Genomic DNA, 106,705 nt, shown 5'->3' with positions numbered 1-106,705 from the left:
AAATATTCATTTTTCGATTATCTTACCTTCACACTTTTATGTACAAAATAATGAGAGGAATCAATTGGTGTAAAGAAAACATACAGTTGTTTTTAAGAAAAAATATGGAATTGTTAATTGCAAATTACATATTTTTTCTTCAGAAATTATTTCAAGCCTCATAACTCGGAAAGTACTTAATGAAAACTAACTTAATTATAGTGTTTTGGAAAGCTCTCGAGATGAGCTATAAGAATATGTAAAAGCATATAGGGTGTCCCATTTAAAAAGTTGGACGTGACCTTCACGTGACCTTCAGGTGACTCTTCAAGGTCAAACTAATGGCACCATCTTATGTCTCCCTCGAAGCCATACAACTTTTGTCTGAAACACTTTTTAGTAAAACTCTTCCTTATCGAGATATTCGACCGTGTCCAGACTTTTTTAACACCCAGTATATTGTTACGTCCGCGTTACGTCCTTGGTTCAATTTGCGGTCGAGTCAGCTTTGGAAAGCAAGGAAGATCTCGTTGTCAAGAAGAATATTGATAAGACGAATGACAGTCGAGTCTGCCAGCTGTTAAGCTGAGCGGACGCGTCTCTATTTACGAGCCGTTGTATTATCGTGTTATTGTTTGTGTTTCTGTGTCGCCTATTAAAGTTTCGGTGTTACAAAGAACCGTATTATTATTTGCGAGTGCGCGAGCGTGTGCGCGAGCGAGTACGCGAGTGTCTTTGTGTCGCGCGCGTTCGATAGATATCGTTCCGCGGACGCAACATTTTGGGGGCTCGTCCGGGATTGACCGGACTGTGATCTTGTTGACGCTTTGAGCTGAGACGAAAATTTATTTCGTGTGGAAAATGGCGACGACAGAACTGCAAGATTTGGCGACGGGCGTCTCAACCAGGAAGAGGATGCGAGCTGCGACTCCCGGACTATCAGCGGAGTCAAACGCGCTCCGGGCGACTATGTCCGATTCAATGATTGCGCAGCGGACGACTGTAGAAACGAGCGAAAGAATCTCGAATAAACAGCTAAGTCGCCAATATTTAAAAAAATAATAATTATAGTTTTGTAGGAACGGCTAGATCGCACGCGGTCAGATCCGCGTAGTTTGTAAAAGAATATTAAAATGTTTAAAGAATTTATTTTAAATAAACCGGTGTGTGTAAGTTAAGGCGGGCTCGGATGTATCTTGGATAGGGAATTAATTCTTTCATTAGAATGCCTGGATGGCAGTATTCGTGATTTCCGGTGCTTGTTTTAATAATGGTTGTATTGGTTCTAATTATCTTTGAATGAATTGTAATTGGTAGAGTAATCTTCGAAGTGTTGTGGGAGGGATTCCCAAATTTATTTTGATTAGGGAATGGTTCTACATCCGAGGCCCGAAAAGAAAGGTATGGATGAAAAAAAAAGGTTTAATACTTGTTACTCGTTTTATTGTTTTTTTGTTGTTTAAGGGAAAAAAATTTTGATAATAATTCCGAATTTGGCAACGAAGAAATAAGAAAGAAAAGGGAAGGAGAGAGAATGTCAAGAAAGAAAATGAAATGGAATTATTTGAACATTAAAGGACGAAGACTGCCTCGCCCGCGGTTTTTGAGCCTTGGTTTTCCCGCGGGACGGAGGGCAAATGCCGAGGCAGAGGCTTGAGAAGTTCTCTTTGGAGAACGAAGGGTCCACGGAGGGTCACCCCTCTCTTGCCTGAAGATGTGGAACTACAAAATTTCTGGAATCATTTGAGTCGTTTGGGCCCAAGAGGATGTGCAGTTCGGTAACCTGAACAGCAGTTCAGAGAGAACATGAAGTCACATCGGGAACTTTAATTCGACCAAATTCCTGGAGAAACTTGCCATTTCGTGATTGTCGAGACGACAATCTTTCGAAGAGGAGGGCAAGTGTTACGTCCGTGTTACGTCCCTGGTTCAATTTGCGGTCGAGTCAGCTTTGGAAAGCAAAGAAGATCTCGTTGTCAAGAAGAATATTGACGAATGACAGTCGAGTCTGGTGCCAGCTGTTAAACTGAGCGGACGCGTCTCTATTTACAAGCCGTTGTATTATCGTTCCGAGTTATTGCTTGTGTTTCTGTGTTGCCTATTAAAGTTTCGGTGTTACAAAGAACCGTGTTATTATTTGCGAGTGCGCGAACGTGTGCGCGAGCGAGTACACGAGTGTCGATCTTTGTGTCGCGCGCGTTCGATAGATATCGTTCCGCGGACGCAACAATATATATCCCTAGTAGCACACTTTATTGCAGCAATATTGGCTAACAATATATATATCCAATATTTCCCATGTTGGTCCAATATTGCAAAGTAGACGCGATTTCATTTTGAGCCAATATTGAATTGTAATATTGGACGAATATATTATTTTCATCTTTAACCAAGATTGGCTAATTATACATACCCAAATATTTTTACATTGGATATAGATCAGTTTCTAATATATGACGGAATTCGCCATCAAAAAAAAAATAACCGTCTGTGGTTAATTTATGGAGCTCTGGAGCTCCTTGCAAAAGCTAGAGGAGGTGCAGCTATAATAGTCCGCACTCTTTGACTGATAAGTCGTGACTCGTGGGACCCGTGCCGCAGCCTTATATACTGCTTTAGATGGAGTCCCACTCTCGGGTTAGGTGCTTTTCTTTTCGCCATCTAGTGGCGACGCGCGAAGCTCACATATAATGTGTGAACGTGCAATATTGGCACACATTTACATTTACTTCATAACCAATATTGGTATTATAATGGATGCAACCATATTAGCAATACATTTATATTTATTTAGTAGCCAATATATTGGTTATCATGGACACTGCAATATTGGCAGAACACTTGTATTTTGTTAACAACCAATATTAGTTTTACATTGGGAAATATTGGCCAAGACATTTCCAATATAACCAATATTGAGCCAAGGTATACCAATATTTTGCCAATGTTTTGTGCTACTAGGGTATTTGCTTACCTCTAATTTTAATCCAGCTATAAAACAAAAAGAAAATATTATTTAATTTTATTTCTTCTTGATTTATAATGTATTAAGAATATCAATAAATATTTTATATCATATTACAAATGACAGATACTTCCCAGCAAACACCAAATAACAGTTATATAACTGTTAGTTATAATTTCCTACTCAACAATATAATTGTTACATGTTATATAACTGTTATGTGTTAGATAACAATTATATTGTTGAGTAGGAAATTATAACTAACAATTATATAACTGTTACTTGGTGTTTGCTGAGTTACCTTCTTGAAACCAATATCAGCGGTATATTCTCTGAAGCATTGCCGGCAAATGTTCAGACCATATTTGCGAATAAGTCCATGTCTATTCGCACAGGCACGGCTGTAATAAAAATTAAAATTAATTTCGTTTAGAACAATATATGTATATTCATCTAACATATATTACATATATATAATATTGATATAGTTTTAAACAATAGAGCTGATATATTATGTTTGAATATTAGTGCCATTGGCCGTTGCGCCATTTATTCCGATAGGCCGATAGATGTCGTCACTTGTGAAATGATTTATTTGTTAATTTTCGATTTAAAAAAATGCAATAAATCATTAAAATCACAATGGAGCAATGCGAAGTAATTAAGAAGCAATCATTTTTTGTTAGATATAATTGCTAAAAATTATTAAAACATTTAGTTCGGATAAGTGGCCGACAGGTGGCGTCGTCGTCACTTGTGAAATGATTTATTTGTTAATTTTCGATAAAATAATGCAATAATCGTTAAAGTAACGATGAAGCAATAGGGAGCAATTAGAGAGCAATCGTTTTATACCGGATATAATTGCCGAAAACCATTAGAAATATGTTTTTAGTGAAAATGGTAAATTTTACGTTTTTTGCAAATATTAAAAAAACTATTAATTTTGAAAGGGGAGCAATTGTAGATTCGAATGGAGCAATTAAGGAGCAATCGTTTGAACTATAGTTTATTCAAAAATATGAACTTCCAGCGCTAACTTATTTCCAGTGTGAAAATCTACCCTAATACATATATGCAGATCATCAACACCAGATAGCGCGGCAACGGCACGTCGAAGCGGGTGAAGCATCGGCACGTGTCGTGCATAGCATGACAGCGAGGCGGATAATAATATAACAATAATTTGTCAACAGTGTGTTCAATGTGCGACGATCGGTGAGATTCAAAGGAGGCCTTGCCGATGTAATTTGGCGTCCATGTTTCATTTGCACGTACAGATACAGGGGATGGGGATTGTCTTTCAGGTTATGGTGTATTCACTCTTCGTACGCTTGGCGGGAGATGCAGCGTACAGTTAATACAGTAATGAAATATATATATCTATATATATATATATATGTATCAGGATCTCTATAGATTTTTAGAGAAACATCGTCGTCGCGCATTTGTATTTTTTAACTTTAGTACTCTTATCAACGAACGCGATGACGGGATCTGATCCTAGTCTCTTGACATTCGATCGCGTATCCATGCTTGCTCCGGTGCTTTTAATTTTCGTTACGTGTCTCACAGTCTTCCACAGGTTAAAGTGAGTTGTCAAGATATACATATTTATATACAGAGTGTTCTTAAAAATGATATTTTGCTAAATAAGTATAAAAAACATGTGACATATTAAAAAGAAAATATATATATATATATTTAAACAAAATATATACTTTATGCATTTAATTAAATTATTAATTTTTACGTAATTTAATTAATATTAAGTTATTTCTGACATGACCATCACAATGTCTTTATAAATCTCAAAGCGATCAACTGTTTTACAGAACACATGTTCAAGCATTGCAGATGTTATCTTTTGAATCACTTTAGGAATAATTTAGTATACGATTTCCAAGCTGTAATTTTAATTTAAATCAGCTTCTAATTTTTCTACACTTCAGATTTAATAATATCAGCCAAAAAAACTAGTGTACATATTATAATTTTTCATAGTATGAAGCAATGAACTTTTTATAAATACATGAATTTATATAACAATGGATATACTATTATGCCAATATAACAATTTTTAAAAATATCTCTTATTTCATCGAAATAAGTAGTCATTTTAGGAACACCCTGTATATAATTGTATCACTTTCTGAGATATATTCTCTAATATTTCAATTATATATTTTGCAGAGTGAGATGGCCTGTAACTGTAAACTGCTGGTTCTGCAACAAAAACTCAAAAATCTGGAGGGAAGATTTAAATTGGTGGTTGTGCTCTTGGTGCGAACAATACAATGGCTTCTCTAAGGTAAAAAATAGTTGAAGAAATCTGTACTTCCAATACATTTTCATCATATTTTTATATTTATAATAAAAAATTTCTTTAGAACAGTGTTTTTCAAATTGAGAATCGCAAAACCCATGGGAAAAGTCATAGTGATATATTAAGGGAGTCTCAAAATAAAAATAACATGTATAAAAAGAATAAAACATTTCCTGAAAAAAATTACACATTTAAAAACACATTTATTAGACACATTTAAGAATACTATAATTTATTAAAAAATTAAAACACATTTGTAAGAATTTATTGAAAAACTAGTGTCCAAAGTCAAATTTTTTAAATGAAAACAGTTTGAACTACTCGCTCATATACATTTTTGTTATTATTGATATTGAGTTTTTGCAGGGATGTCGCGAAATATTATTTTTGTGTTTTGAATTTTATTATTTTATTTTGGGATCATTTTTTTGGAGTCATATTTTTTTGTCATGGAGGGCTAACAACCACTACTTTAAAAACCACTACTTTAGAATAGTGCTATATGAATAGTACTTATTTCAGAATGGTGATTACACGTATAATATCCCAGAACAATATGCAACACCAAATATGTCTACAAGATACTGCAGACTAATCAAACAAAGCAATTCCCGCAACATCTCTATGAATCACCTCTGTGCAAATTGCAACAAGCAGGAAAATCTAAAATTGTTAGAATTATCCAACTTTGAACCAAAGAGTGAGAGACATTACAATGCTGAGTTGACAAAGTTCAAGGAATATCTAGAGAAGAGATATCCACTGTGCAACAATTGCAAATTGACAGTACAGACTGTATTGAATAAGCAGGCATTATGGCTAACTCGTTATAAAATGTTATTCTTCAGACAGAAACCGATTAAAATGCTTATCGGTGTAAGTATACATTTTTAAGTAGTATATATTGTATGAGACACAAAATGTTATACACAATTAGATACTGCTGTAAACATGCACAATCATTGCAACGAATAATCATTTGTCAGTTTTCTTGCAGAATACGAGAAAATTGGAAGTACTTTTCCGAGTTATATCGACAATCCTGATTCCAATTATTGTATACAATCATGACTCTGTATGGTTACCAATTGGCGGTTTATTTTTTCACTTGTGCGCTTGTTGGGCAAATTCAAAGAAGAAGAGACTCGACATATTATTGATATTTTTATGGTTTTGTATTATTAGTTTTGTTTACATCAAGAATTCAACTTTTCAAAATGTCTGGCTTATGATGGACATTGTGCATTGCTTGGTGAGTTAAATGCAATAAAATATCTGTAGCATTCATTAAATATATTTTTACATGAACATTTAATTTATTATTCTTTTTTTTTTCAGATACAAGTATGCGCGTTTATTACAGGTTTCTTGAGTATAAAACTTATTTCACATAAAAATACATTAATAGGCTCAGTTGCATTCAAAAAGCTCAAACTGCACCCGCGAAATGTCGCACCTCAATCCACGTTACAGAACCACAGTGAAAGCAAAAATAACACTTCTAATGAAATAATCAATGCTGTTGAATCGTCAGTCTATGTAACAGGCGAAGTATCTTCCACTGAAATCAAATCGCATTCAGCAATGCAAGTATTCTATATTGATTTTTATTTTTAAACGAAATACTTCTATTTCATTTATTTTATATACAGTGTCCCAAAAGTGTTCCAAAAGAAATTGCCAAATATCTCAAAAATAAAAGCGATTGTAGAGAAAAATGTAGCGATGTAACGAATTTCCGCGATCCTAGATCTATTTGCAAAAAATAATCTTAGAGTACTCCTAACAATTTCTGAAAGTGAATGTGTATGTGTGTGCGTGCGCGCGTGTGTATGTATAATTTAATTATTTTATATTTAATCTTCACATTATTATTACATGTATTTTTATTTATCTTTAGATTGAGACAAAAGCTGTCTACCGTTTCAGACAACAACAACGATAATCATCTAAACTCTGTCTCTCAGAACAATAACAGTCTGCTAGATGGCTGTTGCTTGAATCACAGTCTGAGCACCCTCTTTCTAAGCGAAGACTCATCAAGGTATGGCAAGAATCCTACGAAAGCGACGCCAGCGATCTTCGAGCGAAAAATATACAGCACGACGAGCTCCGAGAATCTGTTTAAGAAGTTCGGGTCCGGGAATAGAAGATATATCTTGTCGCCGCCAAAACTCAGATCGGTGACGCAAACTTCGTGGGTGGCCGGCGGTTACTGGCAAGAGGGTCACATGATGACCGCAACCCCGCCGACGCTTTCACGATCGTCCAGTCAGAGCTCCGGCTTCGGATCGGCCGGTTCCTCCAACTTTGCCCCTTCCCGCGAGCCATCCGTGCACGAGTTCGATCGTTGTTCCATCGTGTCGGATGCCACCCGATGGTCGTATCATGCGTCACGTGCGAATCATTCATCACGAATCGAAGAACAGGAGAATTATGTTCGCGAGGCGAATGTTGGCAGCCCGAAGGATTTAACGCCGGCATTTCCAGATCATCGCACTATGACGACGACGACGACGACAACAACGACGATCGTTGCTAGCTCCGGCTGGCTCTCCGCGTTACTTTGCGGCTCGCTGATATTGAACATGATAGTGCTGTGCGCTACATTATTACGTTAACGTGTTGCCGCATTGTGCCGAGTTGTTGTGTGTTCATCGTAATTTTATGATTGCTATATAGCTATTAATGTGATCGCTAACGCTGATTTAATCCTCGAGTACTTGGTGGATTCAAATTGAGAGATATCTTCTTCTCATTCCTCTCTTCTCTCCCGTTTCGATTTTTCTCACCTCGCGTACAGTTTTACACACCAAATAAAATTTCATAAATTCCAAGATTCAATTTCGAGTCTGATAGATGACATATAATCTTCCCATCACTTTGAGAGTACTTTAAGGTGAAACAATTGTACTACTGCTAATTAGAAAAGGACGAGCGCAATTTTGTGCGCGTCAAATATTGTTACACTGACAATGTTACACACTGCCAATGTACTTGTTACGGATACTTGCTCCAACATATCTGCCTATCTTCACTCGGTCTTACAAATACATGTGTAAATACATCCGAGAGTGTTCTAAAGTTGAAATACGCGGGAGATGATATTTGCTCATCTCATTCTTTTCAAAATATATAGTTTTTATTCTTTCTTATTCCAAAAGAAATATATTGATATATATTTTGAAATATATTGGTTTTCATCTATATTAACATATTTTAAATAGAACACTTTATATATGCGTAACGTAATGTTTTTTTCTCTCATAAATAAAGTTGTAAGAAATTAGTTAAGGAAAAAATGCGATGTGCAAATATTTTTTTACGCGCTGTAATTATTACTTCAGTGAGAATGTACGTATATTAATCTTTAAAGGTAATGAAATAAGGATATTCGTTTAAGCGTTAAAGTTTTCCTGTTTTCTATACATACTTGTTATTTATCGATAAAATCGATCGTACACGCACTGCCGAAAATAAGAACCTCGTATATAAAAAGAAAAAAAAGAAAATGCGCTCTACTACAGGCACATGTGATTCATCTGTCTGTTCTTATAGCTAACAGACTAGGAAAACTTGTTGTAATAATGTTAACTTATATTGTATTCCGATTATTGTACGTTTTGATATGTACGATATTGTACAATTGTATCGAGACAAAAATAAAACAGTAATTCTTTTACAATAGTTTTGAAATGTATTCATCTTTGGGCTTACTTATGCGGAGAAGATAATCCTGTTAGAGTTCTTGATAAAATATACAGACAAAAATGATCTCATAAGAGTGAAAATATATTAATATATAAATCGTGATTTAGAGAGCATTAGAGATGTAAATAGAAAAAAAATAAAAGTCCTTTTCTTTATAAAATAGTTTTTTATGGAAACAAAATAAGTTTCATTTTTTCAAATATTTAACCCTTTCGTACCTCCGGCTTTCCCAAAAGAGATGTGTTTCATATGAAGACAGTTTAATAGGTTTTTGGGGGTGCTGATTCCAAATTTACCATCAAAATTTAAATTCAAAATGGCAGATTCAAGATGGCGACTATGAAAGGCTTAAATATCAATATATTTAAAATATGAGCTTAGATCTAGAAATTTCATTTTTTTAAATTTATATTATGTTTTTTCCTGAATATGCACACACACGTCTAATTCGTTGTTATATACTTTTTTTTACAAGCCGCGCATCTGCCGTGAGACTTGGATGCCCGTCGCTCGCGTCGTCCTACTTTGATTACACATATAAAATATTATAATATTTATCATAATAAAGTTGTAATCACATTTAAATAAAACTTTAAGTTTATATTTAGTGCATAAATTCTACGATTTTTCGATTAATATACGGTTCATCTTCATTCTCGAAAAGTTTGATTTTTTGCAGTTTAAATAATTATATTTTATTGTAAACATTACATTTCAAAGTGCGCGATTTTTTTTACATGTAGCTTGAATCTTCTTCTTTAAAACAAGCCAAGGTAAAAGTCGATAGGATTATTTGTTTAAAAGTTATGATTTTTTTCGTAGATGGGACTATGTCCCGGAGGTACGAAAGGGTTAAACAGCTTTGCAAATTGGTTTTTCATTATTTTTGATTTTTCATAAATGATAGATATGAACTAACAATTATTATCTTAAATATAGATCGCATTTCAATTAGCTACATAGTTACGTCATTACTGTTTTTATAATTAGATCAAATTTCCAAAAATAAATTAAGATGAATAATTTATCTTTATTATAAAGCATTTTGTAATTTTCAAAATGTACTTTAATTAATATTTTAATAAAAAAATTAAAATTCTCTTTTATATTTTTAATTTATTTTTCGCGAAAGTAATATTAATGGATTATATAATGAGATTTTTCAATTAAAATGATATTAATTATTATGATATAACTCGAATAATCTTTAGTTAGATGTATAATAAAAATTTTCTCTCGTTATGCATCTAATTGAAAAATTATCCAAATCATGTGTTAGGTATAATTTGCAGCAAAAGTATCATTAATTCATTAAAATTACTCTCGAAAAAAGATAAATTAAAAATATAAGAATTTTTTTCGTTTTAAGGGGTTATACCTAGTCTGAATTTTTTTTTTGGCCATTATTTTTTTATTGGCTTAAATGGCGTAAAAACATGTCAAGAATAATGTCTGACATCATTCATTGTTGAAAAAATTTTTTAAGTGCTCGTAAAAGACGAATTTTCGAAGCAACTCCGAGCGCTTGAAAATGACAAATTGAGTTTCGAAGTGAGTTTCGCCCCTTTTACTCATTACATTATACATTACATTACATTATGTACTATGTATTATGTGTTATGTATATACATTACATTACATATTACATTTTACTCATTACATTATAGTTTCTAAATGAGGTACAGATGTAGGTAGTTGGTAGTTCGAAGCAAGTATTGAACATACGAGTATATTGCCTGTGTAGCCAGTTTAGCCGTTGAAATAAAACTGCGAACGCGTGTTGCGAGCGTTGTGTGGGCAGTTTTCTCGTGCATTTGAGTCGCGTTTTAGATTATTTTGTGAACTTTTGTATTGAATCATGAGTGATAAAGTGTATAGAGACCATAAAGGCCAACAATTTAAAACCACCGCTACTAAACGAAGCAAAATAAGCAATCGAAACCCACCTAACCGTCATTCTATGGACAGCGTGTCAGACGAGTTCCTGAGTGCTTCAGCAAAAAAACTGAAACCTGGCGTTACTGACGAAGACAGAGATATCGATGAAGGTTTGGGGTATCGTCTCATCAATTTTATGGCAGTATTTACAACTCTTTCGCAAATGATAGTATGCAAAAAGTGCAAGGGTGACGTAAGTTTTACGGAAACAAGCAAGCGCGGGCTCGGTTTTAGAATCGTTGTGACTTGCAATGAATGCGGTGAATTTTATATCAATAACTGCCCGATTATAAATAATCATACGTATGAAATAAATATAAGAATGACTCTTGCAATGCGCATCCTGGGAATTGGATTGAATGGCATAAAAAAATTCTGCGCATTTATGGATCTTCCGAAGCCCGTTTTTCAATCGACGTATGTTTTGATAGTAAAAAATATTTTAACTGCTACTGCATCTGTACGAGATCTAAGTATGAAGAAAGCGGCTGAAGACGAAATAAAAAAGACCCTCGACCTCAAAAAAACTAACGAGATTATCGTTTCGGCGACGGTTCATGGAGGAAAAGAGGCTTCTCTTCGCTTTTCGGATTAGTCACACTTATCGGTTGGTTTACGGGCCAACCCTGGCAAAAATGAGACGTTTGTTTGGCGTTTACATGAACGTTTGTGGAAGTTCGTCGAGAGTTTAAAAACGATTAGTAAAGAGTTTGTAGAACAAAAATTGCAACACTGCAGCGTTTAAAAGACGTTTGTACGTTATAGCGTAAACGTAAACGTTTGAAAAGTCTGAGTAAACTCTGTACACGAAGATGTATCAACGTTTACTGAACGTACTCTGAAAAATGTTACCTCAGCATTGCAAAACTTTCATGTAACATTATATAAAGAGTTTGTAGAACAAAAATTGCAACACTGCAGCGTTTGATAAGCATTCAAAACCCAACAGCGTTATGTAAGTGCTCTTACAAAGTTTGAAAAGCATATAAACTCTCAGAAAACCCTCACTCAACGGTTGTTAACGCTTTATAAAGTTTCTTATTTTCGCCAGGGAAGTATTAGAAGTGTGCGTAAAATCTAAATACTGCAAGTCTTGCGAATATTGGAAGAAGAAAGAAGGCACTGCTGAATACGAAGAATGGGCCGAAAATCATCAGTCGCAATGCCAAACTAATCATACCGGATCGGCGGGGAAGATGGAGGTTGATGCGGTTACTGAAATGTTTCAACGATCCGAAACTCTGTACAACGTCAAGTACGGTAGCTACATCGGCGACGGTGATTCTAAAACCTACAAAGGTATCATTGATGCCAAGCCATACGGCGATTTTAATGTTACTAAGAAGGAGTTCATTGACCATGTACAGAAGAGAATGGGAACTCGACTAAGAAATTTAAAGAAAAAAAGTAAAGGTCTGGGAGGCCGTGGCAAATTGACTGGCAAACTCATAGACGAATTGTCTATTTATTACGGCCTTGCAATCAGAAGAAATCCGGAATCGGTTGAAAAAATGCGAAATGATATTTATGCAACATTATATCACAAGATTTCAACCGATGACAACCCGCAACACGATAAATGCCCGACTGGAATAACATCGTGGTGCTCTTGGCAACAAGCGCAAACTTCAGGTACTATCGATGTTTATACACATAGGTCCATATTCTGAATCCTCTTTTATCGATAAAAGTGCCTCTAAAAGTGGCTTACAGCCAATCAGAAGGCTTATAAGCCATTTTTAAAGGCACTTTTATCAATAAAAGAGGATTCAGAATATGAACCATAATCCTGCAATGCACGACGATGTTTTCAATGCCATTAAACCAATTTACGACGAACTCAGTTCAGACGACCTTTTATCTCGCTGCTTGGGAGGATTCACCCAAAATTCGAATGAATCGTTCAATTCTGTTGTTTGGTCGATGGCTCCGAAAACGATTTCAAGCGGAAAGGGGATATTGGACATTGCTACAAATATTGCGGTTGTAACTTTTAATGACGGATTATCTAATATTATGAAGATCATGGATGTACTCGGCATTACTGTTGGTCGTCAATGTTTCGATTTTTGCTTGGAAACCGACTCGCGCCGCGTTCAACTCGCCGAGCGCTCAGTGTCCGATGCCGCCAAAACCAGCCGTCGTGATGCGAAATCAGCAAAAAAAGAATTGGAGAGGAGTGAAATCGACGTAGAAGGCCAGTTATATGGTGCTGGGATAGCAGAGTAAAGGTAAAAAAATCAGCAAGCCTGTATCTTAAAAATTTCATGTAGTAAACACATTGTGAAACTTTAAACGCGTTTTTCTCGAAACCACGTTTTCAAAAACGACTAGCAGTAGAACTAGAGTAATTTTTATCCGATTGACTTGAAATTTTGGCTGTAGCTTCTTAGATAGATTATCTACTGAAGTACACACGATTTTTAAGATCGATAAACAATTACGATTTTTATAAACAAATGAAGACCGATTTTTTAGTCGAAATATCGACTTTTTTTTCAAAGTGCTGCCAAATTTTCAAAAATCAATATTTCTTAATATCCATGTGTACTTCAGTAGCTATACTCGTGTAGATTATGAAAAAATTTTTTTCATTGTTCCAGATACGTTCGTTGGAGACTTGTGCTGCTAGTCGCGGAACGCCTCAAAAAAATTGACCCTCTTTCCGTGCACTGCTGAGCCGTCATTTTGTAATAAAAATTAAAATAAAAAATGTTTTTTTGCACCTCAAGACAAGTGTATTAAGCCCTCAAAATTTCACACTGATCGATTCATTAGCAAAGTCACAAAAAATTCACAAAAAACACTCTCATTTTTTGCTTCCGACTAGGTATAACCCCTTAGAAAATATGTGAAGAAAAATACATTTATAAATATGAAAAATGAAATTTTTTTAAACATTTGATTTCTATTAGAAAAAAATGGTTTTATTATATCTCTAAACGGCACAATTTTTTATTTAAAAAATTCAATTCTCAATATCATCCGCATAGAATGATTAAATTTAGGACCTCATGCATAATGAGAGATGTGTATGTATAATATACTTTATTGTGTTACCTTATAAATATATTTCTTTCGAAGATTACTTCGCTGAGACAGAGTACGACGGTGCGACAATAAATAAATAGGTGAATACAATCGTTTAATGTGATTTTTTTCTTTCTTTTTTTCCAATGTAAGCATTCTCGTGTCTCTCGATAATCGAATATTAATCATAATATCTTAAAATTACATTCTTTAATCCGAGAAGGAATTTTGTATTACAATATTGTATTATATGTAGTACCTTGTAGCTACAGCCTCTCTTCTACACCCTGCATATAAATCTACTACCATCTAGAGTCTAAGAAAAATGTTTAGAATTGCATCTATGCATTTTTATTTTTTTTCCCTATCGTTAGCTACTCGTTCTGTTTCAGATGAGGTAGATCTGAATTCGATCTGATTGCGGATGCGGGAAGGAAATATTACGTGAGACAGTTGATACGAAATTGTCTTCGGAATCTGTGCTGCGAATCTAAAGAATCTATTCTCTAAATTACATCTCTCATAATGAAACGAGAAAGACGACGATTTATATCTTTTCCTTCCAACTGTCAGCCAACTGTCTGTCAACTTGCTGTCATGTTGCCAACAATTGTTGAAAACATGATTAATCATATTAATCAACATAATATAATTAATCAATACAATTAATCATGCTTTATTTTATCTGAATTTGTTTTTTCAGTTAATTTTACTCTCTCTCATCGTCGAGACAGAAATAGATTGTAGATCGACCTCTTCTTCAACAGTGACTGATTGCGCGTGCACATAGAATCGTTACATCTCGCTTACTTGACTTTGCAGTAAATAAGTGCAGTATTTCGAACACTCGCCCAAGATATTAGGAAAATAATAAACGCTAACAACCTTTATTCTCCGCGCTCGTTAAATTCATCAGCCGACCTCCTGGTGCTCGTACATTATCGCACGTTACATTGTAACATAATCGATCGTGATTATTATTACAAAAATCATGATTATTATTACAAAAATCCCAGTAACGCTATCTATACATAAATTCTTCAATTTTCAGACTTATAAGCGAGAGAAAAAGGAAACGAACGACAGAAGAATTGAAATATCACGGTGTTTATATCGAAGCCGGACGATTTTATTATCATTAATTTTAACGGCGGAGGAGAAATAAGAGATGACAAAGACAAAGATGGGAGGGAAACAGCACGATGGACGCGTTACATTAATTCTCGATTCGGGAAAATACAGTTCATCGGCATCTAAGGAAAATGCGCCTCAAAGAGGAGACATATTAACATTATATTATGTGTGTATTATTATAGCTGCAATAAATACATCGTGCATGCAAAAGAGCGCTCTCTTTCGCCTCCGCCTTGTTCGTTTCATCGCAAAATGAATATGAACGCTATTACAAGAGCGCGGTTTACACGTGTTACATACATCCCATACAGCACAGAACATTGCAGTAATATTGCGGCAATATTACAATGTTGCTGCAATGTTACAACAATATTAAAATATTACTGCAATATTCTGTGCTACATGGGTAGATACATATACATATACATATACATATATATATATATATATATATATATATATATATGTATATGTATACGTATATATGTATATCATATATATCGTATAATATTTACATATTACAGATCCGACACAAAAATATTTAGTTCAACAGTAATTGCACTCGCACAATGCAACACACACACACACACACACACTCATACACATTGTTATCGGTCGTTTTTTCATTTACGTATTATAGCAAAGGAAAAAACGCAGCTTCTCCTCGTTCTCGATACAGTTACATATCACAAAAGTTAAGGAGAAATAAAAGAAGGAAAGGTGGATGAGGGAAGGAAGGTAGCAAAAAATATGTGGCGAAAAAGTGATTGTTAATCGTGTATACATATATATATATATATATATATATATATGTATATAACTTTCACAAAATTTAAAAAATCTATCCGTTTCTTCTCTGAAGAAAGGATCTTTATGCGATATTTTTACATGTTGCTTAAAGAGAGAAAAAATGCATGGAGGAGTATGCGAAGGAGGCTTTGCCTCGATTTGTATCTTATCTCAAATAAATTAACAACGAACTGTCGAGTATCACGTGTGCGATTCTAGAACTTTGAGAAGAAAAAAATTTACGAATATATACATCATAAATTTTACACAGAACATATGTATGTAAAAGATAACACGAGGGAATTAAATTAGATTTAAAAAAAAGAGGATGTGTAAAATTTCGACAGAGCTATTTTTTTTCTTCAGAAACTTAATAATAAAGTAGATCTTAATAGAATGGCTCTCTCGTAATTGGATAATTTATGACATTTGAGATGAAAAGGAAGAGAAACCTCCAAAGCTTCTCTCAATGCTCTGTGCGTTTCGCAAAGATCGCTTTTATAATCGTTAACGCATGAAAAGAAATGCCTTTCGCGAGATTATAAAAATAGTCGACGAGAAAATGCAAAGTAAACGATAGATTAGTTTCTCATACAGCACAAAACTGCAGTAATATTGCAGCAATGTTGCAGCAAAAATTGTAGCAATATTGCGGCAATGTTGCAGTAAAAATTGTAGCAATATTGCAATATTGCGGCAAAATTGCAGCAGCATTGCTGCAATATTGTTGCAGCAATATTTTATAGATCTTGTCCATCTGAAAATCTCATAAATTTTTTTCGCTGGAATAATGCATGCGCATACACACATACACACATTCATATTGGCTCTGAAACGATACGCTCTGGAGAAGCAAATCTACACTTAACATGCTTAGTTAAGCGTGCCCTCCGGCAACAGAGCCTTGCATTTTTATCAGTTACGCAGAAAAAAAGAGAGAGAGAGAGAGAGAAAGAGAGAAAGAATGAGAAGGGAGGAGAGATAGGAGAAAGAGAGCGGCAGAGGGAGAAAGACTTCTTACAATTACAATATTCGTAAGTAATAATCACATTTACATTCACTCTCGAAGCCGCATGTCCGATCGTCTTCTTAATCAGGTGAATTCTGAATTAAAGGCGTCTTAAGTATTCTTTGCCTCTGTCAAGATCTCGAGAATTGGGACATGATTCTTCAACGGTATTCGTTTCTTCTCTCAATTTTTCGAGAAAGAGAGAGACATAGGTTGAGTTTTATGTGATTCAAATAGAAACACATTCATAAAAGTAAAAAATATTCCGAGAGAGACTTCTTCACATGCTCATTCGATTGAGAAACACTCGCTTTATTATCGAATCATCATTATTATCATCACCATCACCATCATCATCATCATCATCATCATCATCATCATCATCATCATCAACATCATCATCATTATCATCATCATCATCATCATTATCATGCACTATGTGACATTTTAAATTAAATAATTTATAAAAATTATCTATTTACACATCGACAGGACATGCAGCGGTCGCATTAAATACGGAGTGCCCGGTAATAACTGTGTTTTCTCGCGTGTGTAGATGAAATCAAGTAGAAAAATCTCACCCTGTGGTTTATGATTTTTATAATAATTAATGAGAAATTAATTTGAAAAAAATCGCAAAATGGTAGAGGACTTTTCTACCTGTATTTACGGTTATTACCGGACATTTTATATATATAATTTATAATGCACTCTTATCTTATATATATATATATATATATATATATATATATATATGTATACCTAAGCACATGCTTGCTTCGAGAAAAAAAAAGAAAAAAAAAGAAAGTTAAAAGAACTGGCGGTGCTCTCTTTGCAGATAATATAGTACTATTGCCCTTATTTTTTATAATATAGTAATAGTAATTGTAACATTTATGCATATCCATTATACATAAGAGCCGCTGGAATTCTTTTGTTTTCATCGATGAAAGCGTTCTTGCATTCGTTTTCTGTAAAAGTGAAGGGTATTTTGGCATTATGCGATCACGATCATCACTGTACGCTGTTACCCATATCTGTGTGTGTGTATGTGATCAGGAACATGGAAAAAAAACAGAGAGGAAAATAAATAAATATCTCCAAAGTAACATTCAATCATTTAAAATTTTATATTTCGCGACTGAGAAATTAACTAATCACAATTAAAAAATGATATATCGCGATTCAGAGAACGTTTTAATAAATAATTAATAATACGCCAAAAGAATACAAAATCGAGAACATACGGTAGAAAAAAAGAAACGTATCGCGAGGTTTGTTCATTTTTATCTATTCCATCAGGATGTCTACTCAAATCTTGTAAAAAAAATTGATTTTCTAGATTTTTATTCAAAATTTTAAAATTAAAGAGAATATTTAAAATTTTTTTTGTAGAAATCTTTAAAATAAATCTTTTCATTGTATCTTTTATTGTTTTCCACTCATGAAGAAAAAACACAGAGCCTCTTAAGTTTCAAGTGCCAGATTTGCAAATGCATAGAAAAAAATTGAATAGCTTTATAAGATGAATATTTTTCACTTGCATAAAATTTTCATTTTTTTATCACTAAAATTACAATAAAAAATATGTACTGCATATTCAATATAAGGTTTGTTAAGAGAAAAAATATATTCATAAAGAACATATGTGCAAAACTCAACATGTCAAAAAAAATCGAAAATGAATAAAAAGCATGATTCTGGATTGTAATTCTTAATTTGTTCATGTTTTTCTGATCTATTTCATACAGAATTACAGATGTTTCAAGTATTATTTAAAAAATTAGCAATGTTACATCATAATTTAACCTGTTAAATAAATTCTCTTTTTATCTATGTTAAGTTATAAGCATTTGTTGAGTTTTGCATCCTCAAATAAAGATATACATATTTATAATCTATTTCAAATACATAATTTATTTGGCTTGCAAACTGTTTAAAATAAAAACAAAATTATTAAAAAGAGAATTTTCTAAAAAATTCTCTGAATCCCAATAAAATTACTTGAGAATTCTCTGATTTTTTTTAAGTACAAAAGAAATTCTTGAAAATTCCAGGTTTCCCATGTTTTTTTAAGGAGTAGACATCCTGTTTGTCTTTAATGAAATTAAGTCATTTATTCTAAAACACAGAAAGCTATCTGAAGGCTCGAAATTTCTTTCTTTTGTAGTACAAAACCGAGCAAACAATATAAGATAATTTTTAATTAAACAAATTTAAAAGAAAAAAAATAAGATAATTAAATTATAAATACATAAAATGTGAGAAATTTGCGAAAAAAGAAAGAGAAAGAAATTGCGAACGATTTTAACTGGCACGACTCTTATATAACGAGGGAAGCGAAAAAGTTATTATTTCTTACCACGATTGCCAGTCCTGATGGCGTTGACATTGCTCAAATGATGCTGACCAGCACGAATCGGTTTCGCAATCTGCGCGCTAGGTCCGCGGCGCGCGAGATTCTTTTGTCTGACCGCCTCCTTGATTCGGTCCACCTCATACTGATAGCGCTTACGATCCCGCATTGCGCCCTCCTTAGCATCGCGCAGCGCCGTCTCCAGAGCCTTGATACGTTCCATCGTCGCTCGCAGTCGCTTCTCCAATTTAGGCAGCTCGCAGCGAAGATCGGCATTGTCTCTGACGAGTTGTTTGTGCACCTACAAGGCATGAACGTATATTGAGATGAAAAAGAGAAAAACATTAATGTATCGTAAATTATCAATGATGAATACCTTCGTCAGTTGGTCCAGATTGTTTTCTAAGAAGGATATCTTTTGTTTCTGCGCGAGAGAACCGCCGTCGTCCTCGTTGTCCTCGGCGGTGATGGTCTTCTTTATTCTAGTTTGCAGATCTTGGACGAATAATTTGCGCAGATTGTGCAAGGTCTGCAATTCTTTGGCTACCGTGTCTTCCAATCCCTTGAGATCTTTTCTCGCCTGTAATCAATTCGATATGATGATGAAAATTCATTTTACATGACAACATGGATGATTCTTTCAATTCGAACATACTTGCTCTCGGCGCTCATTCAGTAGGACAAGTTCCTGCAGCTTGACGGACTTGTTAGCCTCTTCTTGCTTCAACCGTTCGTAATCAGCCTGCATCTGCTGGTGCGCCAAGGTAAACTTCTGATTCAGATCCTTGAGTTCGCTGATCAGCTCCTGCTTCTCGGACAACTCGTCTCGAAGAGCAGCGACCTTAAATTAGAGTCGAATCACAAACATGCGTTTAAAAGGTAAAAAAAAATATCATTTCATAATCTTAAAGACATTGACAAGCGCACAAAATTAGCAATCATTCCACAGATAATAACCTGTTTTTGATGCGCATCTCTTAGTTGATCCATCTGCTCTTCCAGGGCCACTCGCATTTTCGTTGCCGCCTCTTTCTCCTCGGCCTTCTCCTTGTTGGTAACCGCCTGCACCTGTTCAGCGGCCTTCAGCTTGGCGCACTCTTCACGCAACGCGTCCACATCTTCCTCCAGGGCCCGCTTACGTGCATCGGCTTCCTTCATCGATTCTGTCAGCGTCTGCATACGTGCTTCGTGTTGCGAGATTAACAGTCGGCTCTCGGCCAAGTCCTTCTCATATTCGGAAACCTATGAGGCACACATTTATATAAATAAAATGAAGATTAATCGGAGGAAGCAGACTGATGCGCCATCACTCACTTTCTTGTTACAGTCCACTTGAAAGCTTTCCAATCCCTGACATCGCTGTACCAAATTCTTCACTTCAGACTTCATTTTACTAATAAATAGCCGCGCCACTGTGAATTCCTCTTCAAGTTTACCGTTGCTTTCCGGTGGAGCGATCTTAAATTCAAAATCATAATTGACAAAATTATAAAATGAATATAATTATGGAATAACTTCATATTTACATTTCTTTATTCTATTCCCAGAGATTCAACATATCCTTACTTTTAGATTTTCGTTAGATTCGCCGCCGATTGCAACTCCAATTTCGCCTAAGTCTTTCAAGAAATTCGCTAGCATCTCTGCAATGCGTTTCCTTTGATGAGCCGACATATCGCGCAACTGTTGCAGCTCGGATGCGGTGTTGTTCAGAGCTACTTGTTTAGCCAACAGCTCCTCCGCCATGGATTCCTGTTCCTTATTTTTTAGCTCGACCTAGTATTTGAAGCAAACAAATAAAAGTCCTTGTTCTTCTTTAGGATAGAGAGAGAGGGAGAAAAAATTCTCTTTTTTTCAAAATAATATTAAATAATATTTTCTCAAAATAATATTTACCTCTTGCGATTTTTGATCGTAATTGACGGCGAGCTCTTCCAGTGCTTGCAATACCTCTTTCACTTCCTCCTTAGCGCTCTCGTTCTCCTGCTGTATTCGGTTCATCTCCTGCTGCAGCTGCTCGTAATCTCGCCTCGCGCTGGCGATAAGTTCCTCCTGTTCCTCCATCTGTTCCTTAAGCTTCTCGACGTATTGCGATTGCTGATTGATCTCTTCGTCTTTATCATCCAGCTGTTGATACAGTCTTTCGCGTTCCTCCTCGAGTTTCTGTCTCTCCTCGTTCGAGAGGGAACCAATCATAAGACCGCCGCCGGGAGTAGCGGGCATCGGACTATCGTCCAGTTTGACTACAAGACAAAGGATTGAAGAGAGAAATTTATAATTTAAATAAAAATTACTAATTATCTGATCTATATATATCATCATTACCTTCGACAGACACATTGATTGGCGTGGTAACATCCGGTCCTTCGACCAAGCTGACTTGCTCTTCGGGCTTAACGGTCTCGCCCTGCCGCCAACGTGACAATTCCGCCTCCAATTTGTCCACCTTGCCTTTGTATCTGGCCGCTTTCTCCTTTTCACGCTCGTAGCGACGTTTCCATTCTTCGGCCGTCAACTCCTCGTTCACACATACAACATTCTTGATTGTCTTGGCGCGTTTACCTATTTAACAACAAATATGTTTCATAAGTCATTGACCAAGCGTGCCATCTCGACACGAAAAAAATTATAAATCTACCGAAATCCAAAGTCGATTTTGTTTCCGATTCGTTGAAGCTAGCGGGAGAACAACAGATGATGATCGTGGTTCTAGCGTTACCACCCAATGATTCTTGCAATATTCTTGTTAGCTTGGAATCGCGATAAGGAATGTGAGTCTTATTGCCGTCAGCCAAGGCCGAGATTACATTACCCAGCGCAGACAGGGATTTATTGATGTTTTTTGCCTCGTCAAGTACTGTTCCTTCGGCACCGGTTTTAGAAACCTGTATATGAAAACAATGCAATAATATAACAATATAATAGAACTAGAGAAATGTAAAAAAACCCCTTCTTTTTTCTAATAGAAAATAAACGTTAAAATAAAACCCTTTTACTGCCTTTTTTATTGAGAAAGAAAAGTTTTTTTATTATTTTTTTAATATTATTTTTTTCTTTATATATTTTTAATATTATTTTTATTTATATATTTATAATTCTTTTATATATTTATAATTTATATATTTATCATTTTTATTTATATATTTTTTCGTTATTATAATAAAAGAAACCTCTAAAGTTTTTGTCTTCTTTCCGAAAGTAATTTTAATGAATTAATGAGATTTTTGAAGAGGAGAATTTTTAGCAAAGGTTATTTTATCAATTAGATGCATAATAAAAATTTTTATCATGCACCTAATTGAAAATTAATTATGTCGTGTTTAGTATCAGTTAATCACAAAAGTCTCGTTAATCCATTAAAATTGTTTTCGAAAAAAAAAATAAATTAAAAATATAAAAACTTTAGATTTTTGGTTATTTTAAAATAGTGATTAAATATAAGAATTACAAACTATTTTTGTATAATAAAAAGAATTTATTTAGTTCAATTTTTAATTGTTTTTGGAAAATTTTACCTAATTAAAAATAGTAATTATATAAATAGCTAATTGAAGTGCAATTTACATTTAAAATAGTAGTGATTAATTCTAAATCTATCATGTAAAAATAAAAAATAATGAAAAATTAACTTGCACAATAAATAAAATATAAAGACGTTAAATATCTGAGGAAGAAAATTTTTTTGTAAACTAGGCTTGTCTTTTTCTATTCAAAAATTGTATTTTATATTTTTAAAAAAATTTGTTTTTTTCTATTTATGTATATCTCTAGATAGAACGAAATAATACAAAAAAAGCATATAAATTTAAACACGAAATTCTAAATTAAATAAATTTCTCACCTTTTCCGAACCAGCCAAATCGACAAGATATAGCTTGCCGGAAAGTTTCTTCTGATTTTCTAGATTTTCCTGTTTGACATTTATGAGAAAAACAGAATGGGAACGCGAGCTGTGCTCGTTCATATTGGTCACGGCAATGTGCCGATTCGACTTGCCCTCTTCTATCACCTCGAACACTTCCTCGGGACTAGAAACGAATCGTTCGGTCGCGCCTTTCACAAACGGCACTCGGTTCTTGTCTTCATGTACGCTTAAGTTGACCTTAGATACTGCAAACAAATATTACGATAATGTAATATATCAATAATTAATATATCAATCAACACATAAACATAGGATCAAATCTTACCATCAAGAAGATCCCTGATTTTATCCATGTAAATCTCAAAATATGATACTTTAATATGGAATTCCAAGTTTTCCTCCATGCCGTAGATATGATTGAAGATGTCATTGACGATTCTCGGGATAATACCCTGCTTGTTGGGATCGCCAATGACTCCCTCCATTGTGTGCGTTTTACCTGTACACATAGAATATGCATTATTTTATTATCTACATTGTATAGTAGTTGTCTTCGATGTCAAATAAGTACTCCTTACCTGACGATGTTTGACCGTATGCGAAAATGGTTCCATTATATCCTGCCAAAACGTCCGTGACGATGGACTTTGCCGCCTCATTGTAAACTTTATCTTGTGTAGCATTCGGCTTGAATACTTTATCGAAGAGATATACTTTGCCCTAAAAACCGATATATATTATAAAAAAATTTATTAATCAAGTTTTATTGTCTTATTTAATAATATTCAGAGTTTTATTAATCTTATTCACTGATTTTATCTAGAAAAATATATTTATTTTGAAAATATCGAGAGTATTCAATAAAAACTTTCATTAAAATGTTATTAAATGTAACATATAAACTTTTACTTATCTATTAGTAACATATTACAAAATTTCTATTAGTAATATATAATAAAGGAGAGGAAAAATTAAAATATAAATTTCTGATTGCAGATATACTAGATATGAAAACTTCATTTGTCTAACAATTATTACAACATGTTTTGTTCAACAAATTTTCAGCAAATTTATTCTTCCATTATTCTGTACCTTTTTTGGTAACACTTATAAATGTCTCAAATCATTGAAAAATATATGCTTGCATATGCTACAAATTAATACAATCAATTAATTCAATACTAATTAAAAGCTACAAAATATTTTATCTACCACTGTTCTTATCTACAATATTTTCTACAATATTGTTACAATATTGTAGAAACAATATTGTCTATCTATAATATTTTTTAATGGAAAAACATTGACAAATATAATTATAGTGGAAAATAAAAATGATACAGTAGGAAATAAAATTATTGTAGCAATATTCAATATTGGAAAAATATTTTTAATTATGTTGGAAAAATATTTTAAATATTACTATTGCATAAATAATAACTAACAGTTAGTGGTTAAATGATGCAATATTGTACTTTCAACTATAAAATATTCAACTACGAAATATATTAAATTGCACATCAGCTGGAGTCATCGCAAATAATAATTGCAGTTATAAAAAAATATTAATACAGAATAGATTTTCAAGATTCCTAAAAGAGCCATATGAATCATAATTTCATCATCTATATACAACATGATACATATACCTCTATCTGTCTATACAACACCCACAAGGGAGGGGGTAGGGGAAGGATCCCGAGGGACGTCGTCCTTCGACGACGACGAGGATAATCGTCCACGTCAGAGACTTCGTTTCACGTACCCCGATGGAGATGCAATTCTCCTCGCCCCCAGCCGGGAACTTGACGATGAACTTGGAGCCGGCCTTCTCCTCGGAATCGTTGAGCGGTCGAAACCTGCAGACCACCTTGATACTATCCTCGGCGGCGATCTCTCGCTCCCTCGGCGTCTCCATTGCCATCGTCGCGAGAGAGGAGGCAACGAGACGATACACGCGTGTAGGCGTGCGTATGTGTGTGTCTATATGTATACGTATATACTTAACACTGGAAAGTCTTATTAATCGACGCGACCGATTACTTCCCCTCTTCCCTCTTCGCTGTTCTTAGGGCCACTATCAGCTGCTTCCAATTACTCTTAGAGTTAACTCTCAGCTGTTTTTGACTACTCTCCGCTGCCCTCGATTACTCTCGGCGACGACGACGACGACGACGGGATGAACGCCCGTACCGCATGAAGGGATTGCGCCGTATCTCTCTCTCTCTTTCTTTCTCTCTCTGTCTTTCTTCCTTTTCCTCTCTTCCCTCTCTCTCTCTTTGTCACTAAGCTCCGAAAGCAGACAGGTCCGTCTGTCACCGTTCTCGCTGGCAGCAAGATGGCGGCTGATAAGTGGACAACTGACTGGCCCACTCGATCCTATCCCACTGGGCTCGCTCTATTTCGTTTACTTTTCTATCTCTCTTTCTCGTCAGTTCGCGATCGTCGACTCGTTTTCGAGAAGGTTGAGAATGAGAGCGGAGCGAAAAGTAACGATCGCGACGATCGCGACGGCCTATCTGCGGAGAAACTCGACGAGCGATCAGATCGCATGCAATCGATGATGAGCCGCGGAATATATGTGTGTGTGTGTGTGTGTGTGTGTGTGTGTCTGTGTGTGTGTGTGTGTGTGTGTGTGTGTGTGTGTGTGTGTGTGTGTGTGTGTGTGTGTGTGTGTGTGTGTGTGTGTGTGTGGTGTCAGTGAGTGACTGTGTATGTGTATATATGACGATATCTACACCTACCTATAGCGATATAGAAGTGAGTCGGCGCACGCTCTTTTTCCACGAAAACGAAATTGAATAGGAACGCGAGAATAGACTTTGTCGTCTCATTCGGATTAATCTACACTTACGTGTTGGATTTTTTTACATGTCACTGTGGCAATTTATTTCTAGAAGAATTCGGCTCTCGCATCGATGATGGATAGACATATACATATGTACAGAAAGCCTAAGAACCTATACAGCACAGAAGCTTGCATCAACATTGCTGCAACGTTACAACATTGCTCACTGCCGTATAATGTTGCAAAAGTAATGCAGAAACATTATTTTGTAATATTACTTTGGCAATGTTGCAGCAACATTTTAACATAGCGAAAATGTATAACATGTGTTTCTTTACTTGCCGCTACGCGGCGACACCAAATTTAACTAACTCGTATTCGAATTCATCTAAAGTGGATATAAGGTCTACAAAGGACTAATGTAGTGATTATATTTCTTGTCTTGTGTCAGTTAAATTTCTGATAAACTGACTTGATTTATTTAATATTCTGAATCCTAATGAGGGATCTAGATTATTAAACAAATTATTTGTTTAATAATCTGGATCCCTCATTGAGTTTCAGAATATTAAACAGATTTTTCTCAATTGAATGGGTAAATAGAAAATAGTTCATTTGCACGTATTAAAATATTCTGGTGTCGAATGTATGTAAAATAATTGTATGTATATTATTGAGATAAATATTTAAGAAACATTTAATAAAAAACTAATAGATGTTTTTTTAAAGGCATTTTTTCCTATCTTTCTTAAACATTTTTTTATATTTTCAAAGTTTATTTATTAAATTTAAAACGGTGTCTGCATTTGTAGCAAAACGCGTTTTAATATTACAAATACGTTGCACCGTAACATTGCTACAATCTTACATTGCAATATTCCTAAAAGCGGACATTTTAATGTTGCTGCAATCCCACAATAATGGTGCAGCAACATTTTGCAGTGAATTTACAATATTGCGGTGAAAGATTGCTGCAATGTGTATGCAATCTTTGTGTGCTGTATGGGAAGGCTTCTCTCTGGTATATGTGTATGTATGTACTCATACAGCACAGAAGCTTGCGTCAACATTGCTCATTGCAGTGTAATGTTGCAGAAATAATGCAGAGACATTATTTTGTAATATTACTTTGGCAATGTTGCAGCAACATTTTAACATAGCGAAAATGTATAACATGTGTTTCTTTACTTGCCGCTACGCGGCGACACCAAATTTAACTAACTCGTATTCATCTAAAATGGATATAAGGTCTACAAAGGACTAATGTAGTAATTATATTTCTTGTCTTGTGTCAGTTTAATTTCTGATAAACTGACTTGATTTATTTAATATTCTGAATCCTAATAATTTGTTTAATAATCTAGATCCCTCATTGGGATTCAGAATATTAAACAGATTTTTCTCAATTGAATGGGTAAATAGGAAATAGTTCATTTATTGCACGTATTAAAATATTCTGGTGTCGAATGTATGTAAAATAATTGTATATTATTGAGGTAAATATTTAAGAAACAACTAATAAAAAACACTAATAGATGTTTTTTTTAAAGGCGTTTTCTCCTATCTTTCTTAAACATTTTTTTTATACTTTCAAAGTTTTATTTAATTTAAAATGGTGTCTGCATTTGTAGCAAAACGCGTTTTAATATTACAAATACGTTGCATCGTAACATTATTATAATCTTATATTATAATATTTCTAAGGGCGGACATTTCAACGTTGCTGCAAGCTTGCAGTATAATGTTACAAAAACATTTCGCAACTTCTATGCAATATTACAATGTTTCAATGTTAGGTCTATGCAACGTTTTTGCAATCTTTCGGTGCTGTATGGGTATATACCCATACAAAGCACAGACCATGTTGTTACATTGCAGCAATATTGCAGCAATTTTTTTTATCAGTTTAATTTCTATTACACTGACTTAAATTAAAATAATTTATTTAATAATCTGGATTCCTTGTTGGGATTCAAAATATTAAACAGACTATTTGAAATTAAGTCAGTTTATCAGAAATTAAACTGATAAATTGGGAAGTAGCCTATTTATTGCGTGTATCAAAATATTCTTATGGGAGTGTATTTATATATTTAAAAAAATTCCAAAATATTCATTTATCAGAAAAAAGTAATATTTCAGTAATATTATCGAAATCTTTCAGCAAAGTTGTATTTGAAATGATTGCGGACATTGAAATATTGAAGAAGTGTTGCATAAACGGATAAATATTTCTGTAATATTCGTGATAAATATTTCTGCAATACTATTGAAAGGTGTAATATTTCAAATGAAAAATATAGTAGCAATATATGTTTCAGTAATATAACATGCCGAGTGGGTCATCTATCAGAAACAAAAATATTCTATGCAATATTACTAGATGGTTGCATTCTTTCAAATGTATTACATTGCAATGTCGTTATGATGTTTCGTTGAAATTATTACAGCGGAAATATTAAAAAGCGAACATCTTATAATATTACAAAAAGCGGACAGCAAGCTCAATCAGAAATTTGCAGATTGGCATCAGTTATGTCCGCATTAAGCTTGTATTTTGCTGGCAAAGATTGCTAATATTACCCGACAGCAAATTAACAACAGCAATCGAGCATATACTTATTCTGGAGATAATAAAAGATTGCGATGACATTATCGACTGTTTTGATTGTATTGAAGACAATTGCAAAAGTTATTTAAATCATGAAAGTGTTTCGGTCAACCAGCTATTTATTATTGAAAATATATAAATCTTTTATACAGCTGTCTCAAGAATAACAAACATTTTATTGTACTAAATTACTATTTTATTATACATATGTATAGATTTTATTATATAGATTTTATTATAGATTTTATTATAATAGCAGCAAATTTTTTTTCAATCACACGCTAAATCCCGTAAGGTCATTGGTTTTATGTATGTGCATACGTATGTACAGTAACGTATAATAAATAATTACCTATAAAAGCTCTAATAATCGATTCGATATCAGTAAACACACTTATATTAATGTTATATAAATGCAACAAAATTGAATATTTTGCATAGTTATCGGTAATTTATTATTCTTCTTGAAAATTATAATCTGTTACATATGACAATGTTATTTCGTAGTTTTATCTCACATAGCGAAAAACTAATATAATTTAATTAAATTAATAATAAAGGGGTGAAAATAATAAAATTTAATTTATAAAACTGGATATAATTTATTTAAGAATTAAATTTTTGCTTTTTATACTTCAAATAGGCAAAACGGATAATGTTCCATTATCCTGTTGGTTCCAATCAGTTTAATATTCTGAATTTCATATTGAACTTGTCAAAAATATCAGAAATTAAATAATAGAAATAGCTCCTTTTGATCTTTTATTAGTATCGCGACTTGCAGACTTTATTCCTGACAGAAATTTGATTATGAGAAACATTGCATAGCGGTGAGCGAAGGAAATCTCGAACCAAAAATATACATAGATTTTACTGCCAATTTGTCATCAGATCACGCGCGCAGAAACTCTGTTTGATTTCTGCCGTCAATTTGCTATCAGATTGTGTGTGCAAACCCTGTTTGATTTCTGCTGACATCTGATATCAAATGGACATTGCACAGATTCTGCTATCAATTTGCAATGGTAATTTTATGTAAATTCTACTTGATTTCTGCTATTGACCTACTATCAAATTATGTTAGCAAGTTTTGTAACATTTCTGCTAATATTCTGTTATCATTATCTGATATAATAGGTTTTGTATACAATATTAGCAGTTTTTCTGCTGACGATAATTTGTAGCAGGCACTTGGCAAAATCTGTTACAGTAGATTTGATTGATTGAGTATACATGCACGTTCGTATGTATTTTTTATCAAAGAGATGTATCTTTTTTTTTTGCGATTGGGTTATTTGCGATGTGATTTATATAGTTGATTTAAAAAAAAACATATCGACGAACAGAAAGAAATTTGTTATTATAGAATTGTTCAAAGTGTCTATTAATTCAAATCTTATAAAAAAATTCCTTGAGCATTCCTTGATCTTTCGCGTATCTTTGTTCAAGATTCTAGTGGAAGAGAATTTTTTTAGATTTTTTGGATACAATTTTCCAAAATAAATTTTTGTATTGCATGCGTTTTCTAATGTTAATTTGCAATTAACAGTTATATTTTTTCTCATTGTATAAAATATACTGATTGGTTGTCAAATGAATTTCTAAAATTCCAAAAATTTTCTGCAATAACAACCCCAATCAGTATACCAAAGAAAAATTTCACTCGTTGAATGAAACGTTGATTAAAGATTACTTCACTCTGACGAATAGATTTTCGAATGAAATCTTAAATCTCGATATTTCGATTTCTTAATGTCACTGCAACAAGATCTTAAAATGGTTGACGCAGATATAAAAGATTTAAGAAAATAATTTTATTAATTCGAAAATTTATTTCTCAAAAACTTCTACTATAACCTTAATATTACTATAAACTAGAACTTTAATATTTTAACGAATATAAAAAGAGACATAACTCGAGTGTGTTATATTATAAGTTAAGCAAAATATAAAACTTATATAAAAAATTATTTATTAATATTTACAGATATGGCTGCCAGCCACAATAAACCCGGCATAAATTCGCGGGGTCTCGCGCCTCTTGTAACAGTCTCTCGACCTGTCCCGGAACGCTCGACACTAAACCATCCTCTGTTCCCCGCAGTTTTTGTTCAATCCTCAAAAGAGCTCTCTTAGCGATCTTATTTGTCTCTACAGGTGCTAAAAAGCAAATAAAAATTAGTAGTGAATTGAAACACATTGCAATGTATTCCGCTGGTTTGAATCAGAATAATTGTGTCTTTTGAAAGAGTATAAACATTATATACGTATTAGGATTCACGAGCGTATCGGGTTAGATATTTTTCCGAAACATGACGTCACACAAAAAAAGTTTCAGATAAAATTTATGGAGTTTTGAGAAAAAAAAGTCAATAATATTGAATTTTAATTAAAGTTATTTTTCAAAGTCATATGCAGATAAACTTAATTTTTTTAAATAGAACCATTTTAATTTATATATATGTTGAATTTTTTTATATATAAATTGATTCACAATATTTGGCATAAAAAGTAATAAGAGTAGGATAGCCAAAAATTGAATAATGTATAATAAGATATTTTATAATTTATATAAAATTTCGTGACACACACACACACACATTAAATACAATATAAATTCTTAAATACACAAAAAATGAATTTAATTAAAATTCAAGATTATCAATTTTCTCTTTAATAAAATCCTATAAATCCTATAAATGTAAAACATTTTTTGACTTTAAGCTTCGGAGAAAATCCCATCACTTGTAAATATTCTGTAAATTTTTAGAAATAGCGAGACATCCCTATACAACCTCAGCTGACAGGTTCAAGGTTTCTTGATTATGCCTAGTAGATCAATATTTTTTTCTTGCTCGTTCAATTTGCTTTACCTCGCCCGCTGTTTTCTGAGTAGCTTCTTACGACGTCGCTCTGCATTTTACACGCCTTCTCTGGAGTGATGGCCCACGTGAAGAGCGGATCGTACAGCAGGACTTGAAGGAGGGTGATAATAATTTGCCTCTGATCGCGCAGCATCGTCATGGTCACTTCGCAGCTGCGTCTCATAGTACCTTCAATACCGGAAGCACCCATGGCAACCTCGATATCTCTGGTTAATCTTTGGTAGAGAGAATACACAGTGATGTAATAATGACAATTGAAAGGTAATTTAAAAGATTAGACATCACACATAGTAAGATATAAGAAGTGATGATTTCTCGAATTCTCTATACCTGAAAGGAATGGTCTCCGGAAGAGGCAAAACCTTGCCCTGCTCGAAAGCCACGCCAAAGTCAATGTGCACTACCTCAGCGGTATGCTCATCGATGAGGATGTTACTCAAGTGCCTGTCGCCAAGGCCCAGAATGTAACCCGCGATGGATGTGGTGGCAACGCTGCGCGTATACGTGAGCGTCTTCTCGACCCAGGTCTCGGGCGATCGATACTTCTCTTCGAAAAAGTGATGAAATGCCGGTCGCATACGTTTGCAACACTCGAGGAAAACTTTCAACTTCACCTGGATAAGTATAGAAAAAGAAAGTTTTAAAGAACAAAATTGTTGAGTACAAGTTTATTTAGGACACAGAATCTTAATCAATATTTAAAAAATGGATGTTGTTCAACTTGCCTCATTCGATTCTTGTGCGACATTCTTCATTTTGTTCCTGGCCGCTTCAGCGGTCAAGTCACGCGGATAATACCTCTTATGTATACCGCCCGAATTGCCTATCAAAGTTGCCGTGATGGGCACTGTGTTGTCGCACCACTCCAGCACACCTGACCTCTGCGTCAACGGCACTACTTTGTATGTTCTGATGCGCAAATTTCGCTGTTTCGTCTCTTTACATGTGCGCAACAGCGTATTCATTACGGTAAACACTTGTTGCATCACTGCATCCTGCCGTAGATCATCCTTGCCCTTGACCAATTGTCGGCGCTGCACGCCATCAGTACCGACGCAGATGACTTTTTTGGGCGCGGTTACGCCACCGACGAATTCGCAGGTTTCCTGATACGCTTTTACACCGACTACATTGTCATAATTGCCCGATGGTCTCACAAGTAAGTTCAGAGTCGGCAGGAGAACGTTGTCCAAGTTTTTGATCTGGGGGAAAAATCGATCAATCAGATTTTGAAAATCGCGAGTATTCTCTTAAATCAATGATAAAAAATTATAGTTGAAATTATCATAATTTCACTATAATTTATAGTATCTTAAGGCGCCAAGCATATATAACAGTGCATTTTACTATAAAAAATATAGTTAATATAACATGAAAATATAGTTCGTAAAATCATAATATCCATTTCATGTAACCATATGGTTATGGTATACGTAGTGTTCCGAAATTCACTATCAGTACTGAAAATCTATAATACATATATTACGTATATTACAAATTTTTAATATACGCAGCACCAAGTCGTTTAAAAGTTTTTTTCCGTCTATAATTTCAAATAATCTGTTTAATATTCTGAATCCCAACAAGGAACCCAGATTATTAAATAAATTATTTTGAATTCAATTTGTCTGAAATTAAGCTGATAAACAATGATATGTCAGAAAAAGGATGCTCACATGCATACAATCAGAGAACCTGCGTGTGAATAGCATCCTCTTTCTCGCATCTATTGCTAAGAGAAAAAAAATATACTTTAGATCTTACGTGTTTAATACTAGTCCTTTATATACATTTTATGATAAATATTGAATACGAGAAAAGTTAAGAGTAGTGCGCCGCGTAACGGCAAGCGAAGAAACATGTACCACATATAATCATTCCAAATAATAAGTTTTATGTTGTTAAATGTGCTATTCATCAGGTTCCACGTACTTTTTAGATATAGCTGTTATTATAATTTTTTTCATTTATTACTACTATATTAATATCTAAACGAAAGATAATAATATAATAATATTTACCATTATTAATGTTACAATGACTATATGAATACTAAAATTATATGTATCATTCCTTTCTTTCATTTTTTACTTATATGATATTTGAAATTATTATAAATTATAGTAAAAAGTTTCATTGTTTCTCGGTACCATGCGTATATAATTTATATTACCAGTATTATAGTAAAATTTACTATAAAAATGAGTATCCTAACTATAATTTTTTTACCATGCAATTATAGTCAATTTTATCATCGATTTTTTTATCAGTGAAACAACTATAATTCATATAAGTATTTTCTTAAAAGTACCTTAGATATCAACTGATCTCGCGGTATCGTATAAGATTTTCCGGTATAACACTTTCCCTTGGGTTGCCAATAAGCGAGACTCAACAGCGCCCGTGATAAATTCTCCATTTCTAGAACGATATCGCGCACGGATGATTCAGTCAATCGCTTAAGAAGCTTCTTGGCGCCTAGCACGCGACGTTCCTCCTTCAGAACTGTAGATCCCGGATCATTATGTAGATTTTTCAGTGCCAACACTACAGGCAATGTGTGATACGGATGTTCCAGAGCGCAGCGCTCGAGGATCCTGAAGATCCGCGTGGAAAAGCTTCGCTGGTGCTTGAGATCATTGCTTATGTGGGCAGCCAATTGCGGTACTAGTGGCACAAACTTGAAAGATGGCACGTTATCTAATTCATCCAGCAGCTCTTCGTTCACCTCGTTATCGAGCATGTTGTCCAACCAGAGCGCTACCAATCGGAAAATGAGCAGATTGTGCTCCTCGCTGTTACACAGCGTCTTCAGGTAATACTTTAGAGCCTGTGCGAGATAATTACGTTTCTCTTGCTCAATGTTCTTTAACTCGGCCGCATCATTCGTCGATTGCTTCTGGCTGATTATTACAGCACGTTTGATATCCTGATTCTTCATCTGCTCCTGATCTATTGGGATCCTCGGATCGTTGCTGCGAGCGTATTCTTTTAATGACTCGTATATTGGAGAGTTCATATACGCACTGATCTGTTCATATTGTGCATCAGCGAAACGCGCCAACGCGACCTGTGAAGATAATAAAAGATATATACTGGGTGTTAAAAAAGTCTGGACACGGTCGAATATCTCGATAAGGAAGAGTTTTACTAGAAAGTGTTTTAGACAAAAGTTGTATGGCTTCGAGGGGGACATAAGATGGTGTCATTAGTTTGACCTTAAAGAGTCACCTGAAGGTTACATGAAGGTCACCTCCAACTTTTTAAATGGGACACCCTATATACTTTTGCATATTCTTGTAGCTCATCTCAAGAGCTTTCCAAAACACCTATAATTAAGTTAGTTTTCATTAAGTGCTTTCCAAGTTATGAGGCTTGAAATCATTTCTTAATTTTACATAAACAATAAAATATCTAATAAAATATTCATTTTTCGATTATCTTATCTTAATACTTTTATGTACAAAGTAATGAGAGGAATCAATTGGTGTAAAGAAAAAACGTGGCTAGATCGGGAAATCCGAGTCTTTCGTTTTCCGGACAAATCTTAATCACTGAGCTATCCAGATCTCACACTTAGGGCCGCTTCGACCAAACTTAATCGTTGATTAAAGGGTTTCCAACATGACAAAATAATTCAGTGTGATCAATTGTATTTCTGACGATATACTGTATTTCTACAATTATATTGGCTTCTCTCTGTATATTGTTAGAAATACAATTGGTCACACTGAATTATTTTGTCATGTTGGCAACCCTTTAATCAACGATTAAGTTTGGTCGAAGCGGCCCTTAGTATCGCTACTTAACACAGCTATATAGTAATACGACTCCAGAGCATTGTTGGAATCCCATTCAATGAATGCAATGCTGATTGCTACAGATTTTTAAATGGTCGCTACTCGTGGAGGCTTGCCACGGTCCTATTTAGGGTCCATCCGCCACTGTTATTGGTACAGTGGGGATATTGCTATTCATTAGGAGGATCTTGAAGGATGTGGTCACTCTATGGCGTTGTGCTCGTCGGTGCCGTTTCTCACTGAAAGCCAGTCGGAAGCCAACATGCAGTGCACGCGAATATTCCACCGGCATTTATTTGGTCAGCGAGCGACCTTTCAAGGATCCTCCATAGCAATCAGCATTGCATCCATCGAGCGAGATACCAACATCGTTCTGGAGGCGCATATCACTGTGTTAAAAAGCAGCATAGATGTGAGGTCTGGATAACTCAGTGGTCTAGAGCAATTGCCCGGAAAGCGAAAGACTCGGGTTTGATTCCCAACCTAGCTACTTGCACCTCACATATTTTTTTAGTCCACGAATATTGTTTTCTAGTAATTATTCGTTGAACTGAAAAATGTATGAATGCTCTCTTCACAGGATATGCGATGCCGTTGCCACAGATGAATTCTGTCGCTCGTTGACCGAATGGACGTATAAACACGTGACCTTCTACCACATGCATCCCTATTTATACTAGACTTGTTGACATTTTGCAATTTGTGCAAATATTTCAATATTTGTGCAATAATTACTGACACATTAATTAACAAGAGCTAGCGAAAGAGCGTGCGTTTCACGAAGTTAGATCATGGGATGTACTTTAGATGTGCAAGCCGCAGGTGTTACATGACAATGAAAGGTTTGGCTACTTCGCTTCTCGTCTTTTCTCATTGCTATATCTTATGATCTAGCTGCGTAACAGTTAACTAGCCAATTCTTTTTAATTCTTTTAATATTTCAATAATTATTATAAAAATTGCAAAATGATAAAATTTTCTATTCAGTTTATTGAGCTCTATCCGCTCACAACCACTGGTCCAATCTTTATGAGACATCATATATAATATCAAAACTTGTCTTTTAATTAATTTAGTTAACCAGTTCACTGGTAATGGCCCATATATGGCCAAAAAAAAAAGTGCCACAACTGGTAATGGCCCATATATGTCCACTATGAATAACTTTGCCAATTTTCAACGGATTTGCATGAAACTTGATACACCCACATTTTTCGGGTCGCTGATGACAAATTTGGGATCGAAATTTTAAAATTCAAAATGGCGGATTTAGTATGGTGAATTAATTTTGTTATTCTATTATTATATTTGTTATTCCATTAGAGAAGATTCAAATTCGATATGTTAAAGTTTGAATGTCTTGAACTAATCCGTTATCTGCGACCAAAAAACGTACCGAGTGTGATATATTTCCATAATGGAATCAAAGTTAATCACTAGAAACCGCCATATTGGATCTATCAGTTTAAATTTTGCAATTTTGCCTATAGATTCATCATAAGAGACTCGAAAAACGTGAACATATCGAATTTGATCTTCTCTATAATAAAATAAAATTAGTCCGCCATATTGGATTCGCCATTTTGAATTTTGAAATTTCGACCCTTGATTCGTCACCAGCGACGCAAAAAACCCCTTATAGATACTTTCATGTAAAATACGAATTTATTTGCTCTCACCAGTTTTGGCACAAAACGTTGATTTCGGGTGTACCAGTGAAATGGTTAATCGAAAAGCTAAATAAAAAAATTATTTTATACATAATTCTTTTTTCCTGTTATTTTTTTATATACAGTTGTTCTCTCACCTGCGTATAATATAGATCTCTAACAACATCAGATGTTTGTTCATCAATAGCCTCGCTGATCTCAATGGACTCCAAATAATATTTCTGTATTATTGTCTGCGGATTCTCCGACTTGGTCTCAGCCATCCAGTCGCCGTAGACCCGCAGGGCTTTAGCTTTCAGGCTCGGCTTCGGATTTCTTTTCTCGATCAGATTGCGCAACAAGCGGCGCGCAATGATCTGGTCGTGTTTCATCCATGCCAGGAGAGATTCCTGGTAGAGACGTTGGTTCTCTAAATCCGTAGATAAGTTTCGCTGCGTCCCTAGCGTGCCCAATGCTCGGGCGGCCACTTGAAAGTCTCCCTGACTTACCGCGACCTCCGCTAAGTCTAGGCAAGTAACGAAGAACGCCTCTCGTATGTTTGTATTCGTCCACAAGGATTCCCGGATGCGGAACATGGTGATACGCTGCCATAAAATTGGTTCCACGTAGTCGAATTGACCCGTCAGGCTAATCTCGTGTTCGTTCCAGCGTTGCAATACTTTTGAATATTTTTCCTGCGGCGAGTCGGCCGCTGAATTCAACTGTTCGATTTCGCGCAACAGTCGCAACTGCGATAGTTTCTCGTTGACGATTCGACTACTTTCTAGACTGATCATTCGCAGTTCACGGATTACGCTTACGCGAGCGCACTCGATCGCCTGTTCCGTGCCTCGTCGATCGTTTTCATGAAGACATTTGAGCGCGTCGTAATGATGCACATGAAACGCATTTTCCTGGTTCTCTAATCGTAAGTGCTGCGGTTGAAGATTGTTATGACTAGTGGCAGCAACAGAGTCAGTTACCAGTAGATCCCAATTACCGAGTCTCCAGGCGCACTCATAGCTATTACATATCTTTTCGTTACATATTTGCGAAATATAATGACATTTTTTCTTTCATCTGAATTTTTATATAATTTTAGACATCTCACCTAAACTTTTCATCTAGACAGTCACCCAGAAACCGCCATTGGAGAAACTGCAATCCCGAGCGGTGTAATGCGTTCGCCATCTCCGTCCTGGCGTTTGTTAACGACGATTGAGTGCTGTTGTACGATAGTTCGATGTCCTGTGCGAGCATGACTTTGTCCCAACAATTGGTACGAGCATAATACTGTACTCGGGAGTCTTGATCGAGCAGATGCGACGATCCGGCGCCACTTGTGGCATCCGGATCGCTGATATTCAGGTAGGTGTCCAGCATGATGTCTTGCAGCACCCGGCCAACCACCGGCTGGCGTTCATAGATATAGTCGATCCTCGGATCACTGCTGAAATCTGGGTAGTCTGACGAGATCGACTCACAGGAGAGCTGCGCGAACAGCAGGGCCGTATAATATGCGGAGCATTTGTGCGCAGCTCTGGCCAAGTTAACATAGTCGAGTGTCAAAGTCGTACCGTCCGGTAGCTGTGCCCGTACGTGATTCACTATGTCCAGCATGCAGCGTACGATTTTTTGATCACAGCCGCCACTTCTCGACGTCGATGACGCAATAATCTCCGCTTCATGGTTAATTGCAAAATGTTGTCTAGGATTTAATGGATCAATCGATATTGAATTTAATTTAATCGATATTAAATTTAATCGATATTGAATTTAATCTACATTACTAGCAATAATACCTGAAGAATTGATTGATGCAGTCGCACATGGCACCGATGAAACTGGCGTTTCGATGAATGACAAGATAAACGATTCTCGGCAGGATTAACTCGCAAAATTTGACACTAAGCCGGCAGACTGGTAGGAAGCTATCTAGATAAGAATTGGCAAAGCATTCAGCGATGGTGCAAGTTAATTTGACAATCCAATCGGCGTAATTCTCGTTTTTCTGAACGGTCCACAGCGAATTGTCTGGATTCATAATGTTGCGAAATCTCGTGGCATCCACACAAAAAGACATCTGTGTTACGCTACGTCCGCGAGCAAATGGTCGGATGTAATTAATCTTCAGAGGCGTGGATTCTCCGAGAATGCTTGATAAGTTTCTCGTGTATTCGGAGTCTGATAGTTTATGACCGAAAGAAGTTGACAGTATCGCATAAAGGGCGTCGGCGCTAACCTTGAATTAAAATTTACTTGTTAAAAAATTTTATCCTTATTTTCTCTAGAGAAAAAAATATGATATATAATAGATTATAAAAAGAAAAAATTAAACTGGCAAAATATTTGTATCTGATTTTTCGTTTTAGATTTACACAAAAGTTCAAAGTTCATATTGAAGCCTAAGTGATAGAACTTTAATGCGAAGATGTAAAAACCTTGCGAAGTTCCACCGCTTTCTCCACAAGGAAATTCGTTAACATCGCGACTGACCGATAGATTAGGATTTCTATCGCATAGTTTGCTTCCTGAACGAGACTTCCCGCCGGTCGTAGTGCCACAGTGGAATCTGTCGGGCCCAGTTCGCCGAGACACTTTGTGGCTTCCATCGATACGCGCGGGTTACATGATTCCGTCAACTTAGCGAGTCTGAGAAATGCATTTTCAAGAATGTTTTGCAGAATATAGATAATTGAAAAGAGAATCAGTTAGCATGCTAAAGAAAAGAATGAATAGTCTTTGAATGAAGCGTCTGCTTACTTGAATATCAATCGATGCAGGATACTGGTGCCATCCTCGGGATACGACCTCTCTAACTTTCGATGCAGCTCCTTCAGTTCCCTTTTTCTTGTCGACAGTTGCTGCGTGAGATTCGCGAGATCCTCCAGTGTGCACTCGGCGTTCTCCTCGCTTATGGCATCTAGGAAACGCTCCAGCTCGTCCTCGAGACATAACGTGGTTCTATCCTTTTCTGATCTAATGACATTGCGAGCTTCCCTTGCATCCCAGAAGATCTCGTGGTTCGGGAATGAGCTGAGCTTCGCGATAGCTTCCCGCAAAACGTCTTTTTGCTCCACCACGAGGAACTTGAGTAAATTCGCAGCGATTCGGTTGACGCTACTCGTGTTTGATTGCGCCAAACCGACCAGATTTGCTACAACGAATCTGAGGACGTCCTGCACCTCCGCAGCTCTCGCGGGTAGTGCTCGTCTCAAGAATAAATCCAGAAACTTGCAGCATGCCGTGATGAGCGTCTCGTTGTCGTTTCCTTCGATCATATGCAGTAAGCTATAGCACACGTCCCGGATCAGGAACGCGGCCATCTCATCAAAGACAGGTTTTGCCAAGTCACGTGTCAGCCGCGAGCAAAGATATGCATATTGATATAATCGCTTAAGCTTATCTTCTTGAGAACGCGCCGAATGTACGGCACTCGCGAGATACAACAGAATCTTCTGTAGCATCGCCGGTTGTTGTTCAACTAGCGTACGGATCAGCGTCTCTCCTGTGGCTACTAGAAAATCAAACGACTCCAGGTGATCGAAGCACAGATCTAATGTTTCTCGCGTGAAATGCGGCGGATCCATCGCCGGAAAACGTACGTCCGGGATCGAGAGAAAGCGCTCGAAGTCATCCTCGTCGTGTAGCCTCTGTATCAGCTCTACCAGAACGTCCTGCAGACGAGAATAAAATAATTGGCTGAAATCCTGCGTATGCGCGAATTCGTCCGTATTCCTCGTCAACTTCCGCATCGTTTCAGCGTCATTAGATACGATGACACGTGATAATAGCCACGCAAAGCAAGATGGAAAAACGTCCTCAAAGATTTTGTTGAAGGGTACACCGGCGCAATCGGTGCAGAAGGATACGGCTTCGGCGAGGCCTAAAGTGCGCAGCACGATCGGAACAATGCGATTGACGTATTTTCTGAAGAATTCGTCCACAGTCTCGCATCCTGTTGATGTAATAATAGACTTAGTCTTTAATTTAATCAAGTTTGGATTAATCTTATTAATTAATCTTATAGAAAAATTAATCTTATAGATCTAAATCTTTAATTATACTATTATCAATGTCAGATACTGACAATCGTTATAATATAGTCAGAAATACAAAATTTGACAATTAAATGAATCAGTAATATTAGCATCGCAAGATGATCTGTCCTTACCCGCGAGGATCCACGGAAACCTCTGCAACGGATATTGTGCATCCTTGATCCAGGATGTCAATAGATAGTTTAAGTTATCCTCAACCAATGAGACGTGTGTTGTTGTGTACTGCGCTGCTGTTGAAAGAATCTTTCGCACTATCTGCATGTCTACTTTTCTTTCTATTGTCAGTCGCAGCATAGCGTATAATGCACGACCCTGAAGAATTCCGCTGGCGCAAACAATAGAGGCAAGAGCGATCAATGCGCTGGCTGTTCTGGTTTCTCTTTCATCCTGTCGTTGACTATCTTCCAGATTGCTGCTATTCCACATAAAAATAAATTAATTTTAAATTAATTATAGATTATATACTGAATTCATGAATTTAAATGTTGTAAAAATAATTTTTCCATCTAATTTGTTTCAGTATCAAATATACTTTATACAGGGTGTTCAGTTTTAACTTTGCCATCGAAATATCTCGTAAAGTCTAAAAGATACGAAAAAATGTTTCAGACAAGTTGTATGGTTTCGAGGAGGACATAAGATGGTACCACTAGTTTGACCTTGAAGAGTCATCTGAAGGTCACGTGAAGGTCACTTCCAACTTTTTAAATGGGACACCTTATATGCTTTTGCATATTTTTGTAGCTTATCTCGAAAGCTTATAGTTTCGAAGAAAAAATATGTAATTTGCAATTAACAATTACATTATTTTTTCTTAAAAACAACTGTTTTCTTTACACCAATTGATTCCTCTCATTATTTTGTACATAAAAGTATTAAGGTAAGATAATCGAAAAATGAATATTTTACAAGATATTTTACGGTTTATGTAAAATTAAGAAATGATTTCAAGCCTCATAACTCGAAAAGTCCTTAATAAAAACTAACTTAATTATAGTGTTTTGGAAAGCTCTCGAGATGAGCTACAAGAATATGTAAAAGCATATAGGGTGTCCTATTTAAAAAGTTGGAGGTGACCTTCACGTGACCTTCAGGTGACTCTTCAAGGTCAAACTAATGGCACCATCTTATGTCCCCCTCGAAACCATACAACTTTTGTCTGAAACATTTTTTCGTATCTTTTAGACTTTACGAGATATTTCGATGGCAAAGTTAAAATGGGACACCCTGTCGTAGAATGTCCCAAAAAGATCGAGACTACGAAATATCTCGGAAAATATGTTTTATAAAAAAATATTTAATAAAAAAAATTGTAGAGTTTGAAAATGCTATTTATTAGCTTTATTAGTTCGACTTTGGGTAGCATTGCCAAAGTTATTATGAATTTTTTAAATTAAACTTCCTATTTTTTCTGGCATATTCTCATATCTTCTTTTTAGATACTTTTTCAAAACATTATAACTGTATTTATTTTGAATCGTTTCGAAATTATCGAACTTTTTATAAGATCGATATTCTAGAAATATCTCGAAAGGATTGTTATCGAAAAAAAATGTTTAATACAAAAATTGTTGGATTTAAAAAGAGCTATCTGATGGATCAGATTGTGAGTTCGGGGCCCAGTTAAGATTCAAGTCAATTTTTTCTTTCCTATTATACATATAGCTTTGATTTAAAAAATTTATGACCTTGTCCTGAGCTTGGCACCCAAATTGATAAGACTAGTAAATAGACCGTTTTAAACCCTATAATTTGTGTACTAAACATTTTTTATGAAACTTACATTTTTCAGGATATTTCAGAGTCCAACCTTTTTGAGACACCCTATATATTTATTTTAATGTTCATACTTTTGCGGATCAGAACTCGATTGTTGGACCTCATCGAGAAGATCAAATGCTATCTTTTCCACTTTGATGCATATTTGCTCCTTCCACTTGTGAGCGACATTCTTGAGGGATAAGAGTTCCTGTAGACATCGCACAGCCTGCGAACGCAGCACGAAGAGCATGTTACCGATGTAGTTAAGAATGCTATCCAATAGTGTCACGACACCATCATCGGAAGCACTGTCATGATTCCACGAGAAGCTCGGATCGATTCGCACGCAGTTGCACACGCACTTCATGTAGTCCACGTGCACGAGAACGCCATAATTCCATTCATACATACATTTATAAAACTGTACGAGCGTGTGGACAATCATTCTCGATGAATAACCGTACTTGATCGCGTATTCGAGGAAGTATGGCAGCAGATTCAACAGCCGACGTGACACTTCCTCATCCCTATGATTCTTCTGACAAATCTTCAACATAAGATCCAATGGCGCATCTGCATATTCGTAGTGAATCTCGTCTTGATCGCGCGCGGCGAGCGATTCCAGGATTGTTAGGGATACCCAATAATCAACGCAGTTGGTAAAGTCCTGCTGCATGGTGAACAAGTTACGCATCATTTTCGTTTGCAATGATTTGTCGCGATCCGCGTCGACGCGTAGCGCGCAAAAGGACGCTAAGGCCGCCGCGACCTGAAGATGAATTGAGTTCTCGCGTCGGGGACTCGTCGAAGATGAGTTCGACGTCTTCATACCAGAACGCCTGCGTCTTTTCTGAAAAGTAGAGAATCGTTCAAGGATTAAAATTGAATACATAAATCAATTTCTTTATTATAAATATTATCCTTGTTTTAGATACCTGAAAAGTGTCATGTTCTTTGTGATAATCGCTGTTGTAATGGCTGTCCTCGAGATTCAGGAGGTCGAATATATTTTTTAACATATCTACAGTAGACGCAGAGACTATTATCTTCGCGATTTCCGTGTCATAAGGCGTCCTATAGAGCACGTTCAATGCTCTGGTCACGTTCAACAAGTACGCATACTTGCACGCATATCTAAATATTTAATGTAAGACATTCAAAAAACAAGATCAATAAAAGCTCAAGTTTTTTAATGCATAATTAATTACAAAATAATTATAACTATCAAAATTAATAAAGAACAAAAATCATTAAAAGTTTCGGATTTTTCCGATGATTTTAAAAGCTTAATGATTTTGAAAGAGAAGAAAAAACAATCAATTTTTTCATCGTTTTATTAAAATTCTAATAGATATTAAAACTCGTTTCATTAAAATTCTAATAGATTTTTTCGCACCTGCTCCAATCAATTTTTGTTAGAACTTCGAAGCTATTCTTCAGGTGTTTTTCCATCGCATCAATCAGCGGGTCAACGGTATCCATCTTTGCAATAATACCCATATGTTTCAGACTGGATAGCGATCTCGCTAGGAACGCTATTTTCATTAGTGCGATGTGTATCTCAACTGTATTTTTTGTTTCATCGTTTGAATCTTCACCTTGAAAAATGTCATACAAGCACTTCTTCAGAAAATTAAACACTTCCTGTACGCAGAAGACGGGACTTCCATCTGTGGTCACCAGTTTAAAATCTTCTTCGTCACATTCATCTTTCGACCTTACCGAAAGCTCTATCTTGAATGTCAAAGATGCGTAACAGAATTGTAGAAAGTCCGTCGAATAAATATCCTGATGCGATACAAAAATAGGTTCGCGCGATTCCTCGCGCTTTCGCGACGATTTCCTGATATTTTGCCTGCAACGGGAGCTCAGAACGAGATTCACCAATAAAGCGCAGACGTTCTCGATGATTTTATCGGACAATCGTGTCATCAATTTTTGCCACGGCACATTTAGCAGCCATTCCAGAAGACGCGTTCTGTCACAGATCGGCGCAATCGTTGTCGATGGTGATGGATCCAATACTGATGTGAATGCGTCCTCCGACAGAGAAATGCGTTCGCACAACCATCGTAGCGTGCATACGCTGTTCGGCGACCAACGGATTGCCTTTGTCAGATACAACCTGAGAAGAGCGTTCGCATTAGACATCTTGTTGTGCTTTATAAAACAGCGGATCAGCGAGTGACCCGACTCTTCATTCTGATTTGCTCCCAGAGATCTGCAACAATAATTCTGATGTAATTATATACATATAAAATAAACAGGGAGATAGTTTTTAATAAATGGGAGATAGTTTTTAATAAAAAATAATTAAAATAAATTGACAATCTTCAATTAGTTTTAATTAAAATTTTTTAACTTTCCCAATCTTTAATTAATTCATATATACACCTGAGTAGCATATCCCAGATCTTGCTCCAATGAATCATAGTGTCCTGCACTTCCTTTTCGTTAGACATCTCGTTCTCCATGACAACAATAGCGAGATTGTATAAGTTGTCCATGATGTGCTCATCTCGAGATTGAGCGAGTTCCGTTAAGCGTTGTAGCAAGGGCGCGAAATCTTGTGGCTTCAGGCATTGCGGGTATTTCCTCAATGTTTCCTCAAGGATTCTCACCAAGGACCATACTTCCTCGGGACTGCTTTCTGTTATTAGATCGACGACATTTTCCATCTTACTTATTGTTCGTCTGCGTTTGGCCGGTTGAGAATAAGTGTCGTCAAGAGAATTTGCATCAACAGAGCTAGCGAGATTCACCGAGTTGTCCATTATTTGTTTCACGACTGCAAAGAATATATAACATAATTAATATTTTATTAATCAAGCGACGCGGTAGCGTCACGACGACAGGTAATATTTCATATAATTAATATTACTATATTAATATTAATATTATTTAATAATAATATTAATAATATTGTAATATTTTATTCACAGATATTTATAAAGATTAATAATAATATTAATAATATTAATAATATTAATAATATTGTAATATTTTATTCACAGATATTTATAAAGATAAATCTTCCAGATAACAGAAAATCGCATGATTGTTAATATTTATAATTTCAAAAGCTTATGTAATTACAAAATAATTATTTTATTAAAACTGAGTCATCGTATAATAGTGTAGTGTAGTCTTGCAAAATAATTAACTTTCTATGCAATACATAGTTCAAAAAATTTCCAACATTTTTAACACTCAAACTATGATTTCTAGATTAAATGATTCGAAAAAGAGAAATGCTAAATATATATATATTATTAATACAACATATGACATCTAGTACCTTCGCTGGCAAACTCGATGAAACTGCACCACTGCACGTCCAATTTGCAATTTTCTTGAACAAGTTGACACATGCTACGCAGCAAATCCCTCCACTTGTTCCAGTTGTAGGCATACGCGCCGTCGCACCCGATACTATCTGGATGATGAATCTGCAGGAAGATCAATAGCAGTTTATATTTTCCCTCGGAACCATTCAAACGTAGGATATCCATCGATATGTCTTCGCTGAATTTGCAGAGCGCTATTCTCGATTCTGTCGCGATTTGCCTGCATACACTGCTGCTGAGTTTGTAAAAGGATTCTGTCAACTGCTCGTCATTATTTGCTTTCACATTTCCGAAGACATTCTCTAAAAAATATAAAATAATTAGTTGAAAAAATTGATAAGACTTTGAATATGAAATTCAAATATTCGTGGACTATAACAGCCCGACGCGAACGGTCATGCGTCAGTTTCACGAAAAATTAATTTTTCTGTAAAACTAAGTAGTATGTGTAGAGCACGAATTTTTCTTAATGCTATAGTGAATCAATATTAAGCGACTGTTTTATTAGCTCTAACAAAATAATTGTTTTACTAGCTCTTACTAATGCTTTACTAGCTCTGCGGGTAAACTTGATAAAGATAAATTTAATAATTAGAAAAACTAATTTAATAATTAAAAAACATTTATTAATTATTAATTTAATTAAATTTTTATTAATTATTTAATATAATAATAAATATAAATTTATTTAAGAGAAAGTATTTTTATTTCTAATTAATATAAAAAATTAATTTATAATTTTAATTTACTTTAAAATATAATAAAATATAAGGAAATTATGTTAAATAATAAAAATATATTAAAATTATATATTAAAAATATTAATAAATTTAATATATTATAAATATATTAAAATTATGTTAAATAATAAATATATTAAATGATATTTTAAAAAGATTTAAATAAACTTAGAAAATAAACTTTTTAAAAAATTAGAATTAGATCTATTATTGGAAAGGAAAATATTAATTTATATAATATATATAAAATGTAAAGAGAGTAATTAATTAATATGTTAAATAATTTTTTAAAAAGATAAATTCAAATAAACTTTTTAGAAAAATTAGGATTAGATCTATTATTGAAATAAAAAAGATTAATTAAATAATAAATGTAAAACATTAAAAATAAAAAATTTGGAATATATTTTATAATATTAGAAGAACTTGTTAATTAATTTTATAATCCACAAGTGAATTTACATGATCCAAATGTTTTAATATATTGTTGGAAAATTATATTATAAAGATAATAGTTAATAAATTTAATTAAAATTTAAATCAAAATATTTATAATGTTTAAATGTGAATAATTAAGATATTAAGTTACAATTAGTAGATATTAAGTTACAATTAAGAGTCACAATTAATTTTAATAAAAATAAAAAAATTTGAAATAAAAAAATTTTATAAACATGGATTTAAGTGTAAATTTATAAATTTATAGATTTAAGTATAAATTTATAAATTGAATCTTAATTAAAATATATTCGCTCTTAATAATCTGGGAAATATAAAGTTTTAACACACCTAAGAAGAGTAGTAAATTCTTCACATGAGACACTAAATTCGTGGGTAAGAAGGAATGATCCACGATCATTTGTAGCGCATCTAATACAATGTGTTTCTTCAAATGCACCTTTTTGTACAATTTGCTGCAAACTGTCAGCAATTCCTTCAATTGTTCTGCTGTGATGTTGTTATGATTGGTACTCTTGGGCAATATATATTTCACTAGAATTGCCAGATATGTGTCTTGATAATGTATATAAGACTTGAAATCTAATATCTGCAGTATCATAGAGACTATGTCGTTGCCATGTAAAAGTTCAGCAGATCTTTCATTAGATCGACGAATAGTATCAATCATTAAACTACAGAGTGCCTGTCTCTCATTGCTTTTGGCAGTTGTTTCTTTACTGGGCTTTTCTGCTTCCTTTGTTATTTTTTATTTATTAAAAATGAAAAATTAATAAAATAAATGAATAATATATAGTGGAAAAAAATATGTAGAAATTTTGACATGCAATTCTTCTTACATCAAGAATTAGTTTGTGAACTGTAAGTATAATATGGAGCCAATTAATGTCCCCTGGAACTTTCTTCTCTGTATTTTCATATATTTCATTGAGAGCATCATCGTTCCGATATAAATCTAAGAGTTCAGCAACACATTTCTAAAAATTACAAAAACAAATTTTAAAAAATGCTGAGAGAGAAAAGAAGAATCTTGATATATAGAGTGTCCTGTATTGAAAAGTGATGCAAAATCTGATGCATTTTTTTCTTTGTAAAATCTAACTTTCTTTAAGAGTTGAATCGATACACACAATATACATTAAAGCGTTTAAAAATTAAGTCTTGAGGAATGATTCCATTTTGCAGATTGTCTGGATAGATACAATTTCCTCGGATGAATATAAATTGTTATTGTTTTTGGATGTAGTTTTTAAATCAAAAATTGGAAAAATTTGAAATAATTTCGGATTTTTCTTACACGTCAACTACGTTTACTTTTATAAAATAACGCATAAAAGTAGATTTCTTAATGACATCGCAATATGAAGGAATAATGATACATAGGCTGCATTCAGCAGAAAAAGCTGCTTTACAACTGTTGTAAAATTCGTGAGCCTGATTGGTGTATGCTCTTAATTTTGACTGAATCTAAGAGCATACACTAATCAGATTCACGAATTTTACAATGGTTGCAAAGCAGCTTTTTCTGCTGAACGCAACCATTTAAATGATATCACTATCAATTTCTCTTCGATAATTAACACAGTGTTACCTTTTTGTCACTCAATTTCGCACTATTGGCTAGCTTCAAAACACCGGAGATTCTTTCTGATATTCGCGACATTTTCGTGATTTTCTCCGATGTTCTGGCAGGATTTATAAACGTCGAGCTTAATAGCTCGACGATTAGCTGTAAAAAAAAAAATAAAACCGCACTAGACTTATAATGAAAGTTTCACGATAAAATCCAACAATATTTGATCGCCCCGTAAAATGCCGCCAAATGTCATAAACGAGGAAGTAAAACAATCATAAATCATCAACAGGAACTTAGACAGTCAAACACCTGTGAAATTACTGTTCAGAGCACTTATATGGATAGGGCTCCTGCACACAGGACGCTTACCGCGCGGCGGAAGTCGACGCGATAGCCAATCAGCAGATACATAACATCCACCGCGCGTCAAAGTTAAACTCAATCCAACTTTTGTATTGGCTTACCGCGTCGGCTTCCGCCGCGCGGCAAGCGTTGCCGCGTCCTGTGTGCAGGAGCCCATAGAGTCTATGACCTAGTTTACACCCAGCCGTCCAATCCCAGGTTTGTTCGCGTCGCATGCTCCAATGTACACCAGAGAACACTTGGATCACAGGTAAGATGGCGGTTAGAGCAGATGAGTTTATGTGCACCAACGCTTGGTGACACGAACGGACTTGAGCACGGTCTTACATACAGGTCTGGAAACTCCGGTGGTGGGGGAGGTCTCACTTAGTGTGTCCGTTTTTCGGAAGTTCACGGCTTGCCTGCTAGGTTCGCTGCGATCTAGAAGTCATTTTAGACATATGTTAGAGAGAGAACGACTACTGCCGTCTATCTCTGTCTCTCTCGCTCGTATTGCGACTTCTAGTCGAAAAACGGACACACTAAGTGAGACCTCCCCCACCACTAAAAAAGGCCTGAGTTTCCAGACCTGTATGTAAGGTGGACTTGAGGCATTTCCCCTTCCTTTTTTGCTTCCAACCAATCGCACACACAGGCCGGTATTCATAGTCCGATCTTATATTTAAGATTGTCTTAAGTCTGATCCGAGGGTGACTTAAGACCTCATTCAATCAATCAAATGGCTGCGTAGCATTTCAAGCTCGAACTTAAGACGATCTCAAATATAAGATCGGACTATGAATACCGGCCACAGACTTCCAGACGGAGCATTTTCCCGAGGGGAAGGTACGGGCAGCGGTAAGGGGGGAACCAATGCACCTCGGCTCACTTCAGCTCCCCTCGGATACATTCGGTCATTAGACGAAAGCACGGTCTTACCACAGTATATACAGTAGCGCAACTCCCTGTCGGCACCTTTGAAGTTTGTGTAGCATAAAATGAAATGCGCATGCGCGAAGTCAGCGAGTATACTAGTACTGCCATCTGTACTTTCCTCTCATTCTCTCCTTTGGTTTTCGTTCTCTTTCTAACACATTATAATATGTAATATAAATTAAATTCAATAAAACTTGAATATATGTACATAAAGAAATTGTAAAAAATATAATACAAAATATATAATGCAAATATATATAAAAAATAGTATATATGACATGATGTGAATATTAATTAACCATTTTATATGTCATATATAACTGATAGCAGAAAAGATATATACTCATAATACTCATATATAATTTATAATATATTTACATATTAATACTTATATATATAATTTTTAATATATTTATATATTAATTGTACATACGTATATTTTATATATATATTCAAAAACTTAAAATTAAAAAAAAAACATTTAGATTGAGACTACAATCACTTAAATTTTATTATATAAAATATATATATTTATGAGCAAAATGAATAAAAAAACAAGAAATATATATTTGTTAATAATATATATTTATTTATAAACAGTTGTATTTCGTTAAAAATATTTATTTCACAAACAGACATAATCTTGAAACTAAACCTTTTCTCTCTCAAATCATCTGACCATACCTCAGCTACTCGGTCCACCTCAGCATGAATCAGAAAGAGAGAATGAGAGAGTAGAAGAAGAGAAACAAGAAAGTGTTTTACATTCAATTAAAATACAAATGTGTGAAATACGTTATAACATATATGTCATATAAACGTTTGATGTTTACATCATATAAACATCAAACGTTTATATGACATATATGTTATAACGTATTTCACATTTGTATTTTAATTGAATGTAAAACACTTTCTTGTTTCTATTCTTCTACTCTCTCATTTTCTCTTTCTGATTCATGCTGAGGTGGATCGAGTAGCTGAGGTATGGTCAGATGATTGATTTGAGAGAGAAAAAGTTTAATTTCAAGATTATTTCTGTTTGTGAAATAAATATTTTTAACGAAATACAACTGTTTATAAATAAATATATATTATTAACAAATATATATTTCTTGTTTTTTTATTCATTTTGCTCATAAATATATATATTTTATATAATAAAATTTAAACGATTGTAGTCTTAATCTAAATGTTTTTTTTTTAATTTTAAGTTTTTGAATATATATATAAAATATACGTATGTACAATTAATATATAAATATATTAAAAATTATATATATAAGTATTAATATGTAAATATATTATAAATTATATGTGAGTATTATGAGTATATATCTTTTCTGCTATCAGTTATATATGACATATAAAATGGTTAATTAATATTCACATCATGTCATATGTACTATTTTTTATATATATTTGCATTATATATTTTGTATTATATTTTTCACAATTTCTTTATGTACATATATTCAAGTTTTATTGAATTTAATTTATATTACATATTATAATGTGTTAGAAAGAGAACGAAAACCAAAGGAGAGAATGAAAGGAAAGTACAGATGGCAGTACTAGTATACTCGCTGACTTCGCGCATGCGCATTCCATTTTATGCTACACAAAATCGGGAGAGTTGCGCTACTGTATATACTGTGGTCTTACATACAGGTCTGGAAACTCCGGTGGTGGGGGAGGTCTCACTTAGGCCGGTATTCATAGTCCGATCTTATATTTAAGATGGTCTTAAGTCTGGTCCGAGGTTGACTTAAGACCTCATTCAACCAATCAAATGGCTGCGTAGCATTTCAAGCTCGAACTTAAGACGATCTCAAATATAAGATCGGACTATGAATACCGGCCTTAGTGTGTCCGTTTTTCGGGAGTTCACGGCTTGCCTGCTAGGTTCGCTGCGATCTAGAAGTCGCATTTTAGACGTATGTTAGAGAGAGAACGACTACTGCCGTCTATCTCTGTCTCTCTCGCTCGTATTGCGACTTCTAGTCGAAAAACGGACACACTAAGTGAGACCTCCCCCAACACTAAAAAAGGCCTGAGTTTCCAGACCTGTATGTAAAGCCTACGGCACACGGTACAATTTTTCGTACTGGATTTGATAAGATTTAGTAAAATATTAGAAATGCTGCATTCTGATTGGTGCATTTTTAGTATTTTACTAAATCTTATCAAATCCAGTACGAAAAATCGTACCGTGTGCCGTCGGCTTAAGACCGTGGACGAAAGAGAGACAAAGACGCTCTGCGCATCAACTCTACCGAATATATCCGAAAAGAACCGAAATAAACCGAAATATACTGACTTCTCCCCACTTTCACCCACAGTTCCCCCTTTGCTTCTCGACCAACCCCCTTGCCTAAGGGCCTCCGCACAAGGTGTTCCGTATCGCATTACGTTACGTTAAGTATAGATCGTAAATTTAACTCCGTACGTAAAATTAAACTTCAGTGAACGCACAGAAGAAATCGTAACGTAAAGACATGAAGTAATTAGATGTAATTAAAATCATATATAAATTAGAATGTGAATATTGAAAAATCTACAGAGGTGTAAATATATATGGTTATTTGAAAATTAGAGGTTATATATTATATTTTAATGATATCTATGTGGATTATTAAAACAAAATTAAATAAATACACAAATAAGATTATTAATTTATCACATTAAATACTTATATGTCCCTTGTTTTATATAAAATGTCTTACATTTAGCTTATATATGATAATATTTCCGAACTGTTCTGATCTGATATACTTACTATTTCTACGTTACGATTTTCTCTGTGCGTTGACTGAAGTTTAAGTTTATGTATGGAGTTAAGTTTACGAACAATACTTAACGTAACGTAGAGCGTTACGGAACACCTTGTGCGGAGGCCCTAACGTAAAGACATGTCTTTACGTTACGATTTCTTCTGTGCGTTAACTGAAGTTTAATTTTACGTACGGAGTTAAATTTACGATCTATACTTAACGTAACGTAATGCGATACGGAACACCTTGTGCGGAGGCTCTTAGATAGCAGTTCATGCTCCGTCTGGATTCGTATTAAGTTAGCCGGAAATTTTTCAGCCAACCAAAAATCTCCTTATGGAATCGTTTGTATTTCGTATGAAGATGTTTGAAGTGTGATTAAAAACGTTTGTGAGTAATTAGAATAATTATAAAAAATTAATCATTTTTACAGTATGTAGTTAGCCAACATAACTAAATATTAAAAATTCTCCTTATGAATCGTTTGTATTTCGTATGAAGAGTTTTGAAGTATAATTAAAAAGGTTTGTGAGTCATTCGTTTAATTTTAATTAAATTTTTTTATATTGTGAAGTTAACCGGAAGCTATATAAAATGGACGCCGTCCTGTGATTGGTCGATTTGCTTATGGTAAATACTAAAATTTTCTCATGTGTACTGACTTTAAGTGTAAGCAAAACGAGCAAATTTATCTCTTTTGTAACTTTTAATCCATGACTAATTTATTATTAATTCCGCATAATCGCATAATATATCATGGATCGTGGATAAGCGTAGATAATTGAAATATGTTTTTCTACCAATAAATAAGTAAATCTTTTATAATTGTTTTATAATGTAGTCATCATTCAGAAAATGATCACAATTTGTGATTATGTATTTAATTGTTATTTTATATTCGCTTTCAAATAATAAACTATATAATAATAAAATTTATATAAAAAGATGGTAATATATGTAATCCAATTAATTATAATTGACAAAATAATTTCTTGTGAAAAAATAAAAGTAAAAAATATAGAAGAATTTTTTTTATAGCTTGTATAAAAAATCAGTTTTATGCTAAGTATATTATAATTTTCTGGACTGTAGTAATATTTAATATATAATTTTTGCTATATAAATATATATTTCTGATATAAAATCTATTTCTACAGATAGTAAGATCGGCTGAGTTATGTCACAGAATATCGGAAGGCTTACATCAAAATGCGAGAGAGAGGAGATGGCATATATCAATATGAATCCATTGCTGATGTTGTAAGAGCAAAAATAGATATCTCTGTAGATTTTATTATTTTTGCATCCGAAAACTTGAAAGTTGCCCATGCCTTATCGGAAATAAGTCTTCTTTTGTATTTTCAAATATATATAAGCGCACATTTTTAGCATATTCTTTTATGTTATCATTTTTTTTGTTAATTATTATAATAATTAACAAAAAAAATGATAACATAAAAGAATATGCTAAAAATGTGCGCTTATATATATTTGAAAATACAAAAGAAGACTTATTTCCGATAAGGCATGGGCAACTTTCAAGTTTTCGGATGCAAAAATAATAAAATCTACAGAGATATCTATTTTTGCTCTTACAACATCAGCAATGGATTCATATTGATATATGCCATCTCCTCTCTCTCGCATTTTGATGTAAGCCTTCCGATATTCTGTGACATAACTCAGCCGATCTTACTATCTGTAGAAATAGATTTTATATCAGAAATATATATTTATATAGCAAAAATTATATATTAAATATTACTACAGTCCAGAAAATTATAATATACTTAGCATAAAACTGATTTTTTATACAAGCTATAAAAAAAATTCTTCTATATTTTTTACTTTTATTTTTTCACAAGAAATTATTTTGTCAATTATAATTAATTGGATTACATATATTACCATCTTTTTATATAAATTTTATTATTATATAGTTTATTATTTGAAAGCGAATATAAAATAACAATTAAATACATAATCACAAATTGTGATCATTTTCTGAATGATGACTACATTATAAAACAATTATAAAAGATTTACTTATTTATTGGTAGAAAAACATATTTCAATTATCTACGCTTATCCACGATCCATGATATATTATGCGATTATGCGGAATTAATAATAAATTAGTCATGGATTAAAAGTTACAAAAGAGATAAATTTGCTCGTTTTGCTTACACTTAAAGTCAGTACACATGAGAAAATTTTAGTATTTACCATAAGCAAATCGACCAATCACAGGACGGCGTCCATTTTATATAGCTTCCGGCTAACTTCACAATATAAAAAAATTTAATTAAAATTAAACGAATGACTCACAAACCTTTTTAATTATACTTCAAAACTCTTCATACGAAATACAAACGATTCATAAGGAGAATTTTTAATATTTAGTTATGTTGGCTAACTACATACTGTAAAAATGATTAATTTTTTATAATTATTCTAATTACTCACAAACGTTTTTAATCACACTTCAAACATCTTCATACGAAATACAAACGATTCCATAAGGAGATTTTTGGTTGGCTGAAAAATTTCCGGCTAACTTAATACGAATTCCGTCTGGAAGTCTGTGATCGCCATAGATATAGGAATATAGAGATGGAGCATCAGCTTAATACTTGGACAAGAGGGGAAAGCCACTGCGGGAGGGACGACGAGGAAAACATATGCTACGTTTTTATTGGACGTTATTCTGCGCATGCGTCGTAGTGTACGTCAGTATATGTACAAAATCCGCGAAGAGGTTAATAGTATAAAAAGCGAAGAGGTTAATAGTATAGATTGTCTAAGTGAAATAAATTATTCATATGATTTTATACACAAGTATAATTTATTATAGAAAAATATGTATTAACAAATTTTCCTATCATATTCATATCAATTATATAATAATTATATTATATATTTATCGCACGTTTACATACCTTGAAATAATACCATTTTATTAAATACTTGACGCTTATTGTTACTTTTATTTGTGGAATTTAATGCTATATAATGTAATCTTACTTTTAAATATTTTTGTATAATAGCTCGTATTAAGTGAACAATATGATTTTCTAACGGTGATTGATCGTTTGTATGTTCCTTTAATTGCTCAAATAAATTAATATTTAAAAATGATTCTAGTACATTATTGGTAAGATAAGTCTCATAAAACTTCTTTTCTAACATATTTTTGTTGGCATGAAGAGCGTGTCTTATAATTGTTTCACATTTTCTACAGATTTTAATAATATCTTCTGATGGTGTAATTAGGGCTCCACGATTTTTTATATATATAAGACTATTCATTTTGCATTCCTTATCTAATAAAACATTAACGCATTCTGCGCAATGTTTGGCTTAATTGCTTTACCACATACCCTGCTATATATTCAATAATATTTAAAGAAAATTCAGAAATGTTTCTAACATAAAAATGTCTCGTCCAATAAAAACGTGGCATATGTTTTCCTCGTCGTCCCTCCCGCAGTGGCTTCCCTCCCTTGTCCAAGTATTAAGCTGACGCTCCATCTCTATATTCCTATATCTATGGTGATCGCACACCCTGGCAAAAATGAGACGTTTGTTTGGCGTTTACATGAACGTTTGTGGAAGTTCGTCGAGAGTTTAAAAACGATTAGTAAAGAGTTTGTAGAACAAAAATTGCAACACTGCAGCGTTTAAAAGACGTTTGTACGTTATAGCGTAAACGTAAACGTTTGAAAAGTCTGAGTAAACTCTGTACACGAAGATGTATCAACGTTTACTGAACGTACTCTGAAAAATGTTACCTCAGCATTGCAAAACTTTCATGTAACATTATATAAAGAGTTTGTAGAACAAAAATTGCAACACTGCAGCGTTTGATAAGCATTCAAAACCCAACAGCGTTATGTAAGTGCTCTTACAAAGTTTGAAAAGCATATAAACTCTCAGAAAACCCTCACTCAACGGTTGTTAACGCTTTATAAAGTTTCTTATTTTCGCCAGGGCATTACAATCGGCCATCCATCAATTCATATTTTATATATTACGCATGCGCGCACATTTGCCCCAACTGCACCACCTTCGAAGGTGAGGCAAATGGAGCATGCTCCTAATTGCTCCATAGAGTATGTTCTATCGCGACGCGAACACCTAATCGCCATATTAGTTCCAGTGACGCGAACGTATTGTAGCGCATTGGAGTGAGTAGCAGTATGTTGGGGCATGCGACGCGAACAAACCTTCCGATTCTTCTTCTTCTTCTTCTTCTTTGATTTATTTGGCCACGCCCCTACTAGGGTGTAATCCGGCCATCAACTGGTAATCTGCCCGGTAAGCAAAATGCGCGCAATTTGCCAGCAGATTGGCGACAGATTTCCACAAAAGTTGCTAGCAGATTGGCATCCGTTATGTCCGCAATAGGCTCACGATTTGCTAGCAAAACCTGCTCACAGAATCTGACAGCAGATTATTAGCAAAAACCGAGCAGGATCTGCTAACATCACTTGATGTCAAATTGTCGGCAGAAACCGAGCAGGATCTGCGCGCGCGTAATCTGACGGCAGATTGGCAGCAGATCCCGAGCAGAATCTGCAGCTTCTGGTCATTCATATAAATAAGTAATATAAATACAATAAAATTAATTACTACAGATGTTAAATAAGACTATTATCAGCGAGTTATCGGTTAATTTTCTTCTAATACAACATATAATATGTAATATGTTATATCGTAGTTATATCTCACATAGTAAAGGACTCAATTTAATTAAATTAATAATAAAGTAAATGGTGAAAATAATTAAATTTAACTTACAAAACTTGAGATATAATTTATTTAGAATTAAATTCTTCCTTTATGCTTCAAATAGGCAGTAAATGAATAATTTTCCATTTATCCTATTGATTCCAATCAGTTTAATATTCTGAATCTTATCTGCTTGTATCACATATCAGAAATTAAAGTGATAGAAATAGTTACTATATTTTTGATCTTTTATTAATAATAGCGACTTTATATATATTTCTGACAGAAATTTGATTGCAAGAAAATACATCACATAGCGGTAAGCGAAGGAACTATCGAATCAAATGCAGATTGTTGCCAATTTGCCATCAGATCACGCATGTAAACCCTGTTCCACTTCTGCTGTCAATCTGCAGTCAAATTGCGCGCACGCAGATTCTGCTTGATTTTTGCCGACAATCTGATATCAAGTCATGTTAGCAGATTCTGCTTGGTTTCTGCCACCAATCTGCGTCAGATTCTGTGAGCAGACTCTGTTCGATTTTTGACATCAATTTGTCAACTTAATTGGTAATAACAGCTTCAGTACCAAATTTGTAGCCGTTTTGCTAACATTAGTTGATAGCAGACACTTGGCATGATATGCTTTCTACAGACTTTGCTATCTGGGTGTATCTTCTTTGAGTGTAAGTGAAAGCTGCTTTGTTTAATAGTGGTTTGGCAGTTAGCTAGTTGTCTTGGGGTGATGTTGAAATGGTCTGTTCTAAGGTGTAGGTGGTAAACTGAAATATATTTGCCAGTTTAGTGATGGTTGAGGTTGATAGGGGTGCAAGGGGCGTGAAATTAGAAATGGATAAAGCCGAGTGGTTATATATGTATGTCGATTCTTTTTAAGAAGGAGTGAATGGATTTAATGACTCCGAGGGTAGGCTTCCTCAAAATGTCTTGAATTTGATGTGGTAATTGAATTTTCAGTTGAATAAGTTGTTTAGTCAGTACTTCTCTAGGTGCTCGAAATGCAGGACAATGCCAGAAGATATGCTCCACGTCTTGAAGAGGGTGACCGCAATGGCATGAGGGATCATGAATTATGTTGCATCTATATAGACTTGCGTTTAGTGAGTAGTGATTGCTTCTAATTCTGGCGCAGGTGACAATGGCCTCTCGGTCTATTTCAAAGGAGTGGAACCATGGTTTGGATTGTAGTCCATCATAGTGCAGAAAGTATTTTTTGCCTTTGTGGTGTGCTTGTGACTTTAAAAATTTGGTCGAGTTTTCCAGATAATTTTTTTTTGTTATGGTGTAGAAATCAGAATGAGGAACCGTGTCGGTTATGGAAGTACCTCGCGAGATGGCGTTTTTCGCTAAGCAATCTGCTGTCTCATTTCCTAGAATGCCACAGTGAAAAGGTATCCATACAATGGTGACTATATGGTTGAGTCTGTAGATTTCTAGTAGCTTCTGTCGAATGATGTAGATAATATAATTGCAAGAATGGCCAAAGTTATGTGAAGCAAGAGTATCGATGACACTCTTTGAGTCAGTAAAGATCACCGCTTTAGGAACTGAGTTGTCTAAAATATGGTTTAAGGTATAAAGGATAGCTAGGGCTTCGGCAGAGTAAGTAGAAAAGTAAGAAGAGGCCTTGAACATGAACTGGATGTTAGTTGTAGGAGAGTAAATAGAAAAGCCCACAGAAGATCCTATGTCTAACTTAGAAGCGTCAGTGTAAAAGACCATTCTGTCTTGTATGAGGTGATGGAATATATTTAGGAAGATATAGGTTGGAAACATGGAATTTTTTATTTCGTCGGATTGATTTGAAGTGGTGAGGATTAATTCAGGGGTGTGAACGAGTGCTTCAAATTCTACTGAATAAGGAGAAGGGTAGTCGAAATCTGCAATGTATTTTTTGTATTTCCACATTTCTCTAAACATGGTAAACAATAGAAAGGACTCACTAGGGTCTTTTTTCTTTTTTTTTCTGCTGGTGTACCAGTATAATTCTGAAAGCTTATTCAAAGCGGTATGGGAGTATAAAGAGAAGATTTTCAAAATATACCTCGCTGTTAGAAGTTTGAATCTTTCTATCAAAGGGCCTTCTGCGGCTTCAGCAAGTATTACGTTAGTCGGGGTAGTTCTTCTAAGGCCCAAGCATAATCTAAGAGATTTGAATTGTATACTGTTTAATTTTGACATTGTGGAATTGTTATTGTATGGGAAGAAGGCGCATCCGTATTCCATGGAGCCTCTTATTAACCCTTTGTAGATGCATAGGAGGGTCCGAGGCTCGCCTTCCCACCAAGTTCCTCTTAGCGAGGAAATGGCATTGATTAAATTAGAACAACGTTTGTGGATTAATATGATACGTGTTCTTTCCCGGAGAGTTTGTGGTCAATAATGATCCCTAAAAAGCGACATGAGGAAGTAGAGTGGATCAACGTATTGTTAATTGTGATAGAGTAAGCGGTCGGATTAATATGTTTCCTTGTGAAGAGAACGAGTGATGACTTAGTAGGAGAGACAGTGAGACCTCTGGAAGAGAGAAATCTGTATGCCTTATTGGCTCTAGAGTTCTAGATTAGATAGAGCCTTGCCAGTGTTAATTGAGCTAGAAAAGATGGCTATGTCATCCGCGAATTGGACAATCTCGCACTCTTCACTAATGTGTTTTTTCAATTTAGCTACATAGATGTTGAATAAAGTGGGGCTGAGAATTGATCCTTGCGGAATCCCTTTGCGGGTGTGATATTCTTTGGAGAGTTCTCCGTTGATAGAAAATTGAATGGTCCTTAAATGAATTAAATTATAAATAAATTTGCAGAACTTAATGGGAAGGCCCATCTCTTTGAGGTCCTCGAAGAGGATGTTGGGGATAACATCGTCGAAGGCGCTAGTCAAATCTAGAAAGAGGCATGCGGTGACACCTCCTCTTAAAAGACTGACGTGAATTTCAAAAGTGAGAATAGAAAGATTGTCCAAGCAAGAACGAGATCTTCTGAAGCCGTATTGAGAGTTAGGAAGTTTTGAATACCTTTCAAGCCACCAGTCCAATCTCATTAGTATGAGTCTTTCCATGGTTTTTAATACACAGGATGTCAAGGAAATAGGACGGTATTTGTCGGGAGTAGATTTTGGGATTAAAAATACAAGTGAGCGTTTCCATGAATCTGGGAGGCTTCCTGAAGAGAAAATTTCATTAAGTATGCCGAGAAGTGCCAAGAGGTAGACCTTAGGAATATGAGAGATCATGGAGTAGGTGATTTGATCTGGGCCTGGAGAGGTCTTTTTTTTTTCATCACGTTAAGGACGAAGTGTAACTCCTCTAGTGAGAACGGAGAATCAAAAACGGTAGTCAAAGGGCGAGTGTTGTCAGGGCAGTTAAAATCTGGAGGTGGTGCCACGCAGGACGAAGGACATAGAGAAGCAATGGTGTTTTGCATGTCTTGAAATACATCGTGGTTGGAAAAGGAAGTAGAAAAGGAAATGGTTGATGTGAGATATCTATTCTTGTATCTCTTGATAAGTTTCCAAAGGGTATTCAATTGGGTAAAAGAAGAGATTTTTTCGCAAAAGGATCTCCAACTTTTACGTTTCTCGTTGCGAAGGATTTTTTTTGTGGAGGCTTCTTGCCTTTTGAGATTAAAAAAATTTTCTTGAGAGGGCCTCTTTTTAAAGAGGCGAAAAGCTTGTTTTCTGAGTTCGACTGCCTCGGTGCATGTATCGTTCCACCAAGATGAAGGCGGAGAGGAATGTGTCTGTGAAGAGGGGGGGTTGTGGTTCTTGCGGGGAGAGTTTCGATATTGGTTCCTGTGTTTTTGAGGGATAAGAGAAAGAACAGTGTTCTTAATGGAATTGATGAGGTTTTCATACTTCTCTAAATAAGGGACGTCTGGAGCCTGTAATAGGGACAGTAGGTCCGGTGCTTGGATGATCAAGAGAGACTGAAATGACTTCCAGTTTAACTCAGAAGTATTGAGCTTGTGGGAATAGAAGGAGATAGTTTTTACTGGAAGGTTGATGCGAGTGATAGAGAGAATGTGATCGCTGCCCAAGGAGTCTTCGTACGATTCCCAGGATATGAAGGGGACTAAGGGGGATGAGACAAAAGTAAGGTCTATGACCGACGGGAGATTGTGAGGGTGACAGAGGCGGGTAGGAGTACCGTCGTTGATAGGAAAGAGATGATGGTCTTGCGTGGCTTCAAGGAGAAGCTTACCTGAGCGGTCGGAGTGATGGCTGCCCCACGTGGTATGGTGGGCATTAAAATCACTAGTGATGATTATGTGAGCATATGAGAGAGGGTCAAAGGAAGAAAAGAAATTCTCCCAAAGGGAAGAATCTGAGGGACCAGGGTGTCTGTAAATTGATGCAATGAGAAGGGGTTTGGGGGGGCTGGTATTTCAATACAAATTGTTTCTAGAATATCTAGAAAAGAAGGAATAGTGTTAACTTTATGGAATGGAATATTTCGCCTGACGGCTAGAAGAACTCCACCTGAGTGGCTGGAGGGGCCATCTTGTCTGAGAATGTGATAATTTTTGAAGAGTAATTTTCGATCTGTGGTTAATCAGGTTTCGGAGAAGGCAAAGATGTCGAATTGATCTAAGAGGTCGACTAAAAGTTCCCTCTTGTTGATGACTCCGCGACAGTTCCATTGTAAAATTGTAAGGTCATTAAGCGGAAGAGAGGTTGTCATCTTGTAGCAATGATGAAGAGGTGTCTTGCGACTTTAAAAAACCTTCAATGAATGAGATTGCCATAGCTAATGATTCTGCGGAAAAATTAGGAGTCTTGATGAGAGAAGCAAATTTCTGTATGAGTTTGTTGATATCTGTGTTAGAAGAGGTATTGGTGGAGTTAGCGTTATTTAAGAAAATTTGAGAGAGGCTATTGTTAGCCGAACTCGTTGTATTGTTGTGGTTATTGTTACTTAGAGACTTGTGGAGTGGAATAGAAAAAGAGACAGAAAAAGAGGATAGAGAAGGTTTGGAGGTGGAGCGCGAGGATGATGACTGAGAGGTAAGATTGTTGTAAATAATTTTTTGATGCTTGGGGGATAGTGTAGGAAGAGATTTGGATTTAAATAAAAGAGGGGCAAAGGATTTATCCGGTTGAGTTCTGGAGATAGATTTTGCATACGATCGCGAAGAAAAGCGTGACGCAAACGAACTGTCTATTGTTTTAGTGTGAGGAAAGGGGTATGTGTCTCGAGGAGGGAGGGGTGGAAATTCCTCTGAGGAAGAGGAGAAAGGAGGCAAACCTTCCGATTCACTCCGAAGTGAACTTCTGGATTTAGGGACCGTTTACATTTAGATTATCTTACTCCTAGTAAGAACGGAATGAAAGTAAAATGTGAGAATTGCCAACCTAGTAAATTATAAATATTTAAAAAATATGAATTTATAAAGTGAACGTTATTAATTTTATTCAGGATAATAATGTACATTATTTGTTAGATTTTTTTTTTTAAGTTTAGCTAAAAATATCACAGACTTATAGTGTACACATCAACTAAAATAATGGATATAAAAGAGATAGTGGTTATTAATGCATCATATATGAAAATTATAAAACACATAAATTTACTCAAAATTTATATGAATCATAAACTTTGGCAAAGTATCACATATAATATAATATAATACAAATAACAAAATACATATAATATGATTACATGAGATGAGACGTTAAACTTTTAAGGATTATGAGACAATGTACCAAAATTAAAATAATTTGTTTTTATTTGACATATCAACACATTAATTAATAAAACAACTATTAAATAAATTCATTCAAAACTTATACTTCACCTTCAATATAAGTTTTGTAGAAAAAATATTAGATGAATGAAATGATTAACTTAATTTATACTTATTTTATAGACAAAACTTACGTTTTAAACTTTTATATTTTATTTGAATTTGTTTTGCATCCCGCATTATTTCGTTTTTATTTATATCATTTTCCAAGGACTTAAAAATATCAGTTGTTCTGAATCTTTTACTGTCCATTAGGTCAGCAATTTGTTTTTCTTTTAATAATTTTAGAAAAGCCATAATTTCATGGTGTAACCACACATCTCGTCGTCAATCCATTTATATTTATAAAATAATTTAAATATCACTTTTTTTGAGTTTTCCTTCGGGAGAAGGTTAATACGAGTGTTTATATTATATGTTGGTAACACTCGCTACGTTTCGATCCAAAGCGTTTACACTACACTTATTCCAATCCTAGTTCGCGCTACTCTGCTGAGAAAAGAGGATTGAAGTAGATCGAAATTAATCCGTTTACACCCTAGAAATTTCACTTCTCTTCAGACTGAATCGAGATTGGACGGTTGGGTGTAAACTAGGTCTATGGATAAAGTCCTTAACTAGGGACACTAGACATATGACATTTTCGAATGGTCGGGTTTAATCGCACTAGGGTAATTTATTAGACGTCATTGACCAAATTCGTATGATGTTAATCGACAACTAAGGCCGTGTTCCGAAATTACTGCCAGTACTGCAAATTCTATAGTGCACGTTACGTATATTATGGTCCATATTCTGAATCCTCTTTTATCGATAAAAGTGCCTCTAAAAGTGGCTTATAACCAATCAGAAGGCTTATAAGCCACTTTTAGAGGCACTTTTATCGATAAAAGAGGATTCAGAATATGGACCTATATATTTTCAGTGCTGGCAGTAAACTGGCAGCAATTTCGGAACACGGCCTAAAGCCCCTTGCACAATGCTAGGCAACAGGCAATAAGAACAGAAATAGTATTTATTCTCTGCTCCTATTGGCGAATATTTTCTGTTTCGCGTATTTATTGGTGAATAGTTTCTATTCCTTATTTCTATTGCCTGTTGCCTAGCATTGGGCAAGGGCCTTAACCACAGACATCTGTACTATATACTAGACCGCTAACTTGCGTCAAATACATGTCCACGAAATTTATGTACTAAATTCTCACGCATGCGTAACGTTGGTGGACAGCAGTCACGTTTGTGATTGGTTGATGTTATGTACAATGTACATAAGTATGTAATTTGTGCATAAACTTACCGTTGAATAAAAGTTATTTTTAAATAATATATAATCTTCTTCGTTTTTAATTAAAAAATTATTACAGCCTTTAAAGATAAAATATATCAAAATATATTTAAACGAGATGTTAGCGCTTACGTCTGTCGTAGTCATGGACGTAAAGTAAGACAGAGAAAAACGTACATGCAACTTACGTATACGTTTTTCTCTGTCTTACTTTACGTCCACGACTACGACAGATGTAAGCGCTTACATTTCATTCTCTGCCATCAGCTTTAGGATAACGTCCGCCATTAATAGGGAACTGTAGCGCGCGCAATTTGAAAGACTTATATCATTCTATTCTATCATGTCCCTGGTGAAAATTAAACGCTTCTCGAAGTGTCAAAGAAGCGTAAACGAACAGAATAAACGCTTCTTAGAAGCTTCATTGACTTCCCATTAACTCTTCGCGATTTTAAATCTTCATACATATTTCTCGAATGCTCCATAAAGTGTGTACGAAGCATTCCGTTACGCTTCCCTTACGCTTTAATATTTCATGTTTTCCTTTACGTTTCCCAAACGCTCCATAAAATGAAACGTGAACGAAGCACTCCGATACGCTTCCCACATACTTCAATGATTGACATTTAGAAACTCTTCATTTACACTTCCTAAACGCTCCATAAAATGTTAACGAAGCACTCCAATACGCTTCCCGCACACTTCAATGATTGACATTTTAGGAACTCTTCATTTACACTTCCTAAACGCTCCATAAAATGTAAACGAAGTACTCCAATAAGCTTGCCGTACATTCAATGATTGACATTTTAGAAACTCTTCATTTACACTTCCTAAACGCTCTATAAAATGTGAACGAAGCACTCCAATACGCTTCATATACACTTCAATGATTGATTGACTTAGAAACTCTTCATCCACATTTCTTCAACGCTTAAACACTGCACAAAACATGTATAAAATACTTTCCTTACACTTTAACAATTTAAAGAAATACTTTTAAGGACGTCAAAGTTTCGCGCGAGCACTCAAGGATCTGTTAGTTCGTTCGTTTACCGTTACGCGACGTGCGATGCACTATCTTTCTCGTATTTAAGTTTAGTTAAGAAAATTATATAAAGTTTACAAAGAGTAATAAATAAGATTAAAGATATACTTCAATTTAATTTCTGATCTCGATGCAGGAGCTTCAGATATTAAATTGATTTTATAAGTCGGACAAGTAAATGTCTGGCGAATAAACGAAAATAATCCGTTTATTACCTATTTAAAATGTAAAGTGCAATATTAACGGTACAGTATAAATATAGTAGAGTATAAACATTTCATTCGTATTCGCCAATAAGTTTGATGACATTTCATTTACGTTCTTTAAAAATTATAGTAGATATTTCCCTAGCGAAAATAAATATCGGAGCGTAAGTCGAATGTAAGGAAAGACTAACAGAAGTGTAAACGAAGCTTCTAGGAGGCGTAAATTGAAACAACGAAACGTAAATGAAGCGTTAACACTTCGTTTACGTTTCGTTGTTTCAATTTACGCCTCCTATAAGCTTTGTTTACACTTCTGTTACTCTTTCCTTACATTCGACTTACGCTCCGTTATTTATTTTCGCCAGGGTTCATTCATGTTTATCGGAGAGTTCGATAACGTTTCGTTTACGTTTCTTAAGGAGTTTGATGACGCTCCGTTTACATTTGAAGGATATTTCGTTCACGCTTGTCGGAGAGTTTGATGACGCTTCGTTAACGCTTTTCTAACACTTAATAGCCGCTTTCTTTACGTTCCGATGTTTCAATTTACGCCTTTTAATAGCTTCGTTTACGCTTCCGTCACTTTTCCGTTACATTAGATTTACTCTCCAATTCATGCTTTGTTAACGCTCGGTTTACATTTTATTTTCGCCAGGGGTACATTCTATTAAATAGAGATTTATATTTTAATTATGTTAATAAATAATAAAAAATTCTGTAATATATTCTAAGCAGCAAATTTTAACGTTAATGTAATATAAATATTTATTTAACGTTTATTAAATATTAAATATTTTATTAATTAAATATTAATTAAATATTAATAAAATAAATATTTAATAAGCATTAAATAAATATTCATATTACAGTAACATTAAAATAAACGTTCTTTTAATGAATAAAAAGGGACATTATCCAATTATTTTACCATTTTAAAAATATCTTTGAAAATAAGTTTGAAACATTTTTTTATACATTTGTTTGCTACTTGGAATTATTTATATTATGTTTTTAATTTATATTATTGTAATTTATTTGTATCTATTTGTAATTTATGATTTGTTTTTTAATTTAAAATTATCTTTCCAAACTATTTTTATATATAAGTTTAAAGTTTTACATTAAGATTAGTTCCCATCCCTGGCGAAAATAAAATGTAAACCGAGCGTTAACAAAGCATGTAACGGAAAAGTGACGGAAGCGTAAACGAAGCTATTAAAAAGCGTAAATTGAAACATCGGAACGTAAAGAAAGCGGCTATTAAGTGTTAGAAAAGCGTTAACGAAGCGTCATCAAACTCTCCGACAAGCGTGAACGAAATATCTTTCAAATGTAAACGGAGCGTCATCAAACTCCTTAAGGAACGAAAACGAAACGTTATCGAACTCTCCGACAAACATGAATGACCCTGGCGAAAATAAATATCAGAGCGTAAGTCGAATGTAAGGAAAGAGTAACAGAAGTGTAAACGAAGCTTCTAGGGCCGGTATTCATAGTCCGATCTTATATTTGAGATCGTCTTAAGTTCGAGCTTGAAATGCTACGCAGCCATTTGATTGGTTGAATGAGGTCTTAAGTCAACTTCGGACCAGACTTAAGACAATCTTAAATATAAGATCGGACTATGAATACCGGCCTAGGAGGCGTAAATTGAAACAACGAAACATAAATGAAGCGTTAACACTTCGTTTACGTTTCGTTGTTTCAATTTACGCCTCCTAGAAGCTTCGTTTACACTTCTGTTACTCTTTCCTTACATTCGACTTACGCTCCGATAATTATTTTCGCCAGGGGAAATATTTAATATAATTTTTAAAGAACGTAAATGAAATGTCATCAAACTTATTGGCGAATACGAATGAAATGTTTATACTCTACTATATTTATACTGTACCGTTAATATTGCACTTTACATTTTAAATAGGTAATAAACGGATTATTTTCGTTTATTCGCCACACATTTACTTGTCCGACTTATAAAAATCAATTTAATATCTGAAGCTCCTGCATCGAGATCAGAAATTAAATTGAAGTATATCTTTAATCTTATTTGTTACTCTTTGTAAACTCTTTATATAATTCTCATAACTAAACTTAAATACGAGAAAGATAGCGCGCGTAGCGGTAAACGAACGAACTAACAGATCCTTGCGTGCTCGCGCGAAACTTTGACGTCCTTAAAAATATTTCTTTAAATTGTTAAAGTGTATGGAAAGTATTTCATACATGTTTTGTGCAGTGTTTAAGCGTTGAAGAAATGTGGATGAAGAGTCTCTAAGTCAATCATTGAAGTGTATATGAAGCGTATTGGAGTCCTTCGTTCACATTTTATGGAGCGTTTAGGAAGTGTAAATGAAGAGTTTCTAAAATGTCAATCATTGAATGTACGAGAAGCGTATTGGAGTGCTTCGTTTACATTTTATGGAGCGTTTAGGAAGTGTAAATAAAGAGTTCCTAAAATGTCAATCATTGAAGTGTGCGGGAAGCGTATTGGAGTGCTTCGTTCACATTTTATGGAGCGTTTAGGAAGTGTAAATGAAGAGTTTCTAAATGTCAATCATTGAAGTGTGTGGGAAGCGTATCGGAGTGCTTCGTTCACATTTTATGGAACGTTTGGGGAACGTAAAGGAAAACATGAAATATTAAAGCGTAAGGGAAGCGTAACGGAATGCTTCGTATACATCCATACAGCACAGAAACTTGCATCAACATTGCTGCAATGTTACAATATTGCACATAGCAGTGTAATGCTTCAGAAATATTGCAGAGACATTATTTTGTAATATTATTTTGGCAATGTTGCTGCAATATTGCCAAAGTAATATTACAAAATAATGTCTCTGCAATATTTCTGCAGCATTACACTGCTATATGCAATGTTGTAACATTGCAGCAATGTTGATGCAAGCTTCTGTGCTGTATGGGTTAGGGAACAGAAGAAATCGTAACGTAAAGACATGTCTCGAAAGACATGTGCGTTGACTGAAGTTTAATTTTACGTACGGAGTTAAATTTACGATCTATACTTAAAGTAACGTAATGCGATACGGAACACCTTGTGCGGAGGCCCTTATATCTCAGTTTTAAGTTATAAATTTACAATAAAAGAATACGTTTTATTAATAAATATCACTTAATAATCGTTATATGAAATGAAATAGATATAAAAATTAATTCTTTGTTATATTTGAATTATTTTTAATACATACCTATACATTATTTACCGTGACATGTCTCGAATAGCTTTGTCTTCTTCCTTCTTCTTTTCTGTCTTTCTTCTCTTTCTCACTCACTGCTTCCCTATAAATGGCGCGACCAATCAGAAATCATCAATCGCGGTGTCCTAACTCTTACTTGAGGAACTCTAAATGCAGGTGTTTTGAACTTCAACAAAACATGTATTATGTGCGGAAGCCGATACACGGCATCCCTATGAGAGAAGCCATTGAGAATCCGCCTTAACTCTCCCTCTTCTGCTCCTCCCTGCCCTGACAGAGCATGCGCGGATCACCTGCTGCGCAGCGGGAGCTGCGTCTCTCGTCATAGTGTCTCTCATCCAGCAAGATACTTGCTGGGATGCCGTGTATCGGCTTCCGCACATAATACGTGTTTTGTTGAAGTTCGAAACACCTGCATTATGTGCCTTCGGCATCCCTATGAGAGACGTGTTTGGTATCTGCTGGTGACCAACTCAACGCTATGTGATGCTGAAAGGGTTAGAAAAAGGAGTAGATAAATCTATACATTGCGATCTAATTCTTGTTTATTGCAATCTCTCCTAGACCCTAAAGGTATTTAAAAGGAAAAAAATAAATGCTCTTCTTTTCTTCCTTTTTTATATTGGTGAAAAGTTAAATATTGGACTAGAACTGCTTTGGTTCGTGCTCGATATCTCTTTGCAATAATGTTTTCTGAAGGTCTCAACGCATCTCCAGTTTCCTCTGTCTAATATGTCCTAGACTGGCAGGTCGTCCAGCCAGCCACGGGAAGCTACTGCCGCTCGAACACTTCCCGGAGAAGAATCTATTCCTACTTCCTTTAAAACAGAACGGACCCATCCAGCAATTGATGTCCTAGACGCTGCTTTGACTGGACCTGCTACCGTGATAAAAAGTTCATCCAATCCTGTATTTGCTCGTCTCTCCTCTGATTTCTTAAGAAGAGCTCTGACCCAAGTGATTGGACAAAGCCAAATGTTGGGGTGTCTTGATAGCTTCCATCCTGACTGTCTGAAATGCCCTCGATCGGTCTTTGAGCCGAAAGCCGGCCATAGAATTATCGTATCTCCGAGATTCGTTAAGAAGTTCTTCGATATCTTTAATAAAGTGAGATCATGGATGCGACGTCCTGAAACCGACAGAAGTAAAGCTGCCGTTCTTCTCGAAACCTCAAAAAAGGATAGGTTCCGCGTTCCTGTGCTCAACCAATCCAGTAGCCGTTGAACGTCCCAGATCTCTGCTCTCGTCTCCTTGGGTTTCTCTAGGGAAATTGCTCTTAAGACTTGGCGTACTAGAAAGTCTGATGATAGGGGTAAAGTCGACTTCCCAGAGCAGAAAGTGGTAACTGCTGACTTATGGACTAAGATGGTACTGTAAGCAAATTTCTTTGTGATGAAAAGATTTGCTAAAAATCTGCCCAAGTCCCTACCTTATGGATTTCCAGGGTCAATACCGTTGTCGCACCAGTCAATCCATCTCTGGATGGGAGCTCTATATGTCCCCAGCGTAGATAGGCGCCAGCTCTTGGTAACTAGCATCTTCTCTTCAGAAGACCAATCCTGGACTAGGTGTTTCCACATCCAATCCTCCACACTTGGAGACTCAGACGATCCACCTCTGGGGGAGGCTGTTGCGTTGTGACATCTATCAGGACCTCCTCTAGTTTTTCGATGATCATCGGAGGTTCCTTGCTCCTCCTCTTCAAGTCTGACATCCAGAATGTCCTCTCCCACCTGGGTGCCACGATCAATACCTGTCCTTTGCATTTGTTTAAGTGGGCTAGGACTCTGGGTATCAGGCTGGGTGGTGGGAACAGCCATCCCAGTTTGCATTCCCATGGACGACTGAATGCGTCTATAAAGTAAGCGCACCAATCTCTCGAGTCTCTGGATACATAGCGCTCGACTACTGCTGATTCTGCTGATGCGAAAAGGTCGATGTCTGGCACGCCCCACCTTTTGAAGATCTGGTTTATTGCTTCTGGGAGGAGATGCCACTCCGGCAGAGTCTTCTTCCTGGAAAGACGATCTGCAATCCCGTTGTATCTCCCCGGGAGGTAGGCCGCTGATAGCTCTATTTGGAGACTGTCTACTAGTCTCAATAATTGGAACGTGAGATTGAGAAAATCTAGAGACTTCGTGCCCCCTTCCTTTTGGATATAGGCCACTAGTATACGATTGTCTGTCTGCAAGAGGATGTGGGCTTTCCGGAGGAACTGCGCCTCTTGTTTTATCGACGCATAAACCGCGTACATTTCCTTGCGATTCGAGTGCCACTTTTTCTGCTCTGTTGACCAGTTTCCTGAGAGAAAAGTGCCATTCAATTGGGCTCCCCATCCTGTATCTGCCGCGTCTGTGGTTAGAAAATGCGTGATCTCTCTCTTGTGGAGGTCGGAGGTGGAGGTTGTGGCTCTGCACCACCACTGCAGCTCTGTCTACTGCTCTGGGAATCGACCGACTCTCCTTCAATCTCCTCTGTCTGAAGGTCGTGCAGAATCTTTGAAGATGGCGGCAGTGAAGCCGACCTCTGTGGACGACGAAATTGGCGAAGTTGAGGAGACCCAAGAGGCGTTGAACCTGTTTTAATGTAGTCCTGCTTCTGGAGCGAATGTCCGTGACGAGCTTCGTGATTTTTTGTACTTTTTTCTCCGGGAGTATGATCCGGTTCCTGCCAGTATTCCAGATCACTCCCAAAAATTCTATTTCCTGGCTTGGAGTCATAAAACATTTGGTGTGGTTGACGTGCCAGCCCAGAGATTCCAACAGGCTTACTGCTTCCTTCGTCTGGGAGTCCAACCTGTTTCTGTTTCGAGAGGCCAGGAGGAAGTCGTCCAGATAAACGACTACCCTCATACCTCGCGAGCGAAGGATCTCTGCGATCCAGTTCGTTATAACCGCAAAGGTATGAGGGGCAGATGAGAGGCCAAAGGGCAAGCTCGTCATCTGGAGAAGCTCTCTGTCGTATACGAGACGGAAGAGCTGCTGATGATTCTCGGCAATCGGTACGTGGAAGTATGCCTGTGCTATGTCGATCCTGGTCATATAATCGTTGACCTGCAAAAATTCTGGAATTTTGTAATGTGAGATCAACTGAAATTTCCTTATTCTAACATGGGCATTGAGACCTCTCAGGTCGAAAATGGGCCGCACACCCCCGTTGCTCTTCTTTACTAAGAACATCCTTGATACAAAACTTGGACCCTCTCTTTCTGGACGTTTCAGTATGCCCTGCTGTTTTAGGAGAGCTATTTGTTCTGACATCTCCGGTGATAGTCTTGTGATAAATCGAGAGTGCCTCCAATTGCTGATCATGCGAGGCTTTGAGATTAATGAGATTCTGGTCCCTGTAATGAATCTTAGAACATGTGGAGGCGCTCCGAATTCCTTCCATCTTTCTTGAAAGGTTAGCAGCTGACCTCCTGAAAAGTCTCGAACTGCTACATAGTCATTTACCTGTCTTCTTCCGGGAGAAATCCTTGGACCTACCTCTGGACTCTTTTTTAACTCCACTCCTGACCTTGAAGGGATTCCGTTGCGTGGTGAAAACCTCCCTCGAGTTCTGGGATGCTCTGCTCGTACGAAAGGAATGATTGGATCTCGGTTGTATGGTGTCTTTCCTGGTCGAAAGCTTCTTGCTCGATAAGTATGAAGGAAAGTTCAGCCATATCTGTGAACCTCCCAATGATTGAATTAACGCTTGAAGACTTTCTTTCTCGAAAAGGTACTCCGCGCTTGGAGGAATCTTCCGCAGTGCTGATTGAGTGGTCTTAATTGGAAGCTCTCCCAAAAGTCGTTCTCTTCTTCCTTCAATAGCTTCGGCTCTCTTTTCACAAATAGTCTGCAGAATCTGATCTGACGTCTTAGATATCTGAAAGCCTGGCCCGAAAACTGAGGACAATCTGTCAAATAATGCCTCAGGGGATAAGTTTGTTGGATTTGCAAAAGCCCAGTCTACGATACCCTGGAGACCATTCTGTAATAATTCTTTCTGTTCCAGGACTGCATTGCAAAGGCCTCCTAAAACTCGGTCTACTGGTAATAATAGATCTTTTTTCCTATCCAAGTGACATAATTCTTCATTCACCCTGAGATCTGTAAATCCTGGAGATGCTAGAAAAGATCTAAGAGCTTTTGAGTATCTAACCTCCTTCCAGTCTACAAATCCAAATCGCTGTAACCCGTTGAGTATCTTCAGTCGATTTTTATTCGCTGGACGGAGACGTCTTTTCTCGACAACGTCGGTCTTGAAAGACCCCAAGTCCAACTTTCTTGTATCGAAACTTGTTCCCGGCCTTTCCAAAAGGGTTTGATTGATTCCCCCTGGTGTACTTACCGGTGTAGCAGCCGGTGTCTGCAGTAACAAAGATGTTAAGAGGTTAACTTGGTTCTGCAAAGATTCCAAAGATGGATTGGCCGAGTAAGTGAGGTCTTTTTGATGAAGGGCCTGAGTTCTCCCTGTCAGAATCTTCATCGTAATCTACCAGATTAAAATATCCTCTTTTTCGACCTTGACGTCTGATCTGCTTGCCTGAACTCTTTTCACTGCTTTGCCTCTCGTATGAATCACTGTCGCTTATCTCCTTGTCACGCTGGCTTGAGCGAGTCGGTGATTCTTCCGAACCCGACATTCTCTTTTGTAAAAAAAAAATCGTGCACCACTTTACAATCTTTGGGGATCCAAAATTGTAATTAATTGTGAATAATTTGTTAGAGAACAAAAATTACGTGTTAGTATGGCAGAAAAACTCAACGCTATGACGAGAGACGCAGCTCCCGCTGCGCAGCAGGTGACCCGCGCATGCTCTGTCAAGACAGGGAGGAGCAGGAGAGGGAGAGTTAAGGCGGATTCTCAATGGCTTCTCTCATAGGGATGCCGTGTATCGGCCGAAGGCACATAATGGAACTTTTGAATGTCGCCATCTAACGATCTAACTAATAACTAATTTTCATGTACGGGCCTGAGCAGAATGGCTGCCTTATAATTTTAAGGCCGGTATTCATAGTCCGTTCTTATATTTAAGATCGTCTTAAGAACCCATTCAACCAATCAAATAGCTGCAATGCGATCATTGATTGGTTGAAGCGATCTTAAATATAAGAACGGACTATGAATACCGGCCTAAGACTATGTTTTATGCCTTAAGTTTTTGTCTTAGGTAACGCACAATACTGTGTGTTATGTCTCGAGTTTTATGTATACGCGAACGTTTGTAAGAAATAATTGTGCGTTATCTAATACAAAAACTTAAGGCATAAAACATAGTCTTAAAATTATAAGGCAGCCATTTTGCTCAGGCCCTTAATCTGGTTTAGTAACAATCGTAGTTATAACTACCTAAAAGTGATGTTCGTTTACACGCAAGGATTTATTTTATCACTATTCCTCTTTAACACACTTACTTTAACTTATTGGCAGTTTTTGTATACTAGTACTCGTCACTCGTTGATGCTTGATTATTCAGGTTGGCAATACGATTGTTATAACTCTCGTAGCGTTTACACGTCTTCTTAAAGCCGGATTTGTAAGTCTATTCCTTTTCCTCAGCAAGGGGTTGATTGTGTATCACACAACTTGGTGAAAATTACAAAAGTGAGCAAATGTACTAGAATATTTATAATTTCATTAGTCAATATCTAGTAAATTTGCTCACTTTTGTAATTTTCACTTAGGCCGCATTCCAATATTCACTGCCAGTACTGAAAATCTATCTAGTTTACGTGACGTACACTATAGATTTTCAGTACTGGCAGTGAATATGGAAACACAGCTTTAATAATGATACCAACTGTGATACCAACTGTGATACACAATTGATTCCCAGGAGTAGCGTTACTACAACTGGTGTAATAACATCGGCGTAAAGCACGATTTACACGGCATCTAATACCAGTAGTTGCAACAGCGGTTGTTATTAAACCTGATTAACGTTGCCGTGTAAACGTACTCAATGTATGATATCCGTGCTTCTATAGGGCCTGAGCACAAAGATGTCGTAACTGTTTCCGACAAAGTCTTATGCGTAAGTCGGAGACGTTAGTCAACGCACAAGGATTTTACGTAAACGTAGGCCGTATCTTGTATTGCATGTTATGCGATACCTACGTTTACGTAAAATCCTTGTGCGTTGACTAACGTCTCCGACGTAGGCTGATGGCAGAGAACGAGATGTTAGCGCTTACGTCTGTCGTAGTCATAGACGTAAAATAAGGCAGAGAAAAATATATATGCTACTTACGTATACGTTTTTCTCTGTCTTACTGTCTTACTGTCTTACTGTCTTACTGTCTGTCGTAGTCGTGGACGTAAAGTAAGACAGAGAAAAACCGTATGTCGTAAAGACCATTGTGAATGCGGAAAGTGCATCATGAACGAGGTAAGTTCATGAATATTAATATATAAATATTAATATATAAATATACTGAAATACATATTTCTGAATATTTTATTTATAAGTAAATATACTAAAATAAATTAAAAATAATACAGACAATATAAAAACAAAGATAATGATTTATTGTCTTCATTTTATTTTACTAAATAGTCGAAATAGTAATTATTTTTAGGTTAACCAGTATTTTCCTTTATTTTTTCAAAGTATATTGCACATTGAGAAAAATATTTTAAAATCTAATAATATCTTTAAAAATATGATGTACATCATATTATGAATTAATTATGATTTATTTATTATCAATAAAATAAGTAAATTATTAACCAATTTTATATATTATTTTTTTCAGTATACATTTATATATAACAGCACTTTTTAATGAAAATGAAAAAGGAGGAATTTTTTATTTTGGTGATGTACTGGATAAACTTGTGTTTTCTATTGATACGTAAAAAAAGGCAAATCAGGTGGTTAAATAGGCGATGGCTTGTGAGTCTGATCAATGAAAAGAGACTTCAATATGGAGATTATAACAATTTATCTCAAGAAATAAAAAACGATTCTGAATTATTTTATCGCTACACCAGAATGACGTTGGTACATTTTCAGCAATTATTACATATGATAAATCCATACTTGGTAAAAAAAAGTTCTCGTGCTTTAATTCCAGAGTTACAACTTTTAATAACTTTAAGGTATTTATTGAAGTACATATTTCATGCCTAAATATCTAGATAGTTAATATAAGTGTATTATAATTATTATATTTTTTTAGATATCTTGCGACAGGTGACCTACCATGTTCCATAGCTTTGGCATTTCGAATTGGGGAATCTACTGTAAGAGAAGTGGTAAAAGAAATTTGTTTTGTCTTAATTAAAGTTTTAGAACCACTATATCTTTCTCCACCTACGGAAGAAGATTGGAAAAAATATGCACATGGTTATTGGAGAAGATGGAACATCCCAAATTGTGTAGGTTCTGTTGATGGCAAACATATCAGATTACGCTGTCCTCCCAATTCTGGAAGCTTATATTTTAACTATAAAAAATTCTACAGTATAGTATTATTGGCAGTAGCTGATCATTTATACAGATTTACATTAGTTGACATTGGAGCATATGGAGGTAAGCAAGAACAAATAAAAAATTAAATCTTGTATATATAGTATATAATACAATATATAATATTTATTTATTTATAGGAAACAGTGACGAGGGCATCTTCAATGAATGTGATATAGGCATCAATTTAAATAATAATCAGTTAAATTTACCAGAAGAGCAAATAAATCTTCCTAATAGCAATTTAAAAACATATACGTATTTTGTGGCTGATGATGCTTTTAAACTATCAAAAAGAATGATGAAGCCTTATTCTAGTAAAAATTTGACATATAAACAAAAGATTTTCAATTATCGACTTTCTAGAGCACGAAGAACAGTTGAAAGTGCTTTTGGAATTTTTTCAAATAAATGGAGAATATTCCAAACTGCTATTAGTATATTACCAGAAACTGCTGATTTAATTGTAATAGCTTCATATTCATAGTATTGCAGTAATTTAAATGATCAGACATTTTTTTATATTACTCTTAGTAGCGGTTGTCAAAAAGATAAATTTTCTGTTGAAGAAACAAATTAAAAATTAGATACAAATTTTAAAAAATAGAAAGAAAATTTGTTAAGAAAATTAATTAAGAAATTTTGTTAAGAAAATTTTTTCCATCAATGTATTTTGAAATAGCAAAGAAAAATATTAATTAACCTAAAATAACAATTACTATTTTGACAATTACTTTTTCGATAAACGAAATGAAGACAAATCATTTTAAATAAAGTTATTTTTATTTTATTCTTTTTTAGTATATTTACTTATAAATAAAATATTCAGAAATATGTATTTCAATATATTTATATATTAATATTACTTACCTCGTTCATGATGCACTTTCCGCATTCACAATGGTCTTTACGACATACGGTTTTTCTCTGTCTTACTTTACGTCCACGACTACGACAGACGTAAGAGCTCACGTCTAGTTCTCTGCCATCAGCCTTACCATTCAACTATGGGCAGCGTGAGCACGGAAAGTATGACGTCACTTCGCTACAGCGGGCACACTCAAGCCATTTCGGAACGGTCGTAAGCGCGCCGATAGCGCTATGAGCACATTTCGGACCGCAGCCTATGGAACTAACTGGAATGAGCGCTCCTTTGTTACGAGCCGAGCCTGCCAGTGCGACGAAGGCCATCGCTATTTGGAATCGCGTTCTCTGTTACACTAACATGCTATAGTATATTTCTCCTATAGTTTCATGACGTACTATCTGTGCCCATACCTTAGTCAGTATATGTTCGAACAATGAATATATAAAAAATATTATTGTAATGAAATGGATTATTTAAGGAAATATAATGACGACAATAAACGAAATAAAATAATGCTTTATTTTGCTAAATTTTTGGTGAAAAAAGTCTGTACACAACTTTAATGCACAGATGTATATTTTTAGCTAAGGTAATACATGAAAAAGAGAGACGGCAATATCAAATAGATACTCATAGACCTTACAGATATGGACTGGCAATTGCCTATAGTTTCTGTAGAGAAGCAGTGTCCGGAGGAGGTTAGAGAGAGAAACATACTTTTTAGTACTTCTCTTTCTACAAGTGTCCGGACACTTGTACGGACACTTGTAAAAAGAGAAGTACCAAAAAGTATGTTTCCCTCTCTAACCTCCTCCGGACACAGTCTGATATGTATTGCCAGTCCATATCTGTAAGGTCTATGGTAGATACTGTCTCTCGGCTCGAGGTCACCGGGCAATAACAAAGGTAGCGCTCGTTCCAGTTAGTTCTATAGTTCAATGGATGTGACAGACACGTGTTTCAATACGACATAAAAGCGCTTCTCGGAACTCGTAAGCATTTTCTTTATTTCGTATTATAATTATTATAGTTATATAATTATTATTATAATTATAATTATCATAAGTACTTATGGTAAATGTGCAGTATAACGCCCCCACCTCCGATTTTTCTGAAACTTTGTAAATTTGTTCATTTTAATGTTTAAAATATATTCTGAGAAGGAAAATCGTCGTTCATACCTCATTTTTTTTATTTAATTTCAAAGTTTTATGATGTCGGTAAATAGGAAAATGATAATTTATGACTGTAAGATACTACACATGCTCATTATGGCCTTCACATATAAAATTCCATAAGCACGTAAAACGTAAGCGTAAGGAAATCGACCAATCACGGTCGAGCAGTAAGGCAGCCATATTAAAATATAAGGGCTCGTTCCCACTGAGCGCGTCACGCGTCGCGTCAACCAGCGTGAGCCAATCAAAACATCCCATTGTAATAACACGGAAAACATGTTATTACAATGGGATGTTTTGATTGGCTCACGCTGGTGACGCGACGCGCGACGCGCTCAGTGGGAACGAGCCCTAAGAATTCCGATTTGTTGATTTTCTTACTGCTTACGTCTTACATGCTTATGGAATTTTATGTGTGAAGGCCATTAATGGTTTGTTTTTTGTTTATAAATTAAGTTGTCTACATATTTATTACTGATACCGTTTATGCATCGTCTACAATGAGATTTTAAGGAGACTTAAGGCGTAAGATTTAAGAAATTGACCAATCACAGTCGAGTATTCTCTTAATACTTGATTGTGATTGGTCAATTTCTTAAGCTTAGGGTGCAGTCCCACGTAGAAGAAAAAGCGGGACGGAAAAGAAGTATAGTGGGGGTAACCAATCAGAACGTTTCTCCAAAAGACATCATACCTAGCGTTCTCGTATGTACATACCTAGCATATCTAGTCTTTCTTATTCATAAATAAAATTTATAAATTTATTTTTATATAAAATAATAATGTCATCGGTAAATTTTTTTATTATAATATAAAATATGTGTGTGTGTGTTTTATTTTCAGATATATATATTAAATTTTGTAACAATTTATTACACTTAACATTAAATTAGATGAAAATAATTATTCTGAATAAAATATTTGTTACAATATAAAATGTAATTTTATCATTGTTTTATATAAATAGTTTAGTTTAATTTTATATTTTCACAAAATATAAAAACATAACAAAATTACACTAAAATAATATATTTCTCTTGTTAAATTTATATTATTATAAAGTTCTTTATTCCATTCCGCTTTTATATGACTGGATTCCCCATGGAATATATTTTACGCAAAAACGGAAAAAATTCTAACCTAAAATTTACAATAATTCTGAATTAGCTTTGTTTTTTCGTAAATTATATTCCATTGGAATTTTCCATTTATTATAAAAAGATATTTTTTTACAAAATTAATTATTTTTGTTAACTATAATTCATAAAAAATAATTTTTTACTCTTACTTATTTCCGCTTTTTCCGGTACATGGGGAACCCGGTTATTTAAAATCGGAACAGATATGTCTTTTGGAGAAACATTCTGATTGGTTACCCCCACTATACTTCTTTTCCGTTCCGCTTTTCCGTTCCGCTTTTTCTTCTACGTGGGACTGCACCCTTAAGCGTCGTCTACAATGAAATTTTAAGGAGACTTAAGGCGTAAGACTTAAGAAATTGACCAATCACAGTCAAGTATTAAGGTCCATATTCTGAATCCTCTTTTATTGATAAAAGTGCCTTTAAAAGTGGCTTATAAGCCTTTTGATTGGCTGTAAGCCACTTTTAGAGGCACTTTTATCGATAAAAGAGGATTCAGAATATGGACCTAAGAGAATACTCGACTGTGATTGGTCAATTTCTTAAATCTTACGCCTTAAGTCTCCTTAAAATCTCATTGTAGACGACGCTTTAGAAATTAATTTTAAAATGGCGAGAACGACGTAGCCGTGCGTACAGTTATAACGTATATTTCAAGGAAATGTTAGACTTAAATTTTAATCCATACAAAAAGAATTAAAAAGGTATAGATTTTGAATCCCACTGTATTCTCTGCTATATTAATTATTTGTGTTTTTAACAATAGCAGAAAATATTTGTATTTTTAGGAATTTATTTAGATTAAAAAGCAGAGAATATTACGTAAAGCAGAGAATATCTTGTACTGTTATGAATTTATTGAGGTTGGAGGATATCCAGAAAATAAACAAAAACCAAACCATAAATAAAAGCCATAAATTATCATTTTCATACTTACCGACATCACAAAACTGAAATTAAATAAAAAAAAAGAGGCATGAGCGACGATTTTCCTTCTCAGAATATATTTTAAACATTAAAATGAACAAATTTACAAAGTTTCAGAAAAATCGGAGGTGGGGGCGTTATACTGCACATTTACCCTTCTTATATTAGAATATTTAAAGCGTATGAAGATTACTACGTCGATATTAAATGATGTCATCATGAATAGAAGTTTAAAAAGAGGTCCAAATTCGTGAGGAAGCATGTGATATCAAGATCTTTAGAAATAAGAGATCACACACGCTCAAGAAGAAAAGGATTATTTCATCAGTTTAATAATATGGTGTATCTATTTTGCCCATATTGCGCCAATCTTCTCCGGTTTCAGGAAGACCCAACAGGCAATCGGTTTGCTTGTCGCACATGTCCTTACATCTATAAGATAAAAAGCGCGGTTACTACACGTACCTTTTTTAATGAAAAGCTGGAGAAGACGGTTGTCGTCAACAACGAAACCGCGTGGGAGGGCGTAGATTCGACGGACGAGCGTTGCCTCAAGTGTTCCTATCCACGTGCTTATTTTAAACAATTGCAGACAAGATCCGCTGATGAGGGTATGACCCTGTTCTACAGATGTGGCAATCATTCGTGCGGCTACACTTGGCGAGTCAATACATAAATCAACAGGTAATACATAATTGCAAAAGCAATTATTAAAGAAGCTTAAGAAGACTCTTTAATAATTTTTTTCTCTCCACAGAGGCAAACAATCCAAAGTATTCGAGGAATCATGAATCCCAATGCAATGGGTCCTATTAAGGTCAATATGAACAACGCCAAGAATGAATTGAAGCTGCTTGGGTCAAAGGAAAAGCATTGGTTCTGTGGTGGCAACCGGAGTGTTGTGATGGCAGCCCAATTGTTGCAACAGGGCAAGATAATCGCGATCCCGACTGATACGATTTATGGTCTTGCTGGTGTGGCCGTCAACCTGCTCGCCGTCCAACAATTATATGAAATCAAACGGCGAGACGGAAGCAAGCCACTGGCGATCTGTCTGAGTAATGTCAAAGAGATTGGTACATGGGGTGTTCTGGACGACGTGCCGTCTGGTGTGCTGGAGTGTCTGCTTCCTGGGCCCTATACGATATGTTTGCGACGCACATCCGCTTTACCAAAAACTTTTAATCCGGGCCAAGAGACTGTCGGGATTCGTGTGCCAGATAACAAGTTTGTACGCAGCGTCGCCAAGATTGTCGGTCCATTGGCACTCACCAGCGCCAACATTAGTAGCGAACCAAGCAGTCTACACCCGGACGAATTTCGCGCGCTCTGGCCCAAGCTCGACGGCGTCTTCCATGAGACGTTAAATTCGAACAAGCGGCTCGAGAGTCGCCGAGTCGGCTCCACCGTGGTGGATCTGTCAACACCAGGCTATTACAGAATTGTCCGTCATGGTATCGCAGGGAATATCATCATTAATGTATTGAATAAGTACGGATTGAAGAAAATTACGGACAATGTGTGCACTATGTGATTAAAGTTCTTAATTATAAACAGGGTATTATATTTAATTATCGTAATGTTTATAAAAAAATAAAATTTAAGAAATTATATTGTGTCATTTCTAGTGCAGTTAAGAGATTTGTCTTTATATCGTTAATATAAAAACCTTACATGATTCTATTTAAAAAATTCTATTTAAAAAAGATAACTAACTTTTTAACGATTGCATTTCTGACATTTTTATTATTTTATTAAGAGCAATTGTATGAATAGGACTTCGATTTTTTCATCATAAATATCTAGAAAATCGTGCAGTCTATTGCGATATGTAGGTTTTGTTTTGAAAAAAGGCTTTTTTAAGATTTTATTGCAATTTATTTTCAGTCTGAGAAGATTTTATACTCTTCTCTCACATAAGATGTCGTTAAATAATTCTGTTTTAATTTATTTAATAATATAATTTCATAGGTTTTTTTTTAAAAGTAGTCATTAAAATATATCCATTATTTAAATAGAAAATTTATTTTCTTCTATTTACGATGATACCAATGATTATAAAATGAGGACGTTTAAAGGCAAATAAACATTCATTGATCAAGATTCTTCCTGTAGGGAAGATTCTTGCAGTATATAAATTTCTTTCAACATTCTGTGCATACACAAATACATACATACATACACACACACACACACATGCACGGATATCTTGAATCATATGTTTCTTCAATCCTTATTTTCATCGTAAATTAATTCGTTCGATTACGCATATGTAAACGCAGACACGCTCAATGCTGGATCTTCCCCTGTCTCATGGGAGGGATCCCAAATATATTCTTAAAAATAGTATTAATGTAATAAATAAATATTTAGCGCTACGCATTATGATCGCCTCTTTGTCCTTATCAGGCTATGTCCTTAACTGGCCTCATGCGTCTTAATTACAAATGATCACTAGGCAGAATGATAACGTTCGCTTATATATAATCGATTCTAAGCGATAAACTTTTTAGATTCTCACAAAAGTTACGTTGGCTCTTTGGTGCCAAGCGATTTTTGGGGATAATGCGAGGACAAAAGCACACGTGGGACTATCTGAAGATTAAAAAGAGAAAAGAAATTGTATTGAAGTCACGGATATTCCTCGAAAAGAAGCTCAGATTCTCGCACATGTATCAGACATTATTTATAAACAGTATTAAAAATTTTTAAGAATATTAAAACAAACGAAAAGTTTCAGAATCTCTCCCTCGAAATAGAATAGAAAATCTCAATGTAATCAAAATTCTATGTAAGAATCTCTAACAGCCTAAGAATTCAAAAGTCGAAAGATTAGTATATTCAAAGTTCTCCAAATTTAAGAAACAAATCTCGTGATTGGAAAGCTCTAAGAGCTTTTTGTAATTTACAAGACGCAACACATGCAAGAATTTAAAAGCCAGGAGCAACTTTCGTAAGATCCCGATGTACTTTCTGCTTATTAATTATATAATAATATAATAAATCAGTCTAATCTTCCTTTGTAGAAAACATCCCTGACGGCGGTGAGTTTTTCTTCGCGTCGGCGATAATGCTCGTAGTCCTGAAAATACCCAGCAAACTGCTCCTCAGACGAGTGTAGATCTCTTTACGCACAGTCGCGGTGAACTTGGTGGCCAAACAGCCGATTGCTGCCGTGGCGAAGATCAGATTATAGAGGAGCACAAGTTTGAAATTACCGAGCCACTCAATGCGTCCGAAGTCACCCAGCAAATCGAAGTTTGTCATTCCTGAAAAAAACAGGAAACGAGGAATATAGTAACACAAAGAAAAATATCATATTTTTATTATCAGACTGATTTTTTAATTCGTGAAAAATTCTCAATTCTCAAAAATTCTCAATCTTTCTCAATCCTCTTTCAATCGTTTATAACTCTTACTCTAAATATAGTACGCTGATTGAAAGATTCTTTTAAGGATAATGGAATAATTGTTGAGTTATCTCACATACTACCTAGTATTCGAGATAACAGCGGTAACGCCGAACTAAGTACGAGCAACAAGGCGCAATTCGCGATGAGATGGGTAAGCGGTGTAGAACGAAGTTTGGGTTGAACTCTTCTTACGCCCGGTAGAGCGTACAGACCGATCGCGCTAGTCACGGCCAAATAAAGGATCACTGCTACTTCGATTGTTGCACCGATGGGTCCGAGCTTAGACAGGGAGCTGATGCCAAGCGTAAATTGCTATTGAAATAAAAACAGAATTCGATTAATTACCCTTGGAAGTAGAAATGGAAAAAATTAAAAATAACAATTAAAAATTAAAATTAAAAATAAACATAATAAACATAATAAAAATAATATTAAAAAATTAAAAATAAACATTTAAAAAAATAAAAAAAAAAGTCGAAAAAAACGGGTTTTTTTCTGTTGAAAAAAATTAATTTGGTTTTATTTTTTCATTGTTTTTAATATTAATATTATTTTTCTTTATATTTGTGTGTATGTGTGTGTGTTCGTAAATATAATAAAAAACAGATTTTTATATTTTTTTTCGAAAATAATTTTAATGAGTTAATAAGACTTTTGCGGCAAATCATATTAAACATGATTCATCATTCATGAATTATATCAGACATGATTCAAATTATTTTCACTTGTTAGATGCATAATAAAAATTTTTATTATGCATCTAACAAAATTATCTAAACTATGCTGTTCTTAGTATTTTAATCATAAAAATTATTCATAAAAAATTTTTACTTAATTTTTTAAAATTATTTTCGAAAAAAAAAATTAAAAATAGAACTTCAGTTTTTTTATTATATTAAAATAATAACTATAAAAAAATATAAAATATACTTTTAAAAATTACAAACTGTCTTTTATCAATAATAAAGAATTCATTCAATTTTGATTTGCTTTGGAGAATTTATTTAATTAAAATAGTAATTACATAACTATTTAACCAATTGGAATACAATTTATATTTAAAATAGTGATGGTTACTGTAAATCTAATATAAAAAATCAAAAATAATAAAAAATCTCAATTTGCAATAATCAAAATATAAAAATTTGAAAAAAAAAAATTTTTTTAAGGCCTAAAGTTTTTTTTCACAAAACGGTTTTTTTATGGAAAAAAAACTTTTTTGCTACTTTTTATTTTTCTATCTTTATTTGGAATAAATTTATTCTTCGAAATTACAATATATTATAATATGAATAAAATAGAAATACATTAATTATATACTATTTAAATTTATTATTTTCATATTAATTGATAGTGATAGGAAAAAATAATGTAACGAGAGAGAGAAAAGCTTCAGTGGATTAATTATTTGAAATTTTATTGCTTTTTACTACAGAATTTTTGATTCTCTTAGAATTCTTCTTGATATTTCCGATGAAATTCAATGTTAAGATTTCAATGTTAGATTTTCAAAGATTCAATGTAGATTTGTAAGAAAAGAAGCGTGTATACGAACCCTCGTGCTCAACGGCAGCGCTTTGATTCCTATCAGCAATTCCAATGTATTTTGCATCGCCAGTAAAGCCGTGGCAGTGGATAATACAAGCAGCATCAACATCGCCACCGGATAAAACAACGTGCGCCGAACCCACCAGGTTCTCCGCTGTTGATCCAACAGCTGCCGTCGACGCTGGATGTCATTTAGCCGTTGAGAGAGACCCTTTTGCAGAGCACCGTTCCTTAGACATAGCAGACCCGGATTCACGCTTAGTAGCGGCTCGTCCTCATCCTCCTCCTGCTGCGCCGACGAGCTGCAACTCGCCGACGACGACATCGGCACCGGTGATACATATGACTTCCCTGTTGCTTTCACATGCTGCAATCTGAACGGATGCTGTTACACATGCTACTGTTATCATAAAAATATAAATTTCGATCTATGAAAGAAGGAGGAAAGGAGTTCACCTTCTGTTAATACAGTCCTCTTCTAATTTATATGCAAAATACTCCTCATTCAGGTTCTTAAGAAACTGGGGTTTAACTAGAAATGACCCTACTACGCCGAACAGTCGTACAAATCCCACCGGAGTGCATACTAAAAATATAGGATGCAATTAATTAGCGAAAAATATTAATTTATTTATAGAATTACGCAGAAGTGAATGTTATTCGAAAATTTTCGATACTTACACAATAACATTACTACGCCTACGAATGAGACGCAGGAGTATAGAAAAGGTAAATAGTAACTCCATAAATCTATAAAAATCGTATTTTATTAAATTGGATATCCTCAATTGAATTTTATCCTTCGTTAGGATTCTCGCGTTAGATCTAAGTATATAGTACTTACTGAGCAACGTGTGTAAACTCGAGTTTTGATAATCCAATAGAGATGATAGGACATAAGTCATTCCTAATACAAGAGTGCCCAGAAGACAGAGGACTGTCATTGTCTCGTATACTCTCGCCATCACACCCTACGACCAGAAGTAATTATAAAAAAAGGATATAGGCTCGTTATTACAAGTGTTTTGTCTTACCTTCTTATGGCCTTCAAAACCCTCCGATTCCGTAAAGAGATAAGCGAAAGGCAAAAATACGAAGAGCGATAGGTTTGAGAACAAAAATACGTGGTTCCATAGACCTGCCGATAATGAATATACCTTGTCAAAATATGAAGATTACATGAAGATACAAACAAAAAAATTTAAGATATTTATTTTGGAATTTTCCTTGATATCCTTTTTATTAATAATATCATTATTAAGGCTATATAGGGTGTTCTAAGCCACTTTTCTTTTAATGGCAGATTCTTTAGAACATTTCAAGACAAAAATCCTAATACAAATCCCCCTCCCCCCCCTCGATATGCATTTCTTATACAAGGTAGCTCATTTTAAATGATGCATTAATATTTTTCAAAAACTAGGTCTTCGAAAAGTATCATATAAAAATTTTGTGACTTCAAGAGGGACATAAGATGGTGCTATGAAGGATGGAGCCATTTTATGTTGGGCGAAGGTCATGAAGTTATTTCAGTCATCTTTATTTTTTTTAATGGAATCACCCTAATTTATTTACATAAATCGATTACTCGCAATATTCGACGTAAAAAGTTGTAAGAATAGAATGACTAAAAATCAAATAATTTACGAGATATTTTGTATTTTAATTTGATACAATTTTACATAAACTATCACACAAAAATATCGTAAATTAATAATTTTTTAATCATCTTATTTCAATATTTTTATGTATATAATAATGAGACAAATCAATTGGTGTAAAAAACCATGTAGTATTAAGAAAAAAATGTGTAGCTGCTCGTGACAAATTTATATTTTTTTTTATAAACATATAAATATTTTCGTTATACCAATTGATTCCTTTCTTTCAATTGATTCTATTATTTCTGTATAAGAATAAAATAAAATAATCGAAAAATGAATGTTTTACGAGATGTTTTATAGTTTATATAAAATTATGTCAAATTAAAGTATATAAAATGTCTTGTAAACTATATATATATGTTCAATTTTTAGCTATTTTTACCCTAATAACTTTTTACGCCGAATATTGATTTATATAAACAAATTAGAATGGTTCTATTAAAAAAAAAAATGAAATCTCTCACGACCTCTTTATAATGATCACGCCTTATGTCTTCGAAGTCACCAAACCGTCATGTAATATTTTTCAATTAATAGAATGGAAGCTTTGGTTTTCGAGATAATGACATTATGTGTTGGGCTGAAAGATATGTGAATGCTCTACACAGATGCATCGGTACCGTCGACATGGATGGATTGCTATTCTGCTATTCGTTAATCGAATGAGCGTAGACACGCCTGACTTCCTCCTTATACAGGTAAGTTATTTTAAGTTACCTACCCCAATAACTTTCTTATTTTGATTGTAGAAACAAATGTTTCAGACAAAAGTTGTTTGACTCGAAGGGGGATATAAGATGATGCCATTGGTTTGACCTTGGATAATTGTTTAAAGGTCACATGAAGGTCACTTTTAATTTTTTAAACGGAACCCCCTATTTTTTATTACTTATTGTGATAGCTTATCTCAAGAGCTTTCCAAAACACTATAATAAAGTATTTTTTCATTAAGTATTTTTCGAGTTATGAAGCTTGAAATAATTTCTTAATTTTACATAAACCATAAAATATCTAATAAAATATTCATTTTTTATCTTACCTTAATACTTTTATGCACAAAATAATGTGAAGAATCAATTGGTGTAAAGAAAACATAATTGTTTCTAAGAAAAAATATGTAATTTGCAATTAATTACATATTTTTTCTTAAATACAACTATGTTTTTTCTTTACATCAATTGATTCCTCACAAATTATTTCAAGCTTCATAACTCGAAAAATACTTTATTATAGTGTTTTGGAAAGCTCTCAAGATAAGCTATCACAATAAATAATAAAAAATAGGGGGTTCCGTTTAAAAAATTAAAAATGACCTTCATGTGACCTTCAAACAATCATCCAAGGTCAAACCAATGGCATCATCTTATGTCCCCTTCGAGTCAAACAACTTTTGTCTGAAACATTTGTTTCTACAATCAAAAATAAGAAAGTTATTGGGTGGGTAACTTAAAATGACTCACGTATACAGCCCTATTATCTTGGATGATAGCCTTGATTTTCGAGAGATATCAATGCATCACTTAAAATCGGCTACCCTGTATACATTATCTTGAATTATGATCTAATTTACGTAAATATAATAAATTACTCCCTCTTTTCTTTTTCAAGTCAAGTCTTACAAATCTTTCTGTAAATTCAGTCCATGATATCCCATGTAGGTTCTCACCTTGAATGAGGGAGCTGTTAAGCCACTTGACATAGTAGCTGTTCGGATAGAGAATGAGCACCTCGTTGCTGGCGATAGACACCGGAAGTAGGAGGGTCGCGCCGACGGAGACCGCCAGAGCAACCGTGCATAGCCAGAGGCTGATCCTATATACGGTGGCTTCATCCTCGTCTACTGATAGATAATCGTCGCGATCTCGGCGTCTGAAGCGTGCGATTAACGCGTAACTCGAGATATATAATAGCAGAAAAAGAAGCAGAAATATCTGAAAAAACATTATTAATTATGTTAATAATATTTTAATTTTATATATATATATATATATATATATATATACAGGGTGAGTTTTATTTCGTGTGTCAATCTTTTTATCATGCAGGAGATTATCGACTGCATAATAAATTGATCGGTACATAAATGTCAATTTTTTTGATCGACCGTATCGAAGGTTCAAATATAATGTGTACAATAATAATAATAATAATAATAATAAATACGTAGCTTTAATAATAATAATAATAATAAATCCATATTACATAAGTTCAGCTTTTAATTTGCTTTAATTTTACACATTATATTCGAGCCTTTGATACGATCGATCCAAATAATTGACATTTATGTACCGATCAATTTATTATGCAGTCGATAATCTCCCGCATGATAAAAAGATTGACACAGGAAACAAAACTCACCTGTATATATATATATATATATATATATATATATATATATATATATATATATATATATATATATATATATATATATATATATACAGGGTGGCCCATTTTAATCCATCCAGTCGAATATCTCGAAAACCAAGCCCGGGAGAGAAAAATGTTTCAGACAAAAGTTGTTTGGTTTCGAGGGGGCCATAAAATGGTACCATTGGTTTGACCTTGAAGAGTCATTTGAAGGTCACGTGAAGGTCACTTCAATTTTTTTAAATGGAACACCCTATATATTTTTGCACATTCTTGTAGCTCATCTCGAGAGTTTTCCAAAACACTATAATTAAGTTAGTTTTCATTAAGTACTTTCCGAGTTATGAGGCTTGAAATAATTTCTTAATTTTACATAAACCGTAAAATATCTTGTAAAATATTCATTTTTCGATTATCTTACCTTAATACTTTTATGTACAAAATAATGAGAGGAATCAATTGGTGTAAAGAAAACACATAATTGTTTCGAAAGAAAAAATGTAATTTGCAATTAACAATTACATTTTTTTTTTCGAAACAATTATGTGTTTTCTTTACACCAATTGATTCCTCTCATTATTTTGTGCATAAAAGTATTAAGGTAAGATAATCGAAAAATGAATATTTTACAAGATATTTTACGGTTTATGTAAAATTAAGAAATTATTTCAAGCCTCATAACTCGGAAAGTACTTAATGAAAACTAACTTAATTATAATGTTTTGGAAAGTTCTCGAGATGAGCTACAAGAATGTGCAAAAATATATAGGGTGTTCCATTTAAAAAAATTGAAGTGACCTTCACGTGACCTTCAAATGACTCTTCAAGGTCAAACCAATGGTACCATCTTATGGCCCCCTCGAAACCAAACAACTTTTGTCTGAAACATTTTTCTCTCCCGGGCTTGGTTTTTGAGATATTCGACTGGATGGATTAAAATGGGCCACCCTGTATATATATATATATATATATATATATATATATATATATATATATATATATATATATATCATTAATATTTTAATAATTTATTTATATATAATTATTATTCAATATCAAAATGTATTTTATTGTAAATTATACAGATGCACGTCTTTTATAATCCAAAATAATTATTGTTTAATATATATGGTTGCAAAAGTAATTATTTTGCGTCGTGGGAAGATAAACAAAAGCAGAAAATATTTTTCCAGATATCCTTGATATTCATTATTGATTCTTGGCGCTTGATAAAATTCTTGAGAGATACAATGATGTTATGTAAATAATACTGAATATCATTAACGCCGATTAGAGGAATGCTTACAACGCAAAAAAAAAATATAAAAGTGTGTCGGTAAACGAAGCCATACTACACATGCGAATTAAACTTATCATCCCGTTGTTTTTCTTCCATCACTGTATTTTTTTAAATCACAGGTATAATTTGCGATAATTATTCAGTGTAATAACTAACAATATTAATAAGTGGAAATGAAATATTGATTTCTTAATTTTCGTTTCCTTCAAAGAAAAACGCCAATGTTTTCAATTTAATTGAATATTTTAATTTAAATTGGTTCGCTTAGCAAAATATTACAAACTTTAATTTTTGAATGTTTTTAGATTTTTCGCAGATTATTGTTCTGGTTTTTATATATCTGCACATATATATTTTTTGCATCGAATAATATAATATATTTTTATGAGATTTCTTATATTAATATATTTAACTTTAATAAAAATATATTTTATTAATAATATATTTCATACAATTAATATAATTTCTATTAATATATATATATATATATATATATATATATATATATATATATATATATATATAGGGTGTTCGATTCGTGAGGGACCAAACGAAAAGTGATGCTAGATTGGGTCAAACTAAGAAGAAAAGTCCTCTACCATTTTGCAAAATTCGCAATAATTATTAAGTAATAAGCAAAAATGTCACATGAAGGTTACCTTTAATTTTTTAAATGGAACCCCCTATTTTTTATTATGTATTCTTATAGCTTATCTCGAGAGCTTTCCAAAACACTATAATAAAGTATTTCTTCATTGAGTACTTTTCGAGTTATGAGGCTTGAAATAATTTCTTAATTTTACATAAACCATAAAATATCTAGTAAAATATTCATTTTTCGATTATCTTACCTTAATACTTTTATATACAAAACAATGAGAGGAATCAATTGGTGTAAAGAAAAAACAGTTGTTTTTAAGAAAAAATATGGAATTGTTAATGGCAAATTAATATTTTTTCTTAAAAACAACTATATTTTTTCTTTACACCAATTGATTCCTCTCATTATTTTGTACATAAAAATATTAAGGTAAGATAATTGAAAAATGAATATTTTACTAGATATTTTATGGTTTATGTAAAATTAAGAAATTATTTCAAGCCTCATAACTCGAAAAGTACTCAATGAAGAAATACTTTATTATAGTGTTTTGGAAAGCTCTCGAGATAAGCTATAAGAATACATAATAAAAAATAGGGGGTTCCATTTAAAAAATTAAACCTTCATGTGACATTTTTGCTTATTACTTAATAATTATTGCGAATTTTGCAAAATGGTAGAGGACTTTTCTTCTTAGTTTGACCCAATCTATCATCACTTTTCGTTTGGTCCCTCACGAATCGGACACCCTGTATGTGTATGTATATATATATATATATATATATATATATATATATATATATACATATGTATTAATATATATTAATGTATATTAATTTCAATGTAATAAATATTAATATATTTTAAATATATGAATATATTTAATATATCCACATATATTAAAAATTTTTATAGAAAAATGTATATACAGTATTTGATAAAAATTGGACCAATGCTCGTGAAGCAGTAGAGCGTAATAAACGGAATGGAAAAATCTTTTACCACTTTGCAATTTTTGCAATAATTATTGAAATATCAATTGAAAAGAATAAGAGCGCGTTTCCCACAGCTAGACCCCAACATGTGTTCTAAACGTGCCAACAGAGAATATCGTATGACAATGAAAACACAAGAGTCGTAGAATGTACAGCCAAACTGCTCGTTGCCACATGATACTCGCGGCTGACATATCTAGAAAACATATCTCACTATCTAGATGCGTGAAACGCGTACTCATTCGCCAGTCCTTTTTAATTAATATTTCAATAATTATTGCAAAATGATAAAAAACTTATCTGTTCAATTTACTGCGCTCTGCTGCCTCACAAGCATTGCTCCAATTTTTATCAAATACTTTGCATATAGTTTACTAATTACTTAATTGATGTAATAAAGAATCTAAATCTGAGATTTTCCCATGAGATCATATTTCGACACGAGCGATAAATAAGACGATAAACGATTCTCATTCAAATGAATTGTTCGATCTATCAATTTACAATGTTCAATTTATCGATCTGCTTATACTCCGATCGATATCCTGATACTCCATTAGCGATCATTTATTTATTCATTCGTTTATTAATGTTTGTATATTCATTTATCTACGCGCGTGTATGTGTATTATTATCGTTGTCTCTATATTAATACAATGTATACGTTATAATTGACGTATTAATTCGCCCGGGGACGAATGTAATAACGGAGCGCGTATAATTATGAACAAATAGAACACGAATACGTGACATTTTCGGCATCGTGGTTGGCAAAAGCTTCTTGTCGAGAGCTGAGAATAGGACGGATGAAAGCGGGACAAAGGCGAACTTTCGCGAGAACAATGCACCTATAAAAAGAAGCTCTGCTATTTATTTATACATCTATTAATTATTTATACTATAATATTTATATTTATTTTATGATAAACAACATATATGTGTGTGTGTGTATAAAATTCAAGTATGATATAAATATATTAATATATAATATATAATAATATATGATATATTAATATATAATATATAATATAATAATATAATATATTTATATGTATTTATATAAAGTTAATATTTTTTTATCATGTTTAAATTTTATGATAAATTAGAAATTAAGATATAAAAAAAGGAGAATAAAATTTATTCTTCAATCTCGCGATAAAATTTGCGTAGAACTTATATAATTATATAAAAATTGATCTCTTGTGAAATTATCAGGAAAGCAAATCTCTCTCGAAATAATTATCGCTTAGATTATATTTATATAAATTAATTAATTATCCTTTTATTATTGGAAAAATTATTTCTCATTCGTACATAAAGAAGCAAATAAAAATAGAAAGAACAGTAAATATTAAAAATAATCAATACTAAAACAAAATCATATATGTTTGTGAGAAAGATAAATAAAAATAATAAATAGTTACAGAATGCTTTTTCACTCACAGAATAAGGACATTGAATTGCAAATGGCAGAAGAGATAAACGTGTGTAGTTGATTACCGTTATCGCTCGTGTCATTTTTGATCATTGACCTCGATTGGAAAGTCTACTGAGCGTTATATTTCACGAGGTTCCGAGTTTTTTTTATCTCTATTCGTACACTTCATTCGATCCGATTAAATAAACGGGATTTTTTTACGGAAGCTCGTTTTCTTCTTTCTCTTTAATTTTAAACTTCATTGTGTTCTTCCAAGGTTCTCCATCAGATACTGCAATCCGTTCTTGATTAGTTCTTAACTTTTACAACATATTTTATTTTATTTTATATTTAAATTCAAGTATGTTTTATTCTTTCTTTCGTGGTATTAATATAAATTCTTCTGATTGTTTCTTTTTTCTCTTTCTCTCGCTTTGGAGACAATATTTCGGAGATAATTTATATAATTGCACTTGAATTGTAACTCTGTATTGTAATCATTTTTAACTGATGTGTCATCAATCTGTCTGTCTTATTAATTATTTTGCACTAGAAGGTTTTTTTCCCGTTTAATGATTAACTAAATATATAATAAATGAATGATTAAATACATAAATAATCACGCTTGTAACTAAACGTGAAAACAAAACAATTAAATTATAATTATATACATTAATTATGCTCTTGGCAAATCGAGATGCGAGAACAAAACTTTCACAAGAAATACTTTCCAAAGAGATAAGAGTCCAAAAGAACACGAGAAAACGAGGTGGGAAAAAGTATATCGATAGGCGCGTGTTTATTCCGATTATAATTGCATATCTGATCGTAACTGCAGTATCTCAGACACATAAAGATAGCTGGCCAAATAACAACATTAAATTCGCTTTTTCCTGTGATTGCGCTTCTATATCATTTCTTGTATTTAAATTCAAATAGAAGGAAAACGGAAGCTTTCTAGAGGCGCGGTTTCTGATGATTTTAAGATCACTCTTCGATCTCGATTTTATCTATTAAGCGTCGATTAATTTGCAGTATGCGATCAACATCAAAATTTTTAACAATTAATTATTTATATAATCATCAGTATAATACTTATTCATATTTACCATCTCATCAGTATAATACTTACTCATATAATAATCTATTTGATAGAAATTTCCCACTGTCGCATTCTGCAAGTTTATAGGATGTCTACTCAAATCTTAAAAATTAAAAAAAAACTTTTTAATTTTCTAAATCTTTTTGCTCAAAACTCCAGGTAAAAAAATTTTGGAGATTTCCCTAATGAATTTTTCTAATTTTTCTAATTAAACTTTCATTTTTCACATCACTAAAAATTGCAATAAAGAATATTTTAAAATATATTAAAATATACATGGTGTTTCATTTTAATCCGACCAGTCGAATATCTCGAAAACCAAGCCCGGGAGAGAAAAATATTTCAGACAAAAGTTGTTTGGTTTCGAGGGGGCCATAAGATGGTGACAATGATTTGACCTTGAACAGTCATTTGAAGGTAACATAAAGGTCACCTTAAATTTCTTAAATGGAATACCCTATATATTTTTACACATTCTTGTAGCTGACATCGAGAGCTTTCCAAAACACTATAATTAAGTACCTTTTCGTTAAGTACTTTTTGAGTTATGAGGCTTGAAATAATTTCTTAATTCTACATAAACCGTAAAATATCTAGTAAAATATTCATTTTTCGATTATCTTACCTTAATACTTTTACGTACAAAATAATGAGAGGAATCAATTGGTGTAAAGAAAACACATAGTTGTTTTTAAGAAAAAATATGGAATTGTTAATTGCAAATTACATATTTTTTCTTCAGAAAACACATAATTGTTTCGAAAAAAAAAAAATGTAATTTGCAATCAACAATTACATTTTTTTTCTTAAAAATAACTATGTGTTTTCTTTACACCAATTGATTCCTTTCATTATTTTGTACATAAAAGTATTAAGGTAAGATAATCGAAAAAAGAATATTTTACAAGATATTTTACGGTTTACGTAAAATTAAGAAATGATTTCAAGCCTCATAAACTCAGAAAGTACTTAATGAAAACTAACTTAATTATAGTGTTTTGGAAAGCTCTCGAGATGAGCTACAAGAATATATAATAAAAAATAGGGAATTCCATTTAAAAAATCCAAAGTGACCTTGCCCTGACCTTGACAACGACAGCCAAGGTCAAACCAATGATACTCTCTTATGTCCCCCTTCAAGCCATATAACTTATATCTGAAACATTTTTCGATTTAATGCAGTGTTTCTGAGATATTCGCGTGTATTGATTAAAATGGTCTACCCTGTATATAAATTGAGTAGACATCAAATATATAAATTGAGTATATATTTATAATATATTTTAAACGGATATATATTTATAAAATATTTTAATATATTTTAAAATATTTTAATATATTTTAAAATATTTTAATATAAATTTTAATATATATTTTAATATATCTTAAAATATTTCTAAAATATTTATAATATATTTTAAACACATAATTCATAACTTGGCTTATCGGCGATTTGCTGATATAAAAAAAATTATCGAAGAAAGAATCTTTCAAAATTCAAAATTCCTCTTGAATCCCATAAGAATTTTCCGATTTTTTCAGTAAAATAAGAGAAATCCTGAGCATTCCTCAGTTGAATTTTCCATGTTTTTCCAGTGAGACATCCTGGTTAATCAACTTGATCCTCGGATTCTTTCTTTTTTTTTTCTTTTAAATCACATATTTTCTACCTCTCGACCGGTTCTCATCGCGAGAAATGCACAAAACAAAGATGACAAAAATGAATGCGCTTCCTACACGTGTTTCGAGAGCCATGACTAAGCCTGTGAAATGTATGTGCATTCACTTGGGTAAACGCCTTGCGCCAGTCATTCGTAATATTTGAAATTTCTCCAAGGCGTTTCCTAGTAAGTTTCATCTTACGACAAGAGCAGGAACGAACAAATTCCAAGAGAATTAAAGTCGAGTATTTTGTTCGAAGATTCGCAAAGTTATTTCCGTGGAGAGAAACTCGCGGCAAATTATTTGTCCGCCACAAATTTGCACAATTTTCACATTTTTCTGCAGAAGAAATCCTTAAATTACAAGATAATTATTCGAATCAATTTACTCAAATTTAAAAAAATTCCTTGAAAATTCACTGATTTTCCAGAATTTTTATTAAAAATTCAGAGTATTTTAAAGATGTTTTAGTGCAACGTTCTAAAATAAGATTTTTTATTCTATGTATTTTCTACTGGTTTTTTTACTTATACGAAAGAAAAACAGAATTTTAAATTTTAAATGCGAGTTTGCAAATGTACTGAAAAAATTGAATAGTTTCATAAGATGAACATTTTCATTTGCATAACATTTTTATTTTTTTATCATTAAAATTAAGAATATGTAGTAAATATGTAATAAATAATGTGTAGAGCATATTTAATATTTTGTCCAAAGACACTGAATATATAAATAGAGATAGATATATATTTATAATATATTTTAACGTTTTATGCACATAATTTACTTATTTACAATGTGGGAATAAAATTATCAAAAGGAGAATTATTTAAAAAATTCTGATTTTTCCAGGTATGTACAAAAGAAATTTAAGAATTTAAAATTTTTCATATCTTTCCAAGGAGTAGACGTTTTGATTTAGACAGTAAACTGTTCGAGAAATTAACGCAAAATTTAAAACTAAATTCAATTATTTATAAATCTTTTCCAAAATACTGCATCGGTTTTATAGTATATATATATATATATATATATATATATATATATATATATATATATATATATATATATATATACTATAATATAAAACCGATGCAGTATTTTGGAAAAGATTTATAAATAATTGAATTTAGTTTTAAATTTTGCGTTAATTTCGCGAACAGTTTACTGTCTAAATCAAAGCGTCTACTCCTTGGAAAGATATGAAAAATTTTAAATTCTTAAATTTCTTTTGTACATACCTGGAAAAATCAGAATTTTTAATATATATATATATATATATATATATATATATATATATATAATATATTATATATATTTATAAATATAAATATTATATATATAAGTATATGTTATATAAATATACACACACACACACACACACACACACACACACACACACACACACACACACACACACATATATATATATATATATATATATATATATATATATATATACATATATATACAGGGTGTCCCATTTTAAAAGTTCCACGCTTATAACTTTTCAGGATCAACGTTTGAAGGAAAATGACTCGGATAAAAGTTGTAGGGAACAAAGGGGGCTATCTAATAGTGACCTTGGATTCGACATTAAAGGTCATTTTCAAGGTCATTTGAAGGTCAACTTCCGTTTTCTAAATGGGAACCCCTATTTTTTATTACTTATTCTTGTAACTTATCTCGAGAGCTTTCCAAAACACTATAATAAAGTATTTCTTCATTTAGTACTTTTCGAGTTATGAGGCTTGAAATAATTTCTTAATTTTATATAAACCATAAAATATCTAGTAAAATATTTATTTTTCGATTATCTTACCTTAATACTTTTATGTACAAAATAATGAGAGGAATCAATTGGTGTAAAGAAAACATACAGTTGTTTTTAAGAAAAAATATGGAATTGTTAATGGCAAATTAATATTTTTTCTTAAAAACAACTATATTTTTTCTTTACACCAATTGATTCCTCTCATTATTTTGTACATAAAAATATTAAGGTAAGATAATTGAAAAATGAATATTTTACTAGATATTTTATGGTTTATATAAAATTAAGAAATTATTTCAAGCCTCATAACTCGAAAAGTACTGAATGAAGAAATACTTTATTATAGTGTTTTGGAAAGTTCTCAAGATAAGCTACAAGAATAAGTAATAAAAAAATAGGGGTTCCCATTTAAGAAACGGAATTTGACCTTCAAATGACCTTGAAAATGACCTTTAATGTCGAATCCAAGGTCACTATTAGATAGCCCCCTTTATTCCCTAAAATTTTTATCCGAGTCGTTTTCCTTCAAACGTTGATCCTGAAAAGTTATGAGGGTGGAACTTTTAAAATGGGACACCCTGTATATGTACATATACAGGGTGACCCATTTTAACTTAGGCAGCCAAATAACTCGAAAAATAAGCAAGATAGAGAAAAATGTTTTAGACAAAAGTTGTATGGTTTCGAGGGGGCCATAAGATGGTATCATTGGTTTGACCTTGAAGAGTCATTTGAAGGTCACGTGAAGGTCACTTCAATTTTTTTAAATGGAACATCCTATATATTTTTGTACATTCTTATAGCTCATCTCGAGAGCTTTCCAAAACACTATAATTAAGTACATTTTCGTTAAGTACTTTTTGAGTTATGAGGCTTGAAATAATTTCTTAATTTTACATAAACCGTAAAATATCTTGTAAAATATTCATTTTTCGATTACCTTACCTTAATAGTTTTATGTACAAAATAATGAGAGGAATCAATTGGTGTAAAGAAAACACATAGTTGTTTCGAAGAAAAAATATGTAATTTGCAATTAACAATTCCATATTTTTTCTTAAAAACAACTATGTGTTTTCTTTACACCAATTGATTCCTCTCATTATTTTGTACATAAAAGTATTAAGGTAAGATAATCGAAAAATGAATATTTTACAAGATATTTTACGGTTTATGTAAAATTAAGAAATTATTTCAAGCATCATAACTCAAAAAGTACTTAACGGAAAGGTACTTAATTATAGTGTTTTGGAAAGCTCTCGAAATAAGCTACAAGAATGTACAAAAATATATAGGGTATTCCATTTTAAAAAATTGAAGTGACCTTCACGTGACCTTCAAATGACTCTTCAAGGTCAAACCAATGATACCATCTTATGGCCCCCTCGAAACCATACAACTTTTGTCTAAAACATTTTTCTCTATCTTGCTTATTTTTCGAGTTATTTGGCTGCCTAAGTTAAAATGGGTCACCCTGTATATGTTATACAAATATATATATATTTATATAACATACTTATATATATATTTATAAATAAAAATATATATATTTACTATATACTATATATATTTATATAACATATATATATATAATATTTATATTTATAAATATATATAATATATTATATAATATTTATAAATATATATATATATATATATATATATATATATATATATATAATATTAGAAATATATGTGTTATATATATAATAATAATAATATTAATCATATTTATATTATATTATATAATAAATATAATATAATAAATATAATAAATATATATATATTTTTTATATTTATTTATTTAAAAATATTTACGATTTAAAAGCATTATGCACAAATGTGTAGGATATAATATCCACATTTTCTTGACCGATCGAAAAGGAGAAAAAGTGTTAAATAAATAAACGACTTAGCCTCGTTAATCGATCCACGTCGACACGCAGCAGACTTCCCGAACAAGCGTTTATCATTCATTGTGGCGCGATAACACTCATTTTCGCAATTGGGTAATTATAGCAACGAGCAAATTGCATCTGATTCGAGTCGAAAATTTCCTCCTTTTAAAATTTCCGCCACGTTTCCCCAATGTTCACCCTTGTATAAGAGGGTCGCGTACCGAGTATGTATATAACGAACATATATACAATATAATACGAAATATATTTGAATAATTCGCTATTAAAAAAAATATGTAATGTAATGTAAAGTCCTCTTTAGGAAAAAAAAGATTTGCCAGAGAATATAATTTATAAATCGCAATACACACTCCAGAATTTCATTGAAGCGTACGAAGGACATCTACGTTTGATTGTAACCGCAGAAAAAATATATTCTTATTTTACGAGCGCAGGAGACGGGATGGGTTTTTTTTGTGCTCTCGCAAGGAAGAATATATTCACTGTATATACTCACTATATTTTCCCGCACGGTATTGTGAAACAACTGTTCCCTGAGGTCAGCGTCATCTTCCATCTTCACCTGTTTGTCATCAGCTGATAGTCACGGTTGACCAGCGGCAGCGACAACATTTTACCGCATTTTTTCTCGCACGGTTTCGTGGCAACGTGTATCCCGGAGGAAACGTCACGTCCAGGTTATATCACGCTCACTCTCTCCTGACGTGTCTTTGCCTGACGTCAAACTGTATGTTTACGAGACGGTAGGCATGGCTCTTCACCATCATCAATGTCAACTGACTGACCAATCGACCAACTGTCACCACGATCGCTTATGCACCTAAAGGTAGGTTTTCACGCTGACGCTCATTTTTAATAAAGTCACTAGAGGGAGTATCCCGTTTAACCACGTTGCGATTGACCACAGCCAATTATATCAACCTGTGCCTAGGGTAACCAGCAACGATTAACCAATCAGAGAGTCCTATTTTGAATTGGCCAATTGGGTACCCTCCGTTACTAGATATACAAAGTACCACAATCCATAAAGACCTTTGTAAAGTCACTAAATGTATAAAGTACCATTCGTCGATTAATTTCAGCCATTCTTCACGTTGTTATTTTCGCTTTTTGGGATGCGAAATACCTCCGTGAAATTAACACCCCTATTTTGAGTTTTTGAATTTTTTTTTTTAATCGTTTGTAATTCGTTTGTAGATGATTGTAAGGTTAATTAAAACGTTTGTGAGATCAGCCTTTCGCTGTAAAATAAAAAATAAAAATGACCGTTAAGTTAACCCACACAGCACATGATATCATTCGAATATTCTATACTCATACTGTAAATATACGTTACAGATGTAATATACTGAGAATAATCCCATAACATCTTTTGTATATTATTTTTCATATATTCTCAGAATATACTTTGAATATCTCGTATTAGTATATTCTTTCTCGTATATTTTCAGGATACTATAATATTGCATGTGTTTCTTCATTTTGCCGCTACGCGCGCCACCAAACTCGTACTTAATCTTTGGTGAAATGGACATAAAGGACTGGTACTAACATGAATTCCAAAGTTTCTTCTTTTTTCTTTTTAGTCAGTTTAATTTATAATAAACTGACTTAATTTAAAGTAATTTGTCTAATAATCTGGATTCCCCTTGTTGGAATTCAAAATATTAAACAGATTATTTGAAATTAAAATAAGAAGTAATCCATTTACTGCATTTATTAAGGTATTTCATCTATTACCGAGTGTACTTACATAATTGTACATAGATAGATTATCGAGATCAATATTTCAATAAGAATCATTTAACAAACACTAATAGGTGTTTTTCAAACGTTTTATATTCATCTATTAGAAATAACATTTTTGTCTGAAGTTTTGTTTATAAAGTAAATAATTTCACATTTTTATTTATTTTTTACATCACGAAGAATCTATTTTTTATTCTACATATAGTCCAAACTGTCTTCTATATTCATATATAATTTATTAATGTGAAAATATGCTTAAAATATTCTAAAAATATACTCATAATATACCAAGAAATATTCTGAGTATATACTGAGTAGGTTTCTAAGGCAGACATAGGAACATCCTCCGTACATTCTCAAAATATCATAGTATGTGTATCGAATATTAGTGGGATATACACAATCTACGTTTGCGATATACTGAGTACATACTCAGGATCTACCTGTGCTGTATGAGTAGCGCCCTCATTTTTAATTTCAATTCTATTTAAGTTCTACAGAGGATCAATCAACGCGGAATCGTTTGTGAGTCACGAATATACTAATTAAAACGTTTGTGAGATCGTCGTTTCTTAAATAAAAGCTAATAACGTACAAGCTGGCCTAAAGGATTATGTTCGAAAATTTACTCCTTAGCATAGAATAGACTGACCAATCAGAACAATGAAATTTATATTTCTTTTGACCTAATTGGTCAGTCAAAAACACTATTCTATTCCAAGGAGTAAGGGTGCCGTCACATGCGGCGTAACTTGCGTAAGCGCAACTTGCGTATTCTAGTAATTTTTATTGAAGTTACGTCATTTTGAAAGTCGGCTTTCACATGGGGCGTATTGTGCGGAATGCGTAACAAATACAACCAATTGTAGATTAGATTTTCCGTTATACGCTCTAATGGAAATGCTAAGAAGATTTCCCTAACAACACACATGTCCAAAAGATATCCAGAGGTCATCGAGAGGACATCCAGAGGACATAAAATATCCTTTGGCTGTCCTCTTGATATTCTATGGACGTCTTTTGGACATGTGTGTTGTTAGGGTTGCGATTGGTCTTCGTAACCTACGCGTCTCGAAAAGTACGCTTCATGGGGAACCGAGGCTCTGGATACAAGTATGTGTGAAGCGGAATGTATTTATTATAGCAGTATATATTTACTTCAATCTTTTTAATCTTAAAACAATACATGTGTTCTTGAGGCCACGTTAAGGACGATCGGTAATACACCAGTAGGCTCACTATTAAAAAATATTAATTAAATCTATTATTAATCTAGTATTAATTATGTTATAATAATTAATTTATTATAGTTATTATAATTTAGTTAAAATTAAAATTTAAAGTTAAAATTTGAATATTAATATTATATTTAAAAAGTAATTCAGAGGTTTTAACCCACAGAAAAGTATATAATAATGGATCCTAATTTAATATTAATAATTATTTGGAAACGATGGCAAAAGTGGAAGCAGATGAAGCAAACACTTCAACAGCAGAAAATTAGGAAACGTCATATATTAAAGTTGTTTGGAATGTGGAAATTAATGATGCATTGAGAAGAAAAAGCTCATCACAGAACGTGGGTGCGTCCGATATTCACAGAAAGACGAAGATTATTGCAGGGTGCCAGTAACAATCTGGTCAGAGAAATGGAACTTGAAGACCATGAAATGTTTTATAATTATTGTAGAATGTCTGCAGAGATGTTCAATCAATTGTTGAGTATTATTGGACCACTCATTGAAAAACAATATGTCATTCGAGATCCAATATCAGCTCGTACTTGGCTTTTAGTGTGTTTACGCTATTTAGCGTTTGGGGACAGTATGACTTCAATAGCTTATTCTTTTCGAATTGGAATAAACACTGTCTCAAAAATAATTTCGGAGACATGCGAGGAATGCTCTCCATAAATCAGTTTTCCCTGAAATAAAGGAAGATAATTGGCTAAGAATCACGAATGATTTTGCTACGAAGTGGAATTTTCCACACTGTATAGGTGCGATAGATGGGAAGCATGTAATAATACAGGTAAGTCAATGTTTAAATAATGTATTTATATTTACTTTGGTCCATATTTTATCGATAAAAGAGGACTCAGAATATGAATCATTAAGAAATGAAAATAGTCATTTTCTATTTCAGTCACCTCCTCACAGCGGCTCAACTTTTTATAATTATAAGGGGAATAGTATTAATTTATTAGCAGTTTGTGATGCCAATTACTGTTTCACATTAGTTGACATTGATGCGGAAGGCAGACAAAGTGATGGCGGCATCTTCACACATTCAAAAATTGGCCAGCGATTCAATAAAAACGAAATGAATTTACCAGAACCGAGATCAATTGAAGTTTCCGGGCCCGCATTACCATTTGTATTAGTAGCAGATGAGGCATTCGCTTTGACTCCTTATATGATGCGACCGTATCCACGAAGCGGACGTCTAAATCGTCAAAGAAAAGTATTTAACTACCGTCTCAGTCGAGCACGAAGAATGATCGAAAGCATGTTTGGCATTTTGACAGCGAAATGGCGAATTTATCGTCGACCGATAATTGCATCGGTCTCTACCGCAGTCAAAATTGTTCAAGTGACTGTATGCTTTATATACAAATTTATGCACCATTGATTAGAAAATGTAATTATATTTATGTTTACAATAAAAAGATAAATAGATATTATTTTTTGTTTTATTTTCACTAACAATTGTTTACATTATTTATGAAAACTAATATTAACTATTAACTATTAAAAAAATAAATGTTAACCATCATTAAAAAAATTAATATATTAAATAAATATATTAACTAATAATATATTAACTATTATCATAAAAAAAATAAAAAGTATTATTTATTTGCATATAACTATTATCCTAAATAAAAATAAAGATTCTCAGTTAATAGCGTGTTGATGTACTCGGATCTTAGTTAGCATAAAGATCTTCCATTTCAGCGAGCAACGTTAAAAATCGTATTTCTAGACGAGCTCTGTCGCGATATGGCAGCCTTCGCATGCCTTCTCCTAACCGTGCTAAAAATCCATCTAGCGGATCAGTAGCTTGCACTGTTGGTTCTTTTAATGCTTCTATTAAAGCTACTTGCAAGGCATCAGTCTTTTGCTCTGAAACATAGAGTACGTTTACACGGCAACGTTAATCAGGTTTAGTAACAACCGCTGTTGCAACTACTGGTGTTAGATGCCGTGTAAGGGCCTGAGCACAAAGATGTGGTAACTGTTTCCGACAAAGTCGTATGCGTAAGTCAGAGACGTTAGTCAACGCACAAGGATTTTACGTAAACCTAGGCCGTATCTTGTATTGCATGTTATGCGATATCTACATTTACGTAAAATCCTTGTGCGTTGACTAACGTCTCCGACTTACGCATACGACTTTGTCGGAAACAGTTACGATATCTTTGTGCTCAGGCCCAAAACCGTGCTTTACGCCGATGTTATTACACTAGTTGTAGTAACGCTACTCCTGCTGAGGAAAAGGTACGATTTTTCGTACTGGATTTGATAAGATTTAGTAAAATACTAAAAATGCACCAATCAGAATGCAGCATTTCTAATATTTTACTAAATCTTATCAAATCCAGTACGAAAAATTGTACCGTGTGCCGTAGGCTTTACAAATCCGGCTTTAAGAAGACGTGTAAACACTACGAGAGTTATAACAATCATATTGCCAACCTGAATAATCAAGTATCAACGAGTGACGAGTACTAGTATACAAAAACTGCCAATAAGTTAAAGTAAAGAGGAATAGTGATAAAATAAATCCTTGCGTGTAAACGAACATCACTTTTAGGGAGTTATAACTACGATTGTTACTAAACCAGATTAACGTTGCCGTGTAAACGTACTCATAGATAATATAGATTTTTAATACATCAATCGAATCATGTTATAGTCAAATGTAAGGAAAATAAACTGATTGACCAAAAGTCTTAGCCTTCTTAAGGCATCTATAACTGGAACTAATTGCAGATTTATTAATGCATTTCCATTGCTAATAAAAAAAGAAGCTTGTCGGTTTTTTATACTACTATTCATAGACAAGTTAATAAATTCGGAACATGCACGGTGTAGTGATCGTCATTGAGAAAATGAATTTCCTGAGAGAGACTTCATATTCATTTGTTGCTATATCAGATATTTTTGAACAAATTAAATTTTGATGACTTACTTTTGGCTGTGGAGATTTGTTGGGATGTATCCAACCCGGTAAAAAATTTTTCATACATAATTAGACAAAATTGATTATATCTAGTTATACAAACTTATATATCAATTTTGTCCATATAAAAACAGATATGCTTATGTATAAATGGATACCTGACAAAAACAGTACGTGAAATCCACGTTATTACTACGTAGATTAATATCGTTGAATCCACGTGGATATTCGAGTGGATAATCCGCTCAAAAACGGTACTAGAATCTACGTGGAATCTATGTGAAAATTTCATGAACTTTCGAGACATATTACTTTTTTCATTTTTGATAAGTGAATATCTTGGACATTTATAAAA

The 106,705-nt window shown here is 33.9% G+C and overlaps 9 protein-coding genes, 2 long non-coding RNA genes and 1 pseudogene across 18 annotated transcripts; 7 read left to right on the top strand and 5 right to left on the bottom strand.

Annotated features, from left to right (window-relative positions):
• The first annotated feature begins 465 nt into the window (after positions 1–465).
• LOC145968846 (uncharacterized) lies at positions 466–8,957 on the top strand. Its single transcript, XM_083094675.1, has 6 exons — positions 466–4,535; positions 5,138–5,255; positions 5,793–6,146; positions 6,268–6,522; positions 6,609–6,856; positions 7,171–8,957. The coding sequence occupies exons 1-6, from the start codon at positions 4,432–4,434 to the stop codon at positions 7,889–7,891; spliced, it is 1,800 nt and encodes a 599-aa protein (XP_082950801.1). The 5' UTR covers positions 466–4,431; the 3' UTR covers positions 7,892–8,957.
• A 1,493-nt stretch (positions 8,958–10,450) lies between these two features.
• On the top strand, positions 10,451–11,558 carry LOC145968844 (uncharacterized; annotated as a pseudogene).
• Positions 11,559–11,867: 309 nt separating this feature from the next.
• LOC145968845 (uncharacterized) lies at positions 11,868–13,057 on the top strand. Of its 2 annotated transcripts, XM_083094674.1 has the most exons (3): positions 11,868–12,218; positions 12,287–12,551; positions 12,764–13,057. In XM_083094674.1, exons 1-3 carry the CDS (start codon positions 12,126–12,128, stop codon positions 12,907–12,909), a joined length of 504 nt encoding a protein of 167 aa, XP_082950800.1. In that variant the 5' UTR covers positions 11,868–12,125; the 3' UTR covers positions 12,910–13,057. The 2 variants fall into 2 exon arrangements, with proteins under 2 accessions (XP_082950800.1, XP_082950799.1); XM_083094673.1 differs by having other exon boundaries at positions 11,868–12,551.
• An 895-nt stretch (positions 13,058–13,952) lies between these two features.
• Khc (kinesin heavy chain) lies at positions 13,953–25,689 on the bottom strand. 3 transcript variants are annotated; one of them, XM_083094670.1, is made up of 14 exons: positions 24,868–25,689; positions 23,681–23,822; positions 23,428–23,601; positions 23,079–23,347; positions 21,876–22,122; positions 21,563–21,799; positions 21,134–21,480; positions 20,804–21,013; positions 20,552–20,695; positions 20,195–20,479; positions 19,893–20,078; positions 19,614–19,817; positions 19,244–19,538; positions 13,953–17,852 (listed from the first exon to the last, which is right to left on the bottom strand). In XM_083094670.1, the coding sequence occupies exons 1-14, from the start codon at positions 25,024–25,026 to the stop codon at positions 17,776–17,778; spliced, it is 2,976 nt and encodes a 991-aa protein (XP_082950796.1). In that variant the 5' UTR covers positions 25,027–25,689; the 3' UTR covers positions 13,953–17,775. The 3 variants fall into 3 exon arrangements, with proteins under 3 accessions (XP_082950796.1, XP_082950798.1, XP_082950797.1); XM_083094672.1 differs by having other exon boundaries at positions 13,953–17,944; positions 24,868–25,688; XM_083094671.1 differs by having other exon boundaries at positions 13,953–17,918; positions 24,868–25,688.
• Positions 25,690–30,456: 4,767 nt separating this feature from the next.
• Positions 30,457–49,049, bottom strand: Tefu (Serine/threonine-protein kinase tefu). 3 transcript variants are annotated; one of them, XM_083094667.1, is made up of 19 exons: positions 48,795–49,049; positions 48,043–48,180; positions 47,534–47,939; positions 45,956–46,306; positions 45,052–45,445; positions 44,054–44,878; positions 43,593–43,791; positions 42,747–43,507; positions 41,010–41,311; positions 39,599–40,793; positions 39,277–39,487; positions 38,638–39,077; positions 37,947–38,543; positions 36,994–37,858; positions 33,698–34,456; positions 32,112–32,588; positions 31,717–32,000; positions 31,375–31,601; positions 30,457–30,661 (listed from the first exon to the last, which is right to left on the bottom strand). In XM_083094667.1, the coding sequence occupies exons 1-19, from the start codon at positions 48,864–48,866 to the stop codon at positions 30,483–30,485; spliced, it is 8,682 nt and encodes a 2,893-aa protein (XP_082950793.1). In that variant the 5' UTR covers positions 48,867–49,049; the 3' UTR covers positions 30,457–30,482. The 3 variants fall into 3 exon arrangements, with proteins under 3 accessions (XP_082950793.1, XP_082950794.1, XP_082950795.1); XM_083094668.1 differs by having other exon boundaries at positions 41,010–41,308; XM_083094669.1 differs by lacking the exon at positions 48,795–49,049 and adding an exon at positions 48,501–48,627.
• A 4,604-nt stretch (positions 49,050–53,653) lies between these two features.
• LOC145967827 (uncharacterized) lies at positions 53,654–54,224 on the top strand. The gene is made up of 2 exons (XR_014437568.1): positions 53,654–53,839; positions 53,989–54,224. It is a non-coding gene; the product is annotated as an uncharacterized LOC145967827 (long non-coding RNA).
• A 70-nt stretch (positions 54,225–54,294) lies between these two features.
• On the bottom strand, positions 54,295–55,101 carry LOC145967821 (uncharacterized). Of its 2 annotated transcripts, none has more exons than XR_014437563.1 (2): positions 54,878–55,101; positions 54,295–54,530 (listed from the first exon to the last, which is right to left on the bottom strand). It is a non-coding gene; the product is annotated as an uncharacterized LOC145967821 (long non-coding RNA). The 2 variants fall into 2 exon arrangements; XR_014437562.1 differs by lacking the exon at positions 54,878–55,101 and adding an exon at positions 54,680–54,865.
• A 3,328-nt stretch (positions 55,102–58,429) lies between these two features.
• Positions 58,430–59,302, bottom strand: LOC145968333 (uncharacterized). Its single transcript, XM_083093708.1, has one exon. The coding sequence runs from the start codon at positions 59,300–59,302 to the stop codon at positions 58,430–58,432; it is 873 nt and encodes a 290-aa protein (XP_082949834.1).
• Positions 59,303–75,370: 16,068 nt separating this feature from the next.
• LOC145968313 (uncharacterized) lies at positions 75,371–77,009 on the top strand (the record flags this gene model as incomplete). The annotated part of the gene is made up of 4 exons (XM_083093693.1): positions 75,371–75,454; positions 75,822–76,167; positions 76,248–76,600; positions 76,678–77,009. Coding segments are annotated over exons 2-4 (1,002 nt in total), but the record flags the coding sequence as incomplete, so codon positions are not given.
• A 3,300-nt stretch (positions 77,010–80,309) lies between these two features.
• Positions 80,310–81,327, top strand: Polr3k (RNA polymerase III subunit K). 2 transcript variants are annotated; one of them, XM_083093156.1, is made up of 2 exons: positions 80,310–80,428; positions 80,513–81,327. In XM_083093156.1, the coding sequence occupies exon 2, from the start codon at positions 80,989–80,991 to the stop codon at positions 81,325–81,327; it is 339 nt and encodes a 112-aa protein (XP_082949282.1). In that variant the 5' UTR covers positions 80,310–80,428; positions 80,513–80,988. The 2 variants fall into 2 exon arrangements, with proteins under 2 accessions (XP_082949282.1, XP_082949283.1); XM_083093157.1 differs by having other exon boundaries at positions 80,336–80,428; positions 80,763–81,327.
• Positions 81,194–82,262, top strand: Tcs1 (Threonyl-carbamoyl synthesis 1). The gene is made up of 2 exons (XM_083093154.1): positions 81,194–81,335; positions 81,409–82,262. The coding sequence occupies exons 1-2, from the start codon at positions 81,282–81,284 to the stop codon at positions 82,183–82,185; spliced, it is 831 nt and encodes a 276-aa protein (XP_082949280.1). The 5' UTR covers positions 81,194–81,281; the 3' UTR covers positions 82,186–82,262.
• Positions 82,263–82,653: 391 nt separating this feature from the next.
• Lili (LMBR1-like protein lilipod) lies at positions 82,654–101,208 on the bottom strand. The gene is made up of 9 exons (XM_083093153.1): positions 100,913–101,208; positions 88,943–89,207; positions 86,647–86,750; positions 86,457–86,583; positions 86,294–86,362; positions 86,069–86,198; positions 85,620–85,986; positions 84,145–84,376; positions 82,654–83,920 (listed from the first exon to the last, which is right to left on the bottom strand). The coding sequence occupies exons 1-9, from the start codon at positions 100,970–100,972 to the stop codon at positions 83,661–83,663; spliced, it is 1,614 nt and encodes a 537-aa protein (XP_082949279.1). The 5' UTR covers positions 100,973–101,208; the 3' UTR covers positions 82,654–83,660.
• Positions 101,209–106,705: the final 5,497 nt, after the last annotated feature.

The sequence above is a fragment of the Camponotus vicinus genome, unplaced genomic scaffold, assembly GCF_025532165.1.
Source record: "Camponotus vicinus isolate PSW18456_S1 unplaced genomic scaffold, iyCamVici1.0 SCAF_3, whole genome shotgun sequence".
Classification (NCBI taxonomy): domain Eukaryota; kingdom Metazoa; phylum Arthropoda; class Insecta; order Hymenoptera; family Formicidae; genus Camponotus; species Camponotus vicinus.
Note: the sequence above shows the minus strand (reverse complement) of the source record. Positions and strands in the feature narration are given on the sequence as shown.

Excerpts from the sequence above, each read along its gene's own strand:
- LOC145968846 (XM_083094675.1), top strand. The coding sequence starts at position 4,432 with ATGACGGGATCTGATCCTAGTCTCTTGACATTCGATCGCGTATCCATG. Across the intron at positions 4,536-5,137 it reads ACAGTCTTCCACAGGTTAAA|AGTGAGATGGCCTGTAACTG; the intron begins GTGAGTTGTCAA and ends TATATTTTGCAG. Across the intron at positions 6,147-6,267 it reads CGATTAAAATGCTTATCGGT|AATACGAGAAAATTGGAAGT; the intron begins GTAAGTATACAT and ends GTTTTCTTGCAG.
- LOC145968845 (XM_083094673.1), top strand. The coding sequence starts at position 12,116 with ATGGAGGTTGATGCGGTTACTGAAATGTTTCAACGATCCGAAACTCTG. Across the intron at positions 12,552-12,763 it reads GCAACAAGCGCAAACTTCAG|TTCAGACGACCTTTTATCTC; the intron begins GTACTATCGATG and ends CGACGAACTCAG.
- Khc (XM_083094670.1), bottom strand. The coding sequence starts at position 25,026 with ATGGCAATGGAGACGCCGAGGGAGCGAGAGATCGCCGCCGAGGATAGT. Across the intron at positions 23,823-24,867 it reads AGAATTGCATCTCCATCGGG|GGCAAAGTATATCTCTTCGA; the intron begins GTACGTGAAACG and ends ATCGGTTTTTAG. Across the intron at positions 17,853-19,243 it reads CATCAGGACTGGCAATCGTG|AAAACGAATGCAAGAACGCT; the intron begins GTAAGAAATAAT and ends TCACTTTTACAG.
- Tefu (XM_083094667.1), bottom strand. The coding sequence starts at position 48,866 with ATGTCGCGAATATCAGAAAGAATCTCCGGTGTTTTGAAGCTAGCCAAT. Across the intron at positions 48,181-48,794 it reads CGAAATTGAGTGACAAAAAG|AAATGTGTTGCTGAACTCTT; the intron begins GTAACACTGTGT and ends TGTAATTTTTAG. Across the intron at positions 43,792-44,053 it reads ACAAAAATTGATTGGAGCAG|ATATGCGTGCAAGTATGCGT; the intron begins GTGCGAAAAAAT and ends TTAAATATTTAG.
- LOC145968333 (XM_083093708.1), bottom strand. The coding sequence starts at position 59,302 with ATGGTCTTTTACACTGACGCTTCTAAGTTAGACATAGGATCTTCTGTG.
- Polr3k (XM_083093156.1), top strand. The coding sequence starts at position 80,989 with ATGGTGTATCTATTTTGCCCATATTGCGCCAATCTTCTCCGGTTTCAG.
- Tcs1 (XM_083093154.1), top strand. The coding sequence starts at position 81,282 with ATGTGGCAATCATTCGTGCGGCTACACTTGGCGAGTCAATACATAAAT. Across the intron at positions 81,336-81,408 it reads GTCAATACATAAATCAACAG|AGGCAAACAATCCAAAGTAT; the intron begins GTAATACATAAT and ends TTCTCTCCACAG.
- Lili (XM_083093153.1), bottom strand. The coding sequence starts at position 100,972 with ATGGAAGATGACGCTGACCTCAGGGAACAGTTGTTTCACAATACCGTG. Across the intron at positions 86,363-86,456 it reads GAGTTTACACACGTTGCTCA|ATTTATGGAGTTACTATTTA; the intron begins GTAAGTACTATA and ends CGATTTTTATAG. Across the intron at positions 85,987-86,068 it reads GAGGACTGTATTAACAGAAG|ATTGCAGCATGTGAAAGCAA; the intron begins GTGAACTCCTTT and ends GCATCCGTTCAG.